We start from the raw sequence: 101,202 nt of genomic DNA on the forward strand, positions 1-101,202 counted from the left end.
AATGTGGGTTTTTGCCATGGCCGGTGTGACTCCCGTGCACCGAAAGATCACTGGTTCAATTCCTGGTCAGGGCACATACCCAGGTTGCAGTTCAATCCCTGGTGGGTTGCATATGAAATCGATGTTCTCTCACATAGATGTTTCTCTTGTGTGCTCTCTTCTTTCCTCTCTCTCTAAATTCAATAAAAATGTATTGTTAAATATATATATAATTAATATTTTGAGTATTAATGTTATCAATTAATAATGCCTGTGTAATTTTTAGTTTATAGACATTTAATTAAATGTTTCTTACATTTTGTTTTCATATTTTGGGGTCAATCATTTTTTATTTTATTTATTTGTTTGTTTGTTTAAATTTCTTTATTGATTAAGGTATCACATATTTGTCCTCATCCCCCCATTCCCATCCCACACCCCTCCCCCCTTTTTTATTTTTTTCAGGTCTTCAGAATTTGCCTTGGTCCTAGGCATGGTGCAGAGCTGCCTACCAGATATAGAGAACTAGCTTGCTGGGAGCAGGAGATTGGAGAGGGTGACTCATCCTGTGGCCTCCAAAATAGAAATGGATTTTAAGCCACAAACACCTCTGCCTCCTTGAGGCAGCTGCCATTGCCCAAGTTCCAAAACCTGGGCTGAAGCAAGGAGTCCTGAGGCTCAGGGGGTGGGAAGGGTGAGAGATAAAAGCTGCTTCTAGGAGACAGTGGTTTCCTGCCAGTGCAGCCCAGCCTCAGTGGGTCCCCTCTGAGGGGACGAGGCTCGAAGACAGTAGTTACAAGATGTAACCTGAGAAGCCGCACTGCTCAGAAACTCTAGGTGGGGACCCACAATTTGGAAGAGTTTGGTAGCTTTTTGTTTTGTTTCTGCTGTGGAGGATATCTGAAATCATAAGTATCTAATTTAAATTCAATTCATAAAACCTACTCCTGGCTGTAGGAAATTTAGGGATGATGGCTCTCATAAGACAAAAATACAATAGAAAGTGGAGAAGTCTGTATTAGCCACTACTTTCTCAATTGAAGGAGTCCTATTTATGCTTCCAAGAGGATTTCATTAGTATAAGTCAACCTAATAATTGTCTTAAGGCATAAAAAAAGACAGGTATTATTATTGACCCCATTTTGCAGATGGGGAAACTGAGGCTGGGAGACATAACATGGTTTGTAGAGGTCTTGCTGAGATTCCGTTAGAATTGGATGAACCTTGCTTGCCATGATGATTCAAGAGAAAAATGAGGATTTTAAGTATTTTAAGTGTGTTTTGTTTTTCTTAATAAAGAATTGACTTTTTTTTTTTTAAGCTTAGCAAGGGAGGTAAAAGCAGAGTGACTTCATTTTCACTTTCATATAACAAAACTCCCAGAAGACGCATGTTCTCAGCAAAGTCTGAATGCAATACTGCTGTGGTATCGTGCTGGGCATGAATTGCTCGTTTCCACGAAGCATGACTCAACCATCACATCAGGAATGTTTTTCCTCTTATAACCACTTGGAGCCAAACTGTTAAAGAATCAAGAGGAATCACTTAAGGATATGAGTGATCATCAAATGGTGAACACTTTAGGGAAAAGGGTGGTTGTGGAGGAGACAAATGAATCAAAAGCTAGATGCTGACTGTGAAGGTGTAAAAACCCTATTACATGAAATCAAGGCTCCTAGAGGCAGAATTAATGCAAATAGTTCCCCTCCTCCCACAGTAATATTCTAGGGAGAAATGGAATGGAAGTGGGGGAATTAAATATGCTTCATTATTTTGAAAATCTTGATTTAACACTTCATGATCTATTTCTAAATCCAGTGTGTGCTGATACTTGCATTTAATGACTGTCAAAGTTACGGGGGCGGGAGGAAGACCTCATAAAGATTCTCAGGTCCAAATAGAAGAACATTATCTTTATATATTTTTTTATTTTGATTTTTTACAGAGAGGAAGGGAGAGGGATAGAGAGTTAGAAACATCGATGAGAGAGAAACATCAGCTGCCTCCTGCACACCCCCTACTGGGGATGTGCCCGCAACCAAGGTACATGCCCTTGACCGGAATCGAACCCGGGACCCTTGAGTCCGCAGGCCGACGCTCTATCCACTGAGCCAAACCGGTTTCGGCAAATAGAAGAACATTATCAACTGGGCTTATTAAACCTGAAAACGAAGTTTTCAATCCTGCCCACGAACTACACTAAGGTTTTTACTGTAATTCATTTACTAGATTTCCCTGTCCCCAATTCATTCTTAAAAACTAACTGGATGTTGCATTGACATTTTTTAAAATATATTTTGTATTGATTTTAAAAAGGAAGGGGGAGGTAGAAACATCAATGATGAGAGAGAATCATTGATGGGCTGCCTCCTGTACACCCCACACTGGGGATTGAGCCTGCAACCTGGGCAGGTGCCCTGACCTGGAATCGAACCATAACCTCTTGGTTCATAGGCCAACACTCAACCATTGAGCCATGCTGGCCGGGCTGCATTATTTTAACAAATAGATCCAAACTCTAGTGGAAGTCTTGGTTTGAAACAGAGCGGAAAATTTAACTTTTAAAATGCTCAGATAGGAGCACATTTACAGGTGACACAGATTTCAGAAACAAAGCCCAGCAGATGGAAATATTTCCAAAGAGTCACCAGGAAGGGATAGATTGTGTTTGTTTCTCTAAAACTAACTCTTGCCCTAGCTGGCTTGGTTCAGTTGACAGAGCATCGGCCTGTGTTCGATTCCAGTAAAGGGCACATGCCCCGGTTGCGGGCTCAATTCTCAGTGGAGGGTGTGCAGGAGGAAGCCGATCAGTAATTCTCTCTCATCACTGTTTGTCTCTCTCTCCCTCTTCCTTCCTCTCTGAAATCAATAAAAATATAAAAAATATATAAATAAATAAAACTAACTCTTAAAGTAGCATAGTCCTTAGTATGAAATACATCCCAGACACCTGTCATTACAGAAATGATGAACAATTTGAATGGTGTCATTTTGAGAAAGAAAATGTCTAGCCCATCTTTTAGTTGGTTACGTCTTTCTCTGCCATAAGACACCAGGGAATCATCTAATGGCACCAAACGAAACACAACTTCTTTACAGCAAAGCTGGTTTATTGAACTTCATGAAGGAAATGTTACAGTGACATTATTCCAAACAAAAGTATTGAGTTGAGATTTCATAAGGAAACATAGCAGTACACTGTCAATAAAGCATTGTCATCAATAGCTAGCTACATTAGATTCTGGATTAGCTTCCTTTGGTGTTCTCAAATTGGCTTCTCCAACACATATTCGATGTTTTCAATTAAAGGTCACAATTCAAATAAATTCACACAGGAGTTACAAAATGTGTGATTTGTGCTTTAAAATTAATAGTTGTTTGATAGTCACCATTTTGAAAGTGATTTCTCAATAGTCAATGAACTATTTTATATACATCTTAGAAAATATCTAAAAGCTTTATCCATTCAATTAAGATGTAAGTTCTTTTAAAAGACAAAACATACTTAGAAAAAATTAAAACAATAAATCATTACAAATGAGATACAAATAGCTTTAAATTAATAAATATTAAAGTGAAAAAATAAATCCTTTCACAGAACTATAAAGAATACTTCCTACTAAGTTTTTTAAAAAGAAATTAATTTCCTTTTTTAAAAACGATTCATAACATAATGAAAAAACATAAATGTGCTTGGGAAGTCTGTAAACTTTCTTTCCCCACTATAGAAAATGTTTTGAAAAGCAATACACAGATTCCTTTCTTTAAAAAACTATCACACCCATCACAATTATTACAGTTGTCACTGTTTCACTATAAAAATAGTTACAAACAAACACTAATTTACATAAAGTCAAATCATTTTTAATTTTAACATAAGAAAAATGCATTAATCTCTCTAAACACAAATAAAGCCAACCTGATTTCCTTAAGCTCTAATATTTAAAACTGAACAATTATTTTCTATAATTATTACTTTTAGTTAGTTCATTTAATATAATTATCTCATCTTTATAATTAAATTATCCAGTTAGGACCACCATGATGATAAAACAAAAATCCGAAACTAGATTAGATACATATTTAATTGGTTTCCCACATTCTGAAAATATTGTAAAAGTACAATCATCTTTTGGCTTGATTTCTCTAAAATGATCAAGAACATCAATCTATCAGAATTAGTCAATGTGCACATTTTAGTCAAAGTTCATGGCTTACATTCCATTCATGTAATAGTTTCATATGCAAGTTTACTATTTTCTATGTGCAAAGTCTTAAATTCAAAGCAAAAATATTTAGGGTAAAAAACATTTTGAAATATTCTTTCCCCCACTGAGGGATAGAAAAGATTTTTTTCAATATCTAACGTGATTTTTATACTGAGGAGGAACAGATTTTAAAAATGGATGTACTGTAACACAATACTATTACAGGAATATATGTACACTCATAGCAATTAGAGGTGTATTCTCAGAGCTACAATCCAAATGGAAGATGATTTGTTAATTCAGCCTTGAGTCATTAAGTTGTTTGGGGGTGGGGGAGCAGGAGATACTATGCCAGAGACACATCCTGAAATTACTAAAAGCTAAGAATAAGTCTCCTGGGATAGCCAGGAACCATATTTACCTACATTCCCCCCAAGTCACAACTCCTTGTATGCTTTCGGTTCCTTTTTTTTACTGTTTAAAGATTTCATAATAAAATATAAAGCACCTTATGTCACTTCATTTGCACTAGAATTTGACTTGTTTTTGTGTAATTTAATAGAATTTAGTAAGAAAACAATTCAAATTACTCTTAAAAATAACAATGATCTCTGTAGAACCCATTGGCATTGATTAGAAATAATAAGTATCTAGAACTGTTGGGAAAGTCCTTTAAGAACTGAGACCCAGAAAACATTCTATGCCTTCTCCTCCCACTGGAACTAAAGTTTGGCTCTAAAATGTACCAATAATAATACAATTAATCCACTAATAACACAAAAAGAGAACTCCAGGGAGAGGCAAATACAAGTTTGGATCCTACTGAGAATACTTCCCACTCAAAGGACACACCCTGAAGTGTGTACTAAACCCTTACTGTTTTTTCAATCTCAGGAGCACAGGAGTGAACAGTCACTGACTCAAACTCCATGGTGCTCTCACCTCAAGTCTCCTTCACTGGGCTCCAAGGGAAAGATGTTCTGATCATCCTGCCTTTGCTTCATTTTCAACCTCACCTGAAAACCAAAAGTTTTCTGTGTTGTCAGTGACAATCCTGATTACGTAAAGACCGAATACAGAAGTGAGCATGACGATGATAAACAGTGACGTGCCAGGATGATCCACTATATTTGAGAGTAAATCTTAGGACTATCACTGTTACACTTCGAAAGTGTTTCTTTAGTCAAAATTCAACAGTATCGTAAGGGCTGTTACTTAGCACCAGCACGTCATCGCAGGCTTTGGTTCAGGCTTCAGGGTAACTCCGTTATCAGGGGGTTGACTAAGCATTAATGGTTTGTGGCTCTTAAGCTTATGAGCCAAGGTCATAAATATAGCTTCCACGTGATCATTATCATTGGGGTTTTTAGCAGAGGTTTCAAACAAAGGCATACTGTGTGTGTCAGCAAATTTTTGTGCCAAGTCTGTAGGTACCTGAACGGCACTTCTTAAGTCACATTTATTTCCAACGAGAATCCGTGGTATATCATTGGCTAGCAAATGCTGTTTGCATTCTTCTATCCAAGACGGCAGGCTATGAAAACTAGCCATGTTGGTCATGTCATACACGAAGACAACAGCGTGCACGTTCCTGTAGTAGTGCTGCACCATGCTCTTCCTGAAGCGCTCCTGTCCCGCCGTGTCCCACAGCTGGATCTGGAATGAAAAAGAGAGGAAACTGAAATTTCAATTTCAAAGAGGAAATTTCATTCCAATGATTCATATTGAAAATCTGAGTCCCTGCATGGTCTTTAGTACTTCTTCACTTATACTACTTAGTTCCCTTCCATAACACCTTGTCTGTGTTATTTATGGGATCTACATTTCATGATGCTAGTCTATAAACCTCGTAATTAATGCAAGTCACGGAACAAGTATTTCAATTGAGCATTTAAATCTCAGTAAATCAGATTTGACTGGATGAAATTTTGCTCCAAAAAATGAATTTTAAAATATTAAGAGAAAACTCTATCAGATTTTAACAAACGTAAGTGTCTAATTGCTATAAATTTGGTTACTATATGCCCTTGTCTATCTTTCACAAGGCTAATTTAAAATAGTAGACTTGTCCAGACCTGTGTTTCTCAGGGGTTAGAGCATCGGCCCCCACAAAGGATCACAGGTTCAATTCCAGGTCAAGGGCATGTATCTGGGTTGTGGCTTGCTCCCCACCCTCAGTTGGTTGGGGTAAGGGCAGGAGGCAACCAGTTGATGTGTCTCTTCCACATCAATGTTCCTGTCTCTCTCTTTTTCTTCCTTCCCTTTTTCCTGCTCCCTCCCGCCCACTTGCACTCTCTGAAAAGCAATGGAGAAAATATCCTCAGGTGAGGATTAAAAAATAATAATAATAATAATAATATAATAGACTTAACACAGATGTTAAGAGTCATGGGGTCTAACCCCCAAATTAACAAATATATACATTCTATGAAATCCAGGCCCTCTTGAAATTTTTTTAAATCTATAAGATTACTTATCTATCCCAAACATCTCTACCAACAAAACTATTACACTACCTCCTAGTGGAAATATGGGGGAATTGAGGAAAATTTTATCTAAAACTAAATATAAATCATGTGTTCTCATCTCAAAACACTGAATTATCCTGCCTTTGTTTATTTCTTAGAAAAAAAAAAAAAAAGGAGTTACTAGTAAATGATGAGGGTTTACTGGTCACAGTAGAAAATACTAGAATCATATTTGCTTAAATAACTTTTAACTGAAAGATGTGTACAATTTATAGATATTCAAAGTATGGACTGGAAGCCTAAACTGGTGACTTCTCACAGAGCAACAACCGAGGAGATATTGTAAATGGTCCTTAGTAAATGCCTCGTTAACTTAGTAATTACTTTTATGACTCTCCAATAAAGTATGAAGTTATTATTTCATACCTCTTGTTTCCCGGATATCTTGATGTAATTAGAATGCACAGAGTTTGGAGCAGGATTGATGGGAAGAGGAGTATGGGTGAGTCAATCCCATCCAAAAAAAAACAAACAAAGGTTGCCTTAGGGATCAACATCCTCCTCATTACTTACACTTACGGAGGACTTGCACAGTTCTTCGAGGCAGGTCTAAATTCTGTGTAATTTTTTTTTTTATGTTTCAAGGATGTAAAAGAGATACACAGAAAACATAATAAGATAGAAATAAAGAGAGAAATTGCCTTTGAGATAACCATTGTTAATATTTGGGTATATTTCCTTTTTGTGGGCTTTTAAAAAGAACTTATAGACTATGCTTCAAACATTACAAATCATTCTTCATTGATGATATCACTTTTGAATACCTAAGCCACAGAAAATGCTATTAAAAAGAAAAGATCAGCTCCAATTTTTTTGGACAGCTTTTATATGAGTCATCCACATTATTTCCAAAATATCTTTCGAAATGTTAAAGATACAGTTTAAAGTGGGCTTTTTTAATTAAAAAGAAAAAACAACCACCTGAGATAGAATTCACATATCATAAGATTTACCCTTTTAAAATATACAATTCAGTGGTTTTTAGTATATTCCCCAGGCTGTGCCATTATCACCATTATCTAATTCCAGAAGATTTTATCACTCCAAAAAGAAACGCTATTCCCTTTAGCAGTCACCCTCTTTCTTGCCCTGGGTGGTACTGAGGATAAACAGGAGAGGCAGATTTGCCAGAAAAGATGGATTCCTTCAGACATTTGAGGCAAAGGAGGGTTATCCAAATAGCCATGTCTAGAAGACAATAGGAAATGCAGAATGACAGAGAAGGAGAGAGGTCTGGCCCAATCAAAGATCTGAAGTTATCTTAGTAGTAGACGTGACAGCTGAAGTTAAGAGACTACTACTAAAGGAGAGAAGGCAGATAGAAAAGTAAAGGGACATACTGAATCTCCCCCTGGATTCCCTCTATTAACCATACATACACAGGTGTCCCAAAAAATGTATACACACTTTGAATAATTATAAAGGCAGTGTTTATTAAAATACATTTTCAAAATGTAATAGAAATCAGCTGTTAAAGTGTGTATACATTTTTGGGGGGACACCCTGTATATAGTACTTAGGAACAGATGAACAAATATAGACTTTATCACATTTCCTGAAATGTCACTGCTATAAAACATGTTCTCTGAAAATTTTCCATTCCACAATTACAATTATTTAACATGCCCGGCTGTGGTGGCTCAGTGGTTGAGCGTCGACCTATGAACGAGGAGGTCATGGTTCGATTCCCAATCAGGGCACATGCCCAGGTTGAGGGCTTGATCCCTAGTAGGGGGTGTGCAGGAGGCAGCCTTCCTCTCTGAGATCAATAAAATATATTCATGCTCCCATATTCATCACACAGTGGCCCTGGTTTACTTATCACTGCAGCACTTATCTCAGGAAAGTACTCAACTTTATACACTGGACATGTTTTATATTTTTTCAATGCTAAGTATCTCTGTACCTGATTCATCTTTGATCTTACAGTATAAAAGACAATCCAGAAACAGGTTAAAGGGCCATCAAATCTCAACTCCTCCCCTGCCTCCCTTCTCTCTATTTATTTTTTTATTATTATTTTTGTTGTTGTTGTTAATCCTCACCCCAGCATATTTTTCCCCTTGATTTCTAAAATATATTTTTGTATTGATTTCAGAGAATAAGGGAGAGGGAGAGAAAGAGAAACATCAATGATGAGATAGAATCATTGATTGGCTGCCTCCTGCACACCCCACACTGGGGATCGAGCCTGCATCCCAGGCATGTGCCCTGATGGGAATCAAACCATGACCTCCTGGTTCATAGGTCATGGTTAATAGCTCAACTCCTGAGCTGTGCTGGCTGGGCTTTCCATTGATGTTTAGAAAGAGTAGAAGGGAGAGGGAGAGACAGAGAGAGAGAAACATCAATGTGAGAGAGATAATCGACTGGTTGCCTCCTGCACTCATCCCAACCAGGACTGGGGAATGAGCCTGCAACCGGGGATTGAGCCTACAACTGAGATATGCACTCTTGACTGGAATTGAACCTGGGACCCTTCAGTTGGAGGGCTGATGCTCTAACCACTGGAAAAACTGGCTATGGCCCTGTACTTATTTTTTAAAAACATCCTGCTCCCATTTGGGGGGAATTTCTCTCCTCTTCAGCTGTCTGCCTATGCCCTGCTTTACCTCTGCTTCACTCTCTAGTTATACTGCTTCAGAATTTATAGTGACAGAGAGGAATAATGATGTGAAGCCACCAGGGAAGATTACCAACTATGGCCCTCGTCAGTCTGTCTCAGTGGATAGAGCGTCGGCCTGCGGACTGAAGGGTCCCGGGTTCGATTCCGGTCAAGGGCATGTACCTTGGTTGCAGGCACATCCCCAGTAGGGGGTGTGCAGGAGGCAGCTGATTGATGTTTCTCTCTCATCGATGTTTCTAACTCTCTATCCCTCTCTCTTTCCTCTCTGTAAAAAAAAATCAATAAAATATATTTTTAAAAAAGGCCTGCAGACTGAAGGGTCCCAAGTTTGATTCCGGTCAAGGGCACTTACCTCAGTTGCAGGCTCCATCCCTGGCCCTGGTTGTTGCCCATGCAGGAGGCAACCAATCGATGTGTCTCTCTCACATCTATGTTTATCTCTTTCTCTCTCTGTCACTCCCCCCCCCACCCCCCGCTTCTACTCTCTCTCTCAAAAAAAATTTTTTAAAAAAGGGGAAAAATATCCTTGGGTGAGAATTAACAACAAAAAAAGATTACCAAGTATAAACCTGATGGTTTATCTAATCCTCACCAGCCTGATACCATATCATTTGTAGCAAAGAAAATAGATTCTGAAAGATAAGGAACCTGCTTGAGGACTAGAGTAACCAACTATCCCAGTTCGCTGAGACTAAAGGGATTTGAGGCATTTGGGACTTCCCGTTCTAAAACTGCAGTAGTCTCGGGCAAAGCTGTCACCTTACTAAGAACACAGCTCACTGTGACCCTTTCTCAGGTTCAGATTTGGACCAGGTCAGTTGGGCTCCAAAGCCGATGCACTTTCTCCCAGAACTCCTGCTTCTTCCAAACTAAACACCCTCTGAAACCTCGGATGGCCCATTATTTTCTCACAGGTTCCTGGGCCTAACCGAATTCTGATGAAAAACATTCAGCCCCTCCTAATTCTGTATTTTCCTCTGCAATGCATCCAAATCTTTCTTAACTCCCTAATACAGTGCACCCAAAGGACCATCACTGGCAACTTCAATGGGACAATGAAAAATTAAAGTGAAAATGGCACAGCAGTAGAGAAACCAAGATGGTGGCATAGATAAACACCTGAACTACTGCCTCACACAACAATTTCAAAACTACAACTAAAAGATAAAACGGGCCCTAACCAGTTTGGCTCAGTGGATAGAGGGTCTCAGCGGACTCAAGGGTCCCAGGTTTGATTCCGGTCAAGGGCATGTACCTTGGTTGCAGGCACATACCCAATAGGGAGTGTGCAGGAGGCAGCTGATCGATGTTTCTCTCTCATCGATATTTCTAGCTCTCTATCCCTTCCCCTTCCTTCCTGTAAAAAAATCAATAAAATATATATTTTTTTAAATAAATAAAAGATAAAACGGACATTATCCAGAACCACAGGAAGGCTGGCTGAGTGGAAATTCTACAACTAGAAGGAAAGAGAAAAGCACACTGAGACTCAAAAGAACTGCGGAAGGCAGAGGTCTGGAGGTACACACGCGGAGAGGGCTGGCAACTGAGTACGCGGCTGGCTTTCTCAATCCGGAGGGAGACAAAAGCTCCCGACTGCTCTGAACTCCAGTTCCGGACGATATTCTGGGACCCAGACTCATACGGGAAGAAACTGGACTGTCTGGCAGCAGGCGAAACTCGAGGGCGACTTTCTCTCAGAGGTGCTTGCAGCCCCAGGGGGCCTCTTAGGGCAGAGCTGATGGGAAGCCATTGCTGTTTGCTCCGCCCTGAGATCCCTCCGCACGAAGCCATTGCTGTTTGCTCTGCCCTGAGACTCCGCCCCAATCAAGCTGAGCACAGAGGCTTTTGGATATGAATGGCCTGGTCCTTTGAATTCTAAACTTACCTAACAAACTGAAGCTGAGTTAGTGAGACCCAGAACATCCAAAAGAAGGCCCAAGGCCCCACAGCAGCTTGCATTGCTTCACAGCTGGGCCTCATCTGGGCACCTCCAAACCCCAAACACAGAAGAGGAATCTGCAGATCTCTCTGTAGCTCCTGCTGGGTGGCCTCAGGCAGAGGCTAAATTAGCACCTCCTTGGAGATCCAAGAGCCAGTGTACCCAGGGGTCAGAGTAGCACCATCCAGATTACAACTCCTCAGATCCATAAGCGACACACTCAGGGGGCAGACTCAGTGAGCTCCAAAGCCCCACTGAAGCAACTCTTGTCTCATAAGGCTGTCTCCAGCACAGAAGTTCTCCCATCGTAGACACAGCTGATCCTCACAGCCAATTGGCCTGGAGGTCAATTCTTCCCAGTGATACCAACAACAATCAAAGCTTAACTATAACAAGACTGTGCACACAGCCCACAAAGGGGTGCACCAAGAGTGTACACCTCAGGTAACGGGAGAGGCTGAGCCACTGGGCCCTATAGGACACCTAGCAAACAAAGCCACTCTAGAGTTCAAAACCATGGTTATAAGGTTTTTCAAGAATTTTCTAGAAAAGGCCGATAAATTTAGTGAGACCCTTGAGGATATGAAAAAGGACCAACTAGAAATTAAGCATACACTGACTGAAATAAAAAATAATATACAGAGATCCAACAGCAGACTAGAAAATCACAAGAATCAAGTCAAAGATTTGAAATACAAAGAAGCAAAAAACACCCAACTGGAAAAGCAAAAAGAAAAAGAATCCAAAAATATGAAGATAGTGTAAGGAGCCTCTGGGACAACTTCAAGCGTACCAATATCCGAATTATTGGGGTGCCAGAAGAAGAGAGAGAGCAAGATACTGAAAACCTATTTGAAGAAATAATGACAGAAAACTTCCCCCACCTGGTGAAAGAAATAGACTTACAAGTCCAGGAAGCGCAGAGAACCCCAAACAAGAGGAATCCAAAGAGGACCACACCAAGACACATCATAATTAAAATGCAAAGAGCAAAAGACAAAGAGAGAATCTTAAAAGCAGCAAGAGAAAAACAGTTAGTTACCTACAAGGGAGCACCCATACGACTGTCAGCTGATTTCTCAACAGAAACTATGCAGGCCAGAAGGGAGTGGCAAGAAATATTCAAAGTGCTGAATAGCAAGAACCTACAACCAAGATTACTCTACCCAGCAAAGCTATCATTCAGAATTGAAGGGCAGATAAAGAGCTTCACAGATAAGAAAAAGCTAAAGGAGTTCATCACCACCAAACCAGTATTATGTGAAATGCTGAAAGGTATTCTGTAAGAAGAGGAAGACGAAGAAAAAGGTAAAGATAAAAATTATAAACAACAAATACATATCTATCAACAAGTGAATCTAAAAATCAAGTGAATAAAAAATATGATGAAAAGAATAAACTGGTGAATATAATAGAATCAGGGGCATAGAAAGGGAGTGGACTGACAATTCTCAGGGGGAAAGGGGTGTGGGGGGTGCGGGAAGAGGCTGGACAAAAATCTTACACCTATGGATGAGGACAGTGGGGGGGGGGGGAGGGTAAGGGCAGAGGGTGGGGTGGGAACCGGGTGGAGGGGAGCTATGGGGGGAAAAAAGAGGAACAATTATAATAATCTGAACAATAAAGATTAAAAAAAAAAGAAAATGAAACAGCAAAAGGACCTATAGAAAGCTGATTTGTTTTCAACCCTATTTCTCCTTTACCATCATTAGCATTTAAACAAACCCTTTGGGGATGAGGAGTACAACATGGTTAGGAAACTAAAAAATAAATTATTCGGCTTCAAGGATGTGGGATAAGGAATGCAGTACAGAGCCTATCCCCCACCCTCACCCCTGCCCCCACGGGGAACTGAGGCAAAGATGAACATTCTAACTTAAAGCAAAAAAGTAAAGGTAGTATAAGGAAGGCAGGGCAGCTCCTAGGGTCCACATGTTTTGAGGGGTGGTATTAGATGGCTGAGGAGTTGGTGGTGGCTTGCAATGAAGAAGTGTGTGTAAAGGCCGAAACCGGTTTGGCTCAGTGGATAGAGCGTCGGCCTGCGGACTGAAGGGTCCCAGGTTCGATTCCGGTCAAGGGCATGTACCTTGGTTGCGGGCACATCCCCTGTGGGGGGTGTGCAGGAGGCGGCTGATCCATGTTTCTAATTCTCTATCCCTCTCCCTTCCTCTTGGTAAAAAATCAATAAAATATATATTCTTTAAAAAGTGTGTGTAAGGTTTATACCATCAGGAGGCCTTGGCCCTGTCCCTGATCCTCGTTCTCCAATGCCCTATTCCAGCTCCTCAGAATCCCAGTCTTGGCCTTGGGCTTTCTGCCTTCTCCACTATTTCTGTGTTCCTAGTCTCAGGAGCCACCAGTAAGAATTAAAGAAGAATTAGGGGAAGATGGCACCAAGAATGTGCTTCTGGCACCCAAGCATGAACAATCATGTAAAGACTATTTCTGCAAGAAAACAGATTTTTCCAAATAACTCACGGTTATACAGAAACTATTGTAGCAAAACTGGATGCAAAGTACTTCTCAAAGGCAACAGGGCTTTACTGCCACAATCTCAGGAAGCGCTCAGATGACTGTTTAATAAATCATATTTATTAAATGAATTTTCCATGCTTGAGAAATTCCTTTGGTCTGACCTCACTGGTTCCCAGCAATAAGACACTGACAATTAGTCAGTGGATGCCCCCTCCACTCTTATTACTCAGAGTGTGGTCCCCGGGCTGGCTGCATCTGCAGCACCTGGGACCTTAGCAAGCAGAATCTGCCTTTAAAAATAAAAAATTTAAAAAAAAAAATCCCTGTGTAATTAGCATGACATTAAAGTTGGAGAAGCACTGCTTTCGTAGTTTGCTATATACAAATCCTTCCAATCCCCAACTCCAATCTCCACGTCAGCATGTGAAACGATGGAGCGTACCCTGCACGGTGCCAGCCTTTAACCCACCGAGGGGTTGGGGCACAGGTCATCCCGGAGTCCTTCCTCTGTGACGGTCCTCCATCTGCTCACCTTGATGCGCTCCCCATCGATCTCCACTGCTCGTTCTCGGAAATCCACCCCGATAGTGGCCTCGGTGCGGTCGGGGAAGCGGCCGGCACAGAAGCGGTAGGTCAGGCACGTTTTGCCCACGTTGGAGTCGCCGATCACGATTATCTTGAAGATGCGGGAGCGCGCCGGCGGCAGAAACACTGACGACCCTGACAGTGCTCCGCTGGCCGTGAAGCTCGCCTCCAGCGACGACTCCATCTCCGAAGCCATTCTCCGGACCCGCCCCAAACGGAGGCGGAGGAAAGGAGGTGCAGACCCGCTGGGAAATTACACCACCGGGAGCGAGCGAGCGCGCTCAGTCCGCCGGCGGCGCTGCGCAACGTCGCCGGAGCCGCCCCGCCCCAGGCAGCGCGCGCGCGTGCGCACCTCCCGCCCCGCCCCGCCCCCGCCGCGCAGGTGAGGCGCCCACCGCCCGGCCCGCGGCTCCACCCCAGCGACTCCCGGGCCGGCGCCCGTCTACCTGGGAGGGCTCGGGTGCTGTCGGGGACTTGACCGCGGCGCGCAAGGCCAGCCTGCCGAGGGCCAAGCGGGGCGGCCCAGGCCCAGCACCCGGGTTGGCCTGGCCCCGCCACGTCCAAGGCCCCCGCCCTCCGGAGGAAGCCGCGCAGTCAGTCAGGGGGCGGGGAGAGAAAGACTGCCGAGAGGAAGGAGGTACCGCCCGGCTCTCTCGCGAGACGGCGAAGGGCCGCTCCTGCCGGGGGCGTGCGCCCGGGGCGGGTCTGCAAGGTGGTCGCGAAGCTCGGGCGCCGAGTGGGGCGCAGTCGTCGGCGCGTTGCTGGGGTTTCCCGGGGCGTGCGGAGGGAGGCGCGGTCCCGGGCCTGCCTGTGGGGGCGGCGGCCGCGCTCCCCGCCGCCTCCGGGCGGTGTCGGGACAGCGACCGGGACTGGAGCGGGCGGGGTTGTCCACTCGACTGTAGACTGAAAGCTCATTGTTATTCAGCGAATGACGAATAAATTAGTGGAGAAATTTCTTCTGTAAAGAAAGGATTGTCAATTTGAACCCTTTACCAATTATGAACAGCTTAGCACCATTGATGGAAAAATCACTGTAGACACTGGTCCTGGTTGGTTATGAGTTTTGTATTTTCAGCTTGCAGTTGGGGAGACTGTCATGTAACTGCAGTGTATGTTACTTTTCTTAATTGAATAACCCCAGAACCTCCAGATTTGATAGTTGAAGGAGATTCTACTAGGAAGAGTGGAGGTTTTTTTTAAAGTGGGTAAATTTAAAAAGTCTTCTTGCTCATTTTTAAATTTCACAGTTCAAAGCAAAGTCTAATAAACATTAGAGTTTGTGAGTTTATAATAGTTTTTAGTAATGGTACCATTGTCCCTCATTTTACTCACTCTTTGGCCTGCAGCATATAACATTGTAGTTGGGGTGAAAGCTAAGTAGAGATAGACCCTGTGTTCTTGGTTTCTAATTATACTCCTTTAGCAAGATGGCCTGGCAATCTCTAATAATCAATACATCTGTAACATATGCCACATACTTTAGAAACACATAGTTTAGACAATGCCATTTCAACAATTTTTTCTTCTAAGGAAGTGGTAAATAGCACAAGGCATTTAACTTCAGTAATAGCTCTCCAGGCAGAATAACAGGATGCAGGAACAAAGCATTTAGTTTGCCTTGAAACGAAAAATCTGGGTTCAAGTTCCTGCTCTAACGTCCACAGTTCTGACCATGAACACCCAGCGGACAACGGGAGAAGCAACAAGGGAAAGGTACACGCGGGAACTTTGGCCTGGCTCTCTACCACTAATTTGATGAAGGGCTTCCTCATTAAAAATCCAGTAAACTCTAGCAAGTCATTTAAGACTCCAAGACACATATCTTCATCTGTAAAGAGAAATAATACCTACATATGAGCGCTATGAAAATTATAAAGGGTAGAGAGTGTTTTAGATATTATTGGAACCTCTTTTCCTCCTGAAAACTGATATTACACATCCTGGTACTCTTCCTCTTGCTTTGCATCTTCTCATTCTCGATAAATCAGTACAAGTGCCCTTGACCTTTTGGGAGAGTATAAAAAAATAAGTAGCTCTTGTTTCAATTGTAGTTTCTGAGTGAATTAGTATTTAGTATTTGTGTCCACCTACTTTTTCAATAGAAGATTTAAAAATTTGTTTTACTTTTTAAAAAGCATCCCATATAAACTCAAAATTAACAAAAACACCAAATCTTCTTAACCCGTGCTGCATTTACCTCAACCATGTTTTTTAAGATATAAAAATTATAGGCCAACTACATGCTTCCCCCTTCTCTAAAGAGAACCACTGCCCTGAATTTTGTTTAAAACTCCCAAGTCTGTTTTTAAACTTTTACTTTACATGAATATATCCATAAACCATACTTAGTATTGTTTTAAATTTTTCAAAAATTTATATACAAGATATACAATATGATGTCATCTAACTTAACTTTTTTTTTTTGGTTCACCACTGTTTTGGAGGGTACTTCTCAATTCACTTGTTGCCAGCTTATTCATTTTAACTGTACAGCACTCCATTAAATGAATATGGCACAATTCATTTTCATGTTACCTTTTATTTTCACATTTCATTACTATAAACAATACTGTGATGAACATTCTGACACATCTCTCTGGGAAATGTGTAGGAATGTTTACAGGGTGAAATTGCTGGTTCATAAGATATGCACGTTTAATTTTAGTAAAAGAATATTGCCAAGTAACCTTATAATGACGGTCAGTTTTACTCCTAGGGTTTAAAAGTTCCTGTGTTTTTCAACATCACTACCAATATTTGATATTCAGACTTGTAAAATGTTACCAAATAGGTGGTATCTTGAGTTTGGCCCTAGAAACCCCAATCTTTGAGGAACAGAAGAGACCCCAGAAATTGACCCAAGCCATTATGCTCAATTAATATTTGACAAAGGAGGCAAGAGCATACAATGGAGTCAAGACAGTCTCTTCAATAAATGGTGTTGGGAAAGTTGGACAGATGCATGCAAAAAAAAAAAAATAAAACTAGACCACCAACTTACACAATACACAAGAATAAACTCAAAATGGCTAAAAGACTTAAAAGAAACTTAAATGTAAGACATGAAACCATAAAAATCCTAGAAGAAACCATAGGCAGCAAAATCTCAGATATCTCTCATAGCAGTGTTTACAGATACATCTCCGAGGGCAAGGGAAACAAAGAGAAAATAAACAAATGGGTCTACATCAAAATAAAAAGCTGCTGCGCAGCAAAAGAAACCATCAACAAAATGAAAAGGGAACCCCCATAGTATGGGAGAACATATTTGGCAATAATACATCTGATAAAGGGTTAATATCCAAAATATATAAGGAACTCGTAAACTTAACAAAAGAAAGACAAACAATCCAATTAAAAAATGGGCAAAGGACCTAATAGACACTTCTCCAAAGCGGACATACAGATGGCCAAGACACATGAAAATATGCTCAATGACTGATCATCAGAGAGATGCAAATTAAAATGGCAATGAGGTATCACCTCCCACCTTCAGAATAGCTACCATCAACAAATGACAAGTGCTGGCGAGGATGTAGAGAAAAGGGAACTCTAGTACACTGCTGATGGGGATGCAGACTGATGCAGCCATTATGGGAAACAGTTTTAATTTAATAAAAATTAAATATGGGCCCTAACTGGTTTGACTCAGTGGATAGAGCGTCGGCCTGCAGACTGAAGGGTCCCAGGTTCGATTCCGGTCAAGGGCATGTACCTTGGTTGCGGGCACAATCCCCAGTTAGGGGGTGTGCAGGAGGCAGCTGATTGATGTTTCTCTCTCATCGATGTTTCTAACTCTCTATCCCTCTCCCTTTCTCTCTGTTAAACATCAATAAACTATATTAAAAAAATTTAAATATGGACCTGCCATTGATCCCACTTCTAGGTATATATCTTAAGAAACCCAAAACACCAATCAGAAAGAATGTATGCACTCCTATGTTCATAGAAGCACAATTTACAATAGCTACGATCTGGAAACAGCCCAAGTGCTCATCAGTAGATGAGTGGATAAGAAAGCTGTAGTACATTTACACCATGGAATACTATGCAGCAGTAAAAAAGTGTATCTTACTCTTGGAGACAGCATGGAGGGACCTGGAGAGTATTATGCTAAGCGAAATAAGCCAGTCAGAGAAAAACAAGTGTCACATGTTCTTACTCATATGTAGAATCTAATAAACAAAATAAACTGTTGAACAAAATAGATCCAGAGACATAGAAGCATGGAACAGACTGTCGAATCTCAGAGGGAAGGCAGAGGTGGGTAGAGATCAACCAAAGAATTTGTATGCATATATGGGCACAGACAATAGGGTGATGGAGGCCTGGGGCAGGGATGGGTTATAGAGGTCAATGGGAGAAAAAAAGGGAAATATGCAATACTTTGAATAAAAAGATTTAAAAAAAAAAACACACACACTTTGGCCTGGCCGGTGTGGCTTGGTGGTTGAGCATCAACCTATGAACCAGAAGGTCACGGTTAAATTACCAGTCAGCCCTGGGTCCGGCCGAGACCAAACCAGAGGGAGTCGGACCAGCATTACCACCATTTGTCCACCATCCAGAGCTGAGGGGTCAGTGCCGACATGTACACATAAGGAACTGGTGGACATTGATATTGGGTCTCAAAAGAACTGTTGGTCCAGAAAGAAACTCACTACAGACTGATTCATTTGCCTGTCAGCATAACTATTATTGCTCGTCTCACATTCAGTTCTTATATCTCTAGTGACACATGATCTCGCTCATCTAGGGGAAATGATGAACAACATAGACTGATGAACAAGAACAGAACCAGAAACAAGGAGGCATCAATCGGACTATCGGGCCTCAGAGGGAGGATAGGGGAGGGTGGGGGGAGGGGGGAAGAGTTCAACCAAAGGACTTGTGTGCATGCATATGAGCCTAACCAATGGTTAAGTTCAACAGGGGGTTGGGGCATCCGTGGGGAGGGGTGTGGGATGGGAATGGGGGGAATGAGGACAAATATGTGACACCTTAATCAATAAAGAAATTTTTAAAAAAAATTACCAGTCAGGGCACATGCCTGGGTTGTGGGTTCGATCCCTTGTGGGGGGGGGGGGGGGCCGGGTGCAGGAGGCAACCAATAAGTGATTCTCATCACTGATGTTTCTATTTCTCTCTCCTCTCTCTCTCTTTCCCTTCCTCTCTGAAATCAATAGATATATTAAAAAAAAAAAACTTTGATTCCTCAATACGGTTATCATCTACTACTACTTTTTGACTATTTCTTGGTCTCCTGTTAGCCTCTCTTCCTCTACCTGCTTCTGTTGGTAATTGTGTCATCTTTGCTCATCCTCTTTGAGCAGTCTTATCCAGGCCCCACACACCACTCACAACTCACTCTTCAATCACCTGTATTCTAGGTTTCACACCCATATCTAGCTGCCAACTACACATCTTAATGGGACTTTTACAGTCCCATACGCATCTAAAATTTATGTCTGAAAAGGACCTCACTTTTCCCCTCAATTTCTCCCCCCCTTTTTTTAAAATTGATTCAGAGAGGAAGGGAGAGGGAGAGATAGAAACATAAATGATGAGAGAGAATCATTGATCAGCTGCCTCCTGCACGCCCCCTACTGGGGATCGAGCCCGCAACCCAGGCACATGCCCTTAACCGGAATGGAACCTACGACCCTTCAGTCCAGTCCGCAGGCCGATGCTCTATCCATTGAGCCAAGCCGGCTAGGGCATCTTCTTCCCACTTCTTACGGTAGTTTAATGATACCATCAAAAGCAGTTTTAGCCCAGCCGGTGTGGCTCAGCTGGTTAGGTGTCATTCCATGCACCAAGAATTTGCTGGTTTGATTCCCGGTCAGGGCACATGCCTTGGTTTTGGGCTGATCCCCAGTAAGAGGCATATAGGAGGCAGCCAATTGAGATGTTTCTCTCAAATCAATAAAAACATTTAAAAAACAGAACAGCCTGGCCAGTGTGGCTCAGTGGTTGAGCATCGACCTATAAACCAGGAGGTCAAGGTTCAAGTATCAGTCGGGGCACATGCCTGGGATGCGGCCTCAATCCCCAGTGTGGAGTGTGCAGGAGGCGGCCAATTATGGTTTTCTCTCATCACTGATGTTTTTCTCTCCCTCTCTGAAATCAATAAAAAGATATTAAAACGACGACAACAACAGGGTTTTGTCAAAACTCTGGACATCTTTGTTAACTTTCCCTTCTCCATTCACTACCCACTTTCTTCCAACACAGTCAGCTGATGTAGGTAACAGCTTCTTAGTATCTCGTGTATACCTTGCTCTCCGCTCCATACTTACTGTTGTCCTTACCCCTTCTTGCAGGTTCTAGTGATCAGAAGCCAGCACCCTGTGGAGTGAGACCCACCTGGCTTGAATGCAGATTTTTATCACAAGTTGTATGACCATGGACAAATTATGATCCTTAAGTGTTCTGTTAAATGGGAGTGGTACTTACCTCACATGGGTTTAAGGATTAAGTGATCTAACAGATGCAAAATACTATGTTGCCTGGCACATCCCGATAACTATTATTCATTAGCTCAACTTGAGTCTCCTAGTCTTGGCACCTCCGATCGTGCTCTGCGTCTCCCCCTTCACATTAGTTGCACAATTCTCTCAAACAATCATCCTTCCCTAAGTCTCCAATAACTCTCCGTTGCTTACACAAAGCCAAACCCAGCCTTTTAGTAAGTAAATCGCCTAAGTCTCTCTTTACTCTGAGCCCCAGCCTCTTTCCCAGATTCTATTCACACTACTTCACATAAAATCCCTAATATACAATCTCATTTCATGCCTGTGCCTTCAGGCACATAGTATCTTTTGTCTGTCTAGGAAACTCATCTTTATCTTTCCAAACTTAAGTGAACATTCTGTTTGTTTCCTAGTACATCCAAACAGAAATGTGTACTGACTCCTAGCGAGTTACATATTGCTATTGCATTCATTTCTTGATTTGTCTGTCTCCTTTACCAGCCTATGTAAAATGTGACAGCAAAGACTATATACTGTATGTCATATATCCCAAATATGAAACATAGTTCTTGGAGGTAGTAGGCATACAGTAACTACTGTGTGGATAAAAGGAGGGACACTGGAACTGGCATTATTTCACATCCTCTCAATAATTTTAAACAGCAGCAACATATCTACCAAGTTCACTAACACTAGTAAGTTTCCATGAATGTCAAAATGTTGATGGAGAATGGCGGGATTACAGGTGGTTTCTTCTTGAAAAGGCAAAATAGTGTACATACTAGCATATGTTAAGTAAAATACTAGGGAAAAATTCAAATGTTGAGTTGTTGGTGTGTAGGAAAAGATTATAAACTATACATTTCCTGAATATGCTGACTCAATGTACTGCAGTAGGCAAATAATCAACTAGAATATTGACAAACAGAAAAGAACATCCTTTTGTAAAAATACAGTGAATGCTTACTATTTATAATGAATATTTATAGTTAATGCTTGTGGTAATCACTTCATATGCCATGTTACTTAATCCTTCCAACAACTATATGAACAAGAAATTCTTAGCGTCTTGCCTAAAGAACCTGAGCCAGGACTTAAACCTAGTTCTATTTTGACTTAAAGCTTATGTTTTTAACTACATCATACTATTGTTGTCCATCAAGCCACAGGGTTTATACCAGAAATTTGGCATTTAGTCACAAGGATGAGAGAAAAGTAACAAAAGCATAAGGCAGATCTTCTATGTGAAGAGACTAAAACACAAAACTTTTCAGTTTGCCAAGGTGAGGGAAAACTATCCGTGTTCTGTCAAAGCAAGAATGGTGAAGTGTCAACATTACCAGGGTCATTTATCAACTTCTTTAGTCAAGAATAAACTAGACAGAATTGAGGGGTAGGCTATGAAAAACAATTCATATTTTTCAAAAGAAAAATACTAGATTGGGTAGATTTGGGACATCTATCCAGAATGCTATTTCAACAGCTCTAAAGCAGATTTAGTTTGATATGATTCCATAGCATGTCAGCCTCCTTTCCAGGTTCTACACCTACAGGCCAACAATGAAATTGTGGGTCTCAGAATCACGGTTCCTTCCACATCTGATTTGTGACAGTAATTCACTCGTTTATTTAAAAAATGCAGTCCTTCAGGGAGAAGTATCTACCACCACCTTTATTTAAAAGCCTGCTAACTGTGCTTTGCTTTGGTACTCATCCACTCAAAAAACTCAAGCATCTACCTTTGGCAATTATATTTCAACAGTTGTTTCAGGAGACAAGTTACCATGATATCTAACAGAACCTTGAAGAGGTGATTTAAGTAAGGAAAAGCATGGACTTTAAAACTAACCAGCTGCTCTTGACAGAAAATTCAAATACAAGTTATTTTCCTTAAGTGGGGGAACGTTACTTTTCACTTACATAGTTGTTTGCCTCTGTGATCTCTTTGAGGAAAAAAACCCAATACTATGTTTTAAACTTCTTCCTAAGCAAACAAATTGATTCTCAACTTCAGATGCACCTTAGAATGACTGTAGTAGTCATTCTAAAGAAAGAAGCACCAATACCCAGGCCTGACTCCAGGTCATTTAAATCAGAATCTTTGTGGATAGACCTGGGCATCGAGGTTTTTTAGAATAGTTCCCCTGGGGTTCTAATACACAACCAAGGTTGTCTGACTTAAGAGGACTCAACTGTCTATCTTAAATAGACAATGGTGGAGCACAGCAACTAGTTATGAACACTGACTGTAGATTGTATCTAGAAGTAACCTCTGTAGATCCCTACCTAGTGTCTCCTTTCTGTCATGATTAAAAGTAGATACTAGGCTGTAGAAAACAGAGCCCTCCAAGTAGCTGGTGTGTAACGTCCTCATATTGTTTGAAAGATGAGAAACAAGTACTGAGTGACAACCTTTGTAGTAACTTAATTCCACTGAACATGTTATTTGGGTGGTTGGTTGCCAAAGACATGAAGGATGAATAGATTCACTGCCAACTATATGCCACAATGAACAGGCAACTAAGAAAAGTTAGAGGATGGTCTTCCAGTCATCTGCTTCTTACAAGGCCAGTCATAACCATTCATGATAAACTATAGGGAAAAACCCCCACAATTAGATGTGAGAAATCCATTCCACCTAAATATAATGAATCTGTTATTTTGAAGAAATTCCTAGAGCCCAACAGAGAGGGACAAGGGGAAGATAAATGGGAATACTTCAACACGTAAGGGATAAAAAAATTTGTGAGCCTTTACAGGTGACCTGAAAGTTAATAGTACTTTATTGCTATTTTCTACAATCTGTAGAGTAATATTAATATTTACAGCAAATTTAACAAGAATTTGAATATCCACTATGTATTTTCCTAGTCTCTATACCTTTATACTAAAATGTACCCAGTGTAAATCCTGAAATTTCATACATTACATTAGAAATGGATTTACATGAGTCTGAACCAAAGTATTAATCATTTAACTTCATATTATAATTAGACATTTGTCAGAAAAATGCTGTGAAACTGAATGCTTGAAATAACAAGTAGGCTCTTAAAAGTAAAATTTTTAAGTTATAAAAAAAATACAAGTGAAGCAGTTGGCTTATTTTTCTGTCCTTTTCAATGAACATCAGAGCAAATAATGTAAACAGTGTAACAATGCTAGCTCAATGTGTTTCTGAATGCTTCTATTATTTTTATTAATGCATAGTAATTTTTTTTACTGTTAATAAAGGGAAGAATTAGTATTTAGTATTCCACAGTTCAGAACTTAAAGGATCAGGAGACAGATCTGTTATAAATGGCCCCCTTTTCATTTGGAAAGTAATCAACCAGCAATATGACTCCTTGAAGGCAAAAAGGTAGTTCACAATATGGGAGATGGTAGCTAAACTAGTTATTCATCATTAATGAAGAAACACCAGAGTTTTGGATAGAAAACCCTATCCTACTTGCAATGAGACATTAAGCACTAGAAAATGGACCCAGTAAACTTACAGAGCAAAGTAAACTAGTGGCAAGTTTATGAAAGCCCAATGTTAGGAAACCATAATTGTTTGTAAAAATAGCCATAGAATGACATGGAGGGGCTTCTTGTTTGTTACACAAAGTACAGGTGATCAGGCAAGTGTAATGATTGACTCAATGCAAACCATGGGATCCAGAACATATTCCAACAAACTCTTCACGCCTATGTTGTTTCTAAAGGAGACAATAATTTGTATTTATTGAGGCCAAGTTGAAGATTCAGCAACAGCAGAAATCTTTGTATAACAGATTAAAAAATTTCCATCAATGCCGAAACCGGTTTGGCTCAGTGGATAGAGCGTCAGCCTGCAGACTGAAAGGTCCCAGGTTTGATTCCGGTCAAGGGCATGTACCTTGGTTGCGGGCACATCCCCGGTAGGGGGTGTGCAGGAGGCAGCTGGTCGATGTTTCTCTCTCATCGATGTTTCTAGCTCTCTATCCCTCTCCCTTCCTCTCTGTAAAAAATCAATAAAATATATATTTTTAAAAATTTCCATCATTATTCATCACCATCAATTTTTCAATTAGGAAGTTATACCATTTGTATGAAATAATCGGCCCTTAACGTAGACACAAAGAAAAGCCTGGTATAAAAATATAAGAAGTACACTAGTCTTATTAGAGAGCCAAGTATCAACTTTACTGTTAGAAGCAGCCTTGAAACAAAGCCTATATTGTTTTTGGCAAATAGAACTCTATAAAGAGCACTAAAGATTAAGATGCCAAGCTTGCCTATAATCAACAATTTAGTAAAGTTTTCATTTAAATAGTACCAATTTTTTTTCTTGCTACAATTCCAAGATGGCATCACTTCAAAGGCAACTGGATAAACTGAGAGGCTGGAAACCTTTAGGTCCTCTTTCCTACACCATACTGCTCCCTTTCCTCTGCCCATTATTGTAGCATAAGAGGGGTATGTCCCTCTAAGGAGGTAGCAGTGTTAAGTAGGCTGTATAATCTAGAGCAGTGATGGGCAACCTTTTGAGCTTGGTGTGTCAAACTTCGCCAAAAAACTGAGCATAACTCGGGTAGTGTGTCACTTTGAGGAAAAAACTAACTCCAAGACTCTAGTCGCAAATGTTTCATCCTCAGCATGCGGCCGCGTGTCATTAGAAATGGCTACGCATGTCAGTGCTGACACGCGTGTCACAGATTCGCCATCACTGATCTAGAGCATGTCTAATTTTTCTGTTTTATCAAAGTAAGAGCATTCTTCTCCTCACAACCTCCTGTATACTACCAATACTTTATTTCAACCTCCCTCTTGAAGGTCACATACTGAAAGGTCAAAGTACAATTCAATAAAGAATAACATTTTCCAAAGTGTTTTATTGCTACAAGTTGTGAGCTTTCCAATCATCAAAAACTTGTTTTCAGCTTCTTATGGTGCAACATAGCCATTTCCTAGGACTTTGTTTTGGCAGTGGATAGGTGAAGTTTAGATCTAGAATGGTATCAAGAAACCCTGTCTATAACTTAAAGAAGTGGAGCATGAGCCAGAATAAGACTATCTTCCATCTGAAAGGTCAGTCTTTCTTGGAATTCTCGAGTAATTTCAAAATTTAAGGCTGGTAATTACTAAGACAAGGATATACGTATCTTGTAAGAAAATCTAATACTTATTACTTTTTTCTAAACAGATGCTACACATGGCAACTAGAATATTGTGCAGAAGAGACTTCCCTGAATTTATCACAACCTACCTGAATCTAGACCACACTTCCCTGGTCTCTTCTGATCAACACAGCTTTCATTTCATAGCTCTAACACAACACACCATGGAAGACAAACAGCAACACACCGTGAAAAACAAGGGCCCGTACAATCCATGGAAAAGCTATTCACTAATGCTGGGTCTACTTTTAGTCATGCTATTAAAGATCACACTTTATTCTTGTGCATAACAGATACAGAAAAAGTATGATGCAACTATCTAAAGTTGAGGAAACTAACCTACTCAGACTTTAATTTTTAAATGAGAAATGACAAGAGTAGTAAATATGAAGAAAAACAAAAAGAACTTTACTTTCCTATGTTCATACAGGTCAAGGGACCCTTTCTTCTCAAAAGGGTTGATAACACCAGTTCTTAGCAATAAACATAAGGCACTTGTTTAGATTATAACATCACTGCATTCTCTTTTCCACTTGTTTTTCTAACCATGTTCCCCCCACCCCCACACAGTATCATTTGGAATTTAAATAGAGTAAATGAGGCAAATGAGATGACCCCATTGATACTACTCAGGGCAAAATAGTACAGTACAATGTTTTAGGGGTGATGTCTGGACATAAAATGGACCCTGTCAAGGTCCCCTAACACCAGACAATGTATCCACTATCAAGTAAACCTGAAAGAAAATATTTATTCAATAGTTCCAGTAAAACTGGGTTGGAATTACAATATATGTATTAGGAATTTAACTCCTCACCGGTGGCATCTGCATCGAGAGTTGAGTACTTATGAATATTCATTCTAAGACAATCTACATCATTTCAACATTGTCAAAACAAATATAATTCCATTTCAATATACAGTAGAGTTTAAACATAATTCACATACACCCCCTATCATATGGCTGGTGCCTCCTCCAATCACCTCATTAGTGGCAGAGGTAGCACTAGTGTTCTTTCCCAACAGTAAGAACTTCAGCTGCCACTCACAGTTGAAAAAAAATGTTGGCGTTTTTTGCCATCTATTAAGATGTTCCTGAGACAGGGCCAGTTAATAAAACATAACAAAGCACTCGAATTCAGTTTGTACTTTCCTTTACATCACTGAATTATTAGACTGGGATGTGGAATGCAGGAATGTACTATGAAAGGTTGAGTTTAGCACAACTGTCCAATCAGTGGAAGTATCAGGTCTTCTAAAAATTCCCTTTAGAATAAACTTTCCGTAACAGTACGGAAAAAAGACCAATTACACATACAACTGATTCACTTAATCTTATTTGCTCAGATCTTGCAAATACAGTGAGAACCTTGGGTCGGAGGCTGGTTCTCAGTGTATAGATTTAACATATTAAGGCTCATTTCCTCAATCAAAATAACAGTTGTTTTCCTTTCAAATTATTAATTACAAATTGCATTCATAGTACCTGCGGCCATCCCAGCCCTCAGTGAAGTCTGCTGGATCGGCCCTGCACCTGCACTGCGGAACTCCCTGACACCAGCACTAGGCCATTCTGCAGAGCTCCCGTCTGCACTAGCCTTTCAGCATACTACAGTGCCTCTGGCTTGCAACCTCTGTTTCCACCTGTATATTTTCACAGAAGCCCAACACAGATTAGTTGAAATATTCACACAACTGTTTTTCAAAACAATTTATTGCATCATATTTGGTACCTCATTTTGACAACAAAAAGGAAATTACATCTGTAACTGCAGGAAAAAGAAGCTGGTCTGTTATTGAAAAAAAAATCTTGGGCCCTTTAAAAATTACAAAGTCTTGGGCTTGCCTGAAACAACTGAGCAAGAAATATATTCTTAGAAATGTAGGGCTTCAAGTATTACAAACCTGTGACACTGTGGAAAAATTCCAGAGGTATCTAAACTGCAGCACTTTTTTTCTGCATATCGTGAACAAGGCCTGCTGAGGTTTTTTAACTATTAGTCTCTTGATCAGTCATAGAATGGTAGTCAGGAGTTCTGCTCTTTAACTTCAAGCCATGGTAGATTTCCTTTTTTCACTCTGGGTGAAAAAATTCATGCTTGCTAATTAGTTGGTGCCATATCACAGTGCATTTGGTTCTTGCATTACAGTTTTAACAAGTTTGGCCAAAACAATGCTGAAAGGTTTGCATTGTTATTTTAGTTCTTCAAGTTTTAGTTAAAATTGATTGTTCCAACTGGTATCTTCAGTTAAAAAAACTGTGGTACAAGAACGCCAAACTGATCATGTACAGTGAATTTTGGAAACACAAGCGTATTGAACACCCTCTAGGTTTCTTAGAATTCTGCTTGGTATCTATATGTCCCAGCTTCTACAACATCAAGCATCTGTTGTAGGTTTCTCTGTAAATAGTGATTCACATTTGCATACTTCCTATAGCCAGAATCAACCCCATAACAAAACCAGTCAGATGCTAAAGCCCCAACAACTCTTTGTGCTCAGTGAAAGAATCCAGTGCTAAAACAGCATTTATGCTGTCTGAGATATAGTAAAATCTCACAAGACAAATTTAAAGTAATATTTCTGCCACACACCTGCTTTGTTAGCTGTAACAGCCTCCAGATTTTATATAAATTAGTTTAAAAACATGGGTAGGTAGGTAGGAAGAAGATAGGTCTCTCTTTTTTTTAACCCCTCAATTTTAGCAGCTTTTAATTTTTTAAGAAACTGAACCTATATCCTGTAATATGTTAGGTATTTTATATATACTTTCTCAGCAGGATAAAAAACTTAAAACACTATTTGAAGGCAAGAACATTTACTCTTCTCATTCTGCTTAAGAGCAATGCAGCAGGTGCGTGACAAAAATATTATATACTAGATATGGTCCAAAGTCATTCCATTTGCTTGTTTAATGATGTTCAAATTTCATTGGCCAGTTCTTCAGTTTCTGCAGAACTATCTCCATTAACTGTGATCTTCATATCCTCTTCATATCCAGGAGGCATAAAAGCCAAAGCATAAGGGAAAAGCTTATGACAATTTGCTCTATAAACGTCAGCAGCTTCTTTACAGTCTCCTAGGCTACCGTCACACAAGGCTTCTAATACCTCCATACAGGTCTAAAGAAAGAAAAAAGGTCATGTTATAACTTTTCCAAAGAAAAGTTTTTACTGTGAATCTGAATTTTTTTATTAACAGACTTCTAAATAAGAGGCCATATTTAAGATAAATAAAAGCATTTCCTCCCACATATATATTCCATTAGAATTAGTTTCTTCAGAATTGCAGGGTTTATATAAAGGATGAATGTTTAAGCAGGGCCAGGACTAAGGTTGGGAAGCAAGGTGTATAGAGTGCTACATTTAAAGAGACGCTCACTTTCAGCAAGTGCTGAATCCTAACAACAACCTTGACTCGGCCTAGCTTGGCCCTGTATATGTCAAAATTCACTTGCCAAGATCAATTAATGCACTTAAGCCTTTTAATATTTTTGGAGGCTAAGAGCCAGTTGGCAAAATCAAACACTGCTTTTCAACCTTGTATTCAAACTAAAAAGAACCTTAAGATGTGTCCAATAACTAAGCAGGAAAGAGCATCTCAAACACAAAGGGCATATATGCAAAAACAAAATGTGTTCATGAAAAGTGATAATTCTTCCAACCAAACCCCTAAGTACATCTGCTTCTTCTATTTCTAAATGATATGTGTTGACTTGCAGTTCTCATGTTTTCTTTCATCTTCCCACTTGGAAAACACTATGTAGTTTCCAGATATATAATATCCTATAAACCTTGCCAGTCTAGAAATGCTCTGATCTAAATGCTGCATTAATTAGCAACCAAGGAGTGTAATTTTTCCCTTAAAGATATTCTTTCATTTGCTATTAAAGGAAAATATTTAACTCTTTCAGCAAGTGCTTTCTTAAAAATCTGGCTGCTCATCACACAAAGTAGCTGTCCTTTGCTTTTAAACTACAATCTGTATTTTGCAGCATACCCGTATTCTTTCACTCTACTTAATCCCATGTTATATTACAAGCTATAAAATGAGCATATAAATTCAACCCGTGGTAAATACATTTCAAACATGTCAGAATCTTCATTGAAACCACTGCTTGCTCAGAAATGTGAGATATGAACTGAAATCCAAAATTAACTCTGAAATGTATATATGATTTTACTAAAACATTTTTCTAAAAAAAATTGTAACAGATGTGAAACTAGTTATTAAATGACAAGTACTCAACTATGCATGTGTGCACAAACACACAATAATAAATAAATTTAAGATAAGGTAACTTTCTGACATGGATTCATAATAGTTTGAATGCATAAATAACAAAAATATTATTTGTGACAACTGTTCTCTTGATGAAAAGAGGAACAAAAAGTAGTCAGGTACTCATACAGAGAGGTTATAAAAAACTCTTTACCTGGAGGTTTCTGTTAATGAGGGATTCATCAAGTGTTGTTGCCAACTCTATAGCTCGCTTCTGACTAGAAGGATCTAAATAATATACCATTTTGGCAGCTAAATGAGAAGAAAAACAAAAATTTGTTTTATTTCAAAGTAAAACCAGCATCTTAACCTCCATGCATTCAAATATAAAATGCAAGGCATATGTGCACAAAGTGTGGCACTTTATTAGAAAAATAAGAATAGCCATTTGAAACCGTGTCATTTTTTAAAAAATTCTGAGGGTAGACCAGAAATAGCCTAACTAGAAGGTAAAGGCCTAGGAGGGGCAGGGGCAAGATGGAGGGAGGCAAAGGGACGGGGAAATGAGGGACATCTGTAACAGTCAACAATAAAAATTTTTAAAAAAGAATGTTTAAGGTAAGAGAGACTATGAAGAAATGCAAATATTCTAATAATATTTGTCTTTGTGTGGCAAGACCCTGGATAGTTTTCTTTCAAAAATGAGCATAATTTGGGGTTTAGGAGAATACCTAACCTTGACGATATGAGCCAAAAATCTGAATTGAGAAGTCCACAAAGGCATACAAAGCTGCTGGGTTTCTTAGCCAGATTTTTATTTTTGTTAATACTCACCCGAGGATATTTTTCCCATTGATTTTTAGGGAGAGTGGAAGAGAGAAACATCAATATGAGAGAAACACATCAATTGGAGGCCTCCTGCATGAGCCCCGACCAGGGCCTGGGCCAGGAGGAGCCTGCAACCAAGGTACCTGCCCTTGACCGGAATGGAACCTGGGACCTTTTGGTCCACGGGCCGACGCTCTATCCACTGAGCCAAACCGGCTAGGGCTTTAGCCAGGTATTTTTAAAGCACCCTACTAAATCACCAGCCACACAATCCCATCTTGCCCAGAATTTAGCTTGCTAGCACAGACTCTTGTCAGATGACCCTTGCTTGTGGGATGGTTTCAGGTTAGCACTGTCAAGTTTGCTGTCTTACATACACATGAGAAATGGAGGATGATGGTAACATCCAAGTGAATTTTAAGAGTACTCTGATGGGAGAAAGAAGTAGAAAGTTTCTCCTTCATTGTATGTAATTTATAGCTAAATTCAGTTATACTTGCTTTTCTATAATGCCTATGCTGAGCCAGGAGAAACTACTGACCTTGATTCATAGTCATAATTTTGTCTAGGAAATTTAAAATTATATAGGAAGCGTATATAAGTTGCCTGTTTTCATGGATTAAAATGTGACATATACACATTGCCTCTTCCACGTGAAAAATGTGTAACGTCATTGATCCATTAAAATGAAAAATGAAGTTGTATTAGGCAGCCATGATAAGGACAAAATAAAGTGATTACCTGATAATCTGTGTGGCAATGAATCAGAATTCCTTTTCAGAAAAGTCTCATTAAAATTCTTTGGATTCGTTGCTCCAAAAAGACGATTCATTTCTTGTTTTAATACTGTTCTAACTGCATCAGGTAAATCTTTACTGTCACACACTGCTGAACAAATTAAAAACAAACTATTAGCAAGTAGAAAGTCTGATAAAGTTTGTAGGAGTTAAAACAAATCTAAAGACAATTCAACATTTAAAGAGCTTACCTATATAAATTTAAAGAATTTCAAATTTATGTGTCATCAAAGACATTTCATTGACAAATGATTCATTCCCAGAAAAGAACAGAAAGCAAAATAGATGATAAAAGATGTAGTTCCACAGCCTTAAAAACTCCTACGTGCTGCCCCATTAACTTTACAGGGAGTCTGCAAAGCAGAGGCTTGATGGCACCTACCTGGTAAATAATGTCACAGCAAATAGCGGTGGTGAAAACAACAGAATTTTCCTCCCCATCTCCATCTTATTCTACAACTGAGTAAGGCATTACAAACTTACCGGTGTTATAAGAAAACATGGTTGATTTCATTAACCTTTATTTTCAGGGGCTATGTGAACTGAGCTATCACTATAGAATAAAATCCAAAGGACCACCAAAGTATTTTCCTGTAATGAATACATGCAGACATTCCCAGGTCTTGGGATTTGGAGAAAGAAAAGCTGACCCCCACGGGCTCTCTGGACTGTATCCTAGTTATGCTTTGTTTCCTTGCAGGCATACCTCAGCAATATCTCAAGTTTGGTTCCAGACCATTGCAATAAAGTGAGTATCACAATAAAGCAAGTCACACAAATTTTTTGGTTTCCCAGTACATATAAAAGTTATGTTTATATTATACTATAGTTATTAAGTGTGCAAAAGCATTGTGTCTAAAAAAAAAAAAGTAATTCTTAATTTAAAAATTATATTGCTAAAAAATCCTAGCCGAAACCGGTTTGGCTCAGTGGATAGAGCGTCGGTCTGTGGACTGAAGGGTCCCAGGTTCGATTCCGGTCAAGGGCATGTACATTGGTTGCGGGCACATCCCTGGTGGGGGGTGTGCAGGAGGCAGCTGGTCGATGTTTCTCTCTCATCGATGTTTCTTGCTCTCTATCCCTCTCCCTTCCTCTGTAAAAAATCAATAAAATATATTTTAAAAATAAAATAAAAATTAAAAAAAAATAAAAAATTCTAACCATCATCTGAGCCTGTTGCAAAAATGGTACTGACAGACTTGCTCAACTTTTAACTTTTAATAAAATGCAGTATATAATGCCTAGCTGGGTGTGGCTCGGTGGTTGAGAGTTGACCTATGAACCAGGAGGTCACGGTTTGATTCCTGGTCAGTGCATATGCCCGGGTTGCAGGCTCAATCCCTGGTGTGGGGCATGCAGGAGGCAGCCGATCAATGATTCTCTCTCATCATTGATGTTTCTCCCTCCCTCCCTATCCCATCCTCTCTAAAAAACAAACAACAAAAACCCAACCCAGTATTTGCAAAGGCTAATAAAGCAAAGCACAATAAAACAAGGTTCACCTGTACTATTTTCGTACAGAGAGACAATCTGGATCTTTGAGCCAGACAGACCTGGGTATGTACCTAGGTTTAGACAAATCATAACCTCTCTGAACCTATTTCTGTTTTGTCTTGTTTTTTTTTTAAATATATTTTATTGATTTTTTACAGAGAGGAAGAGAGAGGGATAGAGAGTTAGAAACATCGATGAGAGAGAAACATCGACCAGCTGCCTCTTGCACACCCCCTACTGGGGATGTGCCCGCAACCAAGGTACATGCCCTTGACCGGAATCGAACCCGGGACCCTTGAGTCCGCAGGCCGATGCTCTATCCACTGAGCCAAACCTGTTTCGGCTGTTTTGTCTTGTTAATCCTCACCAGAGGATATTTTTTCCATTGATTTTTAAAAGAGTGGAGGGGAGGGGGGAAAGGGAAAGAGAGAGTACGAGACATCCATTGTTTGCCTCCTGCATGCACCCTGAACAGGGCTGGGTATCACACCTGCAACACAGGTAGGATCGAACTTGCACCTTCCAGTCCTCAAACCAACATTCTAAATCCTGAGATACACTGACCAGGGTTCTGAACCTATTTGTTAGTCTATAAAATTGAAGTGATATCCAACCTAGAATGATCACAGGAAGGAAAGGCTAAATTCAAAAGAGCTAATTATATACTATTCAATAAATTATAGTTACTATTTTTGTCATAGATGAAAAACATAAATAGATTTTTCTTTGGTTAAGAACTATGGTGGTGGCTTTCAAACTTTGCCTATAACCAAGTATTTGTACTCCAATGAGTATGTATCCTATATACACAAATTATGTGAAGCTAAAGTTTCATAGAATACTAATCACTTACTTTGTGCAACACAGACTGATATTTTCTACTTTATTTTTTATTGTAGGTTTTTAAATGCTGGTAATGAGCCCTACATTGCTTTCATTGTCTCAAAAATGGGCCACTACCCTAAATTTAAAATACACTGAACTCTTGAGTAGTAAATATTTAAGTAAAATATTCTACACATAATAAGTAACTGAATAATTGATTGATATGCCCTTTGTTGGTTAAACAGCATTTCTCCTATCATTCTATAGAACTGGGTGGTTCAAATATAGGAGCTACTCGTTAAAGAATTTAGCTTTACTGCCATTATGGCTGTACTTTCAACTTGATTTAAAGGGATATAACAAAGTTGCCCCAATTTTGGGTCTCTCTGTTTAAGTACACACCTATTCTTATCAAAGTTATTAAGCAGTCTCCCCAACTTCTTGAAGGCTTTTTGAAGATAGTGCATCTTTATCAATACAAATTATCACTGCTTTCTGTATTAAAATTTAGTCAAAATAAGGATCTCTTTGTAAACCTCAATGTCAGCTGAACACCTGGAGAAATGGCAATAGCTAACATACATTTTAATTTTCTGAAATAACTGTTGCAAGAAAACAGTCACAATCCACACACTCATTAAAAGCAAAAACATTTAGAAATGCCACTTTTAATTCATATTTAAAGGAACGTCTCTAACTCCATGGCACTTATGTATAATTTTACTGCCTTTCAGGAAAGAGTTGATTATGTAAAAACAAAGTGTGACCCTGGTGGGTGTTGCTCAGTGGTTGGAGCATTGGCCCATGCACCAAAGGGTCTTGGGTTTGATTCCTGGTCAAGGGCCCAGTACCGGTGTTACAGGCTCCATCTCCCGCCCTGGTTGGAGCAGTGCAGGAGCCAACTAGTCGATGTGTCTCTCACATCAATGTTTCTCTCCCCCGCTCTAATTTCTCCAAAAATCTAAGGGAAAAATTATCCTCAGGTGAGGATTAACCAAAAAAAAACCCCCCAATAAAGCGTGTATGTTACTTTTGAAAATAGGTTAAGTGCATTCCATCCTAATCAAGAATGGATCGGTTATCTCTAGACTTAATTTTCTGATTAATGATTTCAAAGTTTTTTAATACAAAAAAAAAAAAAAGACCAAAATGAAACTTCTTAATTTTCTCTAAAAACAGCAATTCCTTCTTCTATTTTATATAATGTGGTATATTATTTACTACTTTCTGAATTTAAAAAGATTAAGGAAAAACATTTCTATGATTCCATTTCTATCACAGGAATCATTTCTTTGACAAGCATAAATACCTATTCTATATATATAAAAGCCTAAGTGACCGAACAACCACTCAGCCATTTGATTGGTAGCTATGATGCGCACTGACCACCAGGGGGCAGACGCTCAACACACACCAATGGAAACATGGAACAGACTGATGACTCTCAGAGGGAAAGGGGCAGGGAGGAGGGCGGGAAGAAATTAACCAAAGATCTTATATGCATACTAGAGGCCTGGTGCACGGATTCGGGATGAAACTGGCGTCCGACATCCCTCGAGGGGTCCCAGATTGCGAGAGGGCGCAGGCAAGGCCAAGGGACCCCACTGGTGCACGAATCCATGCACCAAGCCTCTAGTAATTTAAATAAGGCTTTACCTTTTCTCTGAAGACAAAACAATGTTCTTAATTGGGACAATTTAGCAATTTTCAAAACAACGATTAAAATGCCTAGTTTAATCTCATTATTTTATATAATGAATGGATTTATATGAGCTTGAGTATTTAACCTTTTGCACTCGGATGTCAAGATTAAAATTACTCTTTGAATGTATCAATAATTTGAAATATAAAAAAATCCAAATAAATAAGTTTGTATGAAAAGAAACTCCAGTTTTTTATTCTACTTCCATGCTTTGTAAAATCTGGGGTATTTAAAAAATTAAATCCCAAGTAGAATAAAGGAATCGAGAAAAAAGCAAGCGAGTGCAAAGAGTTAAGCAATGAGATAACTAATAGTATTTCTAAATTCTGCAGGTTGTTCTAGAAAAAATTCCATTTCTCCTTCTCCAATCACTTAAAAAACCAAAACAGCACTACTGGACTACAGGAGTGCTTTATCTACATTTAAAGCTCTTGTAAAAAAAAAAAATTTTTAAATAAATAAATAAATAAAGCTCTTGTAGTAGATAGAATATGAAGACCTGGGCTATCATCCCTGCCTCATTACTGATTATCTGTTACCTTGAATAAGTAATTTAATATCTTTAGGGGTCCCAAATTTCTCAAATGTAAAATGAAATAATTAGCATAAAATTCCATCTTTCATTCTCTAAAATTCTGTAGTTTTACTTCACATTAAAACTAATGTATGAAATCTTATCAAAATATTTGAAAAGTATGACGATTGTTTTAAAGGTCTTTTTAACCTATACATATTTAATAACAAAAAATTATATGACTTAACTGTGCTAAAGACAGGTACATAAGGAGATAACAAGTCCATTTCAAAGAGATTCTTAAATTTCAGAACAATTTACTAAGAAGCTTATATAATAACATATGATTCAAATCTTCAATTTACATGTAACCTTTTACAAACAGAAACAAAGGTAATTAACAAATACCTGAACTGAACAATTCTGTCAAAATTAGGTAACATTTTCTTAGCATTAAGAAATAAAGACCTTCAAACAAAGACAAGAACCTTGCTTTGGCCTCAGCTAATTTAACATGCAACAGTTTTAAAATGATTGTTTATGATGGTAAACTTGTACAGATCACTTACACAGTCACAAATATTTCAGAAATGGAAAACAAAAACATACCAGTACTAAAGAGTCGAATCATACACTCATGAAGCCAGGGATGACTAGAATCAATAGCAAACGCCCTCTTTACTGATTGTAGCATCAAAAGAAACTTTTCTATAAAAAGAAAAAGTGAGATATAGTTTTATCATTTGCTAAAATAAGATGCCTTCTTTTGGAGATCTAAGACCTTACAAATAGAAAAACTAATTTACAGTCAATCACATCTGATCTACTAAACATACAACTGAATCCAATGATTTCCTCAGATTAGCAACATTAGCTACTATTTTCCATACAACATTCTTTAAGAAAAAAGGTTTTATGAAGTACAAAAAATTTAGATAGCACTTAACAATATTTGAACTAATGCCATATAAACAAGTCCATTTCAAAGAGATTCTTCACTTTCAGAACAATTTACTAAGAAGCTTATATAATATGATTCAAACTTCAACGGAAACAGATCTGAAGCCATTTCATTTCCTAACATCCTTTAATCAAAATAAAGGGATTTTCCTCACTACATAAAAAACATCACTGAGCCTAGCTGGTTTGGCTCAGTGGATAGAACGTCAGCCTGTAGACTGAAGGGTCCCAAGTTCAATTCCAGTCAAGGGCACGTGCCCCGGTTACGGGCTCAATCTCTAGTAGGGGGCATACAGGAGACAGCCAATTGATAATTCTCTCTCATCATTGATGCTTCTCTCTCTCTCCCTCTCCCTTCCTCTCTGAAATCAATAAAAAAATATTTTTAAAAAAATCATTGTTTATATGCTTAAAACCATCTCCTTTCTTAAGTTTCCTCACATGTGTGATGGTTTGCTTCCTACCTGACTGTTCTCTCCTGTCAATCCCTGGCTCTTCTTTCCCCTGAAAGGTAGAGTTTTCAGTGATGTTCTAATTTCTATCTATGCTGTTCCCCACTCATCCCCCACCCCCATGTTCCCAGGCTTCAGCAGTGCTTCAACCTGTTGAATGGAAATCCACAGAAGAATACTCACTGCACTTCTATCATCTATGAATACCTCTTTGTTAAGACTTCCCTAATTTGGTACCATTCTCCAAATATCAAAATTCAAAACCCCGGGCTTCTCTGACATTTTATTTTCCCTTACCCTCAACACTCAGAAAGCTAAAAGCACTGCCATGCCCTTTGTCACGGCCCATTTCACTCTCCTGCAGTGGACTGTCAATGCTGAGAGCCCTTCAGAGGTTAGAGCATAGCCAAGAAGCCAAGTGAATGGAATTTAGATTGCCCTTCCCCACTCTAAGAACAACTGTTGCATTTTATACTTTGGGACTGATTTAAGAGTACTGGTTTAAAGGGAGTTGCAGTAACTGTTAAAAGTTTAAAATTACTGGACTATTTATTAAACTTAGTTTCCAAATCCTACCTAATAGACAAATATGCAAATTGACCGTACCTTTGCTATGCCTGCGATTGGCCAGGAGGCGCAGGGGGGCGGGACTCGGGGTGTCCGTGGTGGCCGATTGGGCCAGCGGGACGCAGAGCTCGCGTTGCCAGCGGCGGCGCGAGCTCAGCGTCTGCGCCATGGCTGTGCTGCGGCACAGAAGGGGCCACTGGGGCAGCAAGCTCACGTCCCACCGCGGACCATCAAAAGCGGGGGAGCTGGGTGCCTGTCCGCTCAGGCACCAGGCCTTTCAGAAGCCTCTGCCGCGATGGAGGCTTCTGAAAGGCCTGGTGCACCAGCGGACAGGCACCCAGCTCCCCCGTGATCGAAAGCAAAAGCGTGTAGGGGACCCTACACGTGCATGATTCAATCATGCACTGGGCCTCTAGTTATAATCATTGTGGAAAATAGAAAATATAGAACATATTTTAGTCATTCAAATTCCACCTTGAGATAATCTGTTATCTTTTATCAATTTCTTCTTGGCCACTTTTCTATTGTACATACCCCTGTATCTTCCTATATAATAAAAGCCTAATATGCTAAGTGTCCGGTCATCCAGTTGACTGTTCATCCAATCAAGGCGTAATATGCTAATGATATGCTAAGGCCACTTAACAGCTTGCTATGACGTGCACTGGCCACCAGGGGGCAGACAGTTGACCAGTCACTATGATGTGCACTGACCAGCAAGGGGCAGATGCTCCAACTGGTAGGTTAGCTTGCTGCTGGGGTCCGGCTGATCGGGATTGAGCAAGATGGGCCAGACACGCAATGGGGCCCTCCTGCAGTCCCTCCCCAGCTCGCCAACCTCCCACGTCTCTCCCCAGCCCTAATCGTGCACTGGTGGGGTCCCTCAACCTGGCCTGCACCCTCTCGCAATCTGGGACCCCTCAGGGATGTCAGAGAGCCGGTTTCGGCCTGACAGCGGAACGACCAGTCGCTATGACATGCACTGACCACCAGGGGGCAGACACTCAACGTAGGAGCTGCCCCCTGGTGGTCAGTGCACTCCCACAGGGAGAGCACCACTCAGCCAGAAGCCGGGCTCATGGCTGGAGAGCGCAGCAGCGGTGGTGGGAGCCTCTCTTGCCTCCGCGGCAGCGCTAAGGATGTCCAACTGACGGCTCCCGGACTGCGAGAAGGTGCAGGCTGGCTGAGGGACCCTCCCCGCCCCTCCACCAGTGCACGAATTTCATGCACCGGGCTTCCAGTATTAAAATGAAAATCAAGCTATAGTTAGTTTTGTATCCTATTTTCAAACAATGGTATATGGCAACCTTTCCCTAACATTATAAATTACTTTTGGTAAACATAATTTTTAATGGATACTCTATAGAGGTGTCATTTTATTCAATCTTTTTTAGAAGGACAGTTACACTATTTGGAAACAACCTTCTATTGGATCTTACTAACCAGTTTCTCTCCCTTCAAAATGCATCACCTTAACACATTAAACACCCTGTCAGTCACCCGTGACTGACACTATACTTTCCATCCAGAAGACAAAACAGGCTGGACGCTTAATGTGTTAGTGATAAAATTTTCTTTTTCAATAAACCACTGGGATTACACCAATTCAACACCATAAAATCTTCTTAGTATCTACTATCTTCTATATAATTAAAGCCTAAGGGACCATTATGGCGGACAACCAGAACGACCGGTCACTATGATGCACACTGACCACCAGGGGGCAGGTGCTCAACATAGGAGCTGCCCCCTGGTAGTCAGTGCACTCCCACAGGGGGAGCGCCGCTCAGCCAGAAGCCAGGCTCACGGCTGGTGAGGGCAGCAGCGGTGGCAGGAGCCTCTCCCACCTCCACGGCAATGCTAAGGAGCAGCAAGCCAAGTGGTAAGAAGCGGTGAGCAGGCAGGCAATAAGGAGTGAGGGGTCCCAGACTGCGAGAGGGATGTCCGCCTGCTGGTTTAGGCCCCCGCCTTGAATTTCGTGCACTGGGCCTCTAGTATAGAGTATAAGCATTCTAAACTTGGCAACCAAGACCTCTCATTTATATTTTACCTGGCTCAGGCAATATAGCCAACCTCAACATTACCGTATTTACACACACTTGTGTTTTCTTAACAAAGCCTCTTCCCTTCTACACATCTTTTCTTTTAGAAATAGGAGCCATCCTTCTTCAAGATATACCTCAAGATACATCACATCTTCTATTTTTAACAATAGCTAACATTTATTAATGCTTACTGTGTACCAGATACCATTCTAAGCTCTACATGTTTAACTAATTTTTATCCACAGACGCACATAGGAGCTACTATATCTGACCCTAATCCTAGTTATGCATGTACATTTATTATTGATTTTAATGTTCCAGAAGAGATAATCGTATCCTTGTACCTCCCCACAACATATTGTGCATAGCAGGCAAGCTGAACTAGCAATTGCCAAACAGTGGTGAGCTATCGGAGTTCAGAGACTATATCTAAGAAATACAGTGATCAATGTTATCAGGGCCACTATATCCTAATTGCCTACCTTTCCTAAAGTAAATCTCAAAGGCAAAAAGATGAGTTTCTATCTTGTTCTTCACCAAGTTCTTCAACGGTGTTAAAAATTTAATAGCTTCTTCCAATGGAGTTTCAACCTAACAAAAATAAAAGAGATTATACAAATGGAAACAAGATTTGTTGGGGGGGGGGGGGGGTGGGGAGGAGAGGAGGGTGATGTTACTCTTTCTATTAAAAACACTTTAAAACAAAAATAGCTCGCCCTAACTGGTTTGGCTCAGTGGATAGAGCGTTGGCCTGCAGACTGAAGGGTTCCAGGTTCAATTCTGGTCAAGGGCATGTACCTTGGTTGCGGGCACGTCCCTAGTGGGGGGTGTGCAGGAGGCAACTGATCAATGTTTCTCTCTCATCGATGTTTCTAACGCTCTATCCCTTTCCCTTCTTCTCTGTAAAAAATCAGTAAAATATATATTTTTTAAATAGCTCACCCAAGAATAACTGTCATATTAAAATTCCCATAATCTAAAAAATAAAAATAAAAATAAAATAAAATTCCCATAATCTAAAGAAGGGAGATTTTTGAACTCTACAATGGATTTTAACCATAGAGATTATATTACCTCTGGATAGGAACTATCCAATAAGTAAGGAAGAAAATACAATAGAACCAAGGAAAGACAGTAAGAGAAACAGGGAAGATAACCATTAAGGAAAAAAAGAAGGGATACGTGAAATAGGATAAAGGGGTAAGAAAAACACTGTAGAGATCATTACAGAATGAGTGAATATTGTTTTTTAACTCAAACAAAGAGAGTATAATCAAGCTATTAAAAAAAATAGTATAATATCCATTCTGTCTTGCTTTGTTCCACTACAAATTCTATAGAAATCCATATTGTTCAAATACCATACTAATGGTGAGATGGCATTTGAAAAGATTTATATTTATAGAATTCTGTTTCTACCACCTTTTAGAAATTATATAAATGTCATATGAATTACATACTTGTAATCATTACTGGACAGGTATAATGTTTACTATATATCTGTGCTAGTGTTATACTCTTAAACTGAATAGTAAGACAAGACTATTCTCTTTAGACTGGGGTAAGAGTGTAGAGCAATACCATATACATCAGAAGAGCACTGAACAACTGGGTTCTATATTTGCCCTCTCTCATCATAGAAGCGGTGACAATTTATCCTCATTGGAATATGGATTCGCCCTATCCACCCAACATGCACCTGCCAAATGAACACAAACTGGCCAAGGAAATTATTTCACAACATTTAAAAATAAAGTTAGGCAATGAAGTGTTATCTATGGGAGTTGCCTTGTACCAGCATGTAAAGCAGTTGGCATTATTCTGAAGGATACATCCTCTAAACCAGAAATCAATACATGGTACTACCACTCTAATAGCTACAGATACTAAGAAATAAAGGAGGAAATAGGGGCCCTCATAAGTATACCTTTCTCACACATTTGTAAATATTTGATTTCTTATTCCCATGATTCTAAGTTCTACTGAGTTGGAATTTGTGGTATACAGTGGAGAAATGTCTACCAAGGAAAGGAAAAGAACTGGAAATGGAAATTGCCATGGGTCTACATCAAGCTTTTCATGACTCTAAGGGTATACACTGAAATGAGGATCACTTAGACATGGTTGCTATTGAAACACAGAAACATCCCTGGCCGATGTGGCTGTTTGCTAGAACATCATCCCGTGAGCTGTTCAGGGTACATATGGGAGGCAACCGATCAATGTTTCTTTCTCACATTACATTTCTCTTTCTCTCAATCTCTCTCTCTCTCTCTCTCTAGAATCAATGAAAAACTTATCCTCAGGTGAGGATAAAAAAAAAAAAAAAAAAAGAAAACAAGGAATATAGGGAAGTTGAATAAATACAAGCATTATACTAAACGAAATCACCTCAGACTCAGTTGGGGTCCCTATGTTTACTGAGTGGAATAATGGCTGGAATGGCCAGCATTATTCATACTCATTTTTGCCTCAAAAAGAATTTACATTCAGTCATGAAGATGTGAATTTACTTAAATGTAGAACATAACTGTATTGATGGGCAATGTAAGACATTTATTTGCAAGGAAAGTTTTGATCATATTAATTTACAAACTAACCTGAAATCTAATCTGTGTTAAAATACTAAGATATGTTGTGCAGGAGTATATCTCCCTACATTCTCAGCATAACAACAAAAAGTTTAAAAACTATTAAATTCTATACAGACAGAATACTAAGGACTCATTACCCCTGATAAGGAATGTGTGTACGCACACAATAGGGAAGAAAAATCCAGCTGAGATGAATCCTGGCTGAAGGCAAGGAGAAACATGGGAGGGGCGGTGCATGAGGGAACTCATAAATACCAACGACTGCCCCGTGATAGTTTGGAGAAACAAGAAACACAGTGTCCACCAAGACTTTAGATCTTATATGCCACTAACTGAGTATGAAACTCACTAACTAAACCTCTTCCTATTTTCCTTAACAGGAATTACTAACCTAGTAATGCTTTTATTTATGTTATATATATATATCATCCTCAACTGGAGACACTAAACTTACCATTTATCAGAAGTAAGAATCCTGAAATAAAGGATCATAAAAAAGCAAATAGAGATCATAGGCCCAGACATGCCAGGAGCTTTTAAGTGGCCTACAATGCCAGCTCTGGTTGTGACAGCTTGGTGTAATCTGGCACTGCCACCACATTGAGGACATGGATAAATGTGGTTGGTATTAGATGGGGGGCATCTTGGAGGCAGATATTATAGGGAGAGTGCTATGTGCCTAACAGGTAAGAATAGTATATATTGAAGAACGGTCTATGAAACTGGGTCCATTCCACTAGGCTTCTTACAAATGAAGCACATTCTGTAGGCATTATTTTGTTCTGAGACTCTACAAGATTAGATTACAACTTGACATCTAGTCCAAAACTAGCCATAACAGGCCTGACACAAGGAAAACCCTACAGTCTACAAGGAGGCCTGGTACAGAATTCTGCTTTGCGGGGTACTCAATCCAAATAGATCCTCTCCTTTAAGACCTATAATGCAAGATGTGAAGAGTTACAAAGAAAAAAGTCATTAAGGAAAGTCATGGGGTAGAGAGAAAGTAAGTAGAAAGAATAATGGTGGCAGGCAGTCAGTTATGGTAGTAAAGTAAGCTGAGGATAAAAGTGGCAGTTGAGATTATCCCTGAATAATTTTGCAGCTCTCCATGAGGCCTAAAAGGTCAATTTTCTTTCTTTTTTTCTTTTTAAATCCTCACTGGGAGAGTGAGGATATAAAAAGTGGAAAGGAGGGGGAGGAAGATGCGGGGGGGGGTGGGGGAGTCAGAGAGAGAGGGGGGGAGGGGGGGAGAAACATCTTTGTGAGAGAGACACATCCATTGGTTGGTTGCCTCTCACACGCACCCCCACCAGGGCAGGGATCAGACCTGCAACACAGGTACAAGCCCTTGACTGGAATCGAACCTGCGACCCTCTGGTGAGTAGGTCAATGCTCTAACCACTGAGCAAAGCCAGTGAAAGCCTAAAAGGCCTAAAATTTTCTGTGTTTACTTACTTCCCAGTATACCCTTCAAATAAATTCCCCCAAACAATAAAAAACATCTTTTTTTCCTAGAATATATACAATTATTCGTTAAAAAGGTGTCAATATGTATTTATGAAATCCAAGCTAGATTTCTATATAGTGCTTAAATAGCAATAATGCTATATTACTGTCCATCTTCTCTGGTATAATTCTAAAACTATTTTCTAACTCTATTTGTTAGGTATTATAATTTTCCTTAGTTTTGAAGCATTCAACAATTTTTGAATTTTTACTTACTAGTAAGGCTAAAATTGAACCCTAGGGCAATGTCCTCATTACTATATTGCTTTTAATATAAAAAATTATGCAATTATTTTTACATGGAGTAGGAGGATGTCAAGGGCCAGAAGAGAAACTGCATAGGTATGTTATTAATCAAAATGGCTCATGTGACAATGAATAGCTTATCTTAGTTTCAGCTAAGATATTAGGTTCAAATAGCAAAGTCCAGCCCTGGCTGATTTGGCTCAATGGATAGAGCGTTGGCCTGTGGACTGAATGAAGGGTTCCAGGTTCGATTCTGGTCAAGGGCACATGCCCAGGTTTCGGGCTCAGTCCCCAGTAGGGGCATGCAGGAGGCAGCCGATCAATGATTCTCTCTCATCATTGATGTTTCTATCTCCCTCTCCCTTCCTCATATTAAAAATCTATAATAATAAAAGAGTAATATGCTAATTAGACCAGACGTCCTTTCGGACGTCCTTCCAGATGACCTTCCGGACGAAGCCGGGGCTGCGAGGGAAGCCCAGGACCCGGGTGCCAAAGGGAAGCCAGTGCCGGCAGCTGGGGGAAGGAAGGCCTACTCTTGCACGAATTTCATGCATTGGGCCTCCAGTAAATAAATAAATAGCAAAGTCCAATAAAGAAATACTGTAAACTGACAAATGGGTTAGTTAAAGATACACATATAAAACTCACTTTTTAACAAGTGATTCCCTAAATAAAATCTTGCCAGTATGGCTCAGTCGTTGAGCGTTGACCCATGAACCATGAGGTCACCTGTTGGATTCCCAGTCAGGGCACATGCCCAGGTTGCAGGCTTGTTACCAAGGTAAGGGGCATGCAAGAGGCAGCCAATTGATGTTTTTCTTTCATCAATGTTTCTATCTCTCTCCCTTCTTCTTTCTTAAAAAACAAATCAATAAAAACATTTTTTAAAAAACTTGCCCAGATATAAAAACATGCATGTTTCCACTTATAACAGACACTACATTCTTTTTTTAAAAATATATATTTTATTGATTTTTTACAGAGAGGAAGGGAGAGGGATAGAGAGTTAGAAACATCGATGAGAGAGAAACATCGGTCAGCTGCCTCTTGCACACCCCCTACTGGGGATGTGCCCGCAACCAAGGTACATGCCCTTGACCGGAATCGAACCTGGGACCCTTGAGTCCGCAGGCCGACGCTCTATCCACTGAGCCAAACCGGTTTTCGGCCACTATATTCTTTTATTTTTTTAATATATTTTATTTTTTTTTTTACAGAGAGAAAGGGAGAGGGATAGAGAGTTAGAAACATCAATGAGAGAGAAACATCGATCAGCCGCCTCCCGCACACCCCCCACTGGGGATGTGCCCGCAACCAGGGCACATGCCCTTGACCGGAATCGAACCTGGAACCCTTCAGTCCGCAGGCCGACACTCCATCCACTGAGCCAAACCAGTTAGGGCCACTATATTCTTTATACATATATTTTCGCTAGCCCTAACATCTTTTCCTAGTAGAGAATTTTTCTAGTCCCATTTTACAGATGAAAAAAAACACCAGAGAGGTTAGACATAGGGTCCTAGACACACAGTGAAGTGTAAGAACTGATATGTGGACCCAGATCAAAATGACTCAAAAGCCCAAATTTTCCACTACACCATCTGGACCAGCGGTCGCCAACCTTTCAGACCTCCTGGTCCGTGGACTACAGGTTGGCGACCGCTGATCTAGACTACCCTGGATCAGTTTTAAACGTGAAAAGTGATCAAGGAAAAAAAGGAAGATGACTAAATTGAAAAATTGATTTTTTTGCTCTCAAATCTGTAACAAAATGATTGACTAAGATACTTTAAAATGATAATAGTTGGTCATGAAACTTCACGCAATTGTGTTATAAACACTAGTATCAAGTACCTTTGCCAGTTTCTCAGGGATAAGTTCTTCTTTTGGACCTCCAATTTCCTCATCATCGTCATCCTTCTTCTTTTTCTGATTTCTCTGCTGCTTTTCTTTTTCTGCATTTTTTTTCTCTTCCTCTAGCTGGGCTTTCTTTTGAGCTCTTCTTTGTTTATTACGTAGTTTCTTTAGTTCTTTATCAGACATGTTTGCTGTAGGCAATAAGTGTTAATTAACAGAACTGTAAGCCTATTAATCAGATTAGTAATGATCATTTCTAAATATTCTCATACAAACTCCCATAAATATTACATTATATATGTTCATATGCCAATGTGTAACTAGCCTTTTAATGGCGCCACAATTTGATAGAAAACCCTGTAACAGCTTCAAAAATCTTTTGAAAACAGATGAAGACTTGGTGCTGTAACCACAGCAAAGCATAAAAGTATAAGAGTTCCTACAGCAATATCAAACTACTTAACAATTCTAGGAATATAACAAGTTGTTTCATATCTCTATGGTTTTCTACTATGCTTTCTCCTTGCCACGCCTTCTCTAACCTTGTCAAACTTACTCATTCTCCACTCTGTGCTGCCACTGACAAATAAAGCACTGGTGCTTTATTTGATTAATAACAGAATGGGGCAAAAGTAGGTTTACCGTTGTTCGTATGGAAAGTAAAATTATTAATAAATAATAATACAATAATACAGTTTCATATAATCACAACGGTAAGCCTACTTTTGCCCCACCCTGTATTTTGCTTGTCACAAAGCTTGGTGTACACATCTGTCTCTGATTTCGATTTTGAGCAACTTGGTGGCAGAGACCGTGTCGTATTTATCATCTTTGTATTCTCAGGGCCTCACAGCATACCAAAATACACAAAAAAACATGAAATATTTGCTAATGAACTAATGGTAAATTAAAACAAGGACACTGAGCCTTAGCCTTAGAGGGTCGGACTGTGGACTGAAGGGTCCCAGGTTCGATTCCAGTCAAGGGCAAATACAAAGAACCACCCTAAAATGAATGTGTAAAGTATATGTACACATAAAACTCGGAAATTAAAATTGTGTATAAAGGAAACTGCACCTTTCATAGGGATAACCATTTGAAAGGAGATAACCTTTGGGTAGGAGGAAAGTGAAAGATTTCTCATATTTGTTAAGGATATTTCTGAATTGTTTCAATGTTGTATAGTTAATTGTGTATTATTTGTACAACATGAGAAAGAGTAGAAAGCCAGGACGTGTGAACAAAAAGGTAAATAAAAAAGTCAGGGGATCTCAGCTCTCAGCTTCAACTATAAATTGTCCTGTAGAATCTTACTGGTATCTTTTTTGAACTTGAAGAAACAACAGGTAGCAACAGATTCTAGAGAAATCTGTACAGTGATTTTAATGTGTGACCTTAGAAATTTCTAAACTGTTCTTGCCTAACAGGAAATAAAATTTAATCATGAATTAACAACAACAAAAACTCCAAAGGTATTTAACAGAAGGAAGAATATACAATGCAACCAACTATAACATCAGAAGAGAAATAAATTTAGGAGTAAAGAAAAAAATCTGACACACTCTTTATGCCTCAACTCCTGTAACATTTTTGTCATGAGTCACAAAATATTTGGACGTACAATTAATTTATATCCTTCTACATGTATGCTAGATCACTTTCATTCTGAGATTATTTTCCAAATAATTATCTAAGAAAGATTTCTCCCTACATACACTGACACCCTGCCATGAAAAAGGCATATTAAGCCCGGCTGGCATGATTCAGTGGTTGAGTGTCAACCTATAACCAGAAGAATGGCATGGTTCGATTCCTGGTCAGGGCACGTGCCCAGGTTGCGGGTGTGCAGGAGGCAGCTGATCAAGGATTCTCTCTCATCATTGATGTTTCTATCTCTCTCTCTCCTTCTCCCTTCCTCTCTGAAGTCAATAAAAATATATTTTAAAAAGGCATATTAAAAACTGGTCAAATGATAAGTCACTGGACAATTTTAATAGCTTAATTCCAAGCTGGCTTTTAATTTTCAAGCAATATTCATCTTTTAGTAGGTTAATTACAAATTATTATTAAAAAGAGGAATAACTAGACATACTGGCAGTCAACATTAATGTAGAATGCCAACATTATTTATATAGTTAGCAAATTATAGTACTGGAGCTAGCAATTTACAATATTGAATAAACCAAACTTTTTTTTTAAATATATTTTATTGATTTTTTACAGAGAGGAAGAGAGAAAGATAGTTAGAAACATCGATGAGAGAGAAACATGGATCAGCTGCCTCCTGCACACCCCCCACTGGGGATGTGCCCGCAACCAAGGTACATGCCCTTGACCGGAATCAAACCCAGGACCCTTCAGTCCACAGGCCGACGCTCTATCCACTGAACCAAACCGGTTTCGGCGAAAGTCAACTTCTTAAAAGCTAATGATCAATTACAAATTCTTAACTTTTGAAAATATAAACAGTACTTTTCTTTTTTTAATATATTTTTATTGATTTTAGAGAGGAAGAGAGAGAAACATCAGTGATGAGAAGAATCATTGATTGTCTGCCTCCTGCACGCCCCCTACTGGGGATCGAGCCCACAACTCGGGCATGTGCCCGTGACCTGAACCGAACCTGGGGCCCTTCAGTCCTCAGGCAGATGCTCTATCCACTAAGCAAAACTGGCTAGGGGAACAGTATTTTTCTTTTGTTGCTTAGAGAAATTCACAAAGTGACTGTCATCATTTTCTAAACATGTACAGTACCTTCAGTATCCTCTGGATTCCCCCCCGCCCATACCAAAATCCCCGGACACTGAAGTCCATTATATAATGAAGCAGTATTTGCATATAGGCTACAACATGGTATGACCAAACATCACTTCGTTTACATGGATTCAGTATAGTGCTTTGGCACGTGATAAATTCAAGTTTTACATTTGAAACTTTCTGGGATCTCCCACTTATTTATTTATTTATTTTAATTCTCACCCACGGCTATGATCCTATTGATTTTTATAGAGAGAGGAAGGGGAAGAGTGAAAGAGAGAGAAACACCGATGTGAGAGAGAAACATTGATTGTGCACCTGACTGGGGATCAAACCTACAACCCAGGTACGTGCCCTGACCAGGAATCAAATCCATAACCTTTTTTAACACGGGATGATGCTCCAACCAAATAAGCAGCCGGGTCAGGGCCCCCTTCATTATTTTCAACCCATGTTTGGTTGAATCCACAGACGCAAAACCCACAGATGTGAAGGGCTGGTTATAGTATCTTCCCAGAGAATGCTTAACAAACTGCTCAGGAAAAATTTATATATTACACAAAAACATAAATACACATACTCATACCACAGCAAACAATAAGAGTTCTTTGTATATTATACCATACCTGTATCAGCTTCACGTTCTTTATTCTCATCTGTAAGGGGGTTGTCATGAAGCTTCAAATAGATCTCTATAGCAATTCTTGCTGCCTTGAAGTAAAATGGATGCTGTCGAAGTACATCTTCTAGTTTTAATAAGTCCACATATGATCTAAGGGTAATCTTCCTCATACAGTATGTATGAAAGTCAAACTGGTCATCAGTGATTTCTATAAAATGCTAACAAAATTGTCTTTTTTATTATATTGAAATAGAGCAATACCAAAGAAAACTACAAAACTCAAAGCCTTGGAACTAGTGTTCTAAGCATAAAAACATTAGTAAAATAACATAAAAAGTTACAATCATTCAATATACTAAACACTTTGCAAATAAGCAAATATAATTGGCCATCACCAATTAGCAAAATATATACACATACAAAGCACTGAATTACTTGTTGGATGAAAAGGAAACACAATGCTTTAAAACATTTATTTATTCCTTTCTTAATTAACCTATATAATAAAGAGCTAATATGCTAATTAGACTGAACAGCAGGACGACCTTCTGGACAACCTTCCAGCGACCATCCAGACACCTTCCGTACAAAGCCGGGGCTGCAAGGGCCAGCCAAGGCTGCGAGGGGCTGAGTCCCTTGCACAAATTTCATGCATCGGGCCTCTAGTACTTAAATAAAACTATCATGATAAATCAAACAGTATACATAATGATGTAATATAGTAAGATTTGCATAAACATTCAGTTTTTACGTTTAGAACGATTTGCAAAATATTATAATATTCAGTATTTGGTAACTTTTATAAGGATGCAAATCTGAATGCTATGAAATGGTAATGCTGGTATGTAGAAATCAATTAGCAAGTAAATCAGGCAACCAGAAGCTAACACAATTCAACTAAGCTCTGGGGTTCTCTACTTAACAAAAGAAGCATGAAATTATATAACATATTTTTATCTAAGAAAAACCCCACAAAAAATAATCAAAAGTGAAGAGGACTACGAAAACAATTAATTTATAAAAAATGAGGAATTACATAGGCCAGTGGTCGGCAAACCGCAGCTCACGAGCCACATGCAGCTCTTTGGCCCCGAGTGTGGCTCTTCCACAAAATACCACGTGTGGGCGCGCATGCACAGTGCGATTGAAACTTCATGGCCCATGAGCAGAAGTCGGTTTTCGGCCTGGGCGAGTCTATTTTGAAGAAGTGGCGTTAGAACACTCAATGGGGCCAAAGAGCCACATGTGGCTCACAAGCCGCGGTTTGCCGACCACTGACATAGGCTATTCAAATATTGTAAAAAGGCTTCAAAGCTCCCATCTCATAAATATCAAGGGAATATGGTATCCCTAATCAAATCTACAACAAACAGGTTTCTAGGATAACTTAATGCACTTTGTATGTGTTACTAAAGGAACAGCAGCTATTTCAAAGAAACATTAAAAAAAAAATTACTGAAAACCTAAGATACAAACTTTCCATAAATATTTTTACATGAATTCTTGCAGGAAGAGTAAACAATGGGAAAGTCTGCAGAAAATGCAGTCTATAATATTTTCATTATAAAAACTGAAAAATGTAAATACTAATATTTAGAAATCACTTACTGTTACTTATAAAGAGAAAGGAAAAAACAATAGGATTTACCCCAATTTTTAATATTTAAGAGAATAAAATGAAAAACTTGTATGTTCAGGGTACTTACTCTCTCAATTTCATGACATTTCTTAAGTGCTTCACCAAATTTATTCATTGTCTTATAAGCCTGGGCACATTCTGTCTGGAACCACATGCATTGCATTTCATTCAAATTCTCTACCGCTGATGTTCCTTCCTATGTGAAAATCACACATATTCAAGAACATTTCTTACCAAATACATTATTCTACCACAGGATTTCAGAAAAAGATGGTCAAGGAATCTGAATTATTTCAAAATCATTTTGTTTTTTAACCCATTCTTAGATTAAGAGGGAATAGTTAAAATGTGAAAGAAACTGATATTTCCTTTTTTTAAAAATTATATTTCTAACCACACAAAAAAAATGTACCTCTGTAAACAACTAATCAAAATATTTATATAATTGGGTTTGGAGAGTAACTTAAGAAACAGAACACTAGGCACATAGCAGTTACTTGATTAATATTAATTTCCTTCATCCCTAAAAAAATTAATCTGAACATCCATCAATATAAATCAGTTTCAAAACCCATTGTACAACCATCTAAAAAGTTAGTAATGTTTTATGCTAATAATGTGACTTAAAATCCTGACTATTTTTATGTTAAAAATATTAGAAACTGCCCAGCCAGTGTTGCTCGGTGGTTGAGCATTGACCTATGAACCAGAAGTTCACAGTTCGATTCCAGGTCAGGGGACATGCCTGGGTTGCAGGCTTCACACCCAGTAAGGGGCATGCAGAAGGCAGCCAATCAATGGTTTTACCTCATCATTGATGTCTCTTTCTCTCTCTCTCTCCCTTTCTCTCTCTCTCTCTCTCTTTGAAATCAATAAAAATATTTTTTTAAATATATTTTATTGATTTTTTACAGAGAGGAAGGGAGAGGGATAGAGAGTTAGAAACATCGATGAGAGAGAAACATTGATCAGCTGCCTCCTGCACACCCCCTACTGGGGATGTGCCTGCAACCAAGGTATGTGCCCTTTGACCGGAATCGAACCCGGGACTTCTCAGTCCACAGGCTGACGCTCTATCCACTGAGCCAAACCGGTTTCGGCTAAAAATATATTTTTAAAAATATATATTAGAACCAAACTTTGACAATAAGTAAGGTATACAAGTATGAACTGTTTATTCTTAAGTAAGACTATTAGCTGTACAAACCCTTGTAAACTTTGAGCACATTTCTTCAGCCTCCTTTATCAGATTGGCTTTTAGCATATATTTTGCACACTTGGAGTTGATAAATCTGTCTGCTGTGTCCAAAGCCTGGGCTTCATCCATCCATCTCGCAGCTTCTTTAATATTCCCAGCATGCTTCCAGGGTACAAAAACAAAATAAACCGGTCAGTATGCTAATATTCCTATGCAAGTAATTAGTTACCTATTGATAAATGACTGAAACCACAAGTGAAAGGTATTCTTCTGACTAATCAATGCAGATGCATAAATTCTGCTATAAGTTCTGATACTTTTCTGGCCATGTAGAATATAGGTTCTCTAATAGTAAAGACTTATTTTAATATTATTGACAACTGTTATAACCTCATTGCCTACAATAGTATCTAGCATACAGTGAATACTCAAAAATAATGGTTGAATCAAAGAATAAATAATAAATAATAAATTAAATCTTTAAGTGAGAACAACATTAATGTAAAGGTCATAAAAGGCAAAGGGATGACCAATTTCTACTCAAAGGAACCATGGAAACATTACTGATTAGGACCATTAGTGAACATTCCACAGTGACCCTAACTAGTCCATTTGGCAAAGCCACAAAACTAATGAACATAACCTGGCTTTGAAAAGTGCTTTTAAACATTACTTAATTTCTTTATTTTTGGTAAATAAATTATTGGTTCCCCAGTAAGTTTTATTACTAAATTATATTTGTATCTTAATATAATTTATTTTATTTTAAGATGATACTAAAACATAAGTTTAGAAATTCTCATACAAGACCCAAGAATTGAGGAAGCAAAAGATATAATATGTAAAATTCAGAATAGAATCTTTAGTTTAATTTCATTAACATTACCAGATACTGATATATGATCAAACTCAAATGTTAACAGAAACAAATATTTCACAGCAAATATAATTACTTTTGATTACTTACACTCTTACTACTTAAAACCAAAAAAATAACCAGATACATGTGTGAGAATGTATGAAAATATATAATAACCACATATAAATAACCATATATATGTATCTATATATACATATAGATATGAATGATCCAATTAGCATGACCATGACAAGTGTAACAGTAATCAGACTAAGAATGTACTATACCTGTTACTTCATGTTTTATGAGCTGTCAAATAGTCATTGTTCTTATAGTACTAAGAATCAATAAAATATAGAAAAAAATTTCTAAGTCTCATTACTCTACAAGAAAAAAAAAGGGAATAGATTTTTACCTTATAGATTTTAGCTTTCACAAGAAAGAGTTCTATCAACGTAGGTGTACTTTCAATAGCGGTATTTATGTATTCAAGAGCGATAGATGGCTGACCAATTTTGTCATAATGTTGTGCCAAGTAGTACTGAACCCAAAGTAATGTGGTTGGCGGTTCCTCTTTTCCATCATCTTTAAAAAGTAGGGGAGACAGGTGGAAGAGGAAAGAAACCAAGATTAGTCACTATATATATCTATATTAAGAGGATACCCACCTCAAAATGGGCATTTTATCTTTATTAATAAAGAAAGTAGTTTGAACCATGTCACTTATGTAGCTGCTGCAAAATTACCCCTAAATGTACTAATATAAGATCTTTGGATGGGATCACACTTTCTGTTCTCTATCTAGCACCTAGCCCAATGCCTTGCATTTAGTAAGAACTTTACATAATAAACATGGTGGGTAAATGAAATCAAAGCTATATTACCTAAAAGGAAACTGAAAGGGGTGGGGAAAGACAAGTTGTACTAGAACTATGAGTGTCTATTGACCAGGAATTTATATATGAGAAAAGGGGGAAAAAAAAGGCAAAAGAAATTTTCCATTAATGTGAGGTTAAAAAAAAAAAAAAAAAAAAAGAACAAGGCCCAACTGTTTAATTGGGTTTCTCACTATGTACTGAAGTATATATATATATATATATTTATGATGTGGTTAAATTCTGGTGATTATAATATTCTTGATATACATTAATATTATGGTGAATATGCAACAATTCATAATTGGGATAGAATAAAAACTATACACAAAAAAGAGATAAGTAAAAATACTTATTCTATGTTTTATTTCATAATTTAACTTTTATATACTCATAAGAAAATGTGTAAGTTAAATACACAACCCACACATTAAAGAGTGCTTTTATAACACAAATTTCTAAAATCAGAGAATTGTTCTTTGCTTTCAAAGAAAGCAATAGATTGCTTATTTTTTTCCTGGTAAAAGTAGGATGGCTCAGTGGACAAACAATAGGAGTGGAACTCACCAACTCCCGATCTGATAGATCTGCAACTAAATACTGCATATTCTTGGGCATGTCATTGAACCTCTTCCACATTTGTAAAATATGTAGGAAAATGCTGATAATCAAAGGAATATTATGATGATTAACCAATGAAACCATGGTAACGCCTTCTAAATAGTATTAAAATTAATCTGAGACCTAGAAATTATGATGAAAAAAACAGCAGTGAGCACCCCAGGTCCCATATTGGGCTTTCCCACTGCAAGAACCAGAGCTCCTTGGGGAAAAAACAATTGATTCCAGGTCCATTATGGGCAGTGTATAAGATAAACTGGAATAACCAAATTGCAAGGAAGCTATCAACTACTACCATGGTATAAGAAGGCTGGAACCATTGAAACTGCAATGACTTGCCCTAGCTGATTTGGCTCAGTGGATAGAGCATCAGCCTGCAGACTGAAGGGTCCTGGGTTCGATTCCGGTCAAGGGCACATCACATGCCCAGGTTGTGGGCTTGATTCCCAGTAAGGGGCGTGTAGGAGGCAGATAATCAATGATTCTCTCTCATCATTGATGTTTCTATCTCTCCTCCCCTCTCCTTTCCTCTCTGAAATCAATAAAAAATATATTTTAAAATTGCAAAGACATTAAACAGCAAATATGTTTAAATCCAGGAATTCATAATACCTTTGAAACATGTACTAGCCATCTTTGAAGGATGCTACTAACTAAACCAATTCATTATTTTGAAAACTGGTAAAGAACGGGGAAGAGGAAAAAAAAAAAAAGGTAGAAGAGGCAGGGAGAAAAAGCAGCATTTATCTTGTTTTTCCTATGCATAATGAAATACTGGATAAGCACAAATAGATCGAAAAAATTTACTTTAAGGTAACAAAAAATGAATGATGGAATATAATCAGTTTTTAATTTCTACCAGTTGCTAACATGTATAACAAATACTATATTTCTCTTGATGGAAGAACATACCACCACCCATCATCTTTTAAGTCTCATCAAGCCTCTGTCCATTAGAAGTGTCTGTGATCATGGACTTGTCCTGTATCTGCCCTGTCCTATATGGTAGGCAGTCACTTCAGATGTCTATTGAGCAGCATTTAAAATGAGGCTATTGCAACTGAGAAACTGAATTTTTAATTTTTTTATAGCCATATGTGGCTAATGGCTATCAAGCTAGAACAACTGTACATCCAACTACCAATTTATAATAAATTCTGAAAACAGAGGAATAATATGTTAAACACCACCATGGGAGTACAGTCAGCAAAATCTAGACTGTAGAAAAACTCAAGAATATCTAATTTCTTTAACCAAAAAGTTGCAGCGAGAAGATAGAAAAAAAGCCTATAGATTAAAAGAGAGTTAAGAGACATCAACCAAATTCAAAGTATAGATTTCATCTGGATATTCATTCAAACTATCTTCAAACACAAACAGAAAAAAATGATGTGTCTAAGATAACTGGAAATATAAGCATGGACCTTTTTTTCTTTGATATTAAGGAAGTATTAATGTTCAGGTGTGGTGATGATATTATGGCCACCATCTTCAGAATAGTAAAATATTTCAATGAAATTATGTGATGTTTGGGATTGCTTCAGAATAACATGGCAGTAGAAGGAAATAGGTAAGAATATAAATGAAAAAAGTTTGGCCAGGACATAAAAATAACTGGAGCTGGGTGGTAGGTAAATGGATAATCATCTATTTTGGAGATGTTTTTAATTTTACATAAAATGTGTTTAAATAAGCTAATGTGATTTTCTTCCTTCCAAAATATTTCCACACAATGTTTAAATTAATGCATCTCTAGCTTAAAGGGGAAAATCATTTACATTTACTAAACTTATTGCCTAAATAAGGAACAGTAATGATCTTCTAATTAAGAATTTCACAGTACATTAAAAATTTCAAGATATTTTTAAAACCAAAACTTGAAAACTTACCATTGGGGTTAAATAACCGGCAGCTTTTTAGAGAGGTTTCATAACCTACTACTAATTCTTCTATGATTGCCACCTAGAGTACAAATACACAAGCACACTTTAGTAAAAAATTTATATATATATATATATTTTATATATATGTCATGTATATATGTCATATATGTATGTATGTATGTATGTATGTATGTGCAAAATGTGTCATTTACTTTTAAAGGGCTATATAAACATTCACACACACTTTTATAAATCTCTTAATCTGTGGATAAAAATTTAAAAGCAAGTCCCCAGCCAGTGTGGCTCAATTAGTTATCACCCCATACACCAAGAGGTCACCAGTTTGATCTCTGGTAGGAGGCATGCAGGAAGCAGCCAATCAATGTTTCTATCTCTCTCTCCCTCTCCCTTTCTCTCTCTCTAAAATCAATAAAAACGTATTTGTTAAAAGCTTAAAAGCAAGTAAACCATAAGTCTTGTGTATAAGACATAGCTTTTAAAAAACTTACTGGCAACTCCTTTCCCTGCTAGAAAATAAAGCATCAAATTGAACTAGAAATCAGAAAAAGGTTGGACAAAAAGAAATAATGTTGTGGATGATTTTTATCTCAATCCATATAAATAAAATCCAAATTAGCATTTATTCTTCAGAAATCAAAATTAAATACTATGTGAAACGAACTCTCAATTTCATAATCCAGAGGAAAGCATTAATAAAAATCAACATGGAACAGTAGATGGGTTTCTGAGGTCCAGGAGAGTGAGTGGGTGTCCATGTTCTTCTGGCTTCTCCTGAGTCATGACTATACTACTTGTTCCTATCTTCCTAAGAAAGCTGTGAATACTTTTAGCTTATTAAATGGACTTCTATTACTACAGAAGCTCTCTTTAATGACCTCAACTTAACTGATCCAACAGATTAACACCAGCTCTCTCCATTACCTCAGAAAATTGTGAGGACTGAATGGCCACAGCTAGGTTATTCTGGCGCGCCCATGTTCTTCTGCTCCCACAAGTTGAGCTACATGCTTACTAAGTTTTGTTTTCCCAAACCTGTTTAAATCAGTTGCATTTATTATCATCATTACAAAATTTAATTCAGTATTATGTAAACTTAAGAAATGAGAATAAAAAGAAAGAACTGTTTCTATAAGTTGAGTACTATGGAAAGACTCAAGGATAAATTAGATATTTTTAACCAATTTAGATTTAAATGAGACAACCATATATACCATTAAAATATATAGGAATTCTACAATTAAAACTGCTTTGCAATCATCAAGTTCTCTAGCCAAACTGAAAATAACAGACCACATTTTATAAATGTGATTTATGCAAGAAAAAAAAAGCGAAAGTCATCAATAAAGCCCATGCCTTGGGCCTTGCAACAAAAGACTGGCAAATAAGTGTACCTTATGTGCTTTAGGTTAGTGTTTAGCATGTTTAATTTGTCCCATCTTTCTGATTCTTCACTGTAACTGATTTTTTTTTATCCAACCAACATGTCTTGATGCCACTGTACTTGCAAGCAAAATAATCTAAATTAAGATCAAAACATCCTCTTAACAAGCATTTGAATATTGTAATATATAGCTAAAAGAGTAAGTTAGCTTATTGGGACAGCAAATAAACTCTTCTGACAGAACTTTTTATACTAAATAAAAAAGGAGACATATTACTGAGCTAAAGCTTAGTTTAAAAAAAGAAATCACTTCTGAGTTTCACCATGAGCAGGGATTAGAAAAATATTGAAGAAATCACTACCTTACCAACTTTTCATACCTACACTAACTTAAAACAAATAAGTACTAAATTAAAGAAAGAAGAGGCACAGGTGCATTTAACCTATGAGCTAGGAAGACTGATACTAGATTCACGAAATGTGTACTATGTGCAGATAAGCAAGAATCAATTATTCCAAATACTAAGCAAAGAAATGATAGTTTTAAAAAATGTATTTTGCTTTACCTTTTCTTTATCTTTGTATAATGACCTCAAAGTATTGAAGACTGGTGGACAACCCTTGCTGAAGTTCATCCTTAAGAACTTATCCAAACATTCCTTAAACTTCTCACCTTGGAAGAAAAAAATCCTGTTGACTTACAATTACCCAGACAACTCTAACAATGCCTACTAATATGCACCCTTATATGTTTAAAACCAAGGAAACTGTAAATCATACCATCATTGTCATTCCCTTGCAATTATACTCACCACATAAAAAGTTTAATGGCAGTCTTCTTGGCACCAGTCCCCTGGGATATTTAGTCCAGGCCTCCTCATAAATTTTTAGTCGTTCTAACATAGTAGCTGCAGACCAAAAAAAATTATTTTTATATTTAACTATAACTATATTTTTCTAACAAATTACAAATTTCTCAAGGTATATAAATATGATATTAAACAAAATTTGCAGACGGGAAGAAAATTATTTATAATCTAACCATTTAAATGTATCAACAATCATTTCAGAATATTTACTTCCTTCTAATACTTTCACATTTTAAATATCTATACTCATATAAAATACATAACTTTCTTTATCCTCTTCTATTCTAGGCAGCCTTTCAAAATCTGAGGACTGCTATACTGTAGTTCTGAGAATGGCTCAATTATTGTATTTCCATAATGGCTTCTTCCACTATTCTCTTCAACCTCTCCTTTTCTTTCTTCTTCTTTTTTTAATGACCAGATCTGTCTTGTACTTTATTTATTTTTAAGTATGTTTTTATTGACTTTTAGAGGAAGGGAGAGGGATAGATAGAAACATCAATACAAGAGAAACACCATTGATGGGCTGCCTCCTGCATGCCCCCCGACTAGGGATCTAGCCCACAACCCAGGCATGTGCTCTGACCGGGAATTGAACTGATGACCTCTTGGTTCATGGGTTGGTGCCTAACCACTGAGCACACCGGTTGGGGCAACCTCTCCTTTTCTAACTCCTGTTCTCTGATTTACTTTGGAGCTTCTGGATCTGTCCCCTACCTTCCATTTCTCTTTATTTATTTCTTTTGTATATTCTTTTTTACACTCAGTTGAGAGCTTTCCTCAGTTCATCAATCTTCTACTTCACTAATTTCCCCTCAGTTATGGCCTCTCTTTTATTCAATCAAGAGTCTTAAGTCGCTAAGTAGGTTTTTCGTTTCCCAGATTCCTAATGATATTTTCTCATCACTATTCACATTTCATGGCTGCCATTCCCTGTCCTTATTCCTGTGCTGGTGTTCTAGGATAGTATGACATTGTTACAAAGTTCCTCCTGCATATCTCATTGTATCAGAAATGGCTCAATACCAGTCTTGAGAAAAACATAGCTTCAAATCAGATTCTCTTGGCTGAGGAACAGGCAGGCCTATCCATAGATAACATGTTTCTGGGCCTGTCCTCACAAGTGGGTCCTGTTCATGGGAGAGGGTGATGGAGGAAATTGGGGAGGAGAGTGGGGAAGAGTCTCAAAAGCCAAGTTTATTTGAGTGATGGAAATTTAGTCCCTCTTCCCACATAGCAGCTATATTCATGTGCCCCGGCAGGCCATTCTGCTGTGGCCACAGGTTACCACAGAAGTTAGGTTTGCTTCTTTCCTTTAGGGAGACATCTCCATTCCTAACAATGGAAATTTCCCCTTCATGCTTTTGATGCTGCTATATGCATTTGTGAATTTTTTTAATTTGATTTTTAAAAAGATTTTAAATTGATTTTTAGGAAGGGAGAGGGGGGGAGAGAGAGCAACATCAATGTGAGAGAGACACATAGACCAGCTGCCTCCTGCACACCCACTACCAGGGATCAAACCTGAAACCCAGGCATGTGCCCTGACTGGGGAATTGAACCAGCAATCTTTTGGTGCATGAGACTGCCCAACCAACTGAGCAACACTGGCCAGGGCACATTTGTGAATTTTTAAAAGTTGTTTCTAAATTTTTCTCTCAACTATTTCTATGAATTTATGTAGCAGTTTCAGAAAACGCTGTTTGCCATATTAAATGGAAGTTTACAAATGTACTTTTGTATTTGGATTCTGATCCAATTCTTAACTACTTATTTTTCTAGTTATGCTTTTGAATGAGTTAATAAAATACATGTTAATAACAAAAGAAACAATTAAAACTTAGAAAGTAAGTTTTAAATAATGCTACCTGGCTTGAGTGCCTTTTCCAGGCCTTTGTAATAGGCCCAGTTTTCAGGATTTCTCTCCTGTAATCCTCTATATACATCAGCTGCATCTTCCAAGCGACATAACTGCAACAGAAGTTCCCCTGATAAAACACAAATGAAGTTAACTACGTATTTTCTGGTTATAACTTTAACTTTTCCTCAAATTTTAAAATCTCTTCAATGTTGGGAAGTAGATGGATTTGGTATTCTCCTGAGTTCCCGACTCCTTCAACAAGACTATTTACCATGTAATATTATGGTCTCTCCCTTTTTGAAGTTCATATTTAGAAATGCCATTCTCATCACATCCTCAATTTATTCAGATATTTGTCTAACTCCAAGGTACTTCCCAAATTCTTTGAACTCAATCACCAAACCCATCACCTACTACTTAATTATTCCTGACATCATATGGACAATTTAACATCCAAATTAATGACCTAGCCCAATAACCTAAATTTATCATTTTTTTTTTTAACTATGAAGCTATTCTGCTGTAGTACCTATATTCATGGTCACATCCAAAACCTGTGTTTTCTAGTGCTTCCAACTACCAAATAGGAATCTTGCTTTAAGCTTAACTTACTTGTCTTCCTCCTTCTGGTCTTACTAACCCTATCCTTCAACCTTACAGAAAAACCACTCCTTTCTTTTCCTTTAGGCCAGCGGTCGCCAACCTTTCAGACTTCATGGACCACCAGTGGTCTGCAGACCACCAAACCCCATGGTCCGTGGACGACTGCTGCTTTAGGCCATCTCAGCAACCCGTAGACTCACTGCATGTCTTCTCTGGGCTGCACGACCAATCTCGTCCCTGAATGATTATTAGCAGCCCCCAGTATCAAAATCAGTCTCAAACCTCAGCTCCCTTATTTAGCAATTTAAGGCCTGGATCATCCCAAATTGTTTGCTCCACACCTTCTCACACACAAAAAAGCAAAATCATCAGATGAATGGACAGAGACACTGGTTTCACTACAAATATATGAGCTCCAAACTCACATAAGCCTCAAACACTACTCAAAATTCTTATCCTTAATGAAACAGCTCCTATTGACCAAAAGTATTATTTTCAAACTATAACTTCATCCTTACACCATTTGCTCTCACCAGGTAATAAAAAATATTTAGTGAGTGCTTACTTTATGCTAGTGACTTTGAAATGTTTCACATGCAATAACTAACTCAATTCTCAACTCTATGAGTTAGGTTACCATTAATTTCATAATTTTAAAGCAGAGAGGACTTAATCCTATATAATAAAAGGCTAATATGCAAATAGACCGAACAGCAGAACAATCGAACAACCAGTCGCTACGACGTGCGCTGACCACCAGGGGGCGTGCGTTGAACATGGCGGGTGTCAGTGGTGGCGGGATAGTAGAGTAGGTGAGTGGGGGTGCCAGACCAAGGCGGGGCACCAGCTGCCATCATTAGGGTGAGCCTCTGGTGGTTACTGAAAATTCTTTGCTCCCCTGCACCACGGTCCCGCCCGGTGCTTGCACCTGGCTGCCGGCGCCGGCCCCTCTCACACCCACTGCTGGTGCCTGGTGCCGGCCCGATCACTTGGCACTGTCAGTGGGTGTGAGTGGCAGCTGCCAGCACCAATCGCCCCTCAGGGCTTCTCCACCTCACCCTGTTCCTGAGGGGAGATTGGGGTTGACAGCCGCCTCTTGCACCCACTGCCAACGACGGCCCCACTCACACCCGCTGCTGGCACCAGCCCCAATCCCCACAGTTCCTTTCAAGGTGCACGAATTCGTGCACTGAGCCCCTAGTTAAGTATAACTTGCTGAAGGTCATTCAGCTAGTTAATTGTTGGAGTCAGGATTTGAACCCAAGCAATTAGGCTGAATGAGCACATATTCTTAATGTCTACACCAGCAGTTCTAACCAGAGGCACTTTAGCCAGCCAGGGAACATTTGGCAATATCTGGAGAATTTTTAGTTGTCACAGTAAAGGGAGGTGGAGGGGAGGATGGTATGGTATCTAATGAACAGAAGCTAACGATGCTGCTAAACATTCTGCAACATACAGGACACTTCCACCCCCAACATCTGTCTCAAAATCTCAAACGTGCTGAGATTGACAGCCTGCTTTATATTAACCCAAAGCCTACTTTACTAAGAATATACAAAATATCCGGCAACTTTTCTCCCCTACTTTTCACCATCCACATTTCCTTCCCTTCATCTTCTCCCACATTTTCTTTGTAAAAGAAACTGACAGAATAAGAATTAATGAAACTTTCTGTCTATCTATATGCCCACTCCCTTACTCCAAGAAGTTCCCAAATTATCCTGACTCCCACCCCACCATTAACAACAATGCCTTTATTACTGGAATTCCCAAAGATCAATGATTCTACTCTCATTTCCTTTCTATTCTCTTTATATATATTGTCCCCAAAACCTGACTCACTGCAGGTATTCAACACATTTTATGGAATGAACCAATGGCTCTGTTTCCTACTTTACTGAGAAAATGAAAGCAATTAGAACTCCCAAATGCCCACTACATCTACACATCCACTTGTCCATATAATCTACCATCTCTTGTTACTGGGGATGAACTAATCATGTTGTTACCTAAGACTAATCCTTAAACTAGATCACAAACCCTCTACTGCAGGCATCCTCAAACTACGGCCCGCGGGCCACATGCGGGTGTTTTTGCCGTTTTGTTTTTTTACTTCAAAATAAGATATGTGCAATGTGCATAGGAATTTGTTCATAGTTTTTTTTAAACTATAGTCCGGCCCTCCAACGGTTTGAGGGACAGTGAACTGGCCCCCTGTTTAAAAAGTTTGAGGACCCCTGCTCTACTGTATCAAATATTCTGTGTCTATTGGATCATTCTCAAGTAAACATAAGCACATGCTATATATAAAAATATTTTGTTGATCTTGTAACACGTTTTACCCATCACTGTTTCCTTCTAACTAATAAAGTTATCAAGAGAAGCAAATGAAATAATGTATTCAGAGTATTTTGAAAACTGTTGTGTACTTTCATAAAGAAACTGAGGCCCAAGACTTGCCCCTGATCATATAGCTAGTTAGGAGCCAGACAATCAAGGAATCTGAACTATTTTTTTTCCCCAATCTACTGATATTTCCATTAAGTAATAAATCTCCTCCCTTTATAACTAATAGGCCATTAAGGGATGACAACTCAAATGAAAGAGAGCTGTTCGGGATTTACAGTTCATAACTGAGGTTCAGAAACCTTAAATTTCCATTTTTTCTTGCCAGTAGCAATATCGTCTGCTCAAAGTCCATCTGGCAAATAATGGCTACTTCCAGTTTTATGTAACAGATACCACAGTTTTCTTGTGTTCAACTTCAAGGGAAGCCAATGGGATTTGGAACCAGCAAATTTCAGTTCCCTGGACTAACAAGGGTAAAGCAACATTTTAGATGATAATTCCTAAAAAGTACTTGTATTTTTAATTGTCATTCTTTCATTTTCCATTATCACTCCCTCAACTCTTAAAACCATAAAACTCCCTTTTTTTTCAGCCCTATAATAAATGGCAGCATTAACAATTTTTATTTAAAAACCTATCCTCCTATTGCAATCCACATATATAAAACCAAATCTCTGATTTCAATTCATGTTCTTTCTATATCCAGATAAACTATAAAGAACTTTAGGAATGCCCCATATATACTTTAGTAAAGATTGATATATCTATATAAGAAATCTGGTATACACATCCTGTTCTGCTAATAAGATGTTTCTAAGAAATTTAATCCTATGCTATATAAAATTAAGCAATTACCTCCTGTGTTTTTTTATCAACCCCCTATATTTTATGATCAAAAATACTTCATTTAAAGAAAAAACATTTTGAGACACTTCATTCAATAATTTTTATGGTTCAACATTTTTTTACCTATAATATTCATTGTTTAAATGTAATTTTCCCAGATTAAAAATTATTCAAACAGGTTTTCCATCATCAAAAAGTTGAATTACATGCAATTTCCAATAGCAACTAAATTTTTAGCCTTGCTCTTTGTCATAATTAAATGCTAGAATAAATTATATTCTTTAAAAAAAAAAATACCTTTGGTTTCTTCTACAGCAAGTTTATCACAAATCTGCTTTTCATAGGTACAAAGGTGTTCCAGGGCTTCTCTATAGAGACCTGCTTCCCGAAGAACTTGATTCTGATATAAAAGGAGTTCACTATATTCATAATCCACTTTATCAGGGGATGTCTATATATGGATATAAGGAATATTAACAGTTAAGAATTTTGTTTTCATATTAGAAAATTGTTTATACACTCAAATACATACAAGAAGTCTAAGGATACAATCTGATTGATAAAACTAATTTTTTTAAATTAGTAAATATCTGTATAGGGAACAATTAAATAAATAATGACAGTGTTAACTTATAACCCACTGACTAAGAATCCCTAAGTCCTTACATATAATAAATAAATAGGGGGAAAGGAAAGCTCTTACTTAATAGCAGAATGTCAAATAATAAATCTAGAAGGAATAAGAATAATCACCACTTTGCAACTATCACTGAAACAGTTGATTCAAGCAAGAATCATAATCAATAAATGCTAAAACTAGTGGATAAATGTAAAATTTGATGAAAAGGCTACCCCATAAAGTCTCGAATTGTGTATTAACACAAAGAGAAAAAAATAACAAAGAAAAAATAAGTTTATAGTGAAGAAAACTAATAGATACCACCTTATCCAAGTGATCAAACAGAACAGACAGACATTTTGTGCCTCTTAATGTGATGAGCTGAGAAGGGCTCAACAACACTCTGTGGTTTACTGCCAAAAATACTAACTATAACTAATTATGAGGAACCACCAAACAAATCCAAATGGATGGACATTCTACAAAAAAGCAATGCCCTATATTCTTCAGAAATATCAATGTCATGAAGTACAAAGGAAGTCTTCAAAACTTCCAAAGATTAAGAGACCAAAGAGAAATCATAAGCAAATGTAAAGTATGATTCTAAACTAGATCCTGAAATGAGAAAAGAAAAATCTAGAAAGAATATAAACAATTGATAAATGGGCTAGAGATTAGATAGTCTATCAATGTTAAGTTTCCTAATTTTTAAATACTCTACACAGTACTATCCTATAGAGTTCACGACTATAGAGTTATTCTTAGGAAATACCACATGGAAACATTTAGGAGTCAAAGAGCATTGTGTCTGCAAGTACTCACAAATGTTTTTAGAAGAAAATGTAAACAGATAAATAGATATAGAGATTATAAGGTAAATGTGTCAAATATTAAATTAATAATGTGTGAACTCCTCTAGGAAGTTCTTTGCATACTATTCTTGTACACTTCTTTCTTTTAGTTATATTTACAATCGGACCTAGTTTACTAGGTCTGGCTTCTGAGTGTTACCTGTTGTGTTTTCCTAAACTCTTCTAAAATCTTTGCTGCCATTTCATAATCTTCTAATAAGTGGTAAGCAATAGCGTAACCAATCCATGATGCTCTCTGGGCAGGTCGAAGCTGAAGTAATTGATATCTTGTTTCCTTCAAGGCAGGGGGGAAAAAAACTATTTCTTAGGTTTACAGTGAAAGCATATGCTTCTTAAAAAGATCATATTAATTCCCCCACAACACTAAGCAATTTGCAACACAATGCAGGGAATAATATCAGAAAACAGTTTCAAATATCCATATTGTATACCTTTATAGAAGCAAAAAAATATTTGTTAAGAAGCACAATGAAGCCGAAACCGGTTTGGCTCAGTGGATAGAGCGTCGGTCTGCGGACTGAAAGGTCCCAGGTTCGAGTCCAGTCAAAGGCATGTACATTGGTTGCGGGCACATCCCCAGTAGGGGGTGTGCAGGAGGCAGCTGGTTGATGTTCCTCTCTCATCGATGTTTCTAGCTCTCTATCCCTCTCCCTTCCTCTCTGTAAAAAAAAATCAATAAAATAGCCGAAACTGGTTTGGCTCAGTGGATAGAGTGTCGGCCTGCTGACTGAAAGGTCCCAGGTTCAATTCCGGTCAAGGGCATGTACCTTGGTTGTGGGCACATCCCGAGTAGTGGGTGTGCAGGAGGCAGCTGATCGATGTCTCTCTCTCATCGATGTTTCTAACTCTCTATCCCTCTCCCCTTCCTCTCTGTAAAAAAATCAATAAAATATACTTTAAAAAAATCAATAAAATATATTAAAAAAAAAAAAAAAAGCAGCAGCACAATGAAGCCCTAGCCTGTGTAACTCAGTTGGTTGGAGCATTGTCCAGTGTACAGAAAGGTCATAGGTTCAATTCCTGGTCAGGGCACATACCCAGGTTGCAGGTTCAATCCCAGATCTGGGTGCATACAGGAGGCAACTAAGTGATGTTTCTCTCCCTCTCTCTCTCTCTCTCTCCCCCCCCCTCCCCTTCCTCCCTCTCTCTTCCTTTCTATCTCTAAAGTCAATTTTAAAAAACATATTCTCGGGTAAGGATTTTTAAAAGGGTACAATGAAGCCTCCAAGGTAATCTTGTAATTAAAAAAAAAGTTATAACTAGGTACTCATCATTATTTCCTGATTTATTAGCTCTAAGAAAAGACAGGATGGAAAAAATAGTACAAAGGAAAAACATTTTTAAAAAAATACAATGCACAACTACTGAATTAAGATCTATAGAAAACAACTCAGCAGGTACTACTGGGAAAAAAGAGAAAACAAAATCATCTAATTTAATAGAATGTTTAAGAATTAAAATGTAGCCGTAACCAGTTTGGCTCAGTGGATAGAGCGTTGGTCTGCGGACTGGAAGGTCCTGGGTTCGATTCCGGTAGAGGGCATGTACATTGGTTGCGGGCACATTCCCGGTAGGGGGCATGCAGGAGGCAGCTGGTCGATGTTTCTAGCTCTCTATCCCTCTCCCTTCCTCTCTCTGAAAATTCAATAAAATATATATTTTTTAAAAAAGGAATTAAAATGTAGCTACAAAGACAGAATATTAATTTCAATGAGGGTAAAAATAAACAAAAAAAATTTGCTTCCCAGAAAAATTTAACTAATATTTAAATGTTAATAGCAGACAAAGGCATTGCCTATGTGAGGAATAGTGTTAATTTTTACTGAATTGATTAACTAAATTCTATAGAGTAATCTAACTGCCTCATAGTAAAATAATTTATTTTTAAAATCTGGGAAAAAAAAGAATCTGAATAGTCCAGTCATTAACACAATCACTGCTGGGGGAAGGTGTAAGATTTAATTAAATTCTTTTTAAAAATGGAAGATTTTGTTATCAGAAAGTACTCAAAAAAGGTTTATATTTTAACTATTTTCTCCTAGAATAAAATACATTCTCTATTTCACTTACCCTGTAACCCTCAAGATCTCGCATTTGAATCTGTAGTAAAGAAAGGTCCCTTAAGATTTGAAGATTGTCTTTATCCCATTTTAGCGCATTTCTGTAACACTTAATGGCTTCATCATATTTCTTGTCTGACCTCTGGAGAAGGCCATAAACATGCCAACCTAAAAGAATTAGTTAAGGATACAACCTAAAGGACTTAGTTAAGCCAAGACATAGTATTCCAATAATATTCCCCAGGAAACGCAGAGAACTATAGCTATTTATAAAATTACAAGCATTAAATAAAAAGAAGATAATATAAAGATACAATAGTTTTAATACAATGGAAAACAGTACAGCTTTTCAAACCAGAGCAAACAGGTCTAGCCTGCCTTGTTAGCTCTATGACCTTCGATAAGTTATTTAATCTGGCCATGTTTCCTCAATTATAAAACGTAAATAGAAAGTCTATAAAGCAAAGCATTAGTTTGGTGACTAATTGGAATAACACATATAAAGTGCTCACTGGCTGGCATCTAATGCTCAATAAATATTAGTTAATATCTAAAGAAAAAAGAGGGAATGGGTATCCACAACATACAATTACTTTAAATGATGTATATTTTCTTTTCTTTAGCTAACATGGTCCTCAGGAGAAAACTCTTAGTGCAGAACGAAGTTCCTAAAAATTAACCACATATAAAATAAAAATATTCATTCCACATATATTAAAATGTCTTAATAATTAGGGTGGTAGATGACCCAAATGGGCAGTCTCCTGCCTGCAAAGAACTTAAGAGTCTAATAAGAGACATATATACAAGTAAGCAAAATTACATGTTGTAAAAACAAAACAAAAAAGATGGAATAAAGGGGAAAAATATGTATTTCCACTTCCCTAATTCAAGTACTTTTCACTTTAGATCTTAATTACTACGACAATTATCCATCTTCCCACCTACAGTTCTGCTTTTATTCTCTCCTGCCAAAGTAACCTTTCTAACACATAAATAATCAAAAGGAAAAAAATCCACTCCCCTTTCCAGAAATTTACAGAAGTTTCTCTTTCAGATCAGGTTCAAAAATTTTAATTTAATAACTTTTATAGCAGGGAGTTTTCAAGAACAGTAAAATATAGAATATCTAGGGTGGCATGTTTAGCTAAAAATATATATTTAAAATAAAATTCTACTTGAAAAATAATCTTTTCATAATATGAATGACAAAATAAAGCTTAACAAAATCTTCTGTTGACTGGAACATGGTTTTGAAAAGCCTAAAACACACTACCCTTTATAATCTGCCCCCATTATCTACCTTCCCATTCCTCCCCATTTCAATCACCTCTTGAGCACTGTAACACCTTTTAACTGCCTCTAATCTTCACCTCCTAAAAATTTACCTTCAAGGAGTCTTATGTCCATCAAGAGGAACCCAATTATATAAACCAGGGCAAATAACATATAGAACACTATGCAATCATTAAAAATGATAAAAAGATATCTACAATAATCTGATTAACTAATATTTGCTTACCTTTTTAGTTTCTGGTTATTCCCAACTCACTTTTTTTTTACTGGAATAGTGATAATTTTTTAACATGCACTAACATTTCATGTAATACTCAGAAATGTTCTGTATATGCTTCTAAATGAATCCCTTTCATTTCTTAAAGTGTACTATGCCAAGGGCCTGGTAAACATTTGAAAATCTGCTAAGTGTTTCAGCACTTAAAATTGTGTTTGCCCACAAAATAGGCAAAAAAAATATATTTTATTTAAAAATGACTTAAAAAATAGCAAGCCACAATCTTTCCCTCTATATTTCCTCAGACATTTGTACTTGCTGCTACCCTCATATTTCCCTTACTAAAATAAAATTTATCTAGCATAGTAATTAGCATTATCAGGGACTTTGTTAAGCATCATTAAATCTTTACAACACCACAGTAAGGTGGTTCTGATTACCCTCATTTTACGCATGAGGAAACTAAGCCCTAAGATCACAACCAGAAAGAAGGTGAGCTGGGATTCAAACCTAAGTGAAGTATACTCCTAAACCTGTGCTCTTAATCAGTGCACTATATGGCTTCTAATATTCCTTAGTGTACACCCTTCTTTATATTCATGACAAGGTCTGTGGGGTGCCTTCTTTTTGAATCATGAGAAGAGTTTCCATAGATACTTTAAAAAGGCAAGTCCATTAATCTGTAAATAGATGCATTAGAACATAGTAGATATGTAAAAGTGTTCACTGAATGAAGGCAGTTGCTATTCCTCTGGAGTTACATGGTAAGAGGAATATAAAACTGCTGATTCCCAAACTACTTACTGCCTTAGCTCAAGAACCCAAATCCAATCTTTATATATATCTCAAAAAGGATACACACATGACTCTTCAAGTCATTTCTCAAACCTCTACGAACCAATTCATAAGCTTCTTCCTTTTTACCCAAACAGTTCAATGTTAATCCTTTCATAGCCAGAGTTTCTATTAAAAAATAAAAAGTAGGAAAAAGAAAGAAATTAAACATTTAAAATAGTTAACAAAAAAGATAACCATAATCTCAAAGACAAATGTTACATTTCCCTAAGAACTGAAGATTATTAGGAAATTTTCCAGGTTTGCACAGAATTAAAATATTTTAAAAATCGACAAACCAAAGTTAAACCACATTTCTATACTCTAGACCTCCCTAGATTTTTTTTTTTAGATGAAAGGTACAAAATGCATTAATATCTGGAAATTCATATGCTAACAAGATATAACAGCTCTATTACTATTCTTCAGGGAAATTCTATAGAGTGACCTTATATAATTACTCCTTCAAGGTATGAAAAACTTTATCACAAAACAGACTTTACTTCTTTGAACCCAAATTAGAGATTAAAATCACTGCTCAATGATTAAAATATACATATAAATTATATACTTACACATTTCTGATATGCATAAATTTCATTCTTTTACAATGATTCTTTAGGATATTATTAAATATACAAGTAAAAGAAGATATCAGACTCCTGTCACTCACAATTAACAGATTAAAAGAGAGAGTTGAGCCCAAGCCGGTTTGGCTCAGTGGATACAGAGTCAGCCTGCGGACTGAAGTGTCCGAGGTTCCATCCCTGGCCCTGACCCCAGTAGGGGTGTGTGTGGAAGGCAACCAATCGATATGTATCTCTCTTCATTCACTCTCTAAAAAATCAATGGAAAAATATCCTCGGGTGAGGATTAACAAAAAAAATAAAATAAAATAAATACAAGAGGAAGTTTAGGGCAACATGAATATTTTAGAAAAGGCAAAAAAATTAATTTTATAACATATATTTTATGATGTAAAAAATAATAAAAATATTCATTATAATGTATTTGCCTAATTTTTAGAACTAAAATTTATAATTTATAGAAAAATTATGTAGGAATAAAAAATAAGGTTCAAAAGGAAAAAAAACATTTATAGGAAAGTACAGATAAAGAAATAAAAGCAAAAAAGGGGAGAAATCATGTACTAAATTGTTATAAATCATCCTATATAACAAAAGGCTAATATGCAAATCGACCAAATGGTGGAATGACTGGTCACTATGACATGCATTGACCACCAGGGGGCAGATGCTCAATGCAGGAGCTGCCCCCTGGTGGTCAGTGCGCTCCCACAGAGGAAGGAAGCGCTGCTCAGCCAGAAGCCGGGTTCACAGCTGGCAAGTACAGTGGTGGTGGCAGGAACCTCTCCCACCTCCGTGATGTCCAACTGTCGGGGAGTGGGCCTAAGCTGTCAGTTAGACATCCCCTGAGGGCTCCCAGGCTGGGAGAGGGTGCAGGCCGGGCTGAGGTACCGAGGTACCCCTCTCCCTCCAATGCACAAATTTCATGCAGCGAGCCTCTAGTGCTGTACACTTTTCTAAATGAAAAGAAAGCAACCAAATATATTTGGCAAGGTACGGTAAAGAGTAACCCTTTGTTATCAAACAAGTAAAATGTATTCTTACAAGTTTTACCAAACATCTTAAAGTTCCTTAATTAATGGAGCCCCGGGTTGCCATTACGTTTACGACAAACCATCATTTTATGTACTGTTAAAATATTTTCAATTAAATTACAATCCTTCATGTGCAACCTGATTTCAGGTATGTTAAAATATGAGAAACTGCACTTTAGAACAATGAAATTTGGTCTCTGCTATATTGAAATTCTATCATTACATTACTAAAAGTTACATGACCGGTATGCATACTTTAGAAAAAAATGTAAACTACCTAATATCCAGCTGGCCAGCAAAAAATATATTTAACATTAAAAAAGTGTTAGCCCTAGCTGGTTTGGCTCAGTGAACAGAGCGTCGGCCTGCGGACCCAAGGGACCCCAGGTTTGATTCCAGTCAAGGGCACGTGCCTCGGTTGCAGGCTCCTCCTGGGCCTGGGCGCTGATCAGAGCGCATGCAGGAGGCAAGCAATTGATGTGTTTCTCTCACATCGATGTTTCCCTCTGTATTTCCCTCTCTTCCACTCTCTCTAAAATCAATGGAAAAATATTCTCGGATGAGGATTAAAAAAAAAAAAAAAAAAGGAAGAAAATAGTGCTTTTATTTTAATAAAAGTAAAGAAAGCTAATAGAAAACTATTACTCTCTCCAATAGTGAGAAAACTATCAAATTAATTACCAGAGCCATGTTTCCTAACTATACAACTCTGAAACAACTATACAACTGTGAAAGCTTATTTTCCCATTGCCTCATCACAAGTTTAGCTAAACACTCTTCCCTTACTCTACAAACATCTCACTGTCCAATCTTCTACGCTCACATGGCAAAAACTAAAAGGCAAAAAAATTTTCAGAACATTACAATATACAAATCATGCATTAAATATGACCGTCTGGAAAAACTAATTAAGATATAATGCTAAATAAAAAGACGCTGAGACCAAATGGGCACTTTCTGAATAATTATTATCCTACCTAATAATAGAGTAATATGCAAATTGACCGTACCTTTGCTACACCCACAAGCCACGCCCACCAACCACGCCCACCAGGAAACGGTTGCAGGGACGTTGGGGTGTGGCGGAGCCCAAGGCCGGGAAAGCCTCGGGCACCAGCGGGGAGCCTGCACGGATCGCAGGCAACGACCAGGGGGTCGGCTCCTACGATCCGTAGCAGGGACGCTGGGTGCGGCCAAGCCCAAGGCCGGGAAAGCCTCGGGCGGAGGCTTTCCTGGCCTTGGGCACCAGCGGGGAGCCTGTACGGATCGCAGGCAACGACCAGGGGGTCGGCTCCTAAGATCTATAGCAGGGACGCTGGGTGTGGCTGAGCCCAAGGCCGGGAAAGCCTGGGGCGGAGGCTTTCCCGGCCTTGGGCACCAGCGGGGAGCCTGCATGGATCGCAGGCAACCACGGGGGTCGGCTCCTACGATCCGTAGCAGGGAGGCTGGGGTGCAGCAGAGCCAAGGCCGCCGCCCAGGGCCAAGCCCTGACCTTGAAAGAAGGCAGAAGGCGGTGGCCACAGCCAAGGCCTGGGTCCCCGGTGCCGGCAGAAAACTGGTGCAGGCAGCCAGGTGAATGAAGGTCTATTGCACGAATCTTCGTGCAAACGGGCTGCTAGTAAGGAATAAAGTTCCCCAGCTCAAAATTCTAAAGCAAAATTTCTTTATAGCATCTTAATTTACTGATTCAACTTAAATAAGCCTATTTATTCTACTAGATGCTTCTGCCTCCCCTACCATGCTTATTCTCAAAATAGGTAAGTCAGAACTCAAGTAAAATGTGTATAGCATTTTCTTGACACTAAATTCAAAAAACAAACATCAAGGATAAGAAAGTCCATTCTCTCTGGAAATTATTTAAGGCATCTGAGAGTGATAGAGCCCAAATAAATGAAGCCAGACAAGTAAGCAAAGCCTTATCTATTTATACTCACAAGTAAGCATATGGTATTTACACTTACCTCCATGCTCTGCAAATTTGGGATTAGAGAGGATTTGTTTACAGAATTTCAACCCATTTCTATACTGTTTATGCTCATAACATCTCTGTCAAAGAAAAAAAAAAATTAAGTTTAGCAAGAAATGCAAAAAGTTTAAATTCGATGCTAAATTTTTTATTCTGTTACACACAATAGAATAATCAAAGATTATTTCCATATTCTCCTAAATCCCAGTAAAAAAATACAGAAGGTTCAAATACATAAAGTAAAACAAAAGGGCAGAATATAGATTAGAAAAAATAAAATCATTAGCTCACTCCAAAGGTCCAACAATTATTATATAAAGTGAAATCTGAAAAAAAGTAAAAGTGCAGAAATTACATTTCAAAATAAATTTTCTTTTTAACTGAAGGAAAGAAGTCTTTCAAGCTGCAAAGGGACAAACAAGTGTGTGCAAAGTAATAAGAAAAAGGATAAAGACCCACACCATGAAACATCATAATGAAATTTCAAAGCCCAAAAAGGAAAGGTCCTTAAAAACTTCCAGAGAAAGAGAAGGAAAATAACAAACAAACATAAGAATGATCTGTAATTATAATGGCGCCTAACTTTTATTCCACAGTAGTACTACAATATTGCAGAAGGCCAGAAAACTATACACAGCCTTCAAAATTCAGTGGAAAATAAGTTTCAATCTAGAATTCTATTCCCAGCCAAATTAGCAATCAACTATATGAGTAATGTGACATTTTAAGGCTTCTCAGAAAGCTAAAATTTTATTTCTATGTATTCTCCCTTAGAAAGCTTATTAAAAAGAATCAAAACAAATTTAACAAGACAACATGGAAGTTAGTAATTAAGGAATCTAATGCAGAAAAAAGAACTAGAGAACAACCACTCCAAAATGAAACAGGAAGCCAAAGGACACCATGGAATAAGTTTCCAGCAAGGGCAAAAATGGAACTGATATACTTCATAATATGGAAAATATTATTTATAAGTACATAACAGAAGTACAGGCACATTTGGGGGAAAAGTAACAGGTCTACAGAAAACCAGACAACTGCCCAGCTGGTGTAACTCAATGGTTGAGCAACGAGGAGGTCATGGTTTGATTCCCCAGTCAGGGCACATGCCCAGGTTGCAGGCTAGATCCCCAGTGTGGGGCGTGCAGGAGACAGGCAATCAATGATTCTCTCTCATCATTGATGTTTCTATCTCTCTCTCTCCCCCTCTCCCTTCCTCTCTGAAATCAATTAACAAAAGGAAAGAAAACCAGATAACTGCATAAATGAGATAGGTATTAACTCCAGGAGAAAAGCTTAGATAAGGAAGAAAGTGTGATCTTATTGTAATACTAGTAGCCCTGCACACGAATCCGTCCACCAGTAGCTCTCTGTGGGGCCTGGCCACTCCACTCCCGCTGCCCAGAGGCTCTCTGTGGCCCAGAGGCCCATCGGTGCCCCTTCCTGGCCAGAGGCCCATCCGCAGCCGGGCGCAGAACGCTTGCCTTGTCACCGCGGCGAAAAAGCAAGCATTCCGCCAGGCTGCTCACGCTGCCCGCTCTCAGCAGCCGCCCCCGCAGGGATGGGGGACTCCAGCGGGGCTGAGAGGACTGGGCACTGCCATCTTGTGGCTATGGGTGTCACCATATTTGTGACGGAGTAACGGTTAATTTGCATATTACCCTTTTATTAGATAGGAATAGAAGCCCGGTGCACGAAATTCTTGCATGGGGGTGGTGAGGTGGGGTGGGTGTGTCCCTCAGCCCAGCCTGCACCCTCTCCAATTTGGGACCCCTCAAGGGATGTCTGACTGCCCATTTAGGCCCGATCCTGGTGGCAGTCGAACATCCCTCTCACGATCCAGGACTGCTGGCTCCCAACCACTTGCCTGCCTGCCTGATTGCCCCTAACCGCTTCTGCCTGCCAGCCTGATCACCCCCTAACTGCTCCCCTGCCGGCCTGGTCACCCTAATTGCCCTCCCTTGCCAGTCTGGTCACCACTAACTGCCCTCCCCTGCTGGCCTGGTCGCCCCCAACTGCCCTCCCCTGCATGCCTGGTCGCCCCCAACTGCTCTCCCCTGCAGGCCTGGTTGCCCCTAACTGTCCTCCCCTGCAGGCCTGGTCGCCACTAACTGCCCTCCCCTGCCAGCCATCTTGTGTCAACATGGGGGCGGCCATCTTGTGTGTTGGAGTGATGCTCAATTTGCATATTACCTCTTTATTATATAGGATTTGGCTTAACAGTGAACAACACATACAAGATTATAAAAATGTAAATATTAAGTACTAACTTACTGAAATATTGTGATATGAGGTAATGATGAAAAGGAGAGGGCAAACATGGTAATGATGTGGTTCTAAGTCCTCATTTTCCATAACCAAAAGTCAACAAATGTCTAAAAGTCATTTATCACCTTGGCTGGTGAGGGTCAGTAGTTATAGCATCAGATAGCACACAGAGGGGCTGTGGGTTCATATCACAGTCAAGGGGGTACGTATCTGGGTTGTAGGTTCGATCCCCAAACTCTGGGTACATGCAGGAGGCAAATGATTGATTTGTCTCTCTCATATCAATAGCTCTCCCTCTCACTCTTCATCCTTCCCTCCCTCCCTTCCACTGTCTCTAAAAATCAATGGAAAAAAAATATCCTTGGGTGAGGATTAACAACAACAACCACAAAAAAAAGAGTCATGTATCATTAAATAGTGATATATTGTTAAACAAAAGAAAGCAAATACCAGATAAAATGGCTAGAAGGACTGAGGGTGCTTGGTGGCAAAGGGAAGAATTACTTTTTTTTTTTTAATCATTTGACTTTTAGGTATTAACATGTGATTTCATAATAATTATTTTTTAAATCACTGTATGTTACAAAAAATAAAAAAAACAAAAAAAACCTGCATCTAAAAGATATTATTCACTGTCTAAATTTTACTCACAACTTTTGAAATAATATATTTAAAATCTGGGAGGGATAGTTAATGCAAAAGATGACAAAATGATAGAATGTGTAGTAACTTTTTACATGTAGCATCAAGAAACCAATTGTTTACAGCTCAATACTACAGCCAACTATAGAGTTGTTCTACACCAACTATGTACTCACCATCTTGTTTGTTGTTTCACATCTCAAACTTAACATATCCCAAACACAACTGATTTCACCCCAAAATCTATTCTTCACCAAGTCTTTTCCATTTCAGTATATACCTTCCCCTCAATTCATCCAACCAGATGATGATAAAAAAAACAAAAACACTAATTATCCTTGGTCCTTTCTTTCCCTCATACTTTCATCCTCTAGTAAAGGAGTGGGGAAACTTTTTTTCTGCCAAGGGCCATTTGGATATTTATAACATCATTCTCAGGCCATACAAAATTATCAACTTGAAAATTAGCCTGCTATATTTGGTCAAACATTTAATTAACTCACCCCTAATTCCTTGGCAGGGCCAGATCAAATGAATCCACAGGCCAGAGGTACCCCACCCCTGATCTAGTAGGTCCATCAGTCCCAGTTTCTCTGCAATTGCTTCCTAACTCTTTGCCCCTCCCACAGTCAACAGCACTCAGCAGGCTGAATGACCTGGGGGATAAGAGGAAGAGGAAGGGAAGAACAAAAGTTATAACTTGGGAGTTGTTACCAAATGTATGTAACCAAAGAAACACAAGACTAAGCAACTAAACTTAGTGTTCCTATTTACTTAGCAGAAAGCTTAAAAATAACGTTTTTCTTATTTATATATATAAAAGCCTAAGCGGCCGAATGACCAGTCAACCAGTCGCTATGACACGCACTGACCACCAGGAGGCAGACGCTCAACACAGGAGCTGCCCCCTGGTGGTCAGTGCACTCCGACAGTGGGAGCGCCACTTAGCTAACTGACAGGTGCCAGACGCAGGGCTCATGGCTGGCAAGCATCACTGTGGCGGCGCGAGCCTCTCCCAATCAGGACTAACTGGGCACAAGCCCACGGCAGGCGCAGTGGGGCTGGGATGAGCGAAAGCGGCAGGCGGCATTGGACTGCCAGTTTCAGCTTGATCCCTGCAGGCCACGTCACGGGACCCAACCGGCGCATGAACCCGCAAACCAGGCCTCTAGTCTATACTAATAAAAGAAAAGCATGCAAATTGACCATCCCTCTGCTACGCCCAACAGCCAATCAGGAGCGAGTATGCAAATTAACCCAACAAAGATGGCAGTTAATTTGCATATACAGGCGGGCGCGGATCGAAGACTGAAGACAGCGTAAAAGGAAGCCAAGCGCTGCAGAAGGGAGGGAGAGATGCAGCGGAGACGGGAGCAAGGCAGCGGACAGGCCGCAGGAAGCCCTATTCTTGCAGGAATAAGCCCGAGGAAGCCCTATTCTTTTTTTTTTTTAATATATTTTATTAATCTTTTACAGAGAGGAAGGGAGAGGGATAGAGAGTTAGAAACATCGATGAGAGAGAAACATCGATCAGCTGCCTCCTGCACACCCCCTACTGGGGATGTGCCTGCAACCAAGGTACATGCCCTTGACTGGAATCGAACCTGGGACCCTTCAATCTGCAGGCCGACACTCTATCCACTGAGCCAAACCGGAATTCTTGCAGGAATCTTCCTGTAATGGGCCTCTAGTATAATTATAATAACAACAGTAAAAAGCATTAAAGGAAGCTATGATGTAAAGAACTAGGCTAGTTAAAAGGGTCGCTTAATTTGTCACATTTTCCAGGGAAAACATACATACAATGAACACTTTAAGTGCACTATTCTTAAAACCCTCAATTAGCTTTCTGAAAACTTATTTCTGTAAAAATGTATTAAAAGAACTACTACTTTTGGCCATGATGAGGTGAGGCTGAACTTGCCCTTCTCCAACAACAAAACTGGACAACCCTAACCGGTTTGGCTCAGTGGATAGAGAGTCAGCCTGCAGACTGAAGTGTCCCAGGTTCGATTCTGATCAAGGGCATGTACTTTTGGTTGCAGGCACATCCCCAGTAGGGGTGTGCAGGAGGCAGCTGATTGATGGTTCTCTCTCATCAACGTTTCTCTCTATCCCTCTCCCTTCCTCTCTATAAAAAAATCAATAAAATGTTTTTTTTTAAAAACGATGTTTCTCTTCCTCTAAAATCAATTTAAAAAACAAAACTGGACAAAATATCTATATTTATATATATAAAAGCCTAAGCGACTGTTCAACCAGTAGCTATGACACGCAGAGAGTTAGGAAGCCATTCCACTTAACCATTATAACTGACCACCAGGGACAGATGCTCAATGCACAGACATGGAAACATGGAACAGACTGATGAATCTCAGAGGGAAGCTGGGAGGGCAGAGGGTAGAAAGAGATTAACTAAAGATCTTATATGCATATTAGAGGCCCGGTGCACATCCTTCAGCCTGGCCCGCAGGGATTGGGCCAAAACCAGCAGTCCGACATCCCCCGAGGGGTCCCAGATTGTGAGAGGGCGCAGGCCAGGCCGAGGGACCCCATCGGTGCATGAATTAGTACACCGGGCCTCTAGTATGAAATAACTGTTGTCAGACACTGAACAACAGGCAGGGCTGGATTGTGAACCATTATGAGATGGAGGAATAAACCATGATGAGTTTAGAAATGCCACTGCTTTATAGATCACAGCACAAGAGAATCCCAAGCAGAGCACAATAGTCCACAAAGTTGAAGAGACAAAGATTGAAGTCCAACAACATCTGCAAAAACAATGGAATTATTCAGAGAAAGAAATCCAACAATTTGCAAATTATTGAATAATAAGTCTTGCATATGTAGGGTGAAACTTCATAAAGCCAAACAAAGCAGTAAGTTCAACATTTCTTAGGACGCACATGGTACCGAGAGTTCCAAGTAGCCAGAATAGAGCTTCAATAAACAGCTAAATTCAGTAAATACCAGTATTGTGGAAAAGTCTACTCAGTAAGAAGACAAAACTAGCCCTGGAGTAAGTATACTCCAGAGACCCACCCAAACAAAGCCACAGACAGATGTATAAGTACCTTCACTGCCTGCTGTGTAACAAAGTTTAACACTCTTTAAAGACAGTTAATCCAATAAAAACAATGTAAAATTCATAATGCCCAACACCCAATAAAAAATGAGTAAATTAGCTAAGAAACCGGAAAACATGACTCATAACCAGGAGAAATAAGAGAGAGAAATGATGGAGCAATGAGATAAGGATAATAAAACATCTATTATAAATGTGCTCATGAATTAAAAAATATAAACTGCCCTAGCTGGTTTGGCTCAGTGGATAGAGCGTCAGCCTGCAGACTGAAGGGTCCTGGGTTCGATTCCAGTCAAGGGCACATGCCCCGGTTGTGGGCTTGATCCCCAGTAGGGGCATGCAGGAGGCAGCCAATCAATGATTCTCTCTCATCATTGATGTTTCTATCTCTCTCTCCCTCTCCCTTCCTCTCTGAAATCAATAAAAAATATTAAAAAATAGATATATATATAAACATATTGCCCACACAGTGTGGCTCAGTGGTTGAGTGTCGACCTATGAACCAGGAAGTCGCCGTTAAATTCCGAGTCAGGGCACATGCCCGGGTTATGGGCTCAGTCCCAATAGGGCGAATGCAGGAGGCAGCCAATCAATGATTCTCTCTCATCATTAATGTTGATATCTCTTCCTCTCCCTTCCTCTCTAAAATGAGTAAAAATATATTGCAAAGAAAGAGTACTTCTACAGATGAAAAAATACAATTATGTACATTGAAAACTTCATCAGATAAAATTAAAACAATTATGACATCGAAGAAAAGATCAGTAAAATTGAAGACACACAGAAATAGAAACTAGCCACATTGAAGAGGAAAAAATAAATAAGCAGAGTCACAATGACTCTACAATAGAAAACTAAATTATAAAAGCATCACAGATCTAAATACGAGAGGTAAATAATAAAGTTTCTAGAAGAAAATATTTTTTAAATATCTTCATTATGTTGGATAGATAGAATCCCTTAAACAGGAAATTTAAAAATCAAAACAGTGTTTTTAAAAAAAGCAAGCCAGCCGAAACCGGTTTGGCTCAGTGGATAGAGCGTCGGCCTGCGGACTCAAGGGTCCCAGGTTCGATTCCAGTCAAGGGCATGTACCTTGGTTGCGGGCACATCGATGTTTCAATGTTTCTCTCTCATAGATGTTTCTAACTCTCTATCACTCTCTCTTCCTCTCTGTAAAAAATCAATAAAATATATTTTAAAAAAAACAAAAAAACAAGTATATCTTTCTTAAAATAGGCCAATTTGCTAATTATAAAAGTCATATATGACCATTGTTGGGAATTTACACAAATCAGGAAAATAATAAAATCAGTGTTAACTTTCTTTAAAAAATAAAAATAAATAAATAAAAAATAAAAAAGCAAGCCAGAGAAGACATATACAATAAATATGTCTAACAAAGATCTTTTTTTAAAAATATATATATTTTTTTATTGATTTCAGAGAGGAAGGGAGAGGAAGAGAGAGATAGAAACATCAATGATGAGAGAGAATCATTGATTGGCTGCCTTCTGCACGCCCCCTACTGGGGATCAAGCCCGAAACCCAGGCATGTGCCCTTGACTGGTATCGAACCTGGGACCCTTCAGTCCGCAGGCCAACGCTCTATCCACTGAGCCAAACCAGCTGGGGCTAACAAAGATCTTATATACAGAATATAAGTAGTTGAGTATTGACCCATGAACCAGGAGGTCACGGTTTGTTTCCTGGTCAGGGCATGCCTGGGTTGTATCATCACTGTGTCCTAATTCTAGCGTTACATTTAGATGTAATTTTTACATATCAGAAACAAAACTTTAAGGAATTAGTCAAGTTGTGAAAAGAACTGCCTTTGGAATCAAACAGCCCATGTTTCAAACACTAACTTCAGACAATAAAACATTTGTTATCTTAAGTACTTTGCTGAGTATCAAAAAGAATCTTTAAACCCTAGATATAAAGCATCAGAAATATATAAAATACTTCCTGTTTACTCTATGACAGGCATTGTGCTAAATGCTTTATAAGAAAAAATCATTTAAATATATTTTTCCCATTAGATACATATTTCATTACCATAATAAAATTTTTTGTGATTGTCTCATTTAATCTTAACAATGGAATGAAGCAGATACTCTTTTTATCTTCATTTTAGATGAAATAACTGAGGTCTAGAGAAATCAGTATATAATTTGGCCAAAGTCACACAGCTACTAAAGTCACAGGAAAAAAAGAGCCATTCCACTTAACCATTATAACTACCTCTCTACTACAGTCAAGTACCTAAAACAGAAAGAAAAAGAAGAGTTTTTCAAAAATAAAACCACTAACACAAATAATATAATCATTGTAGAAAGGAGAGAGCTAGAGAAAGAAAAAATTAAACTATATTCCCTTTTTAAAAATAAAATTTTAATCCAAAAATTATACAGCAGTCTACTACCCCACAGTATGAAGTGAACTTGTATAAATATAATTCATAACTAGCATATAAAATCATAGGCATTGATATTCTTTCTTGACATGCACAATGTGACTTTATTTTGTATAGCTGAACTTAAAATACTCAGGATTCCAGGGGTTTTTTTTCTTGGTATTACTGGAAATACCTTACATTGTTTACAGCACCACATTTTTTCAAAGAGATTTCACACTAACATCTCATTTAATCTTCATGATACTCCTGTAAACTAAGCACAAAAGGTTTAATCCTTATTGTATATACTAGAGGCCCGGTGCACGAAATTCGTGCACTGGGGAGGGTGTCCCTCAGCCCAGCTTGCACCCTCTCTAATATGGGACCCCTCGGGGGATGTCCAACTGCAGGATTAGGCCCGATTCCTGGAATCGGGCCTAATCCTGCAGTTGGACATCCTTCTCACAATCCGGGACCGCTGGCTCCTCACCGCTCACCTACCTGCCTGATTGCCCCCTAACTGCTTCCTTGCTGGCCTGATTGACCCCTAACTGCTCCTCTGCGGGCCTGATTGCCCCCAAATACCCTCCCCTGCTGGCCTGATCACCCCCAAGGCTTTTATTAGTATAGATATGACCCTGCACAGAACATTTTACTAACCCTGCTTTACAATAAGGGCTTGACGATTGAATCATTAGGACCAGACACCAAGATTTCCTTTCTTTAAATAGTGGAGGGAATACTTATCTTGTATTTAAGTTGCCCGGAAATTAAAATGAGATAATGACTTAGAAAAGCATAAAAGCACCACATAAAGACAACTGTCTTTTTAATGAAGTGGCAAAATGAAAAACACTTTTTATTCTCCCCTTCCTTCCTTTACAGCTTTTATTTAATCTTTGAAATTTATAAAAAATTCACTCCAATTTTCATTTCTTTACATTCAACATTATTTTGTATTGGTTTCAGGTTTTATATTAGTTACAGAATAGTGGTTAGACAATCATATACTTTACAAAGTGTTCCCCGATATTTCTAGTACCCACCTGGCATCATACCATCATTACAACACTACTGACTATATTCCCTATTTAAGTGACAATGGGTTTACAGGTTCCTTTCAATCTTTCTTTTGTGTTTTTTTGTCCTTCCTTTTCTTTCTCACTTCTTCCCTCATTTTCTTTATATAGTATCTCAATTGGCCATCAAAGCTCAGTGAAGGCACTGGGACATGCTTCATCCATTTTACAGACCAGGAAACTGAGGCCAATTCCAGTTGGCTGTGGAACTTGACTCAGGAAGCCCTCAGAGCACACAGGAAGCCTTTCAGAGCCATGCTCTTTGCGCTTCCTAAGGGGCAGTGGCCCAGCAAACAGAACAAACCTTCCAGTGTCCCAGCCTCTTTCTCAAGCACCTCTTCATTGCGGATGCTCCACATTCTTTCCTCTCCCCCCATTCTTTACTGCCCCCCCTTCTCCGAAGCAGGTGGAAGGCTTCCCACTCACTGCCTAGGCATGCTCTGCTATGGGGCAGGGTGTAGCGAGCTTGCTTTTGGGTGAAGGCAGGAGCAGGAGTCACTGCCTCTGAAGTGTGAAGGCCACCTGAGCGAGGCCCATTAGCACTGGGAGCTTCTCTGAATCACGTCAGTCAGTCCAGTACCCTGCAGTGCAGCACCCCTTCACTGAGGTGGCTCCACCCCTCAACCCCCGCCTCAGGGGTGAGGGTCCTTGCCCCTCGGCCAGGAGTCCTTCCATGCCCCTTGATCCCTGGCTGGGCCCACCCACGTCTTGGGGGCACTGCAGAACCTCTGTCTCTCTGCAGATAAAGCAGATCCCTGCCCTAGGTCTCTGCAAAGCTATGAATCTGTGGCCAGAGGCCTGGTCTGGGTCTCAGCAACCACATGCCTGCAATATTCCCAGGGACCCTGGGAGCGGCTGGGCAAGTCCTGCCACGCCCCCCGTGGCGATCGCCGCCTGGATCACCCACCGGCTGTGCCCTGCCACGCCCCCCGGGTGGCGATTGCCGCCTGGATCACCCGCGGAGAGCCCGGCTGTGCCCGGCCACGCCCCCCCGGGTGGCGATCGCCGCCTGGATCACCCGCGGAGAGCCCGGCTGTGCCCAGCCACGCCCCCCCGGGTGGCGATCGCCGCCTGGATCACCCGTGGAACGCCCGTCTGTGCCCGGCCACGACCCCCCGGGTGGCGATCGCATCCTGGATCACCCGCGGAGAGCCCGGTTGTGCCCGGCCACGCCCCCCCGGGTGGCGATCGCAGCCTGGATCACCCGCGGAGAGCCCGGCTGTGCCCGGCCACGCCCCCCCGGGTGGCGATCGCTGCCTGGATCACCGCGGGAGCGCCATGCTGTGCCCGGCCACGCCCCCCCGGGAGGCGATCGCAGCCTGGATCACCCGCGGAGCGCCCGGCTGTGCCCGGCTACGCCCCCCCCGGGTGGCGATCGCCGCCTGGATCACCCGCGGAGAGCCCGGCTGGGCCCGGCCACGCCCCCCGGGTGGCGATCGCCACCTGGATCACCCGCGGAGAGCCCGGCTGTGCCCAGCCACGCCCCCCCGGGTGGCGATCGCCGCCTGGATCACCCGTGGAGCGCCCGTCTGTGCCCGGCCAAGACCCCCCGGGTGGCGATCGCCGCCTGGATCACCCGTGGAGCGCCCGTCTTTGCCCGGCCACGACCCCCCGGGTGGCGATCGCCGCCTGGATCACCCGCGGAGAGCCCGGCTGTGCCCGGCCACGCCCCCCCGGGTGGCGATCGCCGCCTGGATCACCCGTGGAGCGCCCGTCTATGCCCGGCCACGACCCCCCCGGGTGGCGATCGCCGCCTGGATCACCCGCGGAGAGCCCGGTTGTGCCCGGCCACGCCCCCCCGGGTGGCGATCGCTGCCTGGATCACCGCGGGAGCGCCATGCTGTGCCCGGCCACGCCCCCCCGGGTGGCGATCGCCGCCTGGATCACCCGCGGAGAGCCCGGCTGGGCCCGGCCACGCCCCCCGGGTGGCGATCGCCACCTGGATCACCCGCGGAGAGCCCGGCTGTGCCCGGCCACGCCCCCCCGGGTGGCGATCGCCGCCTGGATCACCCGCGGAGAGCCCGGCTGTGCCCAGCCACGCCCCCCCCCGGTGGCGATCGCCGCCTGGATCACCGCGGGAGCGCCATGCTGTGCCCGGCCACGCCCCCCTGGCGATCGCCGCCTGGATCACCCGTGGAGCGCCCGGCTGGGCCCGGCCACGACCCCCGGGTGGCGATCGCCGCCTGGATCACCCGCGGAGAGCCCGGCTGTGCCCGGCCACGCCCCCCCGGGTGGCGATCGCCGCCTGGATCACCCGCGGAGAGCCCGGCTGTGCCCTGACACGCCCCCCGGGTGGCGATCGCCGCCTGGATCACCCGCGGAGAGCCCGGCTGTGCCCGGCCACGCCCCCCCGGGTGGCGATCGCCGCCTGGATTGCCCTCCGGCTGTGCCCTGCCACGCCCCCCCTGGCGATCGCCGCCTGGATCATGCGGAGGACCCCCGAACTAAGAGGATTGGGCGCCGCCATCTTGGTCTTCTCAACAGCCGGAAAGGCCACCTGGAGTCCCGCCCCCAGCCTCTCGCAGGCCCAATCATGGGCATAGCGGAGGTGCGGTCAATTTGCATGTTTCTCTATTATAAAGTAGGATGAGATTTGGAAAACAAGCAATTTGCCAGAAACTACATACCTACTTACTGGCAAAATTTGGACTAGTCTACACCCTCTAAGTCCTAGCTAAAAGCTCTTTCCACCAGATATAGAAATTTTATTAACATAATTGTGGTTTTTTTCATAACTGTTATTAAACCCAAGAATTTTAACCTTCTAACAGATCTTCTAATCGACAAAGTTGACTGTTATCTCACCTTTTGTTTTCTTTGGTTATTCAGTATTATATAATTACTAGAGGCCCAGTGCATGATTGAATCATGCACGGGTAGGGTGCCTTACACGCTTTTGCTTTTTGAGGTGGAGCTGGGTGCCTGTCGGCGGAGGCTTCTGAAAGGCCTGGTGCCGGAGTAGACAGTCCGTGGTCTGTAGACAGTAGACAGTTGATGGTCCGCGGCCGCTGAGGGGGGCTACCCTGCTGTTGAGAGGCGCAGGGGGCGTATCTGGCCGTTGAGAGGCACAGGGGGCGGGAGTCCCGCCCCCTGCGCCTCTCAACAGCAGGGTAGCCCCCCTCAGTGGCAGCAGATCTGTGCCTCTCAATGGCCGGATAGGCCACCCCGAGTCCCGCCCCCCAGCCTCCCACCGCCCAATCGTGGGCGTAGCGGAGTGATGGTAATTTACATGTTACTCTATTATTAGATAGGATAATTCTGGAAATAAAAATACCAAAAACAGCCGAAACTGGTTTGGCTCAGTGGATAGAGCATCGGCCTGTGGACTGAAAGGTCCCAGGTTCAATTCCGGTCAAGGGCATGTACCTTGGTTGCGGGCACATCCCCAATGGGGGGTGTGCAGGAGGCAGCTGATCGATGTTTCTCTCTCATCGATGTTTCTGGCTCTCTGTCCCTCTCCCTTCCTCTCTGTGAAAAATCAATAAAATATAAATAAAAATAAAAAATGCCAAAAACAAGGTGAGAAAAATAAATACACGCACGAAATCAATCAACTGGATAATTCCATCAAATAATTAACAAATTAAAATTAAAAATCAAACTCCACTTTCTTTGAATGAAATGCTAATACTATAGCACTTAGCTTTTTATTTTATCACACTTCAGAACAGTAATTAAGCTTCAGTTCCTAATGATTATGTTCCCAATTAATGTAATTTGGCAGTCTTCCATATGGAAATTATACGTGATGCCATTAACCCAATTATCTCCTGTTAATGTGACCTGTGAAAATAATTCAGAATGGCATACCTCTCCAAATAACTGCTAAGAATTCACTCTCCTCATCAAGAATCAGCATGTGTATAAGGAAATAGATGTCAATAGATCTCTTTTTTTTTCCCCCTAAAAGCTCTATTACAACAACAGGTCACTCATTACAAATGACAATAGTCTCAAGACTTAATGGAACAAGTAAAAACAAATATTCAACTTAGTTTACCTCATAAATTTTCCTCAAAATTTCTGCTCTTGTCCAAGGATAAACTCTAGTAGCAAACAGAGTTAAAATAGGAAATAGCCCGGCTGGTGTGGCTCAGTGGTTGAGCACTGACCTATGAACCAGGAGTTCATGGTTCAATTCCTGGTCAAGGCACATGCCTGTGTTTTGGGATCAATCCCCAGCAGGGGGTGTGCAGGAGGCAACTGAGTAAATGATTCTCTCTCATCATTGATGTTTCTCACTCTCTCTCCCTCTCCCTTCCTCACTGATATCAATAAAAATATATATATTTTTTAATATATCACTAGCTTCAAAGTAAGATTACAGGCAGATGATCTGATACTATATATAGAGAACTATGCAGATTCCACCAAAAGCTACTAGACCTGATAACTGAATTCAGTAAGGTAGCAGGATACAAAATAAATATTCAGGAATCAGTTGCATTCTTATCTATATATTAGAGGCCCGGTGCACCGGTGGGGTCCCTCGGCCTGGCCTGCGCTCTCTCACAACCTGGGACCCCTCGGGGGATGTCAGATAGCCGGTTTCAGCCCGATCCCCGCAGGCCTGATCCAGACAGGAGGAACCTGATCCCCACAGGCCGGATCCAGACAGTAGGGACCCAAATCCTGTGTGTTGAGCGTCTGTCCCCTGATGATCAGTACGCGTCATAGCAACCAGTCGACTGGTTGTTGAGTCGCTTAGGCTTTTATAAATACAGATATAAAAGTCTAAGTGATTGACTGTACATACATCCGACCTTCCAGGCGGTACATATGACACACACTGGCAATTTAAAAATAAACATTGACTCTCACATGCACGATACATGCAAAGCTCTTGCTGGCGTCAATTGCACGTGTGTATTTCGATCTGTTATTGTCGATCGTGAATTTGGTTGTTTTTACTGACATTCAATGTGAACCACTTCGCGATTTATTCATTGACTGGCCAACGGACCAGCCGACTGACCAGCTGGTACATATGAAACGCACTGACAATCCTATATAATAAAAGAGTAATATGCAAATCGACCGAATGACTGAACGACCGGTCACTATAATGTGCTCTGACCACCAGGGAGCAGACTCTCAACCCAGGAGCTGCCCCCTGGTGGTCAGTGCACTCCCACAGGGGGAGCGCCATTCAGCCAGAAGCCAGGCTCACGGCTGGTGAGCACAGTGGCAGTGGTGGGAGCCTTTCCCGCCTCTGCAGCAGCGCTAAGGATGTCAGACTGATGACTTAGGCCCACTCCCTCTAGTTACTCATGCATGCACGATATATATATGAAGCTCTCACTGGTGCCAATCACACACACGTTTTAATTTTATAATACTACTAGAGGCTCGGTGCACGAAATCGTGCACCGGGGGGGGGGGTGTCCCTCAGCTTGGCCTGCACCCTCTCCAATCTGGGACCCCACAGGGGATGTCCAACTGCCTCTCCCAATCTGGGACCACTGGCTCCTAACCGCTTGCCTGCCTGCCTGCCTGATCGCCCCTAGCCACCTCTGCCTGCCTGCCTGCCTGCCTGATCACCCCTAACTGATCCCCTACCAGCCTGATCATCCCTAACTGCTCCCCTGCTGGCCTGATTGCCCCTAACTGCCTATACCTCGCCCCGCACCCGGGACCCAGGATTCCTTTCTCTGGCGGTCGCAGGCATCCAGGACCTGGGCTTCCCTCCCTCTGGCCAGCTGCAGGCACCCAGGACCCAGGCCGGCTTCGCCTGGACCGGCTGCAGCCACAGGGGACCACGGGCAGGTGGCTTGTCCCTCTCCTAGGCCACAGCCGCAGGTGCTGGCACTCGGGACCACAGGGCAGGCGGCTTGTCCCTCTCCCGGGCCGCAGCCTAGCTGATCGCCATTCCTCTCTCGCAAGCTCCTTTGTGCCTGGCTGGTCCCCATTCCTCTCTTGCAAGCTCATTTGTGCCTGGATGGTCCCCATTCCTCTCTCCCCAGTGTTGAGTGTCTGAGCTGTTAAGGCATGAGGGTGTGACGACCATTTGCCTATTAGCACTTTATTATATAGGACTAGAAGCCCGGTGCATGAAATTAGTGCACAAGGGTGGTGTGGTCCCTCAGCCTGGCCTGCACCCTCTTGCAATCTGGAACCCCTCAGGGGATGCCCAACTGCTGGTTTAGGCCCAATCAGACTGCTCGCCTGCCTGCCTGATCGCCCCCAACCACTCTGCCTGCCTGCCTGATCGCCCCTAATTGCTTGTCTGCTTGCCTGATTGCCCCTAACCGCTCACCTGCCTGCCTGATCGCCATTAACCATCTCTGCCTGCCTGATCGCCACTAACCACTCGCCTGCCTTTCTGATCGCCCCTAACCGCTTGCCTGCCTGCTTGATCACCACTAACCACTCTGCCTGCCTGCCTAATTGCCCTTAACTGCCTCTGCCCCGCTGCCGCAGCTTTGTCCAGAAGGACGTCCAGAAGGTCATTCAGCTGTCTGGTCTAATTAACATATTACACTTTTATTATTATAGGTATTATATATACTACTTTGACATGTAATATTTTGCAGTAATGTCATTACCACACAAATCTTTCTTCTAATCAATTCCCTTTCAATGTGCACAAATCCATGCACCAGGCACTAGTACTCCAATAATGAACTATAAGACAGGGAAACAAAGAAAACAATCCCATTTACAACTACATCCAAAAAAAACCAAAAAACCCTAGGAATAAATTTAAGCAAGGATGTGAAAAACCTATACACGGAAAATAATCAGATACTGAAGAAGATGCAAACAAGTGGGAGCATATACCATGTTCATGAATTGGAATAATTAACATAATTAAAATGTCCATACTACCCAAAGCAATCTATAGATTTAATACAATTCCTATCAAGATACCAATGGTGTATTTCACAAAACTAGAACAAATATTCCAAAAATTTATGTGGAACCACAAAAGAACTCAAATAGCCACTGTACTCTTGAAGAAAGAAAGAAAAAAAAAAGAACAAAGTTGGAGGAATCACACTACCTGATATCAAACTATATAGCTAGGCCATAGTAATTAACCTTTTGCACTCGGATGTCCTGGGACTCCACACGGTTAGCATTAGAATAAAGGAATCGAGAAAAAAAGCAAGCGAGTGCAAAGGGTTAAAGCATCACGGCACTGCCCTAGCTGGTTTGGCTCAGTAGACAGAGCATTGTCCTGCAGTCTGAAGGGCCCTGGGTTCGATTCCAGTCAAAGGCACATACCTGGGTTGTGGGCTCAATCCCCAGTAGGAGACATGCAGGAGGCAGCTACTCAATGATTCTCTCTCATCGTTGATGTTTCTCTCTCTCTCCCTTCCTCTCTGAAATCATCAATAAAAAAAATTTTTTTTGAAAAAAAACATCATGGTACTGGCATAAAAACAGACATAGATCAATGGAACAGAATAGAAAGACCAGAATAAATAGAATAGAAGGAACAGGATAAACCCTCAACTGTATGGTCAATTAATATTTGACAAAGGAGGCAATAACATACAATGGAATAAAGACAGTCAGTCTATTCAGCCCTAGCAGATTTAACTCAGTGGATAGAACGTCGGCCTTTAGGACCAAAGGGTCCCAGGTTCGATTCCAGTCAAGGGCACATACCCTGGATGCATGATCAAACCCCAGTGTGGGGCATTGCAGGAGGCACCCAATCAATGATTTTTCTTTCATCATTGATGTTTCTGTCTCTCTCTCCCTCTCCCTTCCTCTCTAAAATCAATAAAAGTAAAAATAAAACACTTGGGGGGGGGGGGAGACAGTCTATTCAATAAGTGGTGCTGGGAAAATTGGACAGATACGTGCAAAAAAAAATGAAAGCCCTGGTCCTGGCCAGTGTGGCTCAGTAAGTAAGAGGGTCAGCGTAAGCACTGAAGGGTCATGGGTTCAATTCCCGTCACGGGTTCAATCCCTGTTCCCAAGAAGGAGCAGGTGCAGGAGGCAAACAATCGACGTGTCTCTCACATCGATGTTTCTCTCTCCCTCTCTCTTTCTTCCTCCCCATCCTCTCTTCTATGCTCTCTGAAAAATTGATGGAAAAAATATCCTCAGGTAAGGATTAACAAAACAACAACAACAACAAATGAAAGCCCTGGCACCATCCCGCTACCAAGGTTTCAGGTTTGATCTCTGGTTGAGGGGACATTCAAGAAGCAACCAATGGCCCTAACTGGTTTGGCTCAGTGGATAGAGCGTCGGCCTGTGGACTGAAGGGTCCCAGGTTCAATTCCAGTCAAGGGCATTTACCTTGGTTACGGGCACATCCCCAGTAGGGGGTGTGCAGGAGGCAGCTGATCAATGTTTCTCTATCATTGATGTTTCTAACTCTCTATCCCTCTCCCTTAATCTCTGTAAAAAATCAATAAAATATATATATTTTTTAAAGAAGCAACCAATGAATACATTAAAAAAGTGGGACAACAAATCTATGTCTCTCTCTCTCTCAAAACCAGTAAATATAATTTTTAAAAATATATTTTTATTGATTTCAGAGAGGAATGGAGAGGGAGAGAGAGACAGAAACATCAATGATGAGAGTATTGTTGATTGGCTGCCTCCTGCATGCCCCACACTATGATCCTGGTCCTGTGCTCTGACCAGGAATTGAACCATGACCTCCTGGTTCATAGGTCAATGCTCAACCACTGAGCCGCATCAGCGGGGCTCAGTAAATATAATTTTTAAAAAAATTTAAATGAAGACTTGTACTAGGAAAACTACAAGATGTTGAAAAGCGATAGAGGAAGATATAAACAAGTGCAAGAATATACTGTAGAATTAACATCATTAAAATGTCCATACTACTCAAAGCAATCTATAGGTTCAATACAATCCCTATTAAAATACCAATGGCATTATTTCACAGATCTAGAACAAATACCCCCAAAATTTATATGGAACCATAAGAGATCCCGAATAGCTGCAGCTATCTTGAGAAAGAACAAAATTAGAGGGATCACAATGCCAGATATTAAGTTATACTACGAAGCCACTGTAATCAAAACATCCTGGTACTGGCACAACAGGCATATATAGATCAATGGAACAGAAGAGAGAACCCAGAATTGACCCAAGCCAATATGCTCAATTAATATTTGACAAAGGAGGCAAGAGCATACAATGAAGAAAAGTCTCTTCAATAAATGGCATTGGGAAAATTGGACAAGTACATGCAATAAAATAAAACTAAACCACCAACTTACAACATACACAAGAATAAACTCAAAATGGATAAAAGTCGTGAAACCATAAAAATCCTAGAAGAAACCATAGGCAGCAAAATCTCAGACATCTCTCATAGCAAATAAACAAACAACTAAATCAAAATAAAAAGCTTCTGCACAGCAAAAGAAACCATCAACAAAATGAAAAGGGAGCCCACTGTATGAGAGAACATATTTGGCAATAATACATGTGATAAAGGGTTAATATCCAAAATATGTAAGGAACTCATACAACTTAACCAAAGGAAGATGAGCAAAGGACCTAAATAGACTCTTCTCCAAAGTGGACATACAGATGGCCAAGAGACATATGAAAAAATGCCCAGTCACTAATCATCAGACAGATGCAAATTAAAATGACAATGAGGTATCGTTTCATACCTGTCAGAATGGCTACCATCAACAAATCAACAAATGACAAGCGCTGGCAAGGATGTGGAGAAAAGGGAATCCTAGTACACTGCTATTGGGGATGCAGACTGATGCAGCCATTATGGAAAACTGTGAAGTTTCTTCAAAAAATTAAATATGGAACTGCCATTTGACCCAGTGATCCCACTTCTAGGAATACATCCTAAGAAACCAAAATACCAATTAGAAAGAATGTTTGCACCCCTATGTTCATTTCAACGTTATTTACAATAGCCAAGATTTCGAAGCAGCCCAAGTGTCCATCACTAGATGAATGGATAAAAAAGCAGTGGTACACTTACACCAGGGAATATTATACATTAGTAAAAAAGAAGTATCTCTTACCCTTTTGAGACAGCATAGAAGGAACTAGAGCAGTGATGGCGAACCTATGACACGCAGGTCAGCACTGACACGCGTAGCCATTTCTGATGACACGCGCCGCTGAGGCGGCAGCATGCCGAGGATGAAACATTTGCTGCTCCTGAGGATGAAACATTTGCGAAAAAATGTTTTTTCCTCAAAGTGACACACTACCCGAGTTATGCTCAGTTTTTTGGCGAAGTTTGACACACCAAGCTCAAAAGGTTGCCCATCACTGAACTAGAGAGTATTATTGCTAAGCGAAATAAGCCAGTCAGAGAAAGAGAAGTATCACATGATTTCACTTACTGGTATATGTTGAATCTAATGAACAAAAGAAACAAACAAACAAAATAGAAACAGACTCATAGATACAGAGAACAGACTGACAGCTGTCAGAGGTAGAGGGATTGGGGAGCTAGGTGAAAAAGGTAAAGGGATTAAGGGGGGAAAAATACACAAACCTCATAAACAACTGTATGGTGATTACTAGAGGAAAAGGGGCTAGGGGGAGGTAGGAGAGGATAAAGGGAAGATAAATGACTTGGGGTGGTGAACACACGATACAATATACAGATGATGTATTACAGAATTGTACACCTGAAACCTATATAATTTTAGTAACCAATGTCACCCCAGTAAATTCAATTAAAAAAAAATAAGATTACAATTTCCCCAGTAGGTTTTAGTAGAAATTTCAAATTACACCAACTGAAAATCTGTTCCTATTTTATTTTTTTAAACATAATTTTATTGATTTCAGAGAGGAAGGGAGAGGGATAGAAACATCAATGATGAGAGAGAATCACTGATTGGCTGCCTCTTGCACGCCCCCTATTGGGGATCGAGCCCACAAACCGGGCATGTGCCCTTGACCGGAACCAAATCCAGGACCCTTCAGTCTGCAGGCCAACACTAGCTGAACCGGTTAGGTCTGTTCCTATTTTATTAACCAAAGAAAACTCAGTGGAATAGAGCATATGTCAAGAACAAAAACATTAACCTCTCATTCATTTATTTTTATTTTTATTTTACTTTTAAATAGCCAAAAAATATATTGCTTTTACTAAATGGAAATTTTAAGAAATTATTTTAATTACAAATTAAGTAGTGAACAATATAATTCATAGCTTATCTAAGAGGGAAAATGCATATGCAACAAGTTAAATTAGTTTCTTTTTTAAGTTACAACTTAAATACAGCTTTGTACATACAGCATGCATCACTACAGATATACCAAGGAAATTCCCAAAAGTCAAGAATACAATCACAGCATAAAATTCCCTCCTCTCCACACCCTAATTTTTATACTAAGAACTACCACTCTTTTAAACCTCTTCACTTGCTCTTCCTGCCATCAGCACTGGCAAATGACATTCTTCTCAAAACAATTTTCACTAAGAAGTTGAAGTTTTTCTTTTTTCAATATGGTTATTGCCTATGAATAGAGAGCAAAGGTGTGTACGTATTTAGAAGTGAACTCTGATGGTTGGCTAGGCTCACTGATGGTTAAATGTCTTGCTCTGACACTCCAACTTCCAGCATACCTTTCCAAATTCCAAGAATTCAACTTGGTTATTTAATTTCCTGAAAATAACTCACAAAGGAACTCTAAACTAAAAAAAATTTCCTTTTCTAACATTTTATATTAGTAACAGCATATGCAGAGATTCTCACCCCTAACTGTGTCAGAATCAGTTGTAGAGCTTTATCAGTTGTAAGGCTACTGCCTGATTCAGCAAGCTCCTCACATCATTTAATGGAGATGTTATTTTTCTTCCAATGCTAAAACAAACAAAAAAAAATCAAATTTTCTCTTACGCTCTTGTGATGGGAGAAAGGCCATGTAAACAAACTAATACTATGATTCATTCATAAACGAAACATCCAAGTTCTTACCAGGTAATACAGGTTCTGCCTGATGTCCTACGATTACCTCATATACTAGTAGTGATGTACTCTACACTCTACAAAGCCAAGGCTCAGCTTAACTACCTTCTACAAAAATCTCTGTGCAAGCACACAATCCAAAGCTCTTTCTTTCTTGCCCTGTAGTCATTGGTTTAACACTCATTTCATGTAACAAGTATTTCTTAAATATCTATATTGGTACATTATTCTAACGAGTATAGCAATGAACAGAACAAAATATCCTCATAAAACCTACATTTTAATTGTGAAAGACATGTGATAAACAAATAACTTGTCAGATGGTGATAAGTGGTATGGGGAAAAAAAGAAAGCAAGGAAGAAAATAAGGTTGATTGAGGAGGACTTCTCCTGGTCAAGGAAGGCCTCTATATAACATTTAGATGACATCTGAGCAGAATTCTAAAAGAAACGAGAAAAAATGAGCCATGCAAATATCTAGGAGAGAAAATTTTGAACAAGCAGTCCTTTGCATGTGATCCCTTATATGACCTAGTCTTTTATGTCCAAAAACACTTATGAATAAAGAAGATATATTTAAATCAATTCTCTGAGAGAACTACATTATCAGAAGCAGAATTATTAAAAGGAATAAGAATGCAGACTAAGCAAAGAAATCCCTTCAGTTAAGGCCAGTTGGCCAGTAGTTTTCCGGCCAGCAATCGTACAGGGCACCATGTCTGCTTCTGTGGGCACTGTCTTTTAACTGTCCAAAATGATAACCCTCCACATGTGGCTATTTGAATTTAAATTCATTAAAATTAAAATTCAGTTTCTCAATCCCATTAGCCATATTTCAAGTGTACAACAGCCAAATGTAGCTAATGGCTCTCACATTGGACAGAGCAGACATAGAACATTTCCATCTCCACAGAAAGTTATATTCTACAGTACAAATTGTAAATTTTCAGTAAATCACAAATATTATCGCCATGCTATGCTAACTTCTCTTACCACTTTTCTAGGAAGGAAAATTCTATTCTTTAGACTTTTAACTAACACCATAAATAATTCAAGCAAAAATCCAAAAATAGATTAATAATGTACAATATTTTAAGTACTCCTAAGTTAGATGATTTTCTTACAACTCACATTAACACATAGAGAGGGAAGAGAGAAGAAAGCAGCAACAGTCACCAACCTAGCAACACTTGACTGCAAGGCAAGAGATATGTCCAACTTTTCCAAGTGGGCTAAAATCTACAAAAGTGTGGATTTTGTTCTACCCTGACAACCTCATTTCTCCTACCATTCACCTATATCCCAAGAAAGTGGTGAAAAATAGCATCAGGAGCATGCAAAGCCATAATTTTTTAATGACTTAGTTTTTCACATTGTTACAATAGTGTGTAATTACAACACAAAAAACACTTCTGGCAAAAACAAATATCTCTTCTTTAATCTAAACTCCTACATAATATACATCACATTAAACTCATATTCCCACCCTTTCATTAGACAAATTATATACAAGACACTTTTTGCAGAAATTCTAACCAATTTATGACAATGTTTTATAGTCAGAAAACAGTAATGTGGGGGGAAAAATTGACCAAATATACAACAAAATTAAATTTTAGGTATCAAGTCGACTAGAACAAGCAGGCAAATCCACTACAAAAAAACTGAAACTTTTTGTAAACTGATGTGTAAACCAGGTTTCCTTTGACAAATTAAGACACACACATACTTCTTTATTTTGAAATTATAAAACACAAATTCATTTCATTTCCTACACAGTTTACTACAAATAAGTATGGTACAACTAACAAAGTAGCAGCTCAAAAGCTGAATGCCACTGAAATGATTTAAGTTACTAACCCAGCACCATTTGATTACAAGGCATTAGAGTATGCCCAACTTTTCCTTTATCTTACTTGGAGGAAAAACTTACAGTCAAAAGAGCTAACTACAACACTGAGGAAGCAGAAACAAATTTGGAAAAACAAATACTAATTATACTTTTGGTTAGTATTATTTTCTTTATTCCAACGTAAGAGAATAAGGACATTATATCCTCTTTTCTTTCAGTTAGTGATTTTCAATTTTCTTCTACATGTACCTATCCCAATAAATCCTTTAGCACTTTAACTTTAGCAATGAACTTAAATGTTCACTCCATCATCACCACCAAAAAAACTTTTTCTGATGCTTAATCAAAAATTGTTATCCTATGAAATAATTAAACTGTGGTACATCCATATCATAGAATTCTAGTCTGCAATAACAAGGAACAATTATTGATACACCCAACAACGTGGATGAATCTTTTATGTTGCATAAAAAGGTACAATCCTAAAAGTTATGTACTTTTTAGTAAACATTCTTGAAATGACAAAACTATAGAAAGAGAACAAATTAGTAGTGGTTGCCAGAGTTTGGGGGGTAGAGAGGATGGGAGGGAAGTGGGTGTGGTTCTAATGGAACTGTTCTGTATATTGACTGTTGTGATAGTTATATAATTTACCGTGATAAGATTGCACAGAATTAAATACACAAATCAGTACAAGTAAAATAGAAAAATATAAATAAGACTGGTAGATTGTATCAATGTTATGATACTGAACTACAGTTTTACAAGGCATTAGCATTAGGAAAACTAGGTAATGGGTACAAGGCATCTCAACATATTATTTGTTAAAACTACATGTGACCCTAAAGTTTGATTTTTTTTTTTAACGTGCTACCCCTACCAATTGGGAGAACCTGAATATGAACTGGGTATTAGACAATATTAGGGAATGACTGATAATGGTATTATGGTTTTATAGAACAATGGCTTTATTCTTAGGGAGATGCATGCTGAAACATTTAGGAATGAACTATTATGTCTGCAACTTACTTTTAACTCTTTTGTAAGTATGGGGGGAGAGAGAGAATAAATATAGCAAAATATTAAATCCAGGTAAAGGGTTTATAAATGCTCTTTGTACTCTTCTCTCAACTTTTCAGCTTGAATTTTCAAAATAAAGAACTGGGGAAGATTAAAGACAAATTGCTCATCTAAAACTATGTTATAGTCAAACCTAAACACCAATTAGTCTTTTAAAAGGTTTAAAAATAAATAAACTGTTCTGGCAAAACTATACTATAGTCCCACTGACACTCCAATTCGTCCTAAAACAAAACAAAACAAAAATAGCAATAAGAATTTCAAGGAAACTAAGAGTTACATGGTATTGGATGTGACTTTCTGATGTTTTTCAACATGCATAGACTAAATGTGTGTATTACATATGAATATTTTTGCAAAATCAAAGTTATTTCAACATGGATTACTCTTATTTCTAGAAAAACTGGATCCCCAGAGTTGTCCTACTTTTCAAACAAATGAAATAAATTTAAATTGCAAGAGAGAAAGCAAACACTTTCATACACCGCCCCCCCCCCCCAACTTTAAGTCTTTAGTTTGGCAAATACAGTTAATTCTTTCACAAAGAAAGGTTTGCATGAAAGGGGCAACCCACACATTAAATGCCAAACAACAAAAAAAAATGTGCTATAATGTGTTAATTATAGCTCCAAGGCGACAAAACATATTTTACAAGGTAAACAGTCCCTCCAAACAACACTGCACTTATGACAATGAAAAATAAAAATAAAAGCAAACTGCACACATTCGAAATGTAGAGAATAAGTGTGTTTGAGCTAATGTCAAAGGATCCATCTCAAAAGTTCTTATATTCTCGGTTGCTAAATTTTTCCATTGGTGTTAATGCACTTCAGTCTACACGAAAATCCTTGTCTAGAACGCCTCTACCGAAAGCCCTTAACTTTTCACTTCCGACCGGGCCACCCCCACGCAACGCGCCCCACCTCCCCAGGAGAGTGATGGGGTGGGGCTGTTTCCCGCTCAGAAACTAAGAAATAAATGTCCCGTCCCTACTCTAGAAAGAAAGAGAAAAAAGAGAGAGAGAGGCCAAGATGCTGAAGACTCAAGTATGCAACTAACCAAGAGGAAGTAGTCGTTCAAAAGCTTCCTTTTCTCTTTTAAACTCCTTCCTCCCTTCCAACCTCCCAGGTCACGAAGCGACTCGGGGCCGGGCGGGGACAGGTGAATCCCAAGAGGAGAGGAAGAGGGAGGGACAGCCGACGGAGGGAGAGCCGCGCTCGGGCAATGAATGAGCTGCACCGCATCCGTACCACCTGTTCCTTCCAAGGGTACCACCCCGATCGGCCGGCAGGGTTCCTGCACAAGCCAGGCCGAGGCTCCAGCCCCTATGGCCGGCTCCCCTCCGAAAGGCCCGGCCTCTCCTCCCCTCGCTCAGTGAGGGACAGGGGAACCGGCAAACTAGGAGCTGGGAGCACAGGGCCTAGTCAGGGACCACAGCCTCGGAAGTGAGGGGACGGGAGGAGGAAGCCTCAGACCCCCGGCGCACGGGCCCAAGTGGGAACCTTAGGGAGGGGGCGAGAGAGTTCATTCGGCCAGACGACAAGTACGAAGGCGGGGTCCCCGGCAAGGGCGGCTCGGAGCCCGTCGGGCCGAGGTTACGGGTGACAGGCCCGGGTACCGGCTGAATCTTTCCCACTGCTTGCCCGGAGCCTCACACTTACCAAGATCCGCTTGAAGAGCGCGTTCTCCTTGGGCGGGAGGCTCACGGCCGGCATCGTTCCGGCTCCTCCCGCTGCTCCCGCCACCGCCCGGCTCGGTCAGTGTGTTTGTCCGACCGCCGCCGTTCCCTGGCGGCTTCAGCCTTGAATGCCCCGATCCACCGCCGCGACCAGGCCTCGGGTGTCACCGCGTCGCCCAACCGCGACACCCCTTCCCCCTTCGTTGTCTTTTTTCCCCTTTCTCACTTTACGCGGCCGCCGCTTCCCCCCACCCACCACGGGTCTCCGTCGGCGGTTCACGTGGTAACTGAACGGACCGACAGAGGCAGCCAAAATGGCGGACGCGAAGGGCTTTCCCACCCGGGTCATGCCTCCTAGCACGCAGGCGCGGTGACCTCCTTTCCCCACCTCCTCTGTCCTGGAGCTTGCTGGGAAACTTGGGAGGCCGGCCCGAGGGCCGGGGCAGAGAGGGTCGCGGAGGCCCCGCCCACCCTTTCGCCGCGGAGAATTACGGAGGCACCGAGGGAGCAAGGACTGTGGTCCGCTCCGGTTCCGACCGCCTCTGCATTAAAAATAGCCTTCCTACTGCTCAGCTGGCCTTTCATTCATTGGATCGACGCTCCCAGACTGGTCACAGCTTGAGCCTGAAGTGCTTACATGCAGGTGTTCAAGAAGCGCTGTGTTTGATCGTAGACAAAGTGCCGAATGCAGTAGCAGAGGCAGAGGGGAAAAAGAAGGCTTCATGCCAGCGGGGACTTGTAAACAGATATGGAGAGGAGAAGGCTTAATGGAGTCTAAAA

At 39.9% G+C, this 101,202-nt stretch overlaps 2 protein-coding genes across 4 annotated transcripts; both read right to left on the reverse strand.

The window, feature by feature from the left end:
• Positions 1-3,049: 3,049 nt before the first annotated feature.
• On the reverse strand, positions 3,050-14,709 carry RAB33B (RAB33B, member RAS oncogene family). Of its 2 annotated transcripts, none has more exons than XM_054717718.1 (2): positions 14,228-14,709; positions 3,050-5,843 (listed from the first exon to the last, which is right to left on the reverse strand). In XM_054717718.1, exons 1-2 carry the CDS (start codon positions 14,537-14,539, stop codon positions 5,403-5,405), a joined length of 753 nt encoding a protein of 250 aa, XP_054573693.1. In that variant the 5' UTR covers positions 14,540-14,709; the 3' UTR covers positions 3,050-5,402. The 2 variants fall into 2 exon arrangements, with proteins under 2 accessions (XP_054573693.1, XP_008141867.2); XM_008143645.3 differs by having other exon boundaries at positions 14,291-14,707.
• Positions 14,710-27,650: 12,941 nt separating this feature from the next.
• NAA15 (N-alpha-acetyltransferase 15, NatA auxiliary subunit) lies at positions 27,651-100,744 on the reverse strand. 2 transcript variants are annotated; one of them, XM_054717720.1, is made up of 20 exons: positions 100,406-100,744; positions 74,436-74,520; positions 70,878-70,982; positions 68,517-68,674; positions 66,586-66,720; positions 65,253-65,406; positions 61,162-61,281; positions 59,237-59,332; positions 58,991-59,097; positions 57,029-57,101; positions 54,059-54,228; positions 52,794-52,946; positions 51,654-51,782; positions 49,952-50,165; positions 46,566-46,759; positions 40,842-40,950; positions 36,945-37,043; positions 31,745-31,888; positions 30,390-30,487; positions 27,651-29,076 (listed from the first exon to the last, which is right to left on the reverse strand). In XM_054717720.1, exons 1-20 carry the CDS (start codon positions 100,457-100,459, stop codon positions 28,876-28,878), a joined length of 2,598 nt encoding a protein of 865 aa, XP_054573695.1. In that variant the 5' UTR covers positions 100,460-100,744; the 3' UTR covers positions 27,651-28,875. The 2 variants fall into 2 exon arrangements, with proteins under 2 accessions (XP_054573695.1, XP_054573694.1); XM_054717719.1 differs by having other exon boundaries at positions 31,745-31,891.
• Between the last annotated feature and the right edge of the window lie 458 nt (positions 100,745-101,202).

The sequence above is a fragment of the Eptesicus fuscus genome, chromosome 6, assembly GCF_027574615.1.
Source record: "Eptesicus fuscus isolate TK198812 chromosome 6, DD_ASM_mEF_20220401, whole genome shotgun sequence".
NCBI classification, from domain to species: Eukaryota; Metazoa; Chordata; class Mammalia; order Chiroptera; family Vespertilionidae; genus Eptesicus; species Eptesicus fuscus.

What these genes read in the sequence shown, in the direction of transcription:
- RAB33B (XM_054717718.1), bottom strand. Translation starts at nt 14,539, where the DNA reads ATGGCTTCGGAGATGGAGTCGTCGCTGGAGGCGAGCTTCACGGCCAGC. An exon ending in ACCTGTGCCCCAACCCCTCG is followed by an intron (nt 5,844 to 14,227) that starts GTGGGTTAAAGG and finishes TTTTCATTCCAG; the next exon opens with ATCCAGCTGTGGGACACGGC.
- NAA15 (XM_054717719.1), bottom strand. Translation starts at nt 100,459, where the DNA reads ATGCCGGCCGTGAGCCTCCCGCCCAAGGAGAACGCGCTCTTCAAGCGG. An exon ending in CAAATTTGCAGAGCATGGAG is followed by an intron (nt 70,983 to 74,435) that starts GTAAGTGTAAAT and finishes ATTTTTTAATAG; the next exon opens with AAACTCTGGCTATGAAAGGA. An exon ending in GAGATCTTGAGGGTTACAGG is followed by an intron (nt 66,721 to 68,516) that starts GTAAGTGAAATA and finishes CCTGCCTTGAAG; the next exon opens with GAAACAAGATATCAATTACT.